At 44.8% G+C, this 144,179-nt stretch overlaps 1 protein-coding gene across 2 annotated transcripts; it reads left to right on the top strand.

Annotated features, from left to right (window-relative positions):
• Positions 1 to 47,877: 47,877 nt before the first annotated feature.
• Positions 47,878 to 142,532, top strand: LOC120050043 (filamin-C-like). 2 transcript variants are annotated; one of them, XM_038996653.1, is made up of 47 exons: positions 47,878 to 48,181; positions 75,864 to 76,112; positions 86,506 to 86,603; positions 102,360 to 102,510; positions 105,990 to 106,108; positions 106,257 to 106,334; positions 106,462 to 106,624; positions 106,915 to 107,115; positions 109,458 to 109,595; positions 109,804 to 109,930; positions 110,307 to 110,443; positions 111,172 to 111,365; positions 111,538 to 111,795; positions 112,331 to 112,454; positions 112,662 to 112,822; positions 112,920 to 113,010; positions 113,239 to 113,408; positions 115,202 to 115,319; positions 115,736 to 115,998; positions 117,653 to 118,250; positions 121,396 to 121,569; positions 122,845 to 123,007; positions 123,327 to 123,487; positions 124,637 to 124,804; positions 124,938 to 125,061; positions 125,320 to 125,476; positions 126,635 to 126,824; positions 126,971 to 126,994; positions 127,146 to 127,393; positions 128,084 to 128,176; positions 128,668 to 128,767; positions 128,873 to 129,013; positions 129,123 to 129,251; positions 129,473 to 129,646; positions 129,892 to 130,053; positions 130,270 to 130,473; positions 132,157 to 132,309; positions 132,464 to 132,586; positions 132,838 to 133,092; positions 133,781 to 134,050; positions 137,950 to 138,087; positions 138,209 to 138,324; positions 139,926 to 140,058; positions 140,378 to 140,554; positions 140,799 to 141,017; positions 141,420 to 141,632; positions 141,791 to 142,532. In XM_038996653.1, exons 1-47 carry the CDS (start codon positions 47,890 to 47,892, stop codon positions 141,976 to 141,978), a joined length of 8,127 nt encoding a protein of 2,708 aa, XP_038852581.1. In that variant the 5' UTR covers positions 47,878 to 47,889; the 3' UTR covers positions 141,979 to 142,532. The 2 variants fall into 2 exon arrangements, with proteins under 2 accessions (XP_038852581.1, XP_038852582.1); XM_038996654.1 differs by lacking the exon at positions 128,084 to 128,176.
• Positions 142,533 to 144,179: the final 1,647 nt, after the last annotated feature.

The following is a 144,179-nucleotide window of genomic DNA, read 5'->3' as shown; positions in this document are numbered from 1 at the left end:
CAGTATATCCTTCTTTAAACTCCGTGTTTACTCTCTCTCTCTCTCTCTGGTGTGTGTGGGCCGCTGTCTAACATGATTATTATCAGTGTAGCTGAGTACTGAACTCCTACACTGTCTCTGTATTACGACCAACTTAAAGGCAATAACTGTCAAACTAACAATTCATCACTATACCCTCATCTAGTCACTAGAAGTCTGACTGGAACAGGTCTGTAGACTATGAATTTGCTTCTGCTGCTTTGAGCCAAGTCTGGAAATGGCTTGAGGTCTGTGGATGTGTATCCTGGCTGGCAATCCCTATGAAATATCCTGTTTCGAATGACAAACTGCGTCCCAAATGTCACCTTGTTCCCTATTTAGTGCACGACTTTTGACCAGAGCTCTATGGTCTATCTAAAGTAGTGAACTACAGTATATAGGGAATAGTGCCATTTGGGATGCTATCTAACGTTAGATAAGGACACTGCACTAACTCGGCAGTTAACACAGGCAGCTGTTTCAGGTTAACTAGCTAATCTAGCTAATTGGGATTGAATTATAATGTCAATACTAGATACAGTGGTTAGCAAGCTTGGAGGAAGTATTTAGTGTTGTGTGTACTGTGTTTGTGCACTTAGCTAGCTACCATCCCATAGGCTGATCCGTGGATGTTTGGAGAAAATGCAATTTTTTTATTTTTTCTGATTGGCTCAGTCACATTTTTGGCCGCTAATGAGCATTGTGATTCTACAAGTAGAATCGGTAGGTTCGTCGCTACCAAGTCGGCACGCAGCAGGTAACGCTTTTGTTCTACTAAGAGAAGGAACGGCCTCCCACTGTGATTAGTACATATCGGCAGTCTATCGGCAGTGAGATTCTCAGTGTGTTTCATGCTTTAGAAGTAAGCTATGTTGTGAGACTAGTAACCTTCTGTGTTACAGTACAGACTTAGTGAGAAGTGTGTGTCTGTGTTAGGCTGTGTGTATGCAGGTGGCACACAGGCACAGGGTTGGGTGTATTATTTGGTACTCGAGGCCTAATCAGTTGGTCTACTGAATACAATATAACTGTGATATATACAACCTAACAGTTACTAATTGGTTAATAGAAACCCTGCTTTTTGTTCGTTATTTTGGAAGCCCAATTATATGTACTTTGTTACAATCCCTGGTGACACACATAGTTACAACACGCACCTTACTCGACAATATATGTTAACAATATGAACACCTTACTTTAAATTAATGGGCTTAACGTGTTGTAATTATTACATTCTGTACAGGCTAATTAGTATGTTGGGTACCTAATTTGCATAAAATAGTATAAAAGTTGTATTCTAATTTCAGAAATTGTTACGTACTCTCAGCTTTGCATAAAGCATGTAGATTTGTTAATAATATGACCACCCTACTTTAAATTATTGGGCTTAAATTACTGTAATTATGTATTCTGTACTGCCTAATGTGCATATTGAGTATCTAATTTGCATAATATTACATTTTAATTTAGTACATTTTACTTTAAATTGAATAATCTCTGTGTTCTACATCAGCCTTGAAAATGTCATAACAATATGACCACCCTATCTTGAGATATTGGACAAAACATGTTGATTTTTAGAATCCAGGCAGGTGATTTGGTGCCATTGTTGACCAGGGATTAACATTGTCTGTGACCTTTTTCAATCACTTGAAAATATAATTCTTAGCAATGGTAAGTCCTATCCTCATGAACTAGAGTGTTCTGTGTTCCTGAGAAGCTTCTCTATAACCTGGAATACAAAGTATAACACCAGAACTAAAGTTTAACACCGTTCTGTAAAGCAGTACAGCCCACTACAAGAAAAAACCCAGTCTGAACTGCTTGTCTGGAGAGTGCCACACAGAGGTGTGAACACACATACTCTATGCAAACAATGGGAGCACAGGTAACTTTGGAGACAATGGGGAATTGCATTCGTCTCCAAAGTAAAAAATGCACATGTATCCACATTTGAACAGCAAACAATATAAAACTACTATTGTTGTTTATATCCAATATTAGCTATAACCTAAATCACTGGAACTGAGCATGGGCCCTAGACTGTATAACTTAGCTACTGTATCCCAAACACAACTAGGAAGACCACAACTACATAAAACAAAATACATGGCTAGCTAGCTACTGAAACCAGCTAACGTTAGCTTAGCTAGCTATTCATGCATGTTTTTACTGACCGATCCGTCTGTTCTTCTCCCGAGCAGATCACTTCCGGTCGAGCCATATTCAGTCTCACTTTCTCTTTCAATCTCTTCAAAAACATATTTTGTGGGCATTTGTTATGCTAAAAGCAATTAAATTAATCTGTTCACCAGAAGCAGGTAATGCACTCGTCCAAGCTGCATTGGCTCTTCTTCCTCCTCCTCGTGAGGTTGTAAATCCCATCCAGGTCATCTACATATCCCTGGCAAGCCTATCTCATTGGCTACACACCAGTGTGACAGGAACACAGCACTGAAGTGAAACACAAAGTCTTTTTTTGCACGCAATGACCAGTGGGTTTCTATCCAACCTTTTTATGCAAGGAAAGTACATGTTGGATAAAAAATGTCACAACAGGCCTGATGGAAACAGCTAATTTGTTAGTCAACTTTCCAAATGTCGACAAAACAAGGTGAGATCTTCTTGTGTCAGTAAAATGGATTATCCGAGAAATGGCGGCGGAAACGTTTTTATGCGCAAATATTAATAAAATAACGAAAGTAAATATCGAAAGTGAACTTGGAGTCATGACATGTTCTGTGGTCCTCCCACTTCAACTTGTCAGGAAAGCCTACAGTTTATTAGGCTACAGATGAAATAAGTTATGAACTTCACAGGGTGGTGAATGTACAAGATGATGATCTTGATGCTCCTTTCCAATAAATACCGGGGGTCTTATTCTGGTGACATGATTATCGATGCTTGGCTGCCATTTAACAGTTGATCAGGTACCAGCCCATGTTAGCTAGGTAGGTATGTAAGGCTAACTAACCAGCTACTGTACCAGTTACCATGGCCAGAGTATGTGCCCATGGGGGCCTCAACCCACAGGAGGCTCCCATTGATTTTGTTGTGTCACTCAGGTACACTATATGTATGTGTATATATATATATGTCTATATATATATATATATATATATATATATATATATATATATATGTATGTGTATATGTGGACACCCCGTGGCTGACAGGTATATAAAATCAAGCACACAGCCATGCAATCTCCATAGACAAACATTGGCAGTGGAATGGTCTTACTGAAGAGCTTAGTGACTTTCAACGTGGTACTGTCATGGGATGCCACCTTTCCAAAAAGTCAGTTTGATAAATTTCTGCCCTGCTAGAGCTGCCCCGGTCAACTGTAAGAGCTGTTATTGTGAAGTGGAAATGCCTAAGAGCAACAACAGCTCAGCCGAAAAGTGGTAGGCCACACAAGCTCACAGAACGGGACCACAGAGTGCTGAGCGTCAGTCCTCGGTTGCAACACTCACTACCGAGTTCCAAACTGCCTCTGGAAGTAATGTCAGCACAAGAACTGTTCGTCGGGAGCTTCATGAAATTGGTTTCCATGGCCGAGCACCGGCACACAAGCCTAAGATCACCATGCCAAGCGTCGGCTGGAGTGGTGTAAAGCTCGCCTCCATTGGACTCTGGAGCAGAAACACGTTCTCTTGAGGGATGAATCACTTTTCACCATCTGGCAGTCCAACAGACAAAGAATACTACCTGCCCCAATGCATAGTGCCAACTGTAAAGTTTGGTGGAAAAGGAATAATGGTCTGGGGCAGTATTTCATGATTCATACTAGGCCCCTTAGTTCCAATGAAGGGAAATCTTAATGCTACAGCATGCAATGACATTCTAGACGATTCTGTGCTTCCAACTTTGTGGCAACAGTTTGGGGAAGGCCCTTTCCTGTTTCAGCATGACAATGCCTTCGTACACAAAGCCAGGTCCATACAGAAATGGTTTGTCGAGATCGGTGTGGAAGAACTTGACTGGACTGCACAGAGCCCTGACCTCAACTCCATCAAACACCTTTAAGATGAATTGGAATGCCGACTGTGAGCCAGGCCTAATCGCCCAACATCACTGCCGACCTCACTAATGCGCTTGTGGCTGAATGGAATCAAGTCCCCGCAGCCATGTTCCAAAATCTAGTGGAAAGCCTCCCCAGCAGCAAAGGGAATTAATGGCTGTGATTTTGGAATAAGATGTTCGACTAGCAGGTGTCCACATATTTTTGGTCATGTAGTGTATCATTGTATAAACACACATAAGATGACAAAATTACGCTGCTGCTACTCTCTGGTTATCTTATATGCATAGTCACTTTAACTATACATTCATGTACATACTACCTAAATTGGCCCGACCAACCAGTGCTCCCGCACATTGGCTAACCGGGCTATCTGCATTGTGTCCCACCACCCGCCAACCCCTCTTTTTACGCTTCTGCTACTCTCTGTTCATCATATATGCATAGTCACTTTAACGATACCTACATGTACATACTACCTCACTAAGCCTGACTAACAGGTGTCTGTATATAGCCTTGCTACTCTTTTTTCAAATGTCTTTTTACTGTTGTTTTATTTCTTTACTTACCTACACACGCACACACACACACACACACACACACACACACACACACACACACACATACATACCTTTTTTTCACCAGTGGTTAGAGCTTGTAAGTAAGCATTTCACTGTAAGGTCTACTACACCTGTTGTATTCGGCGCACGTGACAAATAAACTTGGATTTGATTTGATTTGAAAATGTGCAGAAATACAGGAACTTAGCTTTAAAACTGAACCATTTTCTCCACCAACAAGAGGGGCGTGAACAGTTTCAGGTCGCATTGGGTCGCTTGGTGGGGGTTTGTTACTTCGGCGATAAATTACAACATCCATCCGGACCTTCTCAAATAGTATTTGAGTACCCCTGCTCTGTACTAACCAGACAGCAGCCATCTCCAAAGGAGCTCGTGGGTGTGGACTGCCCTTGTATGGTCATATAAAAAAAAAAAATCTAACAGGTGCGTGTGTGTGTCAATCATTATGAAAGGTCTCGGCTGACATAACCTACATATTTGTCTCGGTGAGAATGTGAATTCATAACGTGGCTCGATTCCTGTCATGGTTTCTCTTCTGAATGGGATGTTTTGTCCTTGAGGGAGCGACGTCAATACAAAAAGATGGATGGGCTCATTGGAATGGAGGGATGCGAGTTAACGTGAGGATTCTGCACATAACTGTAGTTTAAGGTGTTTGTGTGTTTTCTCCAAATGGGACCATGAGACTGTTCCCAATAAGACTGCATTGTGTCTATGCGGTGCTGCTAGACATTGACAGTGTGTGTAGGACTTGAGTGTGTGAGATGTCATCTTTGTGTGTGTGAGTGTGAGGTGTCTGTTACCTTAGTGTGTTCGTAGAAGATTAGGATATGAAGGATAGAGGTAGAGGAGAGAAAGGGAGAGAGAGTGAAATCGATAAAATTATGTCCCAATGCTCTTCGTCCTCCTCCATCTTCATCATCCTACAATATATCATATCCCCTCTGCACTGGGGCTGTGTGTAGTCAGGTTAGTCATATGGATTTTATAAGCCCTTGTTTGTGTGTGTGCGAGAGAGTGTGTGTGTGTATTCATAATCTCCTAGTAAATCATAGAGACAGGGGTGCTCTGATAGGAGATATTTTCCTCATATTGATCTCCCCTTCCTTGTACAGAAGGAAAACAAATTGAATTGGGTTTATAAACGGGTAAACATTAATATTGGTGATTAGTCTAGTCTGGTTTAGGCTTTGATTTATGTCCTCTCTAATATTCCTACTCTTTGATTCTGTTCATTCCTTTTTACTCCTATCTTCTCTCTCCTATCTTCTTTCGCCTATCCTCTCTCTGCTATCCTCTCTCTGCTTCATCCTTTTTTACTCTAAAATTGTCATCGGTCCTTCTCTCCCTTCAGCTGTTTTTCTCTTTTTTCTCCTCTCTTTCATTCTCTCTCATCATCTTACTGGCTTCATCTCCTCTCGCCATCTCATATGAAATACTCATTACAGCTCTATCAAACATGAATTAAAAATACCACTGCCACAGTGATGACGTCTGATTTGGCCAGAGAGAAAGAAAGGGAAGATGCTGAGAACCAGAGGAGATGAGGGATGGAGGAAGTGAAGGAGAGAGAGATGTTACATGTCTTCACAGAACTGATGCAGGCCTATTGATATTCCAGCACTGCTCTCCTCTGGCCTACGATCTACTGCCTTTTCTCATTAAGGCTGGGGTGGTGTGTGTGTGTGTGTGTTCTGTGGCAACATCTGGGATAATGGTCCCTTGGGGATTGATGAAAGGAACAGAGCCGGATGGATTGATAATGGGACATGGAAGAAGGAGGTTGTGTGTATAGGTCTGTGTGGTGGTCCTTAGTATTCTGCCTGTCTCTCATAGCCAATGTCACCCGCTCCACCTCAGTCTCACTCAGGAGTCTGTGTGTGTGTATGTGTGTGTGTGTGTATGTGATAAAGGCAAGCTAGCACCCTGTCCTTGGTCTGGGATGAAGCACACCAGAATAGTAATCAGTGCAGGTGTTGGCCTGGGGCAAAAGACAAGTTTCTGATTCTCTGTCACTCATTCTTTTCATCCTTTCTCTCTTTTCACTGGCTCAGCTGTAGAATCTTGACTGGATATGTGGCACACCTGACCGTTGCTAAGGTGCAGGAGATAACGAGTAACACTGAAATTAAAAGGAATCAGAGCATCCAAAAACACACAATGCCAGAGGCCACATATAGGCAACTTGTGTCAATGCAATCAAACATGATGAACAACACCTGCGTACAATGCAATCAGACATGATGAGCAACACCTGCGTACAAAGCAATCAGTCGTCAATTATCTCAATTATCTCAGAAAAGTGTGACTTGATTGAGACAGTATAGATATTTTTGGGATTCAGTATAGTTTTGACATAATTGTACTTTTTTTAAATTACATTTTTACATAACAGGTGTGAACTAAATAAACAAAATAAAAATGCGAAAGGGGTGGGCCTATGGGAAAATGTAAGCGGGATTGGGTTAAAGAACCGACATAAATTACAGGAACCACATAAAGCCAGGGGTTAAGGGGAAACATATTAAAGGATGACCCTCATGTTAAAATAATGAGAGAAAAAAATACTGGATCAAGTAACACTTTTCTGAGATAATTGATTACTGATGTGCCTCCTGCCGCTTTTGTTGCTGATGCGCAACATGTCTGATTGTATTGACGCACGTTTCCTACATGTGGCCTTGTGTGTTTTGTATTCTCTGATGAAGGTCTGACGACTGAAAGCTCAGCCTAATAAATTGAAAATGATGCATTGATCATGAGTGTACGGAGATTCCTTTTCATTTCACTGGCTCAGCTGTGCCACAGAGCAGTGTTATCTGTTCCTCTTTGTGTGAGTGTGTGTGGTGTGCGTGTGCGTGTGAGTGTGTGTGTGTTTGTTTGTGTGAGTGGTCCTGAGTGGATGTGTGCACTGTGTAGACAGTGTTGATGGTGCTTGTCAGGAGTGATCAGGGATGTGGAGAGGGAATGTGTCTGGTCATTACTGCCTTTGTCAGGGAGAGGCAGAAAGAGAAGGATGCTGAAGAAAGAGATTAACAGATTAGGAGAGAGGGCGAAAGAGACAGAAAGACAAAAATAGCAAGCAAGATCCATTTAATTAGTCACATGCGCCAAATACAACAGGTGTAGACCTTACAGTGAACTGCTTACTTACGAGCCCCTAACCAACAATGCAGTTTCAAAAAAATACAGATAAGAATAAGAGATAAAAGTAACAAGTAATTAAAGAGCAGCAGTAAAATAACAATAGCGAGACTATATACAGGGGGGTACCAATACAGAGTCAATGTGCGGGTAGTATGTACATGTAGGTAGAGTTATTAAAGTGACAATGCATAGATGACAACAGAGAGTAGCAGTGGTGTAAAGAGGGGGAGGGGGGGCAATGCAAATAGTCTGGGTAGCTTGGGGGTAGAAGCTGTTTAGAAGTCTCTTGGACCTAGACTTGGCGCTCTGGTACCGCTTGCCGTACGGTAGCAGAGAGAACAGTCTATGACTAGGGTGGCTGGAGTCTGACAATTTTTAGGGCCTTCCTCTGACACCGCCTGGTATAGAAGTTTGACCCCAGTGATGTACTGGGCAGTTCGCACTACCCTCTGTAGTGCCGTGCGATCGGAGGCCGATCAGTTGCCATACCAGGCAGTGGTGCAACTAGTCAGGATGATCTTGATGGTGCAGCTGTAGAACCTTTTGAGGATCTGAGGACAAATCTTTTCAGTCTCCTGAGGGGGAATAGGTTTTGTCGTGCCCTCTTCACGACTGTCTTGGTGTGCTTGGACCATGTTAGTTTGTTGGTGATGTGGATACCAAGGAACTTGAAGCTCTCAACCTGCTCCACTGCAGCCCGTCGATGAGAATGGGGGCGTGCTTGGTCCTCTTTTTCCTGTAGTCCACAATCATCTCCTTTGTCTTGATCATGTTGAGGGAGAGGTTGTTTCCTGGCACCACATGACCAGGTCTTTGACCTCCTCCCTATAGGCTGTCTCGTCGTTGTCGGTGATTAGGCCTACCACTGTTGTGTCATCGGCAAACTTGATGGTGTTGGAGTCGTGCCTGACCATGCAGTCATGAGTGAACAGGGAGTACAGGAGGGGACTGAGGACGCACCCCTGAGGGGCCCATGTGTTGAGGATCAGTGTGGCGGATGTGTTGTTACCTACCCTTACCACCTGGGGGCGGCCCATCAAGAAGTCCAGGATTCTGTTGCAGAGGGAGGTGTTTAGTCCCAGCTTATTGATGAGCTTTGAGGGCACTACGGTGTTGAACGCTGAGCTGTAGTCAATGAATAGCATTCTCACATAGGTGTTCCTTTTGTCCAGGTGAGAAAGGGCAGTGTGGAGTGCAATAGAGATTGCATCATCTGTGGATCTGTTGGGGCGGTATGCAAATTGGAGTGGGTCTAGGGTTTCTGGGATGATGGGGTTGATGTGAGCCATGACCAGCCTTTAAAAGCACTTCATGGCTACAGATGTGAGTGCTACGGGTCGGTAGTCATTTAGGCAGGTTACCTTAGTGTTCTTGGGCACAGGCACTATGGTGGTCTGCTTAAAACATGTTGGTATTACAGACTTGGACAGGGAGAGGTTGAAAATAGAGTTTAGCTCGTCTGGTAGGCTCGGGTCACTGGGCAGCTCTCGGCTGTGCTTCCCTTTGTAGTCTGTAATGGTTTGCAAGCCCTGCCACATCCGACGAGCGTCAGAGCCAGTGTAGTACGATTCGATTCGAGGGCATAGCTGGATTTCTTATAAGCTTCTGGGTTAGAGTCCCGCTCCTTGAAAGCGGCAGCTCTAGCCTTTAGCTCAGTGCAGATACTGCCTGTAATCAGTGGCTTCTGGTTGGGTTATGTACGAACGGTCACTGTGGGGATGACGTCATGGATGCACTTATTAATGAATCCAATGACTGATGTGGTGTACTCCTCAATGCCATCGGAGGAATCCCGGAACATATTCCAGTTGGTGCTAGCAAAACAGTCCTGTAGCTTAGAATCTGCTTCATCTGACCACTTTTTTATTGATCTAGTCACTGGTGCTTCCTGCTTTCATTTTTGCTTGTAAGCAGGAATCAGGAGGATAGAATTATGGTCAGATTTGCCAAATGGAGGGCGAGGGAGAGATTTCTATGTGTCTCTGTATGTGGAGTAGAGGTGGTCCAGAGTTCAACCAGCCTCTGGTTGCACATTTAACATGCTGATAGAATGTTTGGTCAAACGGATTTAAGTTTCCCTGCATTAAAGTCCCCGGCTACTAGGAGCGCCGCCTCTGGGTGAGCATTTTCTTGTTTGCTTATGGCGGAATACAGCTCATTCAATGCTGTCTTAGTGCCAGCCTCTGACTGTGGTGGTATGTAAACAGCTACGAAGAATACAGATGAAAACTCTCTCGGTAGGTAGTGTGGTCTACAGCTTATCATGAGATATTCTGCCTCAGGCAAAAAATAGCTCGAGACTTCCTTAGATATCGTGCACCAGCTGTTATTTACAAAAATACATAGTCCGCCGCCCCTTGTCTTACCAGACGCCGCTGTTCTATCCTGCCGGTACATTGTATAACCAGCCAGCTGTATGTTGATATTGTCGTTATTCAGCCATGACTCCGTGAAGCATAAGATGTTACAGTTTTAATGTCCCGTTGGTAGTTTAATCTTCCGCGTAACTCGTTGATTTTATTCTCCAAGGATTGCATGTTTGCTAGCAGAATGGAGGGAGGTGGGGGTTTATTCGACCGCCTACGAATTCTCAGATGGCAGCCCACTCTTTGGCCCCTCTTTCTCCGCCTCCTCTTCACGCAGATCACGGGGATCAGGGCCTGTTCCCGGGGAAGCAGTGTATCCTTCGCGTCGGGCTCGTCAGAGTCGTGAAAGGAAAAAAAGGATTCTGCTAGTCCGCGGTGAGTAATCGCAGTCCTGATGTCTAGAAGTTATTTTCGGTCGTAAGAGACGGTCGCGGCAACATTATGTACAAAATAAGTAAAAAAATAAGTTATAAACAAACAAAAAAACAGAATCGTCTGGGGGCACGTAAATTGTATAGATTAGGAAAAAGGACTGAAAAACGTATCCATCTTTAATTCACCTTACCTTAATCCATCAGAAATATATGAATGGGCAAGTGAGAGAGAGAAAGGATAAAGTAAGTGACTAGACATGCTGAAAGGGGTCATAGTTTGTCCTCCCCCCAGCCCAGCGGCCCATAGTCTATTTTAGCCTGGGCTGTCACAAATATTTATTGACAGGCACTCCGTGGCCACCCTTCACTCGTATTGACTTTCTATTCATAGTCTGATTCTAAATGGTACCCTTTTCCCCTATAGTGCACTGGTCAAAAGTAGTGTATATAGGGAATAGGGTGCCATTTCAGCCCCAGCCACAGTGGGTGAACTTTCTATACATAGCCGTCTTTTAGAGGCGGCTGTAACACTGCCTGTTTATTTCCAGTGAGTGAGAGGTCCCACATACACACTAACCTGCAGTACATCACTCTTTATACAGGCTAAGAGGGCTGCTCTGCGTGCCTTTGTAAAAAAGGTGCCGCTTCAAGGCAGGCTAATTTACTGCTAGATTAAGCCAATTTACGTTGGGTTGAATTCCTCTGTATCAGGGCAATTTACAGTATTTTGCAGAGGGTGTTGGAGTGGTCAAAACAGAGAAAGAGGAAGTCATGTCTTTTTTTATTGCTTTACTTTGAGTGGAGTCAGGTTGGAACCAAAGCATTGTGTGACAGATGGTGTCTTAGTGAAACATGCTATTCAGACAGAAGTGAATTGTAGCTGAATCATCAGCTTTACACCCCAGAGGACAGTAACTTCAGGTGTCTGCATGCTAAGGAGACTGTAGGGTGTGTTTGTATGTACGTGTATGCTGGAATCATAGCCTTCGCTAAGTCTGTATGTCTCAAACTCTGTGATTGATGTTGTGGTTTTTACTGCTCTTTTGCGTTCATGTCCCTAATAGTCACCCGTCTTCCCTATCCACGGTTAGGAGATGACATTACTCCTGCTCTGACTCCCAGTTATTGTTTCAGTAGCTTATTTACCTATTATACCTGTAAGATTGCTCTAGTTCTGTTCCCCTGAGTACCCTGCAATCAAATTGTCTGTAGCCATAAAGTCATATTTGATATAACATTGCAGTGATGGGATCCCATTGCAGTGATGGGATCAAGTGTGTAAGACTCGAGTCTCCTCATGTGTATTTTAAAGTGGGTGTATCTCTATGAGTGCATAAATAAGCTGCTTTCTGTGTGATAGGATGCATGTGTAGCATACTGTATGCAGAGAAGAGAGTGTGGCCATGGTTACCAATGTGCTGTTTTCTGACGCAGTGGTGAGGTATGACTCATTCTGCCATCGCAGACCCCCCCTCCCCCCTTCACCTCCAAACCACCAGCCACTGTGATTGTCCCTTCGTCATGTGGACACGAAGAGGGACAGGTCTGGGATTATGAACGGTGGGGAGGGGGGTCATTATTTACAGTCACAGTTGTGTAGAAGGGAGATAATTGTGGTTATGGTTGTTATTTGGGCTCTGTTCTGACTGTGGCTTCTCAGTCAGACAGAAGAGAGAGACACGTCTATTTCATCTTGCCAGGAGCATTTCAATGTCAAACTCTGTCTTTAGAATGAGTATTGTGTTTCTTAGAGAGAGAGAGAGAGAGAGACGGTGCAAGGGAGGGCTAGCAGAGAGAAAGAAGAGAGGGAGGCAAAGGGGGATGATATGGAAAGAGGGAGGGAGAACAGGGGTCAAGAGAAGGTTAGGCGAGGAATAAGGAGTAGAGAAAGAGATGGATAGAGAGAGGGGCGAGAGAAAAGGGTCAGACAGTGATGATGAGTGATTATTGAATGATCCCTGTGACAGTGATGCTGTTGTAGCAGGGACATCATTGGTCGCCTGCCAGAAGCCCTGACCAATCAGTCAGTCCTGTGGAAGACCAGAAGGATGTTGGGGCGCTGAGTTGATTGCAGAGAGGAGGAGGAGGAGGAGGAGGGGAGGGGTAAGAAGGTTAAATAAAGGTTCAACAAAACAAACAAACAAGAGGGGAGGGAACCGTGAGGAAATGAATAAAATGGTTTCAATCACTTCACCCTAAATTACCTTGAAAATGGCACATAACCATATTTGCAATGGCCTGTCGTAAGGCTCATCTCTATACCCCACACATACAATTATCTTTAAGGTCCCTCAGTCAAGCAGTGAATTTCAAACACAGATTCAACCACAAAGACCAGGGAGGTTTTCCAATGCCTCACAATGAAGGGAACCTATTGGTAGATGGTAAAAAAAAATAAATGAACAGACATTGAATATCACTTTGAGCATGGTGAAGTTATTAGTAACACTTTGGATGGTTTATCAATGCACTAACAAAAGGATCGGACACTTTTTTTCACTTTCGCCTAAAATGACATACCCAAATCTAACTGCCTGTAGCTCAGGAACTGAAGCAAGGATATGCATATTCTTGATACCATTTGAAAGGAAACACTTTGAAGTTTGTGGGAATGTGAACTTAATGTAGGAGAATATAACACATTAGATCTGGTAAAAGATAATACAAAGAAAAAAACACATACAATGTATTTTTTCCCATCATCTTTGAAATGCAAGAGAGAGGCCAAAATGTAATATTCCAGATTAGGCGCAATTTCGATTTTGGCCACTAGATGGCAGCATTGTACGTGCCAAGTTTTAGACTGATTCAATGAACCACTGTATTTCTGTTCAAAATTTTGTATCAAAACTGCCCAAATGTGCCTACTTGGTTTATTAATACATTTTCAAGTTCATAACTGTTCACTCTTCTCAAATAATAGCATGGTATTCTTTCACTGCAATAGCTACTGTAAATTGGACAGTGCAGTTAGATTAACAAGAATTTAAGCTTTCTGCCAATATCAGATATATCTATGTCCTGAGAAATCTTCTTGTTACTTACAAACTCATGCTAATCACATTAGCCTACGTTAGCTCAACCGTTCCATGGGGTGGACACCGATCCCGTAGAGGTTAAATGACAGAGTGAAAAGAAGGTAGCCGAGAATACAAATATTCCGAAAGATGCATCCTGTTTGCAACAAGGCACTAAAGTAAAACTGCAAAAAATGTGGCAAAGAAATGAACTTTATGTCGTGAATACAAAGCGTTATGTTTGGGGCCAATCCATCACAACACATCACTGAGTACTACTCTTTATATTTTCAAACATGGTGGTGGTTGCATCATGTTATGGGTATACTTGTCATAGGCAAGGCCTAGGGAGTTTTTTTTAGGATAAAAAGAAACGGAATAGAGTTTATGACAGGCAAAATCTGAGAGGAAAACCTGGTTCAGTCTGCTTCCCAACAGAAACTGGGAGACAAATTCACCTTTCAGCAGGACAATATCCTAAAACACATGGCCAAATATACACTGGAGTTGCTTACCAAGACGACATTGAATGTTCCTGAGTGGCCTAGTTGTAGTTTAGACTTAATTCGGCTGGATAATCTATGGCAAGACTTGAAATGTTTCTGTCTAGCAATGATCAACAGCCAACTCGACAGAGCTTGAAGAATATAAAAAAGAATAATGTGCAAATGTTTGTAAAGCTCTTACAGAAAGACTCAAAGCTGTAATTTAAAAAAGAAAGTAAGATTTCTAAAAACATGTTTTCACTTTGTCATTATGGGGTATTGTGTGTAGATGGGTGAGAAAAGAAATCTATTTAATAAATGTTTAATTCAGGCTGTAACTAACAAAATAAGTCAAGGGGTATGAATACTTCTGGAAGGCACTGTGGAGTTACTCTAACCATCTTTGAAATCATGCGTTTCCCTCACATTGCTCTGTCCCAGATGTGTGTGGTTTTACTCCTGTCTCGTCTCCCTTCGACAACTCATTACATTTGATTACAAATAGATTGGCCTTGCTAGCTTCTAGGCATCACTGTTAAATCCAGACTAAACCAGGGCCTCCAGATATTCTTCCATAATTGTGCCATGATGATAATTGTTATGCTAAAAAAAAAAGAAGAAGTCTGAGTTTCTTTCTCCGAGGCTAACATTGGATAAGTGTGTCATGTCTTTCATTTGAGTAGATTTGGGTTGGAAGACGGACTTGAGAATGAATTCAAGGAAATTTCCTTCCTAATATGAAGTTGTCACAAACCCAGATCTCACAATGAAAAGACACAAGTTATCTTTCAAAAACAGGAAATGACTTATGTCAGGATACAGTACCCTTACATACACAGGCTGCATCCTTACTAGTCTATGCATCCTAGAATTAGACAACGTCGTTTCCTAAGGCCTCACCCACATTGAACAATCACTTCAAAGGGGACAAGAGGGGCTAGGGTCTAGGGGGTGAAATGAAACCAGGCCTAAGTATGCTCTTACAGTAAGATCATTGATTTAATTTCCCACAGTGCCCTGCTGTGCTATTGCAGCCTGCTATATACAGTATAGCCACCTCAATATCAGGTCTGTATACATGGAGCTCAAATGGAGATGTTCTCCTGTGTCTCTGTATCACCTTTGATCAGAGTGGTGACACCAGAGAGCAGAGAGTGGAGGGTTTATAAGGATCTGTGTCAAGCATGTTAAGTAAGAATGCAGTACTCACTGAGTACATAGAGTACTACCAGAGTATTGAGCTCTTTGACGTGCCACTGTCAGCCGCAGGACGTTAGTCCTCTGGATGGGTGTGTGTACCATGGAGAGATCGGCTATGAAATAGTGTGTGTTTGTGAGAGGGAGAGGTCAGTGTCTGTGTGTTGGAGGTACTGGGCTATGGCTGGAGGTAGGAGGTAGACTGCTAATTGCCTAATACATAGCCTCCTTCTTTAGTTGTAAATTATTCATATTCACCAGTAGACTCATCTACTGTGAGCCATCTTCACTGAGCTGTGTGTGTGTGTGCGTCTTTTCATCTGATTATAACCTGTTGTTGACTGTTTGTTTATAAACAGGTGTTGGCTTGTTGTGCTGCCTGTATTATGTATATGTTTTCAATCCAAAGGGATAAGACACATCTGGTGTATTCTCAGGTATGCACACACGTACACGCACACTTGCACACTTGGCCACAGGTACGCATGCACACACACATGCTTTCACTAGAATTTTGATTGATTTAACTGGAACTATTGTCAGCCAATGGCTTTACCAGAACTCTGTGTGTTCCAGTTAATTGGCCAATAACACACACCCACATGCATACACAGCTAGTAAATGAGACCTCAGCCTCATGTCTTAGGAATGGAAGGTTACACTCTCTCTAACCCATCATGTTTCATCTCTCTGTGTGTGAGAGTCCGTCTAGCCAATGGTGACGCACTTAGGAGACTGCAGCAGACACACACGCATCACCTCCTTTCACCATCACTTACATCAGCAGAGAGAGGTTAAGAGAGTTTAATTAGCCAGTGATTTAGAGGGGGGCTGAGTCTGACCCTTGAGGGGAACCACTACCTGAAATACACTACAATGATATATTTTGTTTTATAAGGACTGAATGCTAAGTTAAGGCTACCAAGCTTGATACAACTCCAATTAGCACTGACGTGTCAAGTGAGAGGTGTCAGAGCCCTTTAGCCCAACAATGGCAGGAGAATCAAACAGGCTACCCCAACCAAATGCAGAGGGCTTGAAGCTGCCTCCCGCTGTTCAGAGGTAATTAAAATACAGTACCCTCTGTATGTAAAAAGTGACAAGGCAAGAAAATAGTACAAAATGAACCTCCATATGGAAAATCAAGAGACACTTTTTGCTGACTGTTAAAAAAATGGGAACATAAGCAACTTAATCTTCCACACAGACCACCCCCTGGCATGGCACAGTGCTATATTAACACAGACCATCCCCTGGCATGGCACAGTGCTATATTAACACAGACCATCCCCTGGCATGGCACAGTGCTATATTAGCACACTACCCCTCTGTAATATAAATCTCTATAAGTCTGGAACAGTATTGGTACAGGGCAACCCCAAACAGTTTCAGCTGGACTTTCACCTCATCAAAGAATTAGCTCAGCAGGAGAAGCTCTACCTTGAGAAAGCTACCCCCACCCCGAGCCGGTCAGACCAGACCTCTTCATTATATAACCCTACAGACGAGCAACCCCAAGCGGAAAGTCAACCTCCCAGCACAGGGTACTACTCTCTCATTGAAATTAAGGATAAATTCACCCAGCTGGAGGTAAGGCAGGTGGAACTGGAACAGCAGGTGATTACACTCCAGTCAGCACAGACCCAGACAACAGTCCAGCACAACAACAACCCCTTAACCAGACCTGGAAAGCTGGAGGTGGAGAGAGACATATCTGCACTCTGGACTATAAAGAGACAACATCTCCAGGAGAAGAAGCAGGAGCAAGAGAAGAACAGAGCACTGGAGAGGATCAGACTGCTGGAGGAGAGTGTGAGGGGGATGGCGTGTGACAGAGAACAACCTACTATAGAGGTGGCCACCCCTGAGGAGAGCCAGCAGAACAGCCCACCTCAGCTCCCGACAAAAGTCTCGACACCACAGCAGAACAGTCCACCCCTGACCATAGCGTCGAAATCACAGCGGGACAGACAAATGAAGAACCCCAAGCCCCCCCTATCAGCCACCCTGATAGCCCTCCTGACAACACCCCCACACCCACTGAGGACATACACAAGACACAGATTGTACTCCTTATGGACTCAAATGGGAAATATATACAAGAAAAAAATACGTTTTCCCAAACACAGTGTGTCTAAACTCTGGTGTCCAAACACCCAGCGCGCCCTAGACCTTCTGTCTGAGGACCAACTAGGTTCACCCAGCCACATAATAAAACACACAGGCACAAATGACCTGAGAGCACAGCTGGAAAGGGTGGCCACAACACTGAAGGGAGTGATTGAAAAAGCTTCTTCTACTTTCCCCAATGCACAAGTGGTTATCTCCACCCTGCTACCACGAAAAGACTTCCACCCTGCTACCATACAGCGGGTAAACACAAGTATTTCCCGTGACTGTGCCTCAAAAACAAATGTTTTCCTGGCCCACCACTCCACCCTGGACTTGAACAGCCTCTATGACCAGGTCCACCTATACAAGGCAGCAGTGCCCACTTTCGCCCGGACCCTAAAGGACATCGCTCTCAAACACAGCCCCGACACCTCACACAGGAGCAACAAATCAATAGACACCCTGCCCAGACCAGCAAGACACTCTCCCAGACCTGCGGGACCCCCCCCCCCCACCTACACATAGAGGACCCAGGCCGAGAGGACCTACATCCAGACCACCAGCCACACCCCCACCCCAACCAATCAACACCCCCCCAAGTCAACCATGCCCACATGGGCCCCCTCAGATCAGACCTATGCCCCTCCTGCCCACCCCATGCCCCCCACTCCCGCAAAGAGGGCCTAAACATGGAAGTCACACATACGCCCAGGCCGTGAGCGGGTAAACAGGCCCAACCCCCACTCTTACACTAGCCAAAGCCAATGGCATGTACCAGATGCTCAGCAGGCTCTGCTCACACTTACTGGCCTGATGCCAAACCACACAACCAACAACATCGGACACTTTATGGAACAGAAAGCCTTCACTATCTCATCCTGGAATATCCAAGGCCTGAGGTCATCTGCCTTTGGCCTAAAGAGCAGGAACCTGGACTTCATCAAAGAAATCGGAAATACAGACATTGTCATCCTACAAGAAACATGGTATAGAGGAGACAGACCCACTGGCTATGCTAATTTGGTATAGAGCAGACCTAACTCACTCTATTAAATGAATCAAAACAGGAATATTTTACATTTGGCTAGAAATTCAAAAGGAAATATCAAGGCACAAGGCGAGACCCAAATGCAGACACAGGAGGCAGATGGTTGGAGTCTTACAATGTTTATTAATCCAAAGGGGTCGGCAAGAGAATGGTCATGGACAGGCAAAAAGGTCATAACCAGATCAGAGTCCAGGAGGTACAGAGTGGCAGACAGGCTTGTGGTCAAGGCAGGCAGAATGGTCAGGCGGGCAGGTACAGAGTCCAGAAACAGGTAAGGGTCAAAACCAGGAGGACTAGAAAAAGGAGAATGCAAAAAGCAGGAGAATGGGAAAAACCGCTGGTTGACTTGGAAACATACAAGACGAACTGGCAAAGAGAGACAGAAAATACAGGGATAAATACACTGGGGAAAACAAGCGACACCTGGAGGCGGTGGAGACAATAATGAGGACAGGTGAAACAGATCAGGGTGTGACAGGAAATGATCTTAACATCCTCCTGTGTGCTCTCTTTATTTGACCTTTATTTAACTAGGCAAATCAGTTAAGAACAAATTCTTATTTTTGATGACTGCCTAGGAACATTGGGATTAACTGCCTTGTTCAGGGGCAGAACGACAGATTTGTACCTTGTCAGTTCGGGGATTCGATCTTGCAACCTTTCGGTTACTAGTCCAACGCGCTAACCACAAGGCTACCCCGCCCCTATATCTATCTATATCCCCCCAATAGAATCCCCATACTTTAATGAAGACAGCTTCTCCATCCTAGAGGGGGAAATCAATAATTTCCAGGCCCAGGGACATGTACTAGTCTGTGATGACCTAAATGACAGAACTGGACCAGAACCTGACATCCTCAGCACACATGGGGACAAACACCTGCCTGAAGGTGACAGCATTCCCTCCCCCATATGCCCCCCTAGGCACAACTATGACAACATAACCAACAAAAATGGGTCACAACTCCTGCATCTCTGTCGCATGCTGGGTATGTACATAGTCAATTGTAGGCTTTGAGGGGACTCATATGGTAGGTACACCTATAGCTCATCTCTTGGCAGTAGTACTGAAGACTACTTTATTATTGACCTCTACCCAGAGTCTCTCAGAACATTCACAGTCAGTCCACTGACACCCCTATCAGAGCACAGCAGAATCACGCTCTACTTGAACAGAGCAATACTCAATCACGAGGCATCAAAGCCAAAGGAACTGAGTAATATTAAGAAATACTACAGATGGAAGGAATGTTGTGTGGAAACCTACCAAAAAGCAATTAGGCAACAACAAATTCAATCCCTTTTAGACAACTTCCTGGACAAAACGTTCCACTGTAATAGCGAAGGTGTAAACTTGGCAGTAGAAAACCTAAACGGTATATTTGATCTTTCAGCTTCCCTATCAAATCAAAAAAATTCAAACAGAAAACAGAAGAAAATGAACAACAATGACAAATGGTTTGATGAAGAATGCAAAAACCTAAGAAAGAAATTGAGGAACCTGTCCAACCAAAAACATAAAGTCCCAGAAAACCTTAGTCTACGCCTTCACTATGGTGAATCACTAAAACAATACAGAAATACACTACGGAAAAAGAAGGAACAGCATGTCAGAAATCATCTCAATGTAATTGAAGACCACATATTCACCCTGCACAGGCTAATTGACAAACAAGCAAACCAAAACAAAAGCAAAGCCTTCTCATGCTTTGTTGATTTAAAAAAAAAGCCTTTGACTCAATTTGGCATGAGTGTCTGCTATATAAATGAATGGATAGTGGTGTTGGGGGAAAAACACATGACATTATAAAATCCATGTACACAAACAACAAGTCAAGTCAACAAATTAAAATTGGCAAAAAACACACACATTTCCTCTCACAGGGCCGTGGGGTGAGACAGGAATGCAGCTTAAGCCCCAACCTCCTCAACATATATGTCAACGAATTGGCGAGGGCACTAGAACAGTCTGCAGCACCCGGCCTCACCTTACTAGAATCTGAAGTCAAATGTCTACTCTTTGCTGATGTCACCAACCAAGGAGGGCCTACAGCAGCAACTAGATCTTCTGCACAGATTCTGCCAGACCTGGGCCCTGACAGTAAATCTCAGTAAGACCAAAAAAATGGTGTTCCAAAAAAGGTCCAGTCGCCAGGACCACAAATACAAATTCCATCTAGACACCGTTGCCCTAGAGCACACAAAAAACTATACATACCTTGGCCTAAACATCAGCGCCACAGGTAACTTCCACAAAGCTGTGAACGATCTGAGAGACAAGGCAGAAGGGCCTTCTATGCCTTCAAAAGGAGCATAAAATTCAACTTACCAATTAGGATCTGGCTAAAAATACTTGAATCAGTTATAGAACCCATTGCCCTTTATGGTTGTGAGGTTTGGGGTCTGCTCACCAACCAAGAATTCACAAAATGGGACAAACACCAAATTGAGACACTGCATGCAGAATTCAGAAAAAATATCCTCTGTGTACAACGTAGAACACCAAATAATGTATGCAGAGCAGAATTAGGCCGATACCCGCTAATTATCAAAATCCAGAAAAGAGCCGTTACATTCTACAACCACCTAAAAGGAAGCGATTCCCAAACCTTCCATAACAAAGCCATCACCTACAGAGAGAAGACAGACTATGTGCACACAGTCCACAAAATGAGGTGGAAACTGAGCTGCACTTTCTAACCTCCTGCCAAATGTATGACCGTATTCGAGATACATATTTCCCACAGATTCACAAAGAATTCGAAAACAAACCTGATTTTGATAAACTCCCATACCTACTGGGTGAAATACCACAGTGTGCCATCACAGCATCAAGATTTGTGACCTGTTGCCACAAGAAAAGGGCAACTAGTGAAGAACAAACACCATTGTAAATACAATCCATATTTATGTTTATTTATTTTCCCTTTTGTACTTTAACGATTTGCACATTGTTACAACACTGTATATAGACATAATATGACATTTGAAATGTCTTTATTCTTTTGGAACGTCTGTGAGTGTAATGTTTACTGTTCATTTTTTTATTGTTGATTTCTCTTTTGTTTATTATCTACTTCACTTGCTTTGACAATATGTTTCCCATGCCAATAAGGCCCCTTGAATTGAATTGAATTGAATTGAGAGGGAGTGTGTGAGAGAGCATGAGAACGGGATATAGAAATATATATATAGAAACCAGCACCTGTCAGCCATGATGTACAGTTGAAGTCGGAAGTTTACATACACTTAGGTTGGAGTCATTAAAACTTGTTTTTCAACCACTCCACAAATTTCTTGTTAAAAAACTATAATTTTGGCGAGTCGGTAAAAACCTCTACTTTCTGCATGACACAAGTAATTTTTCCAACAATTGTTTACAGACAGATTATTTCACTTATAATTCACTGAATCACAATTCCAGTGGGTCAGAAGTTTACATACACTAAATTGACAGTACTTTTAAACAGCTTGGAAAATTCCAGAAAATGATGTCATGGCTTTAGAAGCTTCTGATAGGCTATTTGACATAATTTGAGTCAATTGGAGGTGTACCTGTGGATGTATTTCAAGGCCTACCTTCAAACTCAGTGCCTCTTTGCCTGACATCATGGGAAAATCAAAAGAAATCAGCGAAGACCTCCACAAGTCTGGTTCATCCTTGGGAGCAATTTCCAAAAGCCTGAAGGTACCACGTTCATCTGTACAAACAATAGTACGCAAGTATAAACACCATGGGACCACTCAGGAAGGAGACGCGTTCTGTCTCCTAGAGATGAACGTCATTTGGTGCGAAAAGTGCAAGTCAATCCCAGAACAACAGCAATGGACCTTGTGAAGATGCTGGAGGAAACAGGTACAAAAGTATCTATATCCACAGTAAAACGAGTCCTATATCGACATAACCTGAAAGGCAGCTCAGTAAGGAAGAAGCCACTGCTCCAAAACCGCCATAAAAAAGCCAGACTACGGTTTGCACCTGCACATGGGGACAAAGATTGTACATTTTGGAGAAATGTCCTCTGGTCTGATGAAACAAAAATAGAACTGTTTGGCCATAATGACCATCGTTATGTTTGGAGGAAAAAGGGGGAGGCTTGCAAGCCGAAGAACACCATCTCAACCGTGAAGCAAGGGGGTTTCAGCATCATGTTGTGGGGGTGCTTTGCTGCAGGAGGAACTGGTGCACTTCGCAAAATAGATGGCATCATGAGGACGGAAAATGATGTGGATATATTGAAGTAACATCTCAAGACATCAGTCAGGAAGTTAAAGCTTGGTCGCAAACGGGTCTTCCAAATGGACAATGACCCCAAGCATACTTCCAAAGTTGTGGCAAAATGGCTTAAGAACAACAAAGTCAAGGTGTTGGAAGTGGCCATCACAAAGCCCTGACCTCAATCCCATAGAAAATTTGTGGGCAGAACTGAAATAGCGTGTGCGAGCAAGGAGGCATGCAATTGTTGAATGTATGGTTATTTTGACCCTTGGTTATTGTTGTTACTGTTGTCCCGTTGACAATTTTGATTCTCATTTTTATTTATTTTTATATTGTAAATATCCAAAATAAGCTTTGGCAATATGTACATTGTTACGTCATGCCAATAAAGCAAATTGAATTTAATTGAATTGAGAGAGGAGAATAGAGAGAGAGGGGGGAATAGAGAGAGAGAGAGGGGAATAGAGAGAGAGAGAGAGAGGGGAATAGAGAGAGAGAGAGAGAGGGGAATAGAGAGAGAGAGAGAGTGGAATAGAGAGAGAGAGAGAGGGGAATAGAGAGAGAGAGAGAGAGGGGAATAGAGAGAGAGGAATAGAGAGAGAGAGAGGAAGTGTGAGAGAGATAGGAAGTGTGTGTGTGTGTGAGAGAGGGAGGAAGTGTGTCTCGCTCCCTCTCTCTGACTCTCGCTCTCGCTCTCCCTCTCTCTCTCTCGCGCTCTGAGTTTTTGTCCTTGTGATTTCTATAATCTCTTTAACATGGCAAGCAGTCTACCTCATATATTGCATAAGCAATGACTCAAGTGTATCAAAAGATAAATATTCTTTCTTCGCCTGACTCAGCATTATTTTAGATGATTCTAAAGAGACACATATAGCTACATAGAGAGTGTATTGAGTGTTTTGAGTTCCTCTGAGTTTCTCTGACTGTTCCTCTGTTTTCCCACTAGATGGCTCTGTAGAACAGGTAACACTACTTGAATAGTTGCTCAGCAGCCTTTTGCTTGGTCTGAGGACAGCAGTCTCAGGTGGTGGACTGTGTGGGCAAGAACGAGTGTGTGTGTGGGTAGTCTTTGGGGGGGGGGGTGGTGTCTCTGTGGACACCAGGTGAGGATCAAACCGGGGGGGGGGGGGCAGCAGGTGGAGGGGGGGCTGGGGGTCAGGGTAAGAGGCTCAAAGCCTAGACAAGCAATGAGGTGGGGGGTTGAACCACAGCTGCCTCTCAGCTTTCAAACACCAGGAGGTATACTACGAAGCAGGGTTAATGAGTTAGGAAGTACTGCTACCACTTTGTAGGCCAATACAGACCTCTGTATGACAGGAGTTTGCAAACTAAGCTGTTTACAGAGGTAGTAATTCTCTCTCTCTCTCTCTCTCTCTCTCTCTCTCTCTCTCTCTCACACACTCTATCTATCTTTATCTCTCCTTTCCCCCATCCCTCTCTCTCTAGATGACATATGTGACCTGAAGGTGGAGAGGCCTGGCATTGTGGACATGCTGACGGCCAAAGAGAGGGAGTCCCTGGAGGAGAACGATGAGAAGGAGGAGAAAGAGAAGGAGGTGGAGGTGGGGAACGGAGAGAAGGGCCAGCAGGAGGAGCAGGGAGAGGAGAAGGAGGTGAAAGTGGAGGAGGAGGAGGAGGAGGAGGTGGAAGGAGGAATGTTAGAGGAGGATGACTTGGAGGAGTTGAGGTCCCAGGTGTTGCAGCTGGTGTTGGAGCTGGAGGAGGCCAGGGAGGTGTCTCAACAACATGAAGAGAGCTTCATGGAGCTCCAGGGTGAGTTGCTGTTTGTGAGAGTGAGTGTGTGTGTGAGTGAAGAGTTTGTGTCTGAGTGTGACTGTATTATTGTGTGGAATTGTGTGTGTCTAAGTGAGTGAGTGTGAGTGTATGTGTGCCTGTGTGTGTGAGACTGTGTGTGACAGCTGTAGCCATGATTGCATGCTGGGTGTTTAGTTCATTGTGACATCACAGCTGGGTCGTGAGAGGGTTGGGAGGTCCTACTGCTCAGCTGTCATGGTTCTTGTGCCAGTTGTCCCTGACCCCCCATGGTCCATTCTGCTGACTCACATGCGTACTCACTTTGTTCCTCCTCTCCTCCCCCTTTCTCTCCCTCCTCTTGTACATTTCCTCCTCTCATATACCCCCTTCTTCTCTTCCTCCCCTCTTTCCTCTGTCCCAGGTCTGTTGGAAGACGAGCGTCTGGCTAGTGCTCACCAGGCAGAGAGCTTTACCAGACAGATCCAGAGACTGCAAGGTAGACACTCACGCAAGCGTGTATGCACACACACAAACATGCACCCAAGCGCACACACCATTATACACAACCTCTCCTCTCTCCACTTCTGATAAATGAACACAGTACCATTATCTTCCCCTACTGTCTCATGAAATAGTGTATTGGCTGAGGAAAAGTTAACAATAAACATAACTTTTATAGATGAACTCCCCACTAATATGTCTCCTAGCAGGGTCTCATGATAGTGGAGAGAGGACAACTTTAAGAGATACATGGATTGGACACAATATCCTTCTCTCTCTCTTTCTATTTGTACTGTCCCCATCACTTGACAATGCTATAGGGTTTAAACAAAAGTTTTATAATAAATTGTTCCAAGTAGAGTCAATATAAAAAGCACAATAGGGTTTCAATACACATAGCTGAATATGACAGTATATCTATTCTCTTATGACTTAGTCCCACCATAGTTATATGGTCGAATTATCTAAAATGACAGGCTTATCTATCTTATCTTATCTTAGACTGTATTCATAGAATTTGTCTGCTTGGGAAGAGGTCTGGTATAGCTCCATGATTGGCTGAAATCTCAATGGTGCTCAACCTCAGGAGACTTGGTGGCCACCGTATGAATGACGTCACGTGACCAGAGAGACACCAGACCATAGAAATCCATATATTTCATTCTGTGCACCAGACATCATTAGTTACAGGAAGGACAGTGGCTCCAGACGACATAGAGGCCTTGTCATGATGTCACTTCCTTGGGAGAAGATGCTCGGTCTCCAGGCTCAGCATTTGGATAAACATGGGGTTATGTAGGTGACTGAGTGTAAGGGTGCGTGGGGGGTGCGAGGGAGCACAGCACTCCCTCCTTATTCCTCTCTCACTCCCCCCTTGCAGTGACACTCACCACATGACTCCTATTGGAATGCAGACTGGAGGTGAGGGGGGGGGGGGGCAGGCCGAGGTAGGGGTAGTTTGTCTTAGCTCATTTGGCTTTGTTATTCTGCTGTTGTACACACACGACGCCAGTGTTTCCCATCCACAGTGAGGGAGAAGGAGAGAGAGGGAGAGAACTCTCCATCCACAGTGAGGGAGAAGGAGAGAGAGGGAGAGAACTCTCCATACATGGTGAGGGAGAAGGAGAGAGAGGGAGAGAACTCTCCATCCACAGTGAGGGAGAAGGAGAGAGAGGGAGAGAACTCTCCATACATGGTGAGGGAGAAGGAGAGAGAGGGAGAGAACTCTCCATACATGGTGAGGGAGAAGGAGAGAGAGGGAGAGAACTCTCCATACATGGTGAGGGAGAAGGAGAGAGAGGGAGAGAACTCTCCATACATGGTGAGGGAGAAGGAGAGAGAGGGAGAGAACTCTCCATACATGGTGAGGGAGAAGGAGAGAGAGGGAGAGAACTCTCCATACATGGTGAGGGAGAAGGAGAGAGAGGGAGAGAACTCTCCATACATGGTGAGCTCCACGTAACGGCAACACCAAGGCAGAATGCCATGTGACGTCAGAGAAAGGCCATGTGATTGGCTGAATTACTGTAAACATTAAGGCAGAAGGGGATTGATGTTCCCGGTAAGGAAAGTTCTCAAGAGGAGAATGTGAACGTATTGTACAACCGTGTGAGTGCTCAAGAATTGCCCTCTTGCTCTGGTGAGCCCAGACGTCTTTTGTCCCTAACCCAGGACAAGCCTATGTCCAGTACAATACTATACTGTACCTCACACTATAACTAAGTAAGTAAGTAGCTTTGTCTGAGCCAGAATGGCCCAGACTGTACTTCTTCGTAATGTTGTGGTCCAAGAAGTAATCTAGGTGTGTGGTTCCTCTGTGCACTGTGTGTTAAGAGAGCTGGTCTGCAGACACTGCCATATAGCCATGGCCTCTTGAGCTCTGGCCATGTCTGTGTAAACCCATCAGTCTCTCTTCACTTTAAAAGTAAAGTATGTGCGTGTGTGTGTGTGTGATTAATGAGGAGAGGTGAGGCGACAGGGGTTCTACTTTAGAGATAGAAAGCCCAGACCAGAGCCAATGCCCTTGTCCCTCTCCTCTGCCTTCTCCCTCTTCACTCTCCTCCCCATATCCCTGGCTCATTCAGCTCTTGTGTCTGCTCTTTGCAGCCAGGACATGTTTACTAGAGTGCTTACCAGACCTTCCTGAAACAAAAGGTCCTTGACAGAGTACAAGTCAACATTGCTTGTCTTTTCTGATTCAAAGATTGACATGAACTCTCCTCTCCTCTCCTCTCCTCTCCTCTCCTCTCCTCTCCTCTCCTCTCCTCTCCTCTCCTCTCCTCTCCTCTCCTCTCCTCTCCTCTCCTCTCCTCTCCTCTCCTCTCCTCTCCTCTTCTCTTCTCTTCTCTTCTCTTCTCTTCTCTTCTCTTCTCTTCTCTTCTCTTCTCTTCTCTTCTCTTCTCTTCTCCTCTCCCCCTCTAGCTCAGCTGCGTTCGGTCCAGGAGGAGATGGACTCTCTGGAGGAGGAGAAGGAGAGTGAGCTGGGGGAGGTGCAGGAGGAGCTGAGGTCAGCCCAGGAGGAGGTGCTGGTTCTGCAGCAGGCGGGGGAGGAGGCGGCAGCGGAGAGGGAGAACGACATCGCCTCCCTGCAGGAGGAGCTGTGTCGTCTGAGGGCCGAGCTGCAGCGTCTCCGCTCCACGGCCCAAGAGTACGAGCTGGAGATCACCACCCTGCGGGCCGAAATCAGTATGAAGAGCATGAGGAGGGAGGGAGAGACTGACGGTACTATCATACTATATACTGCACTAACCCTGCATCTAACCCAAACTACTAACCACTACAACACCACACAAGCTGCAACACTGCTTAAACCCCTTGCACAAACTCAAAACACAACCATTCCACACACCCATTCCCTGCCCAACCAGTACACCACTCCATACATAACACTGAAGCAATGGAAACCAATCAGTGGTGAGGAAAATCCCAGTCAGTATACCCAATAATACGGCACAGTATTATGATCCAGTTAAAACTGTAGGCCGGATCCAATAGAAGACTCAACAGGTCCAGTTGGCAGAGAGGCCTTCTTAGCAGCAGAGAATTGTGGGTAAATACGAGAGAGTCTGGGACTCATCATCGTAACTCCAGGGTTGCCAGATTTGGCTTTAGCCCTCTCCATTAAAACACACTTCGGCAATGTTTAGAGGATTTATGAGTGTTATCGATCGCAGGCTCATGGTTACTGGTGAAGTCACGCATGGAGAGTTCAAGGTGTCACCACTATACTGTTAGGATAATATGGTAATGACACAGCACCACTGTGTGTACTCAAACAAGAGGGAGGAAAGCCAACAGCCTCTGTTTAAGTTTGATGGGTTGATTCTCTCGTGGTTCCGCTAGTCTGTAACGATCTGGGTAGATCCCCTTTCAGTTTTAATGCCCCCCGTTGTTGGATAGGATGCAGAACTCCTTGCCTCTTGATTCACTGGTGCCGCCAGGGTAGTTTATGGCTCTAGTATTAGATGTGTTGAATGAGAGTTGCAGTTGTTTTGAGTGAATGAAGAGATGGTTGTAATGTTGAAAGTTGTAATTTGTAGTTTTTGTAAAAGTTTAAAAAAAATCTTTGTTAGAGTGATCATTTCTCTATTGTTGTATTGTTGTGCTGAAAATGAGACGCTGGTCTCGATGGGTTTCCCCAGACGAAATAAAATATACCAATAAAAATAAAAATAAATTATACCTGATGAGTAACAAACTGTTTCGGAGAAAATGAGGATCACAATCTGTCTTGGCATCTGTAGGGATGATTCAGACTGAAAACTGATTCCTCCTTCAAACACTCAAGTCCAGAAAGCAGGCGAAAGCTTTTAAAAGTTTTACTGTGTTCTCTGTCTCGATGTGCTCATTTGTTACAGCTGCTACGCCTTTATTTGATTGAATGCTAATTAAGTAGAAAAACAACTCTGCCCTACACAAAACCAACCCAATAGTAGATATAAATGAGTTAAAGTCCCATATTTTTCCAGAGCTGCTTTTTTCAATTGGTTATTTTCAGAGGAGAGCCTGGGTACTGCTCTCTCTCTCTCTCTCTCTCTCTCTCTCTCTCTCTCTCTCTCTCTCTGTCTCTGTCTCTGTCTCTGTCTCTGTCTCTGTCTCTGTCTCTGTCTCTGTCTCTGTCTCTCTCTCTCTCTCTCTCTCTGTCTCTCTCTCTCTCCCCCCCTGGCCATTCCTCCTCAGTGTTGTAAACCTCTCTTCTGGTGGTTTCTTCTCTCCCTACTTTATGTATTCAGTATAATGACGACATAACATATTCTCTAGCAGAATGAGTAACACAGGGTTACTAGATCAAAGGCTCTCTCGGTGTGTGTTTGTGACCTGCAATATATTAGCAGTTCACAGTACTCTATCCTCGTGCATCTCCAGTCTGTGCATGACTTTCATTAGCCTGTCTAATAGCAGGGCTAATGCCAGAGAGAGAAAGAGAGAAGAAAAGAGAGGAAGGAAAGAAGAGGGGGAGAAGGTGGTATTGAGACAGAATTAGGACAATGAAAGTAAAGGAAAGCAGGGATTCAGAAAGGGTAAAGCAGTAAAGACGATTGTACTGTACCTCACCCAGTCACATAAACACATTAGGCTGTTCTCATGGCCATAAATCAGGATCTTGAACAAGAAGTGGCAACCTCTCTCATAGCCACCCACACATACACACTTTCAGGTATACACACACGTACACACGTTTAGGTATACACACATAAACACACGCTTCCCAGCAACATTACAAACAACATTCCTAATTATAACACCTGTAAGAGGAGCTCTTTGGCGCCATAGCGCTGTCATGTCTAAAGGTAAGCTTATACTTGGTTATTTCCAGACTTTATACTCAACACTCCCACACTCATTGACCACCCTCATCCAGGGGAGGATTGAGCCTCTCAGCCAACGCCAGGGTGTCGTTAACAGTATACTGTAGCGTCCTCCATTGTCCCTGTTTCATATCGGTCTCCATCTAGTCAACCTCTGCTCGCCTTCCTCGCCATATCACACCCTTTCCTGTGGAACCTGTTACCATGACTACGTATTGTTAACATGGTTCAGTGCGTCAACTTTCCCACCCCAACACACACCCAAGACAAAACAGCACACACTCATGTGACCCTGTGTACGCGTGTGTGTGTTCCAGGTGAGGTAAGCCAGCTGACGGCGGAGTGTCATACCATTTCAGACGAGTGTCAGGCCCTGAAGGACGAAAACAAACAGCTGAGCCACAAACTGCAGCAGCTGCAGCAGCAGCGAGCCGGGTGAGTGGCCGAGCCGCCAGTCGATCAAGCTGCCGACCAATCAGTCACAGCCTCTCTATGTCTGGAGACCCCCACATTGCTCTACAAACCTACCGTCTGTTTATTGTCTGCAGATCATCTATCATAACTTTTTGTCTGGGGTCTGATGTGTCAGTAACAAGCTGTCAGTCCACAGATAAGACAAGATCACACAGGTAAACGTAAGAGTCTTTTTATAGCCTTCTGTATGGTTAAAGCCTTTGTCTCTTCCATCTCTCTCTGTGTCCCCAAGAAATGTCTTCCTTGGTCGTCTGTGTGTGTCTGGATGTGTGAGAGTGTGATCTCGTTCCTACAGTACACACCCTGTAACATAACTAGGAGACCTATGTGTGTATTTGTGTATGTGTGTGTGTGTGTGTGTCTGTGAGCGTGCATGTGTTACAGGTCCCAGTTTTGGGACTGGTGCAGCAGATAATAGTTCCTGTACTGGAACTAACGTCCTGCGGCTGATAGTGGCACGTCAAAGAGCTCAATACTCTGGTAGTACTCTATGTACTCAGTGAGTACTGCATTCTTACATAACATGCTTGACACAGTTCCCTATAAACCCTCCACTCTCTGCTCTCTGGTGTCACCACTCTGATCAAAGGGGATACAGAGACACAGGAGAACATCTCCATTTGAGCTCCATGTAAACAGACCTGATATTGAGGTGGCTATACTGTATATAGCAGGCTGCAATAGCACAGCAGGGCACTGTGGGAAATTAAATCAATGATCTTACTGTAAGAGCATACTTAGGCCTGGTTTCATTTCACCCCCTAGACCCTAGCCCCTCTTGTCCCCTTTGAAGTGATTGTTCAATGTGGGTGAGGCCTTAGGAAACGACGTTGTCTAATTCTTGGATGCATAGACTAGTAAGGATGCAGCCTGTGTATGTAAGGGTACTGTATCCTGACATAAGTAATTTCCTGTTTTTGAAAGATAACTTGTGTCTTTTCATTGTGAGATCTGGGTTTGTGGCAACTTCGTATTAGGAAGGAAATTTCATTGAATTCATTCTCAAGTCCGTCTTCCAACCCAGATCTACTCAAATGAAATACACGACACACTTATCCAATGTTAGCCCCGGAGAAAGAATCTCAGACTTATTGGCAGAAGTAGTGACTCATGTTTTCCCAGAATGAAAGAGAGCTGTGGTTGGTCCTTCACGGTATTGCACTGTAATACATCACACTGAATACAGTAGTTACTTCAATGCACTCTAGTCTTGTACACTGATAGTGCTCATCAATTTTTAAGCTTCAATTATTTATGTTCACTCTACTGATTCACAGAATGTATGGGTGTGTTTTAGCAAAGTACTCTGTAGTGTAATGGGGTGATCTGACCATATAAGCTGTTATGTCATGAATGTTTAAACTCTGGGAGAGTTGTGGTTGGCCCAGGGGACAGAGTTAAATCTGTTTAAACTCTGTGAGAGTTATTGTTGGCCCACAATATAATTTTCTCCCACTGAATAAATGTTGCTGAGAGGTAATGAGGTGAGTACTGCACTGCGGATTTCAACAACACCACAGCAAACGCACACGCATGCACGCACGCGCGCGCACACACACACAGATGAATTATGCTTATAAATTGCTAACACATTGAATGATCTCTCTGGATGACAGCTCCAATGATGTCTACCTGGCCTTGAGAGGGGAGGGGGACGAAGACCAGAAGGATGAGGGTGTTGGGCAGGATGAGGTATCAGTGAAAGCTGGAGGCTACATGACCCTGTCCCAGACCCACGGTGGGCAGACCCAGACTGGGCAAGGTGGGCGCTTGGTGGATGCATCCATCCAGAAGAACATCTCGTTTGATGGCAAGCCCATCACCAATTGGAACGGGGGACCCACTGAAGTCTTCTCCCTACGAGACCAGCTCAAACTGGCTGAGGAGAGGGCCTCGCAAGTACAGAGACAAGTATGGACACAGACACATACAAGTCTTATAAAACAGAGTAAGCCAATGTGATAATGAAAATGCTGTCTCTCTCTCTCTCTCTCTCCCTCCCAGTGTGAAGGGTTGAAGGGGGAGCTTGCGGAACTTCAGGGGCTGTTTGACTGCAGCCAGAAGGAGAGGGCGGAGCTGGAGCAGGAACTGCATCACTGCAGGGTGGAGCTAGAGAGGCTGGGCGGCAGGAAGTCACAGGTGAGAGGTCAGCAGTCGGAGGGAGGTAACTTTGGTAACAATGGCCGACAAAAGATGGCCTCTTCTGTGTATGAGTTGGTGAAAACAAGTGTTCCTATAAGGGGACAATCACTACACATGTGTTATAAGAAGGGTTATGGTGGTGAAGGAGCTAGTTATGAGGTAAGTAGAAGGGAACGAGAAGACAACTATACACTACACACCTGTATTTACAGTACACTTGAGTAACTGTGCGCTAACTAACCCATTCTCCTCAAGCATCAAGTCTGTCTGTCTGCCTGTATTGTGTGCATGTGGGTCAGTAACAACAGCTCAGTCAAACAGCTATGTCTCATGGAATCGTGACTTGTCTCTCGTCCTCTTTCTACCTCCAGTCCTCTCTCTGCCTCCAGTGGTGTAGTCAGTTATTTTTGTGTCCTCGACTTTGGTCCCTGGCTTCTTCCGCTCTCTTCTCAACATGCATTGCTTCAATGGCGGTGTGTCTCTGCGTCCTGTCGCCCTGTCCAGTGTCTGTCCCCGTGTCCACCTAAACAATCCAGTTCCTATCTCTTTCTCTTCCTCTTCCTTTCTGATGCCATCAAAACCAGGAAGTGCTGAATCAGAGTTTTGTTGAAAACTGAATAACAAAAAGGACAAATCAACCCACATGTTATTATAGTGTACAAATGTGCGCTTATAAGCAAGCCACTCTACCCTTGATGATTTTATTGGGTGTACGTGGTCTCCTTATCAAGGATTTGGACATAGACCATCCAGCCTGAGTACCACAGCAGTTCATGTCACTCACCTGTCCTCCATAGTTGTAGTTTCTCTTGTGACGAAACCCCCCCACCCACACTGCTGGGCTGCCTACAACTCCCAGGGTTCTCTCTGTCTGAGTGACCGTTTGAGTGACAGGCAGCACTTTTCAGTGTTGGCAGAGATCTTTAAATGACAAGATGGAACCATTACACAAGTTGTTCATCTGGTCTTTAACCATCTTTGATGTGCTCTAATGCCATGCTCTTTCTGTTTCTCCCCCTCCCTTCATCGTTGCCATGGCTGTGTTTTGTTCAAAACTCATATTTATAAACTTATTCACATTTATATTGTCAAATCTGTCTACCATAACCACCCTTCAAAACGTTGCGCAATATGGTTTTTATTATCAATCTGCCTGTCTATTTATTTCTTTTGTTCTCCCTCTCTGTCACTCACCCTCTCTGTCCTTGTCTATTGGTCTCTCTACCTGTCTATCTGCCTGTCATCTCATTTATCTACCTCTCAATCACCTCATGATGTTTTATTTACATATCTGTAAATAAATCACCATATGTAATTCTTTCATTTTTGTTTCACTTTATTATGATTTGTGATTTCTCTCACCACCTCCCTCCTCCTCTCTCATGCCCACATGATCCCTTGTTTTCTCCCCAGAACTGCACTCCTCCGTCTGAGCCCCCTGTTCTCTCCATCCCCTTCATAGGAATGATTGTAATAATGGCCCTGATATGGTGCTGGTGGGAGGAGCTGGCGTCCTAGAGGGGACCAGGTATGGGCATGCCCTTTCTTTATCTAGAAGAATCAAATATAGTCAACTCTTATTTCCTCTAAGAGAAGCTGAATATCTGTTGTAGATGCAGATTGTTCAGCCTCTGGCTGTGGGTGTGCCTGAATATAGAATACTGCACACACAGATATACTGTAGATAGCAAATGTATAGGGCCAGTACATATGGTTCCTGTTAGTAGTTAAATGTTATTAGAGTTCGTAGTTCAAAGTTCTGACAGTGATCTGATCTGTTGTGGAAGGGTACCTTATTCCAGTGACATAAAGACTCGGATTCAAGCATAAGCGTGTGCTGGAAAGACCAGCTATTACAGTGGAGTAGACCCATGTCTTACAATGTAAGTTGTCCCTCTAAGAATCACGTTTCCCTTGATCTGTCAATCAAACTAAAGCTGTTTTAGGAACGCAATCTCTATGGTGAACAATAAACATCCAAAGCCACGTGAACACCAAATGGGCTAGAACCAAAACGTTAATAGAGGGTGGCGAAAAGACTTTACGGATATCAGCAACTTGGCTCCCGTTGGGTTAAACTGGCTCAAAATGTACCGTGTGGTCTGTTTTGTTCCTCTGAAGGTGGGCTGTCAACCTTAGAGTTAGCGGAGTCACTGAGGCAGACAGTCCAATAACTCAGTCTCACTCAGCAGTCTCCAAATGCACCATTCACTGTGTTTACTATGACTCTACTGAATGAAATGGCTCCTATTGTAAGAATACTAAGAACTTGGCTTGGAACAGCCAAGCAGCCGCCACACTTGAAAAGCTGTGAGTAAGAGAGAAATGAAAAGGAGAGAGAAGAAAGAGACTTTCACACTTGCTTGCCTGTTCCTCTGATGTTTTCGTCCGAGAAAGGTTGCTTTTTTTTGAGTGGTCCGTCACACTTAGCCGAGAGAAACACAGTGACACGCGGCTCCTTTCATGTCTCCATTGGGACTGTGCCGAGATTACCGCTAGAGCCAAGATGGATGACACAGCGCTAATGTCAACACCCGCCGCTCCTGCCTGACCTCCACAGGTGGGACAGCAGCCAGGAAGCCAGGGAACTGAGGTTTAGAAAAACCTTCTCTCCCTCCAACCTCCAGCCAGCTGAATGCTGTGTTGTGGTCAGCCTGCAGTGAGGCATAGCCCTTTCTGCACCCCTCTCTCTCTTGTATGGCCCCTGACAGATTTAGCCGACAGGGGTCATGGGACATTTAGAATGAGGTTTGGCTATTTACCTTGGGACATTTAGAATGAGGTTTGGCAATTTACCTTGGGATATTTAGAATGAGGTTTGGCTATTTACCTTGTGACATTTAAAATGAGGTATGGCTATTTACCTTGGGACATTTAGAATGAGGTATGGCTATTTACCTTGGGACATTTAGAATGAGGTATGGCTCTTTACCTTGGGACATTTAGCCTGAGTTGGAGTGTTTGTCTTTTATTGTAGTGAGTGAGGGTTCAGAAACTTTAATGAGAGTGTCAGGCGTCCATTTTAGGATGACATGGCCACAAGTTGTGTGTGGGTGTGTGTATATGTGTGTGTGTGTGTGTCGGCGAGAAGCTGTCAGTACACTACACCACACTCAGGGGGGATCCTCTTACTGGGCTCCAGGGTGACATCACTGCTAAACTCTCTCTCTCTCTCTCTCTCTCTCTCTCTCTCTCGCACACACACACACACACACACACACACACACACACACACACACACACACACACACACACACACACACACACACACACACACACACACACACACACACACACACACACACACACACACAGACACACACACAGACACACACAGACACACACACACACTCTCTCTCTCTCTCTGCAGCTAACAACACCACTCAAGTCTTCTCTCTTCTCACATAGGAGTGTGTAGGTTGGTTGTGTGGGTCTGTATCCCAATTGAGCTGTAAATTATTGGGCTGTAAGGCACAAAATAGTCCTTTGTCCAACATGTGTGTTGAGGAAATGGATGTGTCCAAAGTGTATGCAAAGCGAAGTGGTTGTTTGAGCTACTCTGACCAAACTCGAGGAGCTGGTACGGTATGTGTGTTAAAACTTGAGCTGTCCTTATTGTGAATGAATAACCTCTGTGACCTTTGAACCCTGTCCTCTGTCCTCTTGCCACCAGGAGAGCGAGGGAGGCTGGAACCTGGTGGCGGTGGTTGCCGTGGCAGTGCTTGTAGTCCTGATAGTCCCCAGCCTTTCCAGAGCGTTTACCTGAGGACTACACAGAACGGAAGTCACTGTACAGGAAATGACTGTGCCGGTTTCCCCTGGCAACACTGGCAATGCCATGCCCTTATCTCATGATGCCCTTGTCAAGTCTCCTCCTCGCTTCATCTTCCAAGGAGACATCGACAAATGACATTTTCACCAGGAAATACAACACAACAAGGAAGTAGTCTAAAGGAGAAATACATATACCTGTTTAAGCCACGTAAAGATAAGGACGGCAATATCTTGTTTCTCTCTTTAAAGTCCTTCAGTTTGACTCAATCGGTTTCCCTCTCTTACTACTCTTCTCTCTGCACTTCTTTAGATAAACATACGAGTTTAAGGGAACAGCATAATATAACAGGGACTGCCTCGGAGTTTGTGGAAGTACGGTGTCTGCATGGGAGTCAATGGAAAGACACAATTTAGCACAGAACATGTCTGTGCATTTATTGATTGATCGGTTGATGGTTTATTATTTGATTGGTTGATGGTTGATTGGTTTATTGACAACCTGTAAAGGTTGAGTTGGGAAAAGCTCATGCACATATTGAGTCACTGATGAGATGTTTCTCTTTCTAATGGGCATGTGATCTTTCCCCAGATCCTACCCCTCCTTTTGAATCACTTTGAACATTGCCAATGCAATTGTCTCTCCTACACCTGTGTCTTTACGGCTCACAATTTACTCTTTCAACACTTTTCCTTCTGTTTATGTTGTGGCATGCTCTTTTTACATTTAAATGAAGATGTGTGGAGGAGGGTTTGATTATATGAGTTTGATGTATTGGATGTTTGTCTCCTTTGTAAATGGTTCTTTCTCTCTCTCGTCTGCATCTGTGTGACTCTCTCTCTCTGTCTCTCTCGCTCTCTCTCTCTCACTTTCTCCTTACAATTGGTTATATCTTGTATGTGAATGGAACCACAACCACTATACGCATCTATACAGACGAACAATACTATCATTAATGCAACTTGGTGTATTCAATTTGACAGTCCAAATCATTTCCAGTTAGATGTCTATTTTTGTAGCCATAGGAAGAATTTATCCCCAAGACTGAGGAGTTATTTAATGACTGATTCCACTGTGTTTGGTTCTGCTTAGAAACAGAACTTAACAAGGCTCGTTATTTGAAACAGAGAGTTATTTTTGCAAATAGACATTGTGTTTAAATGTTTTGCATAATTTTTTTTATATTAATCGTGACAAGCATTCTGAAAAATTACAAACAATCAACATAGGTCACCAAAATGAAAAGTGGAGCCAGTGATGAAATATGGACCATTGTTTTTTAGGATGTGCATTTTGGGGTTTCTTTGACCTAGTATTTTCGTCTTGTACTGTTTGCGTTCTACTCTCTGATATCTATATTCTCTAACGATGGTGCCCTTTTCTTTGTTGGCACGAAGCATACAGATTCATGGGACCTTTTCAGTGTCATTGCTGTAAGCTTGACACAACACATTCCAATGATAGATTGACTAAACAACAACAGTGATGTGACACTGTTGTCATGGAGAAGACGTCTAACCTTTACTCTGCCGTTTCGGCACCTATGGAGTGCACCGAGAATAGTTTTTGATTCTTACTCTACCTTTGGCATGATTTAGCTACCGTGGAAATACATCCGCAACAAAAATCCTTTCAACTCCTTTGTTACCTGTGGAGCAAAATGTCAGAAATGCGCTTTGCGTTGAGTTAGAACGGTGGTGTTATTTTAGAGCTGCCGGAGTTAAATGGTCTTTGTCCAAGAACACACAACGACTATGACTGAGAGAGCAATCTAACATAAAATGTTTTCTTTTCTAGAGGATCGTTTGTGAGAAACGTGTACAGAATGCAGTAAGCGTTATAGCTGGTGCCTGGATTCGTAGTGTGCTTTCATGACTGACAGTTGGCTTGTTTCATAGATGTATGTAGGCGAGCTAATCAGCTAACATTCTGTGGGTGTGTAGGTGACAAGACATTGAAAGCGTGCTTAGCCAATATTCTTCTCTATTCCAGTATCCCATTGTAGAGTTATAGCATTATAAATATGTATAGGTAATTAGTGCCTCTAATTTGTGCTATGAATCAATAAATTACGACTATAAGTATATAATATTAGTTTCAATACATGTTTGATAATCATAATCGTATGATAGGCAATTAAACACTGAGGTGACCTGAAAAACATGAATGCTTATAGGCTGTAAATGTATGTATGTAAAAACAATATCTGTAGTTGTGTACCAACATGTGATATTTGTATTGTATTGTAAATATGAAATAGTTTAGCACAGTTAAATAACATGGTTTGTTGATTTGAGAGCAGTTCTAGATTGAGTCGAGGGTTCTTTTTTAATTGACTGAACACAGCCAGTGCATGAGTAGTGTATATGTGTATGAGACAGTAACATGTATAGATATTGCATGTTAGAATTAGTAAACAACTTGCATGCCTATAGATGGGTAGATCTAGTTCCTGTAGTCACAGTAATTTCAGCCAATGCATTATGACTGTCTTAATGCATGACTAATCAGAATCATTTGTGATTTTTTTCTCTCACTATGTCAGTCTCTCTTAGTTGATTTACTACTTTACTGGGTTGTCACTATTCATATTTTCACTTTGGTTTCATACAGTCTATTCTATTCTATCCTACTCTACTCTATTCTACTTCTTCAATTGTCTGGTCTCTACAATGTATATAGATTTTTGGGGTATTTCTTCTCTGCTGTGCTTCAAATACTGTAAATTCCACTGACTGTATTTCCTTTTTACCCTGCTTCTATTCCAGCATGGAAGTTTAAACAATAAGGGAGAGACACATTACGGAAACTATTCTACATGTCAAAACAACCTGTGCTCTTAACTAGAAACTGGCTGCTGCGCACTGTATGTGATGATGTGAAGTTTGACCTTTGACCTTATGTAAAGCTGCTGCTCTCTGTCTGGGTCTGTGTGACATGGCTACTGTCAATGTCTGTTTTATGCGGTGCTGAATCTGATTTAGCCATAGTCTCTACTACAACACCTTGTCAGTCAATGTCTCTATGAGCTTTTATGGGTTAATGAGAATATTGTGAGTATTTTAGTAAATAGTCTGTACATTTTGTAAATGAACTGAGAAATAAAAGTAGTTTATCCTTATTCTCTCTCTCTCTATCTAAACTCAGCAAAAAAAGAAACGTCCTCTCACTGTCAACTGCGTTTATTTTCAGCAAACTTAACATGTGTAAATATTTGTATGAACATAACAAGATTCAACAACTGAGACATAAACTGAACAAGTTCCACAGACAAGTGACTAACAGAAACGGAATTATGTGTCCCTGAACAAAGGGGGGTCAAAATCAAAAGTAACAGTCAGTATCTGGTGTGGCCACCAGCTGCATTAAGTACTGCAGTGCATCTCCTCCTCGTGGACTGCACCAGATTTGCCAGTTCTTGCTGTGAGATGTTACCCCACTCTTCCACCAAGGCACCTGCAAGTTCCCGAACATTTCTGGGGGGAATGGCCTAGCCCTCACCCTCCGATCCAACAGATCCCAGACCTGCTCAATGGGATTGAGATGGCAGAACACTGACATTCCTGTCTTGCAGGAAATCACACACAGAACGAGCAGTATGGCTGGTGGCATTGTCATGCTGGAGGGTCATGTCAGGATGAGTCTGCAGGAAGGGTACCACATGAGGGAGGAGGATGTCTTCCCTGTAATGCACAGCTTTGAGATTGCCTGCAATGACAACAAGCTCAGTCCGATGATACTGTGACACACCGCCCTAGACCATGACGGACCCTCCACCTCCAAATCGATCCTGCTCCAGAGTACAGGCCACGGTGTAACGCTCATTCCTCGACGATAAACGCGAATCTGACCATGACCCCTGGTGAGACAAAACCGTGACTCGTCAGTGAAGAGCACTATTTGCCGATCCTGTCTGGTCCAGTGACGGTGGGTTTGTGCCCATAGGCAACGACGTTGCCGGTGATGTCTGGTGAGGAGCTGCCTTACAACAGGCCTACAAGCCCTCAGTCCAGCCTCTCTCAGCCTATTGCGGACAGTCTGAGCACTGATGGAGCGATTGTGCATTCCTTGTGTAACTCGGGCAGTTGGTGTTGCCATCCTGTACCTATCCCGTAGGTGTGATGTTCGGATGTACCGATCCTGTGCAGGTGTTGTTACACGTGGTCTGCCACTGCGAGGACAATCAGCTGTCCGTCCTGTCTCCCTGTAGCCCTGTCTTAGGCATCTCACAGTACGGACATTGCAATTTATTGCCCTGGCCACATCTGCAGTCCTCGTGCCTCCTTGCATGCCTAAGGCACATTCACGCAGATGAGCAGGGACCCTGGGCATCTTTCTTTTGGTGTTTTTGAGACAGTAGAAAGGCCTCTTTAATGTCCTAAGTTTTCATTACTGTGACCTTAATTGCTTACTGTTAGTGTTAGTGTCTTAACGACCGTTCCAGAGGTGCATGTTCATTAATTTCTTATGGTTCATTGAACAAGCATGGGAAACCGTGTTTAAACCCTTTACAGTGAAGATCTGTGAAGTTATTTGGATTTTTACAAATTATCTTTGAAAGACAGGGTCCTGTAAAAGGGACAATAATTTTTCTGCTGAGTTTATGTGTGTGAACTCAACTGGTCTCAAAGCAATGTTACTGTAAAAGAATGCTCATGAACATGCTGTCTCATATGAACAATCCTGATCAATGTTATTTTGCCATATTCCAGAAACATCCTAATCTCAGTTGGATTGAATACACCATGTACATTTCTAAGTGAATTGCAGACTACAAGCTTAAGACAGTTCAGTCCGATCTGTTTTCGCTGTGTGACTGACCTGTTGACAGGTCAGAGAGGAGGATCCAAAGGAACATCGTAAAGAGGAAAGATGATGAACACTCCCTGCATCGTAGCCCCCTAAAACCCTATCACTCCCCTCTTGGTCCTTAATTAACTGTCTCTCCCTCCTCCAGGGGTTTTATATATAGTTCCAGCGCTCAGTGTCAAAGCCTCTCACTCAGATCCATTACAAGTGAGGACCGCACATGATGGACGCACCCTATTCTCTACTATACACACGCTATTCACTATACTCTTGTCATTATACAGTTATGATACACACTGTAGTGCGTGTATGCATAATGTTAGCTGTGCGCACTCCACAATGTGTTCACATTACAGGCATTTGATCTATTATATCTCATGGACAGTATGTCTGCTTTGCGTGATACACACTCAAAGTTTGCATGATATACGCTCATTCCCAAAATACAGCAAGGTTCACAGTCCAAGCATCCCACATTCGGAAAACGTGACTCTACATGAGAAGACTACATGTGTACCGTATAACATGACATATCAGTGCCTTCAGAAAGTATTCACATCCCTTGAGTTTTGTTTTGTTACAAGCCTGAATTTAAAATGGAGAGATCTCTCTAAAATTATAGATTTTTTTTTAGTCACTGACCTACACACAATAACCCACAGTGTCAATTTTTTTTTTTTTTTTTTTACAAATTCATAAAAAATTCTAAGCCAAAATGTCTTGAGTCAATAAATTTGTTATGGCAAGCCTAAATAAGTTCAGTCGTAAAAATTCACATAAGTTGCATGGACTCGTTCTGTGTGCAATAATAGTGCTTAACATGTTTTGTTGTTGTTTTTTTAACCCCCTTTTCCTCCCCAACTTCGATCTTGTCTCATCGCTGTAACTCCCCAACAGGTTCGGTAGGCGAAGGTCGAGTCGTGCCTCCTCCAAAACCCGCCAAACCGCGCTTCTTAACACCCGCCTGCTTAACCCAGAAGACAGCTGCATCAATGTGTCGGGGGAAACACTGTTCAACTGACGACGAGGTCAGCCTGCAGGCCCCCGGCCCGCCACAAGGAGTTTCTAGAGCACGATGAGCAAAGTAAAGCCCCAAACCCTCCCCTAACCCGGAGTGTGCAAATCTGTCATCAAGGCAAAGAGTGGCTACTTTGAAAAATGTCAAATATAAAATAAATTTTGATTTGTTTAACACTTTTTTTGGTTACTACATGATTCCATATGTGTTATTTCATAGTTTTGATATCTTCACTATTATTATACAATGTAGAAAATACTCCAAATAAAGAAGAACCCTGGAATAAGTATGTGTGTCCAAACCTTTGACTTGTACTGTATATTTATATTTTTTATACTGAACAAAAATATAAACACAACATTTAAAGTGTTGGTCCCATGTTTCATGAGCTAAAATACGCACAAAAAGCTTATTTCCCCCTAATTTTGTGCACAAATTTGTTTACATCCCCAGAGCTGTTGCCAGAGAACTGAATGTTAGTTTCTCTACCAGAAGTGCCTCCAATGTCGTTTTAGAGAATTTGGCAGTACGTCCAACCGGCCTCACAACCGCAGACCACGTGTAACCACGCCAGCCCAGGACCTCCACATCCGGCTTCTTCACCTGCAGGATCGTCTAAGACCAGCCACTCGGACAGCTGATGAAACTGAGGAGTATTTTTGTCTGTAATAAAGCCCTTTCGTGTGATTTAAAGAAAAATCTGATTGACTGGGCCTGGCTCCCCATTGGGTGGGCCTGGCTCCCAAGTGGGTGAGCTTATGCCCTCCCAGGCCCACCCATGGCTGCGCCCCTTCCCAGTCCTATGAAATCCATAGATTAGGGCCTAATTCATTTATTTCAATTGACTGATTTCCTCATATGAAGTTGTTGCATGTTGCGTTTATATTTTTGTTTTCTATATATATTGTCCTTTATTATTTCCCCGAACCCTACCACCCCTCCCCTAATTAGGCTTCTACTTCCAGCCTATACATACTATATACATTCTATGGACACAGTATATTTGACATTAGTTATATTTTGTTTGTCTTTAGTCCCATCCTTCAGCTACCCTCAACCCCTCCCATCTATCTATGAACACCATCCTTTTTGGGATTTCTATTTGCCATATATTTTTTCAACTGTGCTGTGATGTTTCACAAAAGTTTTCTATTATCATAGCTTCTGCAGATTGTAAATTAAAGATAAACATTTTTCTTGGAGTATTATTATATTATTGCTCAATTGATTATGACCTTTCAGATCACCCAGCAGTGCTAAATGCAGAGTTAACGCCAGGTAAATGTTGCAATTCTTCAGCCATTACTGAACCTGCGACCAAAAACAAGCTAGATATGGACAGTGCCAAAACAAATGATGTAATGATTCTGTCTCTGTTATGGATATGCTTGTAACCATTGAGGACAGTGGAGTTTTTCAGGACAAAAAATAAACAGAATGGAGCTAAGCACAGGCAAAATCCTAGTCCAGTCTGCTTTCCACCAGACACTGGGAGATGAATTCACCTTTCAGCAGGCCAATTATTATTTTTTTAAACCTTGATTTAACTAGGCAAGTCAATTAAGAACAAATGATTATTTACAATGATGACTTAGATACAGTGGGTTAACTGCCTTGTTCAGGGGCAGAACTACAGATTTTCACCTTGTCAGCTCGGGGATTCGATCTAGCAACTTTTCGGTTACTCGCCCGATGCTCTAACCACTAGGCTACCTGTCGCCACAGTAACCTAAAACAAAAGGCCAAATCTACACTGCAGTTGCTTACCAAGAAGACAGCTAATGTACCTGAGTGGTAGATTGTTGACAAAAAAAATACAATTAAATCCATTATATCCCACTTTGTAACAGAACAAATTGTGGAAAAAGTCAAGGGGTGTGAATACATTCTGAAGGCACTGTAAGCAGTGCTCAGGCAGTTACTAGTTAATGTAGACATTTCAGGTGTTTTCAGGCATTTCCTTCCCCTCAGAAAGCAACATTATGGAAGACATGAGTCCAGTGAGTCTCAGACGCTGTGTTTGAGAGCTCAATTACATGTTGATGCTCTCTCTTGCAAGTAACCTGTGTGCTGCCAGATGTTTAACGTGTATTTAATTTTTGTAAATACTGAAGATCTGACTGATAATCAAGAGGTGTCATATCAAGGTGGAATGTTGGATAAAGAATCATGCTCATCACATTCATTGTTACTCTAGGACTCTGATGCAACCATTCTAGTTCTGCTAATTTATCTGTTGCCAAAACAAGATTTACATGGAAAGATCCAGTGATGACATCATAAATGAATTCCTGTGATATTCTAGAATTTTGACAATGTATATAGACGTGTGTTACAATGACTCCTGACAAATCCTCTTCTTCTCTGCCTATAATCCCCAAACTGGGCAAGAAAGGTAAGGCTTTTTAAATATTCAAAAGTCAAATTTGTCTGTAAAATAACTCATGCATAAATGTAATGTAATTCAATAACGGAAAAAATACATGTTGCTTTGTCTCCTGTTCAACACTTGACTTACAAATCTGTCTTCCTTTGAAAACAGAAAACATTCCACTTCGGTCAGGATGGCTGCCCTCAGTTGTCCACATTGTGAAGAAGACATTCTGGGTGTCTGAAGTGTCTGCACCAAGGGCCCAGCCTATCAAAGACTGCCTGGACCTGTAGGACATCCAGTCTTACCTGGTGATGGATGTGTGGGAGCCTACATGGAGTCCCTTCAGAAGGGCAGTGTCCCTCTTGCTGCCTCCGGCCAACCTGGCCACAGCCAACCTGGCCACAGCCAGAGCTGGAGAAGGGAGAGTCGCCCTGACCTCTACTGCTACTCCAGGCCCAGCCATGGTGAGAGGCATCGGGGGAGAGAGGTGATGTGGCTTGGCTTCTCTGACGAGAGAAACAGTCACCAGAGCCATGACTTACTACCAGTGCAGCATGAAGAGCTCCAGAGAGAACCAGCAGGACCTCTTCTCCTAGCTGTCCAAGTCCCGTAAGAGGAGCAGGGAGGGTGGGGAGGACCCTCAGGCCACCCCAGACTCCAAGAGTAGCAGAGCTGAGCACCCCACCCACAGCATTGTGCACACAAGGCACTAAAATGACAGACTTTTTGATTCATGAAACGTTATGCAAGTTTTTGTTTTCACATTCGCTGTGTTTTGGAATGAGTTTCAGTATTTTTGTTAAGAATTTTTATAAATGTCTTACCTGTTATTTAACTCTTGAGTGTGTGTGGTAACTGCCAGGTAACTGCCAAAATTGTCACGCCCATCGGAAGAAGTGGACCAAGGTGCAGCGTGGCGAGCGTACATTTTCCTTTATTTTTTAAATGTCGCCAACAAAACAATAAACAACAAAAACGAACGTGAAGCTCCGTAAGGCTATACATGCACAAACGAAGACAACTACCCACAACTACCAAAAGGAAAAAAAGGCTGCCGAAGTATGATTCCCAATCAGAGACAACGATAGACAGCTGTCCCTGATTGAGAACCATACCCGGCCAAAACATAGAAACAAACAACATAGAATGCCCACCCCAAATCACACCCTGACCTAACCAAATAGAGAAATAAAACGGCTCTCTAAGGTCAGGGCGTGACAAAAATAAAGGAAACATCAACATAAAGCATCTTCATAGGGCTTTGGGCTACCACGAGGCACCAGAACATCTTCAATGTGCCTTGGCATTGATTCTACAAGTGTCTGAAACTCTATTGGCGGTATGCAATACCCTTCTTCCACGAGAAATTCCATAATTTGGTGTTTTGTTGATGGTGGTGGAAACTGCTCTCTCAGGCGCCGCTCCAGAATCTCTCCAATAACTGTTCAATTGGGTTGAGATCTGGTGACTATGACACACACACACACACACACACACAGAAACACACACCCACTTTAAACCCCTGCTTCTTTGAGACCCCTCTTTCAAAGTCACTGAGATCTATTCTTCCAGCCATTGTAGCCAAAATAATGGGCAACTGGGCTTTTTTATACATGACCCTAAGCATGATGGGATGTTAATTGCTTAATCAATCAATCAATCAAATGTATTTATAAAGCCCTTTTTACATCAGCAGCTGTCACAAAGTGCTTGCACAGAAACCGAGCCTAAAACCCCAGAGAGCAAGCAATACAGACGTAGAAGCACACTGGCTAGCAAAATCTCCCTAGAAAGGTAGGAACCTATGAAGAAACCTAGAGAGGAACCAGGCTCTGAGGGTTGGCCAGAATACTTAACGCCAGACTGTTCTTCAAGATGTTCAAACACTCATAGATGACCAGCAGAGTCAAATAATAATAACCTCAGTGGTTATAGAGGGTGCAACAGGTCACCGCCTCAGGAGTAACTTTCAGTTGGCTTAATTCATTCAGGATGAAAGACCCTCTCTAACCTCTTACACTCTGTCTTACGTATGTATGACCCTACATCATGGGTCAGAGGTCAACCGTGACCACAGAGCTACCAGTGTCACATCCAGGAAAAGACTCAGGCCGCATAGCATTTACATAGCTCACCACAGAGTCAGCCATAGGGCGGACAACACCAGACATGCAATCAAACACTGTTTTAACTTTACCCCATTTGGTTGTGTGTGTGTGTGTGTGTGTGTGTGTGTGTGTGTGTGTGTGTGTGTGTGTGTGTGTGTGTGTGTGTGTGTGTGTGTGTGTGTGTGTGTGTGCGTGCGTGCGTGCGTGTGCGAGCAAGTGAGTGAGAGCGCGAAAGAGTGAGAGAGCAAAAGAACGAGAGAAAGAGAGCAGCACGACCTGATAGTGCTCGGTCGTTCTCTTCAATAAAGCACAATCTATACATGCACATGTTCTATGTTCTCTCTGGGGTGGTACATTCCAAAAGCCCCCGCCCCCCCACATTAAGCTTAAGTCATATATTAACAAACAGAACAGCCCTTTACCTTTTGAAACCACTGTCAACCCAAGAATCCTGTATGATCTTCCTCTTGTTAATTAAGCATCAACAGGTTTGATGTTATCTTATTAATAAGTTAGCTTGTCATTTGAGTTTCTTTATCATGTTGACAAATATATATGTTTGACAACACAATTCTGCGTCAGTGGACATATGAGTGACAGCAAGAATAACCCTGGCGGGTAAAGGTTGGATCTATTGAAGACGCTGGCATCATTTTCCCTTCATAGTCCAATTGTTATTAAAGGCCCAGTAGGCTCTGGTCACCGTTCACTTTTACAACAACCGCAAAGCTCCGTCCCCCTCGCCCAATTTGGAGAGCCTAAAAATAAGGAGAAGTGTCACTACTGTTACGGCGCCCCAGGGCCAATCGTTGACCCCCTTCTCTTATGTTACCCAATGGTGTTGCGTCTCGCTATCTTCGTCTGATTAGAGAATACCCATCCTGCAGTTGTATATGGTCATGACGGGGGCATTCCAGGGAGTCCAGGGGCCTGACGCGAGCTTCAGGGGTGCCGAGCTTTTTAAAAACCTGTCCTGCCTAGAGCTTCATTTAGCTACTCAAGTGTAACGGACATCACCAAGCAGGCTGCCGCCGCCGACTTCGTAGGGCTACTAGCGGTCCTGTCCACAGACAACGCCTTCATCTTCCTACAGTCTATTCTTCTTCCGTGCCAAGGTGTCTATTAGGATGCAGCTACCACTTTTTTCACTATTCTGATAAATTTAAAGCCAGGAGATCGTCCACGTTGGCAACGATAAACGGATTATTTAATTAATCATCCCACTGACAGACTGCTTGGTTTGACAAGCTCCACTCCCATCACAAGTACAAACGAACATCTCGCTTACTCTTTCTTTCATATTTTTCCTAGTTTTATAACTTTTTTCACGGCAAGCTTGGCACTGGCCCGCAATAAACATTTTTTTAAATTTCTTTCCGCGCTCCCTTGCGTGCCGTAACGTTCACACACTGGCCCCACTGATTGTGGTATAAAAAAGGGCACGGAAACCGACAACATGATGAGCAATAATACGTACTACGAGCAGCAGCAGCCGCCGCAGTACTACCAGAGTACGGACAACGGGGACGACGAGGAAGAGATGCCGGCTACGGAGAAGGACCTCGCTGAGGATGCGCCCTGGAAGAAAATCCAACAGAACACCTTCACCAGGTGGTGCAACGAGCACCTCAAGTGCCTCAACAAGCGGATCAACGACCTACAGAAAGACCTGACCGACGGGCTCAAGCTCATCGGTCTTCTGGAGGTTTTGAGCCAGAAGAAAATGTACAGAAAGTACCACGCCAGACCTAACTTCAGACAAATGAAACTGGAAAATGTGTCCGTTGCGCTGGAATTCTTGGAGAGAGAACACATAAAGCTGGTATCGATAGGTAAGTGGTGTTTGCATTTAGGACCGATATAGCGCAATGGTTGGGTTTCTCGGAACATGTTGAAAGTTGATGCTTTGTCTACTCTGTCTGGGCTAGCCACTTTTGAGGATGCCGTTACTGGTTAGAGGGCGTATTTAAGTCAGGGGAACGAGTCTGAGATTGATTTCTCCTTATGAAATGAATGAAACACATTTTGATCTTATAGAAAAGTAATGCGCAATGCAGCCTTTTATTTATTAGAGTAAAACGTATTCCTAGTTGTGTTGTTGATTGTTCCATATTTATATTGATCAGAGTTGTGTTTTCACTGTATACACTTCTCCATAACTGTTGTTGCATGCGTTATAAACAGTGCATAACTGAAATGCACTGTACTTTTTGACGCAAATTACGCACGTCGTCGATATGTACTTCTGTGCGTAAGAGGGACCAGACAACGGCGCGGTGTGTTCAGGATGCGCCAATCAAGAAATGTCCCTTTTCTGACTGCCCGATAAAGACTGCTTTCAGCTGGATCCGGGAAACAGAGAGATTCTGGATTCGGTGCATGCCTTTGGATCCCTGTGTGTTATTACTGTGTAACTCATGCATGGTCCCATTAGAAACGATACTGCCAATTGAGAGTCATTACAATCTCTGGTTTAACCAACTTGGCTGCTGTCATTTGTTGTTCATGAAATGAAATACTGAATGAGTCATTTCGAGCGTTCTCATCGAATGGATGGTCTCCAATTTGGATTAGGCAATGGCTTTATAGTTGCTTCTGAATGATGTAGTGATTTGGCATCTCTATCTCATGTGTTCAAATATGTGCACTAAAGATGAATCAGTAACAAGTAGTCTACAAAGCATTTGTATATATCTGGCTATTTGTATATACACTGAGTGTACAAAACATTAGGAACACCTGCTCTTTCCATGACATAGACTGACCAGGTGAAAGCTATGATCCCTTATTGATGTCACCTGTTAAATCCACTTCAATAAGTGTATACGAAGTGAAGGAGGCAGGTTAAATAAGGATTTTTAAGCCTTGAGACAATTGAGACATGGATTGTGTATGTGTGCCATTCAAAGTGTGAATGGGCAGAGACAAAATATTTAAGTGCCTTTGAACAGGGTATGGTAGTAGTTGCCAGGCACATAGCACTTAGTGTGTCAAGAACTGCATCGCTGCTGGGATTTTCACGCTCAACAGTTTCTCGTGTGTATCAAAAATGGTCCACCACCCAAAGGACATCCAGTCAATTTGACACAACTGTGGGAAGCATTGGAGTCAACATGGGTCAGCATCCCTGTGGAATGCTTTCAACACCTTGTAGAGTTCATCCCCCTCCTTTTGCCCTCAGAACAGCCTGATTTTGTCTGGGCATGGACTCTACAAGGTGTCGAAAGCGTTCCACAGGGATGCTGACCCATGTTGACTCCAATGCTTCCCACAGTTGGCTGGATGTCCTTTGGGTGGTGGACCATTCTTGATACACACGAGAAGCTGTTGAGCATGAAAAACCCAGCAGTGTGTTACTACCATACCCCGTTCAAAAGACACATAAATATTTTGTCTTGCCCATTCACCCTCTGAATGGCACACACCCAATCCATGTCTCAATTGTTTCAAGACTTAAAAATCCTTCTTTAAACTGTGTCCTCCCATTCATCTACACTTATTGAAGTGGATTTAACAGGTGACACGAATAAGGGATCATAGCTTTCTCCTGGATTCATCTGGTCAGTCTATGTCATGGAAAGAGCAGGTGTTCTTAATGTTTTGTAATGTAATGTTTTAGAATCAGTGCTCCAGGATGTAGGATTTGTTCTTGGAGAACTAATAACAACATCAGAGAGACAGGGGCTCAGCTTGATGTCCCTAACTGGATCTAATATGTATTATGATGATTTTTAGGTATTTTTTTGTATTTTATTAGAATCCCCATTACCTGTTGCAAAAGCAGCAGCTACTCTTCCTGGGCTCCACACAAAACATGAAACATGACATAATACAGAACATCAATAGCCAAGAACAGTTCAAGGACAGAACTACATACATAAAAGGCACACGTAGCCTACATATCAATGCATACAAACAAACTATCTAGGTCAAATAGGGGAGAGGCATTGTGCCGCGAGGTGTTGCTTTATCTGTTTTTTGAAACCAGGTTTGAGCAATATGAGATAGAAGGAAGTTCCATGCAAAAAGGGCACTATATAATACTGTACGCTTTCTTGAATTCGTTCTGGATTTGGGGACTATGAAAAGACCCCTGGTGGCATATGATGATGATGATGATGATGATGCAGCAGCCAGCAGGACAGACAGTAGTCTATTGTTAAGACTGAGGAGGGCTCCTCTGTTGCTGAACATTATAACAGGGATTTATGAATGCACCTTGTGCTCAGAGAATATGTGGTTCTAAGGAAAAACATGTTTTTTTAACCTTTATTTAACTAGGCAAGTCAGTTAAGAACAAATTCTTATTTTCAATGACTGCCTAGGAACAGTGGGTAAACTGCAGATGGGCAGAACGACAGATTTTTACCTTGTCGGCTCGGGGATTCGATCTAGCAACCTTGCGGTTACTAGTCCAACGCTCTAACCACTAGGCTACCTGCCGCCCCATAATGATCCTTGGCTGAGCGTTCTGCCTTAAAACTAATCAATGCTATAATATTTATTCTCAGAATCTAAAACAGGTTCATGAGAAAAGGCGGCACACCAAAGCATCCTTGCTGTCAACATCTGTTGTGCTGATGTGTTGTGGCTGTGTTGGCCAACTCTTGATAAGAGCATGGCAACAGCCATTCATTCTGCCTACCAACAGCCAAACAGACTGCAAACAGGTTTGGCAACAGGATGGGATGGTAAGGGGTTGGCACACACACAGCAGTTGTTTCAGCAGTGCCTTAGGTGTGTTTGTGTTAGATCTGTCCTTGTGTCAACTGCTTTAACGGTGTAAAGACCACCAAAGACTATGAAATACCTGAAGATTGACAAGTCAGATCCCAGCTACTGGATCATTCAATATGATTAGAGGTTCTGTGGTACACTGTAAAAAAAATCCTGTTGATTTTACCATCATTTACTGGCAGCCAGTTACCAGTTGTAAATTACTGTAAAAAAAGGTATGATATGTATCTTTTTTACAGTATGTATTTTTTTTAACCCTAACTCACAGTTAACTATCTGCCAGTAAACTACTGTAAAAAAAAATGTGAAGAGCCATCAGAGTTCCCACTCTAGCCTTTGTTGTTTTCTTCATTTTACACTTTGTTTCCTTTCAGTCACATACAGTGCCTTCAGGTAGTATTCACACCCCTTGACTTTTTAAACATTTAGTTATGTTACAAAATGGGATTCAAATTGATTTAATTATCCTTTTTTCTGTCAAGGATCCACACAAGATATATTACTGTTACAATTTTCATGAATTATAAACTATCAAAATAAAGAAAGTCGCACACTCCATGTGTAATCTCCCAGCAATTTAATGGGTATTTACCAATGTTTCGGCGTCACTGTGCCTTCCTCAGGGTCATGAATAAAATAAAAAAATCAATTTTTTCTTCCTCTTTGACCAAACTCTATGATATTTTATTTTATTTATGAAAAATAAAACAGTAATATATCTTTATTAGATACGTATTCATGCCCCTAAGTCAATAAATGTTAGAATCACCTTTAGCAGCGACTACAGCTGTGACTGTTTTTGCGTAAGTCTCTAAGAGCGTAGCATACCTGAATTGTACAATATTTGCCCATTATTCTCAAAAACATTATTCAAGCTCTGTCAAGTTGGTTGTTGATCATTGCTAGACAGCCATTTTCAAGTCTTGCCATAGATTTTCAAGGCGATTTAAGTCAGAACTATAACTAGGCCACTCAGGAACATTCAATGTCATCTTGGTAAGAAACTCCAGTGTATATTTGGCCTTATATTTGAGGTTATTTCCAGTTGAAAGGTGACTTTGTCTCCCACTGTCTGTTGGAAAGCAGACTGAGCCAGGTTTTCCTCTCAGATTTTGCCTGTGCTTAGTTCTATTCCAATGCTTTTTATCCTAAAAAACTCCCTAGTCCTTGCCGATGACAAGCATACCCATAACATGATGCAGCCACCACCATGCTTGAAGAGTGGTACTCAGTTATGTGTTGTGTAGGATTTGCCCCAAACATAATGCTTTGTATTCAGTACAAAAAGTTAATTTCTTTGCCAAATCTTTTGCATTATTACTTTAGCGCCTTATTGCAAACAGGATGCATATTTTGGAATATTTGTATTCTGTAAAGGCTTTCTTCTTTTCACTCTGTCATTTATGTTAGTATTGTGGAGTAACTACAATGTTGTTGATCCATCCTCAGGACAAACTGAAATTGGGTCAGCTTTGAGGGGTTATCAGGTCCAATATCTGTTAGGGCTACCCAGGATGCAGTGTGATAAAGGGGGAAATGGGTCAACAAGCAGACAGAGTCATTGGGAAGGGGCCAGACCAGGGTGGCTGAGTGACATTGGTGATAAGAGTGATCCTTCCAGAAGGGCACCTGCCATGGCTCTCTCTCTCTCTCAGTGGGGGGTGGAGGGGAGTGTTGGGTAACAGAAGAGCTGGAGGGAGAACACACACACTCACACACTCATTCACTCTGTCTTACTCCTTCACACACATGATACACACACACTCATGGATGCCAGCAGGCAGGTAATTAAGACTAGAGGGTGTGTGACTTGGAGATTTGGAAGTCAGTGTGTGTCACGGAGTGTGTGACTTGGAGAGTTGAAGTTCAGTAAGTACGGGAAAGGTTACTGCCACAGGAATTTCAGACTGATATCCCCCTCCCCCCTGGTTCTGGTGGTTTGGCCTTCCGGCTCTCTGGTTGTCTGGTAGTCTGGTAGTCTGGAGGGGCAGTGAGGGGCCAGCCTGGCCCAGGTCAGCTTCACTCATTTGGGGAAGGGGGCAGCTGATTGATGGGCAGACAGCTGAGCTCTGGGGCTCTGGGCTTCCTCCACTAACAGGCGCCTAAAATAGACCCACATACAGCCCCAGAGTGGCACGGGGAGAGGGGGCGGGGGAGAGGACTGTGAAAGAAGGGTTAGTTAAAAGAGAGGAGGCAGGGAAGTGGGGAGAATAAGAGGGGTTAGGAGAGAGGGGGTCGGGAGAGAGGGGGTCGGGAGAGAGGAGAGGGAAATTACGAGGGTATGATGGGGCGAGGAAAATATGACTGAGACCTCTGGCGCTGAGGGGGGTTTTAGGTGGGGGTGCTGAAGAGTTGGGTATCCCTTTTCCCGTCACTAAGACACAGTAGTATATGACATTATGACTCAAACAGACCATCCGTTATGACATTATGACTCAAACAGACCATCCGTTATGACATTATGACTCAAACAGACCATCCGTTATGACATTATGACTCAAACAGACCATCCGTTATGACATTATGACTCAAACAGACCATCCGTTATGACATTATGACTCAAACAGACCATCCGTTATGACATTATGACTCAAACAGACCATCCGTTATGACATTATGACTCAAACAGACCATCCGTTATGACATTATGACTCAAACAGACTATCCGTTATGACATTATGACTCAAACAGACCATCCGTTATGACATTATGACTCAAACAGACCATCCGTTATGACATTATGACTCAAACAGACCATCCGTTATGACATTATGACTCAAACAGACTATCCGTTATGACATTATGACTCAAACAGACCATCCTTATGACATTAGATGGACCTCCGCTTACTCACGAAGTTAGAACTTACTCTGCTCTTTGATGAATGAGTACATCTCTCTCTCTCTCTCTCTCTCTCTCTCTCTCTCTCTCTCTCTCTCTCTCTCTCTCTCTCTCTCTCTCTCTCTCTCTCTCTCTCTCTCTCTCTCTCTCTCTTTCTCTCTCTCTCTCTCTGTCTCTTTCTCCATCCCCTCTCTCTGACTCAGTCCTGATGAGAGAAACAGAGAAGTTGAGCGGGGCCCTCTGATTGGTTGGTCGTTTTATTTGACTGCGGTATGATTGACCCCATTGTGGGTTCACATCATAGTTGTGAATTTAACAGGGGGGAAAGTTGCGGTATCTCCAGTAGTAGCTGTGTGGATGTGTGTATGTGTTTCCTGTATCACTATCCAAGGCTAAATGCTGTGGTTCTGTAATGGGTCTCTGACATGACTGTGCTATGTGGTGGGGAGCAATGACAGAGAGAGAAAAGGGGAAGAGAGCAGTATGGAGCGAGAGCGAGGGAGAGAGCAGTATGGAGCGAGAGCGAGGGAGAGAGCAGTATGGAGAGAGAGCAAGGGAGAGAGCAGTATGGAGAGAGAGCGAGGGAGAGAGCAGTATGGAGAGAGAGCGAGGGAGAGAGCAGTATGGAGCGAGAGCGAGGGAGAGAGCAGTATGGAGCGAGAGCGAGGGAGAGAGCAGTATGGAGCGAGAGCGAGGGAGAGAGCAGTATGGAGAGAGAGCGAGGGAGAGAGCAGTATGGAGCGAGAGCGAGGGAGAGAGCAGTATGGAGAGAGAGCGAGGGAGAGAGCAGTATGGAGCGAGAGCGAGGGAGAGAGCAGTATGGAGCGAGAGCGAGGGAGAGAGCAGTATGGAGAGAGAGCGAGGGAGAGAGCAGTATGGAGCGAGAGCGAGGGAGAGAGCAGTATGGAGCGAGAGCGAGGGAGAGAGCAGTATGGAGAGAGAGCGAGGGAGAGAGCAGTATGGAGCGAGAGCGAGGGAGAGAGCAGTATGGAGAGAGAGCGAGGGAGAGAGCAGTATGGAGCGAGAGCGAGGGAGAGAGCAGTATGGAGCGAGAGCGAGGGAGAGAGCAGTATGGAGAGAGAGCGAGGGAGAGAGCAGTATGGAGCGAGAGCGAGGGAGAGAGCAGTATGGAGAGAGAGCGAGGGAGAGAGAGCGAGGGAGAGAGCAGTATGGAGCGAGAGCGAGGGAGAGAGCAGTATGGAGCGAGAGCGAGGGAGAGAGCAGTATGGAGCGAGAGCGAGGGAGAGAGCAGTATGGAGCGAGAGCGAGGGAGAGAGCAGTATGGAGCGAGAGCGAGGGAGAGAGCAGTATGGAGAGAGAGCGAGGGAGAGAGCAGTATGGAGCGAGAGCGAGGGAGAGAGCAGTATGGAGAGAGAGCGAGGGAGAGAGCAGTATGGAGCGAGAGCGAGGGAGAGAGCAGTATGGAGCGAGAGCGAGGGAGAGAGCAGTATGGAGAGAGAGCGAGGGAGAGAGCAGTATGGAGAGAGAGCGAGGGAGAGAGCAGTATGGAGAGAGAGCGAGGGAGAGAGCAGTATGGAGAGAGAGCGAGGGAGAGAGCAGTATGGAGAGAGCGCGAGGGAGAGAGCAGTATGGAGCGAGAGCGAGGGAGAGAGCAGTATGGAGAGAGAGCGAGGGAGAGAGCAGTATGGAGAGAGAGCGAGGGAGAGAGCAGTATGGAGAGAGAGCGAGGGAGAGAGCAGTATGGAGAGAGAGCGAGGGAGAGAGCAGTATGGAGCGAGAGCGAGGGAGAGAGCAGTATGGAGAGAGAGCGAGGGAGAGAGAGCGAGGGAGAGAGCAGTATGGAGCGAGAGCGAGGGAGAGAGCAGTATGGAGCGAGAGCGAGGGAGAGAGCAGTATGGAGCGAGAGCGAGGGAGAGAGCAGTATGGAGCGAGAGCGAGGGAGAGAGCAGTATGGAGCGAGAGCGAGGGAGAGAGCAGTATGGAGAGAGAGCGAGGGAGAGAGCAGTATGGAGCGAGAGCGAGGGAGAGAGCAGTATGGAGAGAGAGCGAGGGAGAGAGCAGTATGGAGCGAGAGCGAGGGAGAGAGCAGTATGGAGCGAGAGCGAGGGAGAGAGCAGTATGGAGAGAGAGCGAGGGAGAGAGCAGTATGGAGAGAGAGCGAGGGAGAGAGCAGTATGGAGAGAGAGCGAGGGAGAGAGCAGTATGGAGAGAGAGCGAGGGAGAGAGCAGTATGGAGAGAGCGCGAGGGAGAGAGCAGTATGGAGCGAGAGCGAGGGAGAGAGCAGTATGGAGAGAGAGCGAGGGAGAGAGCAGTATGGAGAGAGAGCGAGGGAGAGAGCAGTATGGAGAGAGAGCGAGGGAGAGAGCAGTATGGAGAGAGAGCGAGGGAGAGAGCAGTATGGAGAGAGAGCGAGGGAGAGAGCAGTATGGAGAGAGAGCGAGAAAAAACGAGAGCGGGAGAGAGTGCAGGGAGAGGATGGGGTAGAAAGAGAGGGGGATAGAAGCTGGATTATAGAGGGAGAGAGAGAGCAGTATGGAGAGAGAGAGAGAAAGGGTGGTGGTGGTGACCAGTTCTTACGTTGATGCTCTCACTCCTTCAGCAAGTCTCTGGTGTGTGTGATAAAAATGTAACCTTACCCCCAATGTTACCCCAACACTCTGAGAGGTTCCAAGTTACCTCCTGGTCTCCTGGTGTTAGACAGTGTTCAGGCTCTGTGGTAGTAGACCCTATGGGGTAGTAGAAGTATTAACTGATGCAGATCCTTCCCTGCTATCTTACTTTACTGGAGCTGAGGGAAGTGAGTGAGACCACTCTCTCTCTTTCCTCATCTTTTTTGTCTCTCCTCTCTCTCTTCGTCTCTGTCTCTTCATCTCAACCGCTCTCTCTCTCTTTCTCTCTCTTTCTCCCTCTCTCTCTTTCTTCCTCTCTCCATTACCTTCTCTCTCTCGCTCTCTCACTCTCTTCCTCTCTCCCTGTCTTCCTCACCCTCCCTCTCTCCCTACAACAGTATCTCTAATTGTTAGCATGTGTCAGAGGCAGTCAGCTCAGAAGAATGTCCGAGCTTGTCCAGAACCCCCCCCCCCCCCCCCCCCCCCCAATCACCCCTCCCCTACATCCCACACAACCTACCTCTCTAGCAGCCACCAAGGATAAGCAACTCTGGCTAGCCAAGAGAGGAGAATAACTCTGATTGCACCACCACCTCCACCAGCCCCACCACCACCTCCCCCCAAAACACCTCACCCCCTGTTAATATCTTTCTTTATAAAGGAAGTCCTCTATGTTGGATTTATATGGTTTCTCCTCCCATAGACTTCCAGCCATTTCTCTTGTGTCGTGTACAGTATTTAGATACAGAGGACTTAGGAAAAGGTCCAGCTTTTCAACAGCCAGTTGAATATGTCGCCTCATTGTTAGAGGGCCATGTGTTTAGTGTTGCAGTCTGGGTAGAGGGAATTGAATGGGCTATATGTAAGATCTATTAATGGGGTGGAAGCACATCAAATCAAATGACAATATCAGTCTCACACTGAGAACCCCTGAACTGATATTGGTGTAACAATCAATTTGCTGTGTTATGTAGTATTCTGGCTAAAACAACACATATTTCCATGTATCTACAGTAATCCAGCTGTGAATATTGCATTGATGTACTGTCTATTTCCACTGGTTATCAGAGGAGGCTGAGGATATGCTCTGTATTCCGTCTTTGGATTCAATGAACCTGAGCAGAAGTGCAGGTATATGAGATTATAAAACGGATGTGTCTAATACTGGATGCTCATTGGCTAAAACCGCAGTCCAGCTGGTGTCTATTCCACAAGTCACCACCGGCTAAATCTATAACGTTGAAATGCCTATTGACTCTGTTCCAAGTGACTGCGCAATCCACTGTCTCATCATCTCAGCCAGGCAATTTATATACTAGATCTTCCCTGTAAAAAGCATCTAGAAATGATCTCCCATTTCTTTTAGACTAGCAATTGGTTTTCAACAGCGGAGATTAGTAATAACCTTGCTGTCTGTCTCTCCGACATTTGCATCATATTGAAATTCATTCTCCATCTGTCCTATGGTAATGAACGTGTCGGGACGAGACAGGCGGACTGGCATACACACAAAGAAATGTCTATAGAAAAACTCTAAATGCAGCTAGTTTGCTGTCATTCCAGCTTCAGTTTCTTCTGAACAGTAGGCTGGCGAGAGAGCAAATGTTCTACGCCAGGCGAAATCGTACATCATTAGCTCATTTTTATGGATGTATAAAAAAACAATCATTAGAAAACAGCTTAAACAAACTCAAATGCAGCTACTTTGCTGTTGTCCTGGTTGCACTGTTTGACGTGACTGTGTTAGCCAGTTGGCTAGCTAGCAAGCAAGGGATAAGAAGGTTGCCAGCTATCATGGCAAGGGAACATTTTGAACGACGGACTGGGACGCGTCCATAGATTTAGAACAAAAAGACTTAACGATTGGGCAACGTCTCTAGCAACCGGACCGATAGAACGAAGGACCAGCCGGCTTGGGTATCAACCCTAGATTTGTGTCTGGACTATGTCTCGTGGAGGGTGAAATACAGTAGTGTGAATGAATTAATCTTTTTTTATTTTTTTATAAAAATATGTCAATCATTATTTGAATATGTTGGAATCTCATTGTATAAAAGTGATAATGCCCTCGAAGCCGTTGTTGTTAGGTTCGAGACGAAGGCCTGACAACACCCGTGCCAAAATCCTTCAAACACCAGCTTCTCAGGCATTATCACTTAAAAGTAGAATTCATCCATTGTCTCCTCTTCATTCTCAGTGGCACAGATGGTCAGTTTGCCTGCTCTCTCTCTCTCTCTCTCTCTCTCTCTCTCTCTCTCTCTCTCTCTCTCTCTCTCTCTCTCTCTCTCTCTCTCTCTCTCTCTCTCTCTCTCTCTCTCTCTCTCTCTCTCTCTCTCTCTCTCTCTCTCTCTCTCTCTTTCACCATCTCTCCTCTCTCCATCTCAGTGGTCTGCGTGAGTCGTGAAGCGTGAGGAGGAGCATAGTGAGAGGAAGAAGTCCGTCCACAAGTAAAATGTTCCGAAAGGCACTGCTCGTAAAAGCTTTAGCACGGCACCACAGCCAGGGTCAAACGAGGCCCACAGAGCAGTTTCCACTGGCGAGAGAGAGATTAAGAGTGGAGTGAAAGATAAAGTAGAGGGGAGACACAGAGAGATGGACAGGAAGAGAAGAGTGGAAACAAGGAAGAGTGAAGAGATGGTCAGGGAGCGAGAATGGTTAAACACAATGTGTTATTCCAGAGATGACGTTTCTAACAGACAGACCTACCAGACAGTAGACGTTCCTTTGAGTCCAGCCAAGAGAGCCAAAATCACAAGGTTGGTTGGGATTAGATATTTTGAACCCGATTCATTACATGTTTATTATGACTAGCCACAAAGTTTTTTCACTGATGACGAGCGGGATTAATCCAAGGGGTCCTGATGATGGTGATGTTAAATGTCAGGCAGTGACACAGCCACCTGCTTCCTGTGAGGATGTTTGGGTATATGAGTTTCCAGTACATCACTTTGTTTGTTACTCTGTCCACATAGACTTGGCACCATAAACATAGATAACGGTCAGTGTCCATAGCAACAAAACGTTTCCAAACCACATTTCCACAATTTCAATGTTTAAGACAGCTGTGATGACCTAATCGTTGCGAGTGGAAACAGGTTATCAGGATTAACCCATCTGGACCGCAGGATTACACAGTGGGGGATATAATATGGAGGGAAGAATAACGGATGAGAAAGAGAGAGAGGGGGGGAGAGAATTCTGGAGTTGAGAATGGAGTACGGGTTGGGTTTGGATCCACCTAACATCCAGTGCTGTGGTGCCTGGCAAAGGTAGGTTATCTAAATGTGTGTGTGTGTTTGTGTATGCTTGTGTGTGTTTGTGTATGCTTGTGTGTGTTTGTGTGTGCTTGTGTGTGTGTGGGGGGTTTGTGTTTGTGTGTGTCTGTGTGTGTCTGCGTAGACTGAGTCACTCACATCTGGAGTGTCAGAACAGAGAGCAGTAGCTTCTATTAACTGACTGGTCAAAGTGAGAGAGACAGAAAAACAGATAGGTAGAGTTTCATTGAAAGGTTACATTGTGCCCTGTTTCAGTGACGTCACCATTAAGGTCCCCTGTCAATGTCTGTCATGCTGTTAAAATAGACCAGCATTACACACAGTATAATGTATCCTAGTGTATGTGGAGTGCCCTCCATGCTAAATAAACAACTTGTTGTTGTCTACACACACACTTCTTAGAACCCTGAGAAATCGCCAAGTGGATTCTGGGGCAGTTGGTGTCAGGCACAGCTGCTGTTAGCAGCCCAACAATCTGACCCCTTAATCCATTTCACTCAAGTCTGCTCCCTACAGGGTTGCTAGGTCTGACCCTGACTCTACTTCCCTCTGCTCCCTAAGGTGTTGCCTGATCTAAGCCCTTATTCATCTTCACTTTATCCAGGCGCAGGCCTCTCTCCTCACCTCCCACAGAACAGGGTAGGTTCCATTGGGGGTGCTGTGAGGTCAGAGCAGGGGAAAGAACAAGATGGAGGGGGAAAATGACTGATAACATGTTTAGGATATTTCCCAGCCTCGACTCAAATTGGGGATTTTAAGGAATCTGGCACCCCGCCGAAGGCGCAGATGACAGGTCAAGGCAAGGGAAGGCTTGGGGAAGGGAGTGAGGGTGAGGCGAGGCAAGAGGAGTGATAGCAGGGTGTGAGGGAGGGCCCAGCTGTATAGTGCCCAGATGTTTGGCCCTCAGCATGGGGAAAAAAATGAATAATTAACCCTTTGAAAACTCCCTCTGCCATTCATGAACTTCTTCCTTAATGGGTCATAAGGCCACTGCCACTCCACACACCCCTTTACCTGGGACAGATCAGAAGTGAGAATGAAGAGAACAGCTTGAGTCTTTCTCCCTTATCATACCAGGGATGAATGTGTGTCTGAGTGATACTGAGACATTACACACACACTGGGGAGTTCAAATGATGTAGTTCTAACACCCACATCCTTTATCAATTAGATGTAGTTCCTTTTGAAGCAGCTAAAACAGCTGGTTGTTCATTCTATGGGCTAAGATAGAGTTTCTACCTGTCACTCATGTTTGCCTGTCTCATGCTGTGGGCCCTGGGATGTGTTCTTTGGTGATGTTTTTTCATGAATGACTGTTCTGTGTCTTCTAAGATATGCTTGTGAATGGAGTTTAAGGTGCGCTCTGTCATTCACAACATGCTTCATATGGTGAGTTTAAAGGCTTATGAAAATGTCAGAGGAATTTACGCATACACACACACACATACATGCACACACACACGCACGCACACACTTACACACATACTGTGTGTAAGCATGCATGGATACAAGCACACACAACATATACACTCAAACACATACACACTCTCTCTCTCTGTCACACACACACATGCACGTATGCACTCACATACACTGAGTGTACAAAACATTAAGAACACCTGCTCTTTCCATGACATATACTGACCAGTTGATTCCAGGTGAAAGCTATGATCCCTTATTGTGTCACTTGTTAAACCCCCTTCAATCAGTGTAGATGAAGGGGAGGAGACAGGTTAAATAAGGATTTTTAAGCCTTGAGACATGGATTGTGTATGTATGCCATTCAGAGGGTGAATGGGCAAGACACAATATTTAAGTGTCTTTGAACTAGGTATGTAGTAGGTTCCAGGCAAACTGGTTTGAGTGTGTCAAGAACGACAATGCTGCTGGGTATTTCATGCTCAACAGTTTCCTGTGTGTATCAAGAATGGTGTTCCACACAACGACATCCAGCAAACTTGACACAACTGTGGAAAGTATTGGAGTCAACATGGGCCAGCCTCCCTGTGGAACGCTTTCGACACCTTGTCGAGTCCATGCCCGACTAATTGAGGATGTTTTGTGCTGCAAAATGGGGTGCAGCTCAATATTAGGAAGGTTTACCTAATGTTTTGTGCACTCAGTGTAAGCACGCACAAATGCACGCACAAATGCACGCACGCACGCACGCACGCACGCACGCACGCACGCACGCACGCACGCACGCACGCACACACACACACACACACACACACACACACACACACACACACACACACACACACACACACACACACACACTGATGGCTGCCATGTGTTTCCTGATCTGACGGTAGAGTGGTGTTTAATGATCCAGTTCCACTGCAAGGTCTGAGCAAGGCCCTCAGCTAACTTCCTACAATTCTATACATTTTGTCATGGTGCAGAGAAAAACATGTGCATTTTTAAAGCTAAATTCATGCTATTCTATACATTATGCCATGAGGCTGAGCATTTCTTTCGCAGTTTTACAGCTAATTTCCTGTAATTCTACGTTTTTTTGCCATGGCTTATGACGTGTTCAAACGCTATCTGGGGCCCTTGGGGCTGCAGGGGTGTGTGGTATACCAGTGATACAGATGGTATCACTGGCATACCACACTGTATCTATCTGCCATTCCACAGCACATCTACCACTCTTCAGAAGGCAAACTCCATCTGCATTCCAGTGTAGTTCTGATCTATAACTTTGTGAAGTTAGTTTGCTTATTTCAGTTAACTAGTATGTCGTAACTATCTCTGTTTCTGTGTCTGTGTCTCCTGCCCTGTTCTGTTCTGTTTTCAGTCTGTGCTTTCTCTCTGTAGTCTGCTGACTGTCACACTGTTGACCTATTCCCTGATCACCACACACACACACACACACACACACACACACACACACACACACACACACACACACACACACACACACACACACACACACACACACACACACACACACACACACACACACACACACACACACACACACACACACACACAACATATCTACCTGTGCCATCTTTCTGTGTGATCCATATGTATGGGCCAGTCTTAGTGTATTGCTTCGTATTCATATCTGTTCTGCACGTACAGTATGCATAAGTATGTGTGTCTGTGTTTATGTAGCTATACAGTATGCGTGCGATTCCTCTAAGTGTAGTAGAAAGTGTAGGGTTTCTGTCTGTACCGTAGTGTTGATGAGGACGTGGGTTAGTTGTGTTCCACTGTGGTCCTTACAGTTCCCTCATGCCCACAGAGCAGATCACATGGGAGCCAGGGGGGAGGGGGAGACAATACCGCCTGTGTGTGGGAGTAATGGGGGAGGGGGGATCAACCAAGGAGAATGAGTGTGTGCAGTGTATGTGACTGTGTGTGTTACTGTCTGTTACATCCTCTAGAGGTTATTGATGCCCCCCAGTTGTTGGCTAGAGACGCCTGTGAGCAACTGGGCCGGCAGCTGAGACTGCAGATTGGGTCCCACCAGAGAGAGAGAAAGCGAGAGAAAGCGAGAGAGAAATATTTACAGAGAGAAATATTTAGAGTGAGAAATAGAGGGAGAGGGAGAGGGAGGGGGAGAGGGAGAGAGAGAGAGAGCGCTCAGTCATCCTCCCTACACCACAGCAGACCAAATACTCTACAAGTCCTCCACTGCCCTCACTCCTTTCTCCCACACCCCCTGAACAGAACACTGGTAACCACTACTTGAATGTAAAATGGGCTGTTAACTCAAATACTCCCTTCGAGGACAATACAGTCTAGTCTATCAATCTACAGTAGGAAACATCCCACCAACTGATTTCCAACATTCAGTCAACACTCCTATAGAACAGAGTATTCCCTTCTTTATCTCCATTACTCTGACTGGGGCCAACCAGGTGACAAATCTAATTCACGTCTGAGCTTTCCTGGCTCAACCTCTAACTCAGGAAAAAGAGAAAGGGAGAAAGGTTCCTTTCTTTCTTGTGTTCTGTTCTTCTTTGTTAGTTGCCCAGGCTATATTCTGTTGGTAGAGAAACACCTCTGGGCCTGTATTCAAAAAGAGTCTCAGAGTAGAAGTGCTGATCTAGGATCAGTTTAGCATTTTAGATAATAATAACCATGCTTATATGTACAGGGGGGGGGGGGATCTGGTCCTAGGCCAGCACTCTTACTCTGAGACTCTTTGTGAATACAGACCCTGGTGTTCTTGATGGGCTGGCTCAGGCTTTGGCATGAGGAGAGAGTGCTAGTTCCTGTAACCTGTTCACCATGACGGGGTTATTACCGAGTGGTATACGGAGTTTACTTTGGAGACCGCACCACGCCAAACACCCACCCAAGGGGGATGAGAAATGGGGGAGTTAGGTAGAGCAGCCAGGGAGTAGAGGATTCCTTTTAGGAGAGATGTGAGCTGAATAGAAATGTGATCCAAGACGAAAGTGTGTGGAGGTCTGTTATAGCAACCATGTCCTGGTGTCTGTTTTCTATGTAGTGTTGAGAGATGTGTTCTTACCAACGCTTCAGACACAGAACAGTTTGGAGTGAGTGTGTGAGTGTATTAGTACATGTCTGTGTGTGAGTGTGTGTGTGTGTGTGTGTGCTTGTGTGTGTGTGTGTGTGTGTGAGTGAGTGTGTGTGTGTGTATGCCACATGTTTAGTTACTCGCTGTGTTAGACAGCTTTGGTCACAGCTCGTGAAATGGCTAGGCCCTTCAGTCTTTTATAAGCCACAGGTGATGTGTGTGTGTGTGTGTGTGTCTAATTTCCGTGGTCTTTATATAGCACTGGGCCTTTGTAAAGCCCTAAATTACACATCCAACATTTATCCAGCTGCTGGAGCTGCCCCCGAGGCCTATTGTGTGTGGCAGAGGAATGCAGCAGGTCGTCCGCTGGCCTGTGTGTTTGTGTGTGTGTTTTTATGTGATTATGTTGGATTTGTGTGTGTCGATGTGTCTCTGTTGTGTATCTGAAGGATATGCATATTGTGTGTGTGATGATGATGAGGCTGTATGTTGTGTGTGTGTATCTGTTGGTTGTGCATGCGGGACTGAGTTTGTGTGTGTTTGTGTGTATGTGTGTATGTTTGTTTGTGTGTGTGTTTGTGTGTGTGTGTGTTTGTGTGTATGTGTGTGTGTTTGTATGTGTGTATGTGTTTGTGTGTGTGTTTGTGGACGTGTTTAACTATTCTTGTGGGGACCAGAAGTCCCTACAAGAATAGTAAACGAACAAAAAGTTGACCAGCTGGGGACATTTTGTTAGTCCCCACAAGGTCAAATGCTATTTCTAGGGGGTTTAGGGTTAAGGTTAGAATTAGTGTTAGGGTTAGAATTAAGTTAAATATTAAGGTTAGGAGATGGGGTTAGTTGTAGGGTTAGGGTTAGGAGCTAGGGTTAGGGTTAGGAGCTAGGGTTAGGTTTAGGTTTTTGGGTTAGGGTTAGGGTTAGGGTTAGGGTTAGGGTTAAGGTTAGGGTTAGGGTTAGGGTTAGGGTAAGAGTACGGGTTGGGATTAGGGTTAGGTTTAGGGTTAGGGGTTAGGGAAAATAGGATTTTGAATGGGACTGAATTGTATGTCCCCACAAGGTTAGCTGTACAAGACTGTGTGTGTTTGTGTGTGTGTGTGTGTGTGTTTGTGTGTAGGTGTGTGTGTGTGTGTGTATGTGTGTGTGTGTGTGTGTGTGTGTGTGTGTGTGTGTGTGTGTGTGTGTGTGTGTGTGCGTGTCTGGGCGGACCTCTTGTCTGTGGCCGTCACTCAGGTCAAACAGGATCATGTGTTGTTTGTCCTGGTGAGATTCAGAGTTTGAAGTAGGACACTTCCGGCCTTATTTGGGCATCACATCACAGAGTATACTACCTGCTTCCACACTGGTAGAGCATCTGCTATGTTGTGTGTGTGTGTGACTCTGTGTGTGTGTGTTTGTGTGTGTGGTGTTTGTGTGTGTGTGTGTGTGATTGTGTGTGTGTATTTGTGTGACTGTGTGTGTGATTGTGTGTGTGTATTTGTGTGATTGTGTGTGTGTATTTGTGTGACTGTGTGTGTGTGTGTATTTGTGTGGTCCTACCCATGGTGTAGTCTATGTATCTGTTCGTAGATTGAACCCTGCGTTTGTATACAGTACTCCTCCCATAATGTCATTTAACAGGGCTTTAATTGATGAGGTGGTGAGAGAGAAGGTGAGAGTTTGGTCAGCTGAAGCTCTCAGTCACAGTTCAGCTCTGCTTTGATTCATAAGGTTGTAGTTATAACTGTTTATTCAGGCCTGGCAGAGATACATGGGGAACCCTATGCCTGCAGGGGTAATACTCCAGCCAGGTCACCCGTGATACAAGTCAGTATTCGACGTCCATCCATGTCTGAGGACGTCGAGAGATGATGTGGAAACCAGCCACTAGGGGCAACAGTGAGCACTGTTACCTTCAAGTATATTTGGGTTTTGTTATGGTGTTGTGGACAGGGATGGCGGATGGGCGTAAGCATCTGCCTTTGATTCAGTGTGTGTGTTCGCTTGTCCTGATGTCCCAGTGATAGAGGGAGTGAATAGAGTGAGTGTTCGATAGGAAGTTGTTTTTGAGATTGTTATTTTAAGCCTATCCCAAACCTTAACCCTTACCTTAACCAATCAGAGTTAACGCCTAACCCGATTTTGGAGTTAAATGCCTAAACTTAACCTGAAACACTTCGAAATTTGACGTTTGGAACAACTTCATAATTTGACAATTGAGAAACATAGATTAACGTCTAATTCTGACGTGAGACTGTGAGAGTTTGTTGAATACTCTGCGTTGGTGCACTAAGTGACTTTGTTTTCTTCTTAGGGATTGAAGTGTGTGTCTACTACTTCAGTGTGTGTCTTATATAAGCATAACCCTTTGACCGTCGTGGCTCTCAAGCCTTCGTTGTTCAGAGAAGCAGACACGCAATTCATGCCAAGGAAAGTGATTTATCTATGTATATGTGTGTGTGCGTGTGTGTGTGTGTATATATGTGTGTGAGTCTGTTATAAACTACCCCTGGGAATCCCTCTCCAACAACTGTTTGACATTGGCTCCAGCTGGTGTGTGTGTGCGTGTGTTTTCCTCCTTGGACATTGTCTTTGGGAAATCCTGTGGAAAATGTGAATCTGGGTGGCTCGCTTCCCACTGTCGTTTGTTTTTTTCTGTCTTTCTTTCTCCTGTTGGAGAGATACGGTCACTTTTTCCCTCTCTCCGTTCAACTGTCAAACACTCACTCTATTCACTCACTCTATCTACTCACTCTATCCACTCTAAAGTATCCACTCACTCTAAAGTATCCACTCACTCTATCCAGTCACTCACTCACTCACTCACTCACTCACTCTATCCACTCACTCTATCCACTCACTCTATCCACTCACTCACTCACTCACTCACTCACTCACTCACTCACTCACTCACTCACTTACTTACTCACTCACTCACTCACTCACTCACTCACTCACTCACTCACTCACTCACTCACTCACTCACTCACTCACTCACTCTATCCACTCACTCTATCCACTCACTCTATCTACTCACTCTATCCACTCACTCTATCCACTCACTCTATCCACTCACTCTATCCACTCACTCTATCCACTCACTCACTCACTCACTCACTCACTCACTCACTCACTCACTCACTCACTCACTCACTCACTCACTCACTCACTCACTCACTCACTCACTCACTCACTCACTCACTCACTCACTCTATCCACTCACTCTAAAGTATCCACTCACTCTATCTACTCACTCTATCTACTCACTCTTTCCACTCACTCACTCACTCACTCACTCACTCACTCACTCACTCACTCACTCACTCACTCACTCACTCACTCACTCACTCACTCACTCACTCACTCACTCACTCACTCACTCACTCACTCACTCACTCACTCTATCTACTCACTCACTCACTCACTCACTCACTCACTCACTCACTCACTCACTCACTCACTCACTCACTCACTCACTCACTCACTCACTCTATCCACTCACTCTATCCACTCACTCTATCCACTCACTCTTTCCACTCACTCTATCCACTCACTCTATCCATTCACTCTATCCACACACTCTATCCACTCACTCTATCCAGTCACTCACTCACTCACTCACTCACTCACTCACTCACTCACTCACTCACTCACTCACTCTATCCACTCACTCTATCCACTCACTCTATCCACTCACTCTATCTACTCACTCTATCCACTCACTCACTCACTCACTCACTCACTCACTCACTCACTCACTCACTCACTCACTCACTCACTCACTCACTCACTCACTCACTCACACACTCACTCTACTCACTCACTCACTCACTCACTCACTCACTCACTCACTCACTCACTCACTCACTCACTCACTCACTCACTCACTCACTCACTCACTCACTCTATCCACTCACTCTAAAGTATCCACTCACTCTATCTACTCACTCTATCCACTCACTCTATCCACTCACTCACTCACTCACTCACTCACTCACTGACTCACTCACTCACTCACTCACTCACTCACTCACTGACTCACTCACTCACTCACTCACTCACTCACTCACTCTATCCACTCACTCTATCCACTCACTCTATCCACGCACTCTATCCGCTCACTCTATCCACGCACTCTATCCACTCACTCTATCCACTCACTCTATCCACTCACTCTATCCACTCACTCACTCACTCACTCACTCACTCACTGACTCACTCACTCACTCACTCACTCACTCACTCACTCACTCACTCACTCACTCACTCTATCCACTCACTCACTCACTCACTCTATCCACTCACTCTATCCACTCACTCTATCCACGCACTCTATCCACTCACTCTATCCACTCACTCTATCCACTCACTCTATCCACTCACTCTATCCATTCACTCTATCCACACACTCTATCCACTCACTCACTCACTCACTCACTCACTCACTCACTCACTCACTCACTCACTCACTCACTCACTCACTCACTCACTCACTCACTCACTCACTCACTCACTCTATCCACTCACTCTAAAGTATCTACTCACTCTATCCACTCACTCTATCCACTCACTCTATCCACTCACTCTATCCACACACTCTATCCACACACTCTATCCACACACTCTATCCACACACTCTATCCACTCACTCACTCACTCACTCACTCACTCACTCACTCACTCACTCACTCACTCACTCACTCACTCACTCACTCACTCACTCACTCACTCACTCACTCACTCACTCACTCACTCACTCTACTCACTCTATCCACTCACTCTATCCACTCACTCTATCTGCTCACTCTATCTGCTCACTCTATCTGCTCACTCTATCTACTCACTCTATCCACTCACTCTATCCGCTCACTCTATCTGCTCACTCTATCCGCTCACTCTATCTGCTCACTCTATCCACTCACTCTATCCACTCACTCTATCTACTCACTCTATCCACTCACTCTATGTACTCACTCTATCTGCTCACTCTATCCACTCACTCTATGTACTCACTCTATCTACTCACTCTATCTACTCACTCTATCTGCTCACTCTATCCACTCACTCTATCCACTCACTCTATCCACTCACTCTATCTACTCACTCTATCCACTCACTCTATGTACTCACTCTATCTGCTCACTCTATCCACTCACTCTATCCACTCACTCTATCTACTCACTCTATCCACTCACTCTATGTACTCACTCTATCCGCTCACTCTATCTGCTCACTCTATCCGCTCACTCTATCCGCTCACTCTATCTGCTCACTCTATCCACTCACTCTATCTACTCACTCTATCCACTCACTCTATGTACTCACTCTATCCACTCACTCTATCCACTCACTCTATGTACTCACTCTATCTGCTCACTCTATCCACTCACTCTATGTACTCACTCTATCTGCTCACTCTATCCACTCACTCTATCCACTCACTCTATCTACTCACTCTATCCACTCACTTTATCACTGGGACATCAGGACAGGGGTACACACACACACACTTGAACGTTATCTGCAGGAAAAAACACAGCAGAGTGATTAGATACCACAGCCCCCCGTGCACACAGGACGTGTCTGAAGCAGATAGTGTGAGGCTGTGCGTCGGTCAAATGCTTCCCCAGGAGAAAGTGAACCCATCAACAGGAAACAGGAGCTTTTCTGTAGTGTTTCCTCATGGAATCACCCCCACTCTGTGGTGCCATCATTCCCACTCCACTAAACTCTGTCTCCTTACTCAACCCTTACACAATACTAGGCTACTACACACCACACACACACACACACACACACGCACACGCACACGCACACGCACACGCACACGCACACACACCATAAGTCTGGATGTCTATGCATTGTGTCTATGTCTGAACATTTGGATACTATGACCATTGCGTACAAACACACACTCAACCTGTACTGTCTTTTCTTCTGTTCTGCACTGATCTAGCTGATATGGGAGGATTCTGTTCCCCTGTTCTTTGAACTGGATTCCAGAAGTTGTTGGAATCAACTGTCTTATTACTTGTCAGAGGAAGACAGAAGTGCTTGAGGCTCCTTCTGATCTAGCCCATACCTCAATGGATCTTCTAGCTGATATTACATTGTCCCCCAGTGAGTAAAAGGGTTGAAAATACTTGTTTTCACTGGGCCTTCTGTTGTTCTGTTCTGGCTCATACAGGCCAAGTGTCTGAGCTGCATCGGTCTCTTTGTGTTAGTTCTCTATTTGTTAGAGACAGAGCGGACAGATCGGAACACACAGAACACACACCCATGTCTTCATTACCCTTGAGATCGCATCCAATCCAATGTTATTTTTCACATTCTTCGTAAACAGCAGGTGTAGACTAACAGTGAAATGCTTACTTACAATGCAGAGTTAAAGATAAAGAAACGACATGTAATAAAAAATATCATTATTGACACAAGGAATAAATACACAGTGATTTGGTGGAGCATTGTGAGTGCAACTATAGAGCCATAATAGACTGAAGTAAAGAGTGGAGCAGTGGGGATCTGTTAGCCATCTGCCAGTCAGAGAGCTGGGTTCTGAAGGGCCGCTGTCCAAACGCCAGCTCTGTCCACCCTACTCACTGCTGACCCTTCACGTCTGTCCATTCTGTTTCTGGAGAGAAAGAGAGAGAGAGAGACAGAGCGAGAGAAACAGAGAGAGCGGAGGAGCGGAAAGAATGAGACCTAGACTAGAGCCAGACACCTTCACAGTAACAACAAGGGGCTTGTTTTAACACCTCTCCTGCGAAGGCTGTACACCCATTAGAGTGCTACAGTCAGTGTCAGTTTGAGTGGGTTACAGTTTGCCGTTGCCCGTGGTAACCAGACAAACAGTGAGTCCCGCCTCCAGAGCCAATCAGAGCCTTAAAGGTCACTTTGGTCCGAGATGGAGGCGACACAATGGGTTCTAGGCAGAAAGGCCACATTGTCCCCCCCCCCCCCCCCCCCCCTCAGTCCAACTGGAGAAAATGTGTTATGAGTGAAGTTCTGACATCAGGGCTTTGTGTCTCCGAGCAGCGACTTACAACAGGGAGAGAGAGAGAGAGAGAAAGTGAGAGAAAGGGGGAGAGAGGGAGAAAGAGAGGGAGAGGGAGAGAGAGAGAGAGAGGGAGAAAGAGGGGGCTAGAGGGAGAGAGAGACGAAGAAATAGGGAGAGAGAGGAAGGGAGAGAAAAGAATGAGAGAGGGAGAGACAAACAGAGGGAGGCAAAGGGGGACAGAGTGAGAAAGTGAGATGTGTTAGGGGAGTAACAGAATGTGCCAGAAAGATAAAGAGGAGAATGAAGACAGAGGGAAAAGGAGGATGGAGAGAGAATTGTGTGATCCACAGAGAGAGAGAGAGAGAGAGAGAGACAGAGACAGCAAATCATTTTAGCAACTTAGTACTTTTGTGCTTTACTGCTCTAGTGGAGGAACTGAAGTGGGTTAGTGTGAGCTATTGGATGCCCTCTATTCTCACCCTCTGTTCTATTATCTCTCTTGACTCCATGTGGCAGTGTGGTTGGTGAATGGCACAGGATGATTTGAATGGGTGTGGGGGATACACTGCTTATCTCCTGTACAGAGAGTAGATCTTGTAAAGGGCCACGCCAGGCGCCATGAGACTGAGAGAGGGAGGCATTCAATCACACACTAATGCCTTGGCTCCAGAGACACAGATGCCTCACACATACACTTGTCGACAGGGCCAAATTCATTGTTCCCGTCAATACCCCCCAACCTCAACCTCTGTCTGACCCCTCTGGAAGTTTTCAGAAAACATTCTCATTCCCCATCCCAGCTCCAGTTCGGAATTCTGTCCCCCCTCCCTCTCCCTCCTAATGCACCTTTCCTTTTCCCCAAGCCTTTAAGTCATGTGTTTGTTGTTCTTTCACACTGTTTGTTCTTCCATGCATGTTGCGTTTGAGCCTGCTGGATTCCAGCACCATGTCATCAACCCCGTCGGATGTTTGCAAGCAGTTTGTTTGCGGAGTTCAACTTCAAGTTACAAGGAAACGTTTCGTTTTTGTCGAGTAAGATTAGACGAGGCAGTTTTCCAAGATCAATTCAAGGTAGTGGAGATGTAGCGGTCCTATGCGAAGGGTCATTAACTGTCCAGTAATGTAAAAAAAAAACATTGCAAATTGTCAACAGTCCAAGTGTTGATAGGGTGACAGCCTTGTTGACAGGCGAGACTACTGAGCCAGGGAGTCTGGGTACTGTCCCCTCCCAATACAGTAGGACACACATGAACGCACGCACTGACCATTCTGATGCAGTCCTATAGGAATGTCCCTGTTCAAGCCAGGATGCTCTCACCATAGACTCAGGTCCTACACACTCCAGTGCCGGAAATATCAGGCTTTTAAATGTTGGACCTGGACCAAACCACTGAAGGGATTGAATCGCTCTCTCTTATCGCATGTGTGATATGTGTGTGTGAATGTGTGTGTGTGCGTATGTGTGTTTAATACTCTCTCAGGAGTGCTGAAGGAGAAGTGTCAGAGTGGGAGAGTGTGAATGTAAAGTCCTGCCTTTTTTAAACGGGCACAGTATACCTGAGGGGTCCTCTCTTTCTGGTGTGTTGCTGGTGCAGCAGTACCGCTCTGCAGGGTTCGTTAGTGCTGATCTGCTCTCAGCACCTTGCAAGCTGAATGAAACATGAAACTGCCCCTTCACTGAGCCTAAATGGAGACCATCAGCCAAAGATATCAATCTTTCTACATCTGTGCTAGCTCTCAATATCACTCCCCCCTACCCTACCACTTCCAATAACCTCAAACTCCCCCAACTACTGTAAACTCCTATCCCCACAGCAGAGGAGGCTGGTGGGAGGAGCTCTAGGAGGACAGGCTCATTGTGATGGCTGCAATGGAATACATGGAATGGAGACAAACATTTGACTTCCATGTGTTTGATCTGTACGATACAGTTCCATTTATTCCATTCCAGCCATTATAATGAGCCCGTCCTCCTATAGCTTCTCACCCCATTCTCCTCGACCCCACACCTGTATATCCCAACAGTCCCTCTACCGAGTCCTCCAATTCAAAACCCCTTTCCCTCCTTCCCCTTATGGTCCAAGCCCAAACTACTAGCCATCCCTACCTACAACTCCACTCCCCACCCCCCTCACATCACCCCCTGTACTTATTTGACTGGACCAACTCATAGATAAGGCTGTTGCGGGGACCGTATTACCGTCACACCGGTGGTCACGAGTCATGAAGGCAGTCAAATGCCACCTGACCATTTAGTCAGGGTAATTAGCTCTGATGCTGCTGATGGATATTAGTAGCCTACCAAACTTGCTAACTGCCTGGTACTCAGCACCCGATTGACCCTCTAATCACTCTGACATCAATGCAAATGTATTCAAAAGAAGAATCAAACACTTCATGCGAGCCCATGAGCTCATATCCCATAAGCCCAGGCCTCTACTAAAAATAGGAGGATCAGCTTTCTATAGGCTAGGCCTACTATATTTATTTCCTAATATTTCCTAATATTAAGCACGTTGCATATATTTACAACAGGAGTATAGCCTACCTGGCTGGCATGAAAATAAATCACGTGGGAAAGCGTCCTCCATTTGCTATTTAAGTGCATAGATGACATGTATTTTTTCCACTGCCCCTGTTTCGATAGAGGTGCATGATAATGGTCCATTTTAAATTAAAACAAATTTCACACACATATTATTTAGTATATGTAAAGACAAGATTAAATCAAGAATAGTCTGATGGGTGACAATATTAGCCTATCACATGTGAATTGTATATTATCACTTGTGAATGATGCCCAGCATAAGAAACAATTTCTTTTTTTTGCAACTTTTCCTAATCATATTCGCACACCTCGTGTAGCCTAGCCCGTAGGCCTATATGTTTTAATAAGGTTTGAATAACAACTGAAGTGGCCAAATAACTTAAAATTAAGCACATTAATCCGCTTTACAAGGGGTGTAGAGCCTAACTGGCATATATAAGCATTGTCAAGTTTGGGGAAGATCATTTTCACCATAAAAATGCATCTTCATAATAAAAGCATTACATGTATAATTGCTTTTGTGGTCACTTTTGATAATGGTGTTTTCCGCTAATGGAACACTCGTGTGCTCCCTCTCTGGCCTCTAGGTCAACAGACTCTCGTTACAGCGCACTCCTGTCACGAGCGTTAAGCGCATAATGACACTCACCTGGACTCCATCACCTCCTTGATTACCTGCCCTTTATACGTCACTCCCTTTAGTTTCTTCCCCAGTCGTCATTGTTTCTGTTCCTGTTTCATGCTGTTCGTGTTTCTTGTTTTGTTCATTTATTAATTAAATGTATTCACTCCCTGAACTTGCTTCCCGACTTTCAGCGTACATCGCTACACCTACTACCATGTGCGCATTGCTGCGCTTATAATGTGAAGAAATAACCTCATAGTTTAGCAACATTTTGATCTGTTGCGTCAGCCACATTGCGTAAAAAGTTGTTTTTAAATTCTAGTGTTTGTATTCATTTGGGATCTATCGCATCCCACAATTTTCCCAGAATACAGTATGTTTGGAATATTTATTCCAAATGAATAGGTGGACCTTTGTACTATGGGGGAATAGTAGATTGACATAGGCTAGTGCTTTTGTTGTTCGTTAGGCCTACTCATCTTGTTGGCTGACGAAAAGTAAATGTGGACAGTTCTTCCAATATCTTCAATATGCACCTGGGAATTGGATGTGTGTGTGAGGGATCATCCAACCAGACAAGACAAATGGATAGCTGCCGGAATAGAAGAGTAAACATCAGTATTATGAAGACGATGACTGAGGAGTCCTAGAGTGATACCATTGCCTCATCTCCCCCTGCCGCCTTATATGTGATCTCCTTGGTGATCACCGTGGCGATAAGGCCGGGGCGACCAGGGTCTCATAAGAGCAGAATAAACACAGATGTTGATGTTGTTGTGCCAGGCAGCTGAAGGCCGAGGGCATACTCTTATTACGATTCTACAACACACTGTTTCTCTTTAGAACAGACCGATCAGATGGCAGGTGTGTGTGTGGTAGAGGCCCCACACAAGGGGTTAGGGCTAGACCTAATCTGCTCCCCAGTTTGTGAGTTAAGTTGTAACTGTATATGGCAGAGGGCGTAGCCCTTTCCTCCAATCAAATGACCTAGTGGCCTCATGGGTGGAATGTTATTAATATTTTAATACCCGCTGAAAATCCGGTGTTTCTATATAAAGCGGATTTGATATTTTTTAGTGGTCTGTGATGTAAATAAAGTGTAATATTGGGATGCAAACTCAAAATTGAATACATTTGAACTCTAATATCGTACATGGTACAGGTGTCTTCTTTTTTTAACCCCCAACAATGTGTGTGAGGTGTATAGTTTTGTTTTATAGTATATTTGTTTAAGACTACCAGGAAACACTCTGTGTGACCCTAATTTAGCCCACTGCAGTAAAAGGTTAAACTCAAGTTACCTGGGGAGACAATTTATAGAGGCCAGTATTGCTTTCATGGAAGTATTGCTTTTTTGCACAATACCATACTATGTTCTTTAGTCAGTATCAGTACCTTAGTAAATGACCTGACCTTAACCCTCTCCTCTCTCCCCCTTTACAGACAGTAAGGCCATCGTGGATGGGAACCTGAAGCTTATCCTGGGTCTGATCTGGACTCTGATCCTGCACTACTCCATCTCAATGCCCATGTGGGAGGACGAGGACGATGAGGACGCCAAGAAGCTGACCCCCAAGCAGAGGCTGCTGGGATGGATCCAGAACAAGGTGCCCCAGCTGCCCATCAACAACTTTCACCGTGACTGGAGGGACGGCAAGGCCCTGGGAGCCCTGGTTGACAACTGTGCCCCAGGTAAGAGCTGATCCAGGATCTGTGACTCATTCTGTCAGACTCTGCTGGCTTGGCGCTGACTCAGAAACAGTTTAGTGTTAGTTAATTTGAATGGATGGATGGCAAGGCCCTGGGAGCACTGATTGACAACTGTGCCCGAGGTAAGGCTTTGAGGAGCAGTTTGAGTGAGAGCTGATCCAAGAGCTGATCCAAGATCTGTGCCTCATACGTTTCATTTGTTGACAATAGTCTTCCAGGTTGTAACTCATTTGAGAGTTGTTTGAGGGTTGATTAATCATCCATACTATTCACTGAAACAGTACACTAAACACTAGCCTCAGCCATAATTCCAAGTATGTGTCACAGAGAAGTTCCAGAGAAACTCCAGTGTTTTTTGAAACAGTCTTGTTGAAACACCAAGCCTAATGAGACCAGGTCAGGGGTAAGGGTTATGTACGTTCAGGGCTGACTAACTGGTTGATGTTAAATGTTAAAATGGTGCCGGAAGAAATGGCAGCAGTTTTACGGGCGCCTAACTAAATGTCATTTTTTCCCGTGCTATTTGTAACTTATTTTGTACATAATGTTTCTGCTACTGTATCTTACGGCAAAAAAGAGCTTCTGGATATCAGGACAGCGATCACTCACCTTGGATAAGACAACGATTTTTCCTTCAACAAGCAGAACGCACAGGATGTACTTCAGACACCCGACATGGCCAACATCCCTGTCATTGGCAGGAGAAGGAGACACAGGTACAGAGGACACAGAGCGGGGTGCCTCGTAAGGATCCGCATACGGCGAGTGGGAAGATGCCGTTACGTCAATATTACTTGCCAAAGTGCAATGATTGGACAATAAATTAGACGAGGTATGATCACAAATATCCTACCAACGGGACATCAGAAACGGAATCGTGGCTGAATGATGACATGGATATTTAGCTCGTGGGATATACGCTGCACCGGCTTGATAGAAAAGCACACTCCGGTAAGACGAGGGGGGGCGGTCTGTGCATATTTGTAAACAACAGCTGGTGCACGAAATCTAAGGAAGTCTCTAGATTTTGCTCTCCTGAAGTAGAGTATCTTAAGATAAGCTGTAGACCACACTATTTGTCAAGAGAGTTTTCATCCACATTATCTACCACCACAGACGGATGCTGGCTGTAAGACTGCACTCAGTCAGCTGTATGAGGAAATAAGCAAACAGGAAACCGCTCACCCAGAGGCGGCGCTCCTAGTTGCCGGGAATTTTAATGTAGGGAAACGTAAATCAGTTTTACCTAATTTCTATCAACATGTTAAATGCGCAACCAGAGGGAAAAAAATTCTAGATCACCTGTACTCCACACAGAGACGCATACAAAGCTCTCCCCCGCCCTCCATTTGGTAAATCTGACCATAATTCTATCCTCCTGATTCCTGCTTACAAGCTATAATTAAAGCAGGAAGCACCAGTGACTCGGTCTATAAAAAAGTGGTCAGATAAAGCAGATGCTAAACTACATGACTGTTTTTCTAGCACAGACTGGAACATGTTTTGGGATTCCTCCGATGGCATTGAGGAGTACACCACATCAGTCACTGGCTTTATTAATAAGTGCATCGAGGACGTCGTCCCCACAGTGACTGTACATACATACCCCAACCAGAAGCCATGGATTACAGGCAACATTCGCACTGAGCTAAATGGTAGAGCTGCCACTTTCAAGGTGCGGGACTCTAACCCAGAAGCTTATAAGAAATCCTGCTATGCCTCCGACCAACCATCAAACAGGCAAAGCGCCAGTACAGGGCTAAGATTAAATCGTACTACACCGGCTCCGATGCTCTTCTTATGTGGCTGGGCTTGCAAACTATTACAGACTACAAAGGGAAGCACAGCCTTGAGCTGCCCAGTGACACAAGCCTACCAGACGAGCTAAATCACTTTTATGCTCGAGGCAAGCAACACTGAAGCATGCATGAGAGCATCAGCTGTTCTGGACGACTGTGTGATCATGCTCTCCATAGCCGACATGAGTAAGACCTTTAAAAAGGTCAACATTCACAAGGCCGCGGGGCCAGACGGATTACCAGGACGTGTGCTCCGGGCATGTGCTGACCAACTGGCAGGTGTCTTCACTGACATTTTCAACATGTCCCTGACTGAGTCTGTAATACCAACATGTTTCAAGCAGACCATCATAGTCCTTGTGCCCAAGAACACTAAGGCAACCTGCCTAAATGTCTACAGACCCGTAGCACTCACGTCCGTAGCCATGAAGTGCTTTGAAAGTCTGGTAATGGCTCACATTAACACCATCATCCCAGATACCCTAGACCCACTCCAATTTGCATACCGCCCAAACAGATCCACAGATGATGTAATCTCTATTGCACTCCACACTGCCCTTTCCCACCTGGACAAAAGGAACACCTATGAGAGAATGCTATTCATTGACTACAGTTCAGCGTTCAACACCATAGTGCCCTCAAAGCTCATCACTAAGCTAAGGACCCTGGAACTAAACACCTCCCTCTGCAACTGGATCCTGGACTTCCTGACGGGCCGCCCCCAGGTGGTGAGGGTAGGTAGCATCACGTCCGCCACACTGATCCTCAACACATGAGCCCCTTGGGTGCATGCTCAGTCCCCTCCTGTACTCCCTGTTCACCCACAACTGTGTGGCCAGGCACGACCAACACCATCATTAAGTTTGCAGACGACACAACAGTGGTAGGCCTGATCACCGACAACGACGAGACACCCTATAGTGAGGAGGTCAGAGACCTGACCAGATGGCGCCAGAATAACAACCTATCCCTCAACATAATCAAGACAAAGGAGATGATTGTGGACTACCCATCCTCACCGACGAGGCTGTAGTGGAGCAGGTTGAGAGCTTCAAGTTCCTTGGTGTCCACATCACCAACAAACTAGAATGGTTCAAACACACCAAGACAGTCGTGAAGAGGGCACGACAAAGCCTATTCCCCCTCAGGAAACTAAAATGTTTTGGCATGGGTCCTGAGATCCTCAAATGGTTCTACAGCTGCAACATCGAGAGCCTCCTGACTGGTTGCATCACTGCCTGGTAAGGCAACTGCTCGGCCTCTGACTGCAAGGCACTATAGAGGGTAGTGTGTACGGCCCTGTACTTCACTTGGGCTAAGCTGCCTGCCATCCAGGACCTCTACCTACACCAGGCAGTGTCAGAGGAAGGCCCTAAAAATGGTCAAAGACCCCAGCCACCCCAGTCATAGAATGTTCTCTCTTCTACCGCATGGCAAGCGGCACCGGAGCGCCAAGTCTAGGACCAAATGGCTTCTCAACAGTTTTTACCCCCAAGTCATAAGACTCTTGAACAAGTAATCAAATGGCTACCCGGACTATTTACATTGCCCCCCCCCCCCCCCAACCCCTCTTTTAGGCTGCTGCTACTCTCTGTTCATCATATATACATAGTCACTTTAACTACACATTTATGTACATACTACCTCAATTAGCCTGACTAACCGTAGGCTACCCGGACTATCTGCATTGTGTCCCACCACCCACCACCCACCACCCGCCAACCCCTCTTTTACACTACTGCTACTCTCTGTTTATCATATACGCATAGTCACGTTCGTTCAATCATTAAATATTGTAGTATAAAATATGTGATACATGTTTCATTATGGTACCACACGTAAGTACATCACTGGAAAAGGGCTAGTAAAGAGAATACTACAGACACAGTGGAATCATTTAACAAAATCTGACATTTATTGATGAAATACAATAAAATCACTCATAGGTTTCTTTGAATTAAAGCAAAAATAATTAGCTACAAAAAAAGGAAAAAACTACAGTAAAACATCAACTGCAGTGTTCCTCACCTGGCTTACTGTAAAAAGCAAAACAAAGGATTGATTACTGTCCTGTATTTCCCTCAACCCTGTCTTGTGGATTTGGCCACAGGTTCTCATCCACATCACAATGGATGTTTTCATTAGCCAAACATCTTGGGAAGAATCTTCGGGCATGGCGAATCCAGGCCTGACACTGGTCTGCCGTGATGTCATTGCATGCGTCATCCATGGCCTGGAGAAGGGTGGCTTGTTCGTGAGGGTGCCTATCATATACCTTCCACCTCCATGTGGAGAAAAATTCCTCAATCGGGTTTTAGGAAAGGAGAGTATGGGGGTAAGTACAGGGTGGTAAATTGTGGATGGGCCTGAAACCATGCTTGCACCATTTGAGCATGGTGGAACCTGACATTATCCCACACAATGACATAGGTCATGCCATCAGCTCTACAGACCTGATTTAGCTCATCAAGGAAGGTTACATTCGAACAGCGAATCATGTGGCTGCCTGCAACTCAATATATAGAGTAGAGAGCTTTAGTTGTTGTTCGACCAAACATTAGAACAGGCAAGATGCGTAATCTATGCAACTTTGACCGTGGTATGATGTTGATGCTACACATGGTGAATCCAGCATCTCAGAAACATCTGCCTTCCTGGGATATTTATGCACTACAGTCTCTAGAGTTTACAGAGAATGGTGCAATAAACAAAACACATTCAGTAAGCGGCAGTTCTGTGGGCAAAAACACCTTGTTAATGAGAGAGGTCAGCGGAGAATATCCAGACTCATTCAAGCTAACAGAAAGGCCACAAATGCTCAAATAACAGCTGTTTAAAACAGTGGTGTGCAGAAGGGCATCTCTTAACGTACAACACCATGAATAATTCAGGCTGTTGTGGAGGCAAAAGGTGGTCCTACCCAGTACTAGATAGGTGTACCTAATAAAGTGGCCAGTGAGTGTACAGTAATGTCAAATCTGAAAACATGGTCTGGAAAAGTGGTACATGGGACCATAGAAACAGTGTCTGATAAAGAACGATGATGAAATATTACATCCATAGATAATGTAGTCCAATTGGTTCATGTTCCACGGTAATGGTGTCAATGGATCACCTTATCCTGAAACTTTCATGATCTAAACATGGAATGTTGTTCGTCAGTTTCCATAAAACTATGCATTAAGAGTAATGCAACAGTTACTCATCATTTTGAGCAGTTGTATCAATTGATAGTTAGATCATTGTAATGAAATGAATAGACAGTCATCTCAGACGTAATGTGTGAATTGCATTTTGAAATGGTAATACTTTGATGTTAAGTTGTGTCATTTTGAACAGGCGATTTTAGTTCAATGAACAAATGATCTTAGCTTTATGTGTATTGTATCCAAGCAATTGGAAAAAGTGTTAGAGTTTTGAAAAATGTGCATTTTGATCATTGGTTGTGAGTTTTGTGTCTAGGGTTTAGAAAAATGACATCAAGGTTCCGAAATGAGTGCCAAAGTGATTGTAAAAAACGGTAAAAATCCCCCTGTTTGTTATTGCCTGTATTAAGCATTTCACTGTAAGGTTTACACCGGTTGTATTCGGCACATGTGACAAATAAACTTTGATTTGATGACGATGAGAATGTTTATTTTTGGTGAGTGTATGCATGGCATGTTCTGTGGGGTGGGGGTAGAGGTTATGGTGCAGGGGCTACCATAGAGCATGATATCAATGAGGAGATCCTATTCAAGGTGGGGATGTGGGCGCTAAGTATGAATGGATGAGGCCAAAAAGCATACAAGCTGCATTCAATACGCAATATTCCTGAGCTGTACCACATCAGAGAAGGGGAGTCCGAACTGAACCAGAATGAGATGTGTGTCTTCCGTATGCTCCCCCTACCACCCCTAACTCTTAATCAGAACCAGCCGTTTCGTCATTATAAAACTATCTGATGAGAGAAGAATGAGGGAAAGGGAGAGGAGGAGGATGAGGAAGAGGAGTGTAGGGGGGGGGGGTAACCAAAAAACACAGACATTTCGAATCCCCAAACCACAGAGAGATAGTGCATAGCCGGTAATTAGAGATCAGGGTCGTCAGGGCCTAGCCAGGTGGACTTGCCCGACAACTGCCCCAGATAGAATGATCCCCGCTGGGGAAGGTTTCATAACTCTAGGCTCTCTCGGTAAAGGCCTCTACTAATTTGTACTAGGCTCCTGGCAGGCAGTAGGGCTTCTAAGACATCGTTCCAAGGGGAACTCAGACTGACCTCGGGTCAGGAGACACGTCTTGTTCAACAGAGCCTCTAATCCTGTGTTTGTACAAATGGTGTGAGACCAGATGAGTGGAATGGCATTAATAGGTTCACAGTGTTAGTTACTCCAGAGAAAGGAAGCAAAGAACCGAGGTGCGCTGTCTTTTTGTTTACTGAGTGTCTGTATGTGTGTATAGGTGTTTTGTCTTTTGTAGGTGTGTGAGTGTGCGTGTGCATGTGAGAGAGAGCCAATGTGTGAATGTGTGTGCTTTATTTGTTTTCATGTGTTTGCATGCTCCCGAGTGTGTGTTTATGTGTTTTGTGTGCCTGACAAAGTGTGTTTGCTCAGGCAGGACGTTGAGAAGTGTGTTGGAGAGGGGCTAAGGTGGGGGAACAATAAACAAACAACGACTCCATTCTCCCACATACTGAACCAGTCTAATTCACTTACCCAGAGCAGCGGGGTCACAGAGCGGGTGTGTGGGTGCGTGTGCGTTTGTGCTTTACATGTGAATTTATGGTGTACGTGCCTAATCGTGTGTGTGTGTGTTCGTGTGTGTGCACCTTTCTGTTTTTCACAGTGAGTGTGTGTTTATTGTCTAGGTGTCTGTATTAGCAGTGTTTACACTGCTGCTACACAGAGCTCTGTCTCTGACACTGCGCAGGACTAAGTAACAGGTTTTATTCTAGGCTTTGACCATACAGGGCTCTGTTTCTCTCTGCTCTCACTGAAACATTTATACTACTAGATCCAGAACAAGCTATACTCTCACAGTACACGTAGCGTTAGGGCAAAGTGCAATTCTCTCACATTCTTTCGCAGTGCCACCTCTGCCTATATGCAGACTACGAGCTGCAGCTAGGCCCGTACTCAGGGGCCCTGAACTCCATGGGGCCCCTATTGATTTTGTTAGCCTCTCATAATTCATGGCAAACAGGGAATTAGCTTTGAAAATGCTATTTTTTTTCTTGGCAAAACCAAATCTCATTTAGGGTGCCCAAAACGCTAGGATAGCGTTTTTTCTTCTAATCAGCACAATCAGCACAAAATGTAACATTCAGGACCGTTCACCCATTAAGCGAGAAATGTGAAACATTCAGTGGAGCATTTAAAACAATATTGCACTTTGCTTTTCCTACTAGCATTGACTTTGCTGATAACTTCTTTAATGAGGAAAAATGTACTTACTACGATTGTGTTTGTGTTTGCACGATTGGTTAGAGCCTGTAAGTAAGCATTTCACTGTAAGGTCTACACCGGTTGTATTCAGCGCACGTGACAAATAAATGTTGATTTGATTTGATATGTTGTCACGGCTGTTGAAAGAACTGGACCAAGGTGCAGCGTGGTCGGCGTACATTTTCTTTATTGAATAAAGATGACACCGAACAAAAACAACAAACACTACAGAAACAAACCGTGAAGCTACAGGCTATGTGCCCTAAACAAAAGTCAACTTCCCACAAACACAGGTGGAAAAAAGAGATACCTAAGTATGGTTCCCAATCAAAGACAACGATAGACAGCGGTCCCTGATTGAGAACCATACCCGGCCAAAACATAGAAATAGAAAATCATAGAAACACAAAACATAGAATGCCCACCCCAACTCACTCCCTGACCAAACCAAAATAGAGACATAAAAAGGATCTCTAAGGTCAGGGCGTGACATATGTGCTTGTCCTACCTAGCTATCTTAAGATGAATGCACCAACTGTAAGTCACTCTGGATAAGAGCATCTGCTAAATGACTAAAATGTAAATGTCAAATATAATAACTGTTTTGGGTGAAACTCAAACTGCTCTCAGACCTGCTATCCTCTACTGCGTAACTAATTGGTCCTGACACCTCGAGTTCCCCTGGTTCAGCCAAACCCCTTCCCCGCAAGGCCCTGGACATGGGTGTGCTGCAGGCTGCAGTGTGGAGGCAGTGTGTTTCTGGCTATTGTAACAGCATGCTGAGTGTCAGAGTAGAGAACACAGCAGCGAGGAACGCAATAAGTGGAAACACATGTAGAGCGCCGCATTTCCTGCTGAACACATTATTGTGTGTGTGTGTGTGTGTTTGTGTGTGTGTGTGTGTGTGTGTGTGTGTGTGTGTGTGTGTGTGTGTGTGTGTGTGTGTGTGTGTGTGTGTGTGTGTGTGTGTGTGTGTGTGTGTGTCTGTGTGTGTGTGTGTGTGTGTGCTCATGTATGTTGTTAAGGAGCAAAAGGAACAGGGCAGAGGCCTCTCTGTTAGAAGTAAGGGCGGACAGTAAAACAGTGAAAGTAAAGCGTATTGTCCGTAGAAGTAAATTAAGGAAAGGTTTTTTCGTGGCTTGAGGCCATGCCTTGTGAATCAGTGTATTTCCACTAGAATACAACAATAAACCAGGACTAAGCAACAGCGAACAGAGAGGGTTTTGGGGACACACACACACACACACACACACACACACACACACACACACACACACACACACACACACACACACACACACACACACACACACACACACACACACACACACACACACACACACACACACACACACTCACACACACTCCTCAGAGTGAAATGTTACTCATCAGATTTTTACCCAACACACCCCTCTATCCACCCCCTCTGAATGGCCCTCGCCTACCCTCACACTACCTGGTCACAGACCCCCCAGGGCCAGTAAATCACACCTCAGCCTAACAGAGGCACATTAAACTAGTATGAGTTGGTTGAAAAGGTACTTGTTTATACTGCTGGCCAGCTGTAGAGGGCTCATTAAACATAATGACCCATCTTGAGTATCACTGTTTGTCCGTGTGTATTGAGTGTATGCTGGTGTGTGTGTTGATGGAACACAAACAAATATGAGGGGCAGGTACAGCTCTTTAGCAGTGTGGGAGAATGCTTTAGGGGTTTATGTTCCTCTCCTGTTCGTTTTTCAAATTCCCCCTAGAGCCCCCTCACACACTCAATCTCTGCCATATATTTGTGTAGTATCCTTTTGCCTCATGCCTCTGTTTTCATACGGCTCCTGGCAGTAGTGGGGTTTGCGCAAGGAAGTGACCCTGAGCTGAGAACATTCTGGATGGAACTGCAATAGAGACAGCCATGACAGCTAATGAGACTTATGGAAAATGTATTGCCATTTACTGAGGTGGGAGAAACAACAGTAAAAAACACCAAACCACTCTGTCACATTGAGTAGTGCTGAGCCCGCTCTCCCGTTCCACAGTCTGTGGATACAGCCTGGTCTCATAGACTAGACATAACATAGTACATGCAAATCCGGGACACTCAAATTAGTATTATACTTACGTTTGGTATGGTTACATAAGACAGAAGGTTACTTAAGACAAAAAAGAAAGGAGGGTGCTTGGTTTTGGTGGATGGGTGGGCATACAATGCGAATGTCTAGCAACACAAAGGTTGCGTGTTCAAATCTCATCACGGACAACTTTAGCATTTTAGCAACTTTTCAGCTTTTTACTTCTTTTTAGCTACTCTGCAACTACTTAGCATGTTGGCTAACCCTTCCCCTTCCCCTAACCCTAACCTTAACCCTTTTAGCTAACCCTTCCCTTAACTCTAACCTTAATCCCAACTCCTAAACTTGCTAATGTTAGCCAGCTGGCGATTGTTAGCGTTAGCCACCTAGCTAACGTTAACCACAATAAATTAGAATTCGTAACATATCTTACGTTTTGCAAATTCGTAACATATCATACGAATTGTCATTCGTAACATATCATACGAAATGGATGATGGACATCCACAAACTATCCACAAATTAATATATACCATATGAAACGTAATATATCATACTAAATCTAGTGTCTCGCATTTACGTACAGAATAATACAAAATGCTGAGACCAGGTTGGTGGATAGAGAACTGTGTAGTGATGACACTCCTCTGTGTTTGTGTGTCGTCTCAGGCTTCCTACATCTCTCATCCTCACGCCACTCCCTGATAATCCTATAATATGCATTGTGTGTGTGTGTGTGTGTGTGTGTGTGTGTGTGTGTGTGTGTGTGTGTGTGTGTGTGTGTGTGTGTGTGTGTGTGTGTGTGTGTGTGTGTGTGTGTGTGTGTGTGTGTGTGTGTCAGCTTTGTTCAAAGTGACCCACAGTCGGACATCAGGAGAAAAGTAACTCACCGCTCTCTAAGAATTGACCAGCTCACTCTTGCGTGTCTCTACTGTAGAGGCAAAGTATTGCGGGTAAACATGGTTTGGCAGTTGTTGTCATGGTTATAGCGAATCGTAGTGGATGGACCTATGTTGATTCTCTGTGTACTGTTGTCCCATGACTAAATGCTCCCTCTCTCCCCTCTCCTTCCCTATCTGTCATGTAGGCCTGTGTCCTGACTGGGAGACGTGGGATCCTAGCCAGCCTGTGGAGAATGCCAGGGAGGCCATGCAGCAGGCTGACGACTGGCTCGGTGTGCCCCAGGTAACATCACCACACCACCTTCACTCACCATCACTCCTGGTCTCACCTGGTTTAGTTCACATAACCTGAACTCATTCGTACTAGTTCAACTCATCTAGTTAAACTCATATCCACATACTTGGTTTAGACTCAGTTACTCTGAGGCAACTGGCTTCAGTGGTAAACAGCAGGGCAATCTGTGATAACACTTTACGGCTTAAAGATTGGTAAAATGTATTATGACGTGTTTATAAATGCACTGTAAGACTTGTCATAAGCCTGTATGATCAATCTGTTCTTTGAGTGAGTGAGTTGGAGTTGGTGGGTGTGTCCCAGGTGACAGTCCGTAGCCACATAGGCCAATGTGGATAAGTGTATGTGGGATTGTGTTTGGCTAATTTTTTCAGTATGTGGTTGTGGAGGTACATTGGCATGCTGCTGTACTGGGCTGGGTCTTGGAGAGAGGAGAGGCCAGGTTGGCATCAGGTTAGGCTGGATTCTGAAGAGGCGAGGGTGGGTTAGCCAATGCCACAACCAGGACCACTGGAGCGTGTTCATATGAAACCACAAACTGTTTCCCCAGTCACACACTAGTCTATAGCGCTTCTAGATTCCAAGATGGAAAACATGAACAGAAACTCTATATTCCCTGTGTGTGTGTGTGTGTGTGTGTGTGTGTGTGTGTGTGTGTGTGTGTGTGTGTGTGTGTGTGTGTGTGTGTGTGTGTGTGTGTGTGTGTGTGTGTGTGTGTGTGTGTGTGCGTGTGCACGCTTAGTGGTTTTGTCCACTTGTCTAGGGGCAACCTGTGTTTTATCGTGTCAATAAGCACTTCCTTCAGTGTATTAATTGGCCCAAACATTAGTTACCAATAGCTGAAACAACCTTCTGCTCCTTAGTCAATGATTTTAACGCAGACCAAGGAACCTGCAACTCTTCATAGAGAAATGAGCGAAGGAGAGAGAAAGCAGATATATGGCAACATAAATATTAGGGATTAGAAGGATTGGTGAGACCATGTCGGGCCTTGCTATTTTTCAGGCTGTTCTTAATAAGTATATGCATGTGTATAGAGGAGGGAGTGTGTGTGTGTGTGCACGTGTTTGTGTATGTTGCATTTGAGCTTATATGGGAGGGTCCAGACCATCACTGTATGGCATAGTGGGGGAAATCTCAGCATGCTTTGAGTATGGGTCACATGGTGGGAGTGACAAGGTCGTGGGATGTGTCTACATCTTGAACAACTGCACCAGGATCAGCTCTTGTTACCCCTGTCTAACCTTAAACATTGGGATCCCCAAAACACCACTGACCCTGTATATGTCGAGGAACACACAAAGAATAGCATAGTGGTTAACCTAGTAAGTGGCCATGCTAAATAATGGCTGTTCTATTTTCAGGCTCACCCCCTGGCCCTACAGCCAAGGGTTAAATATAGCTAGAACACCCTCTGACACCCCTCAGAGACAGAGAGAGAGAGAGAGAGAGAGAGGGATCCACATGGATGACTATAAAGAGAAAGAGAGACCATTAGAAAGGGAGAAAATTGGTCATTGTGTCACACTGGGATGTACAGCATGATGCAAGCTGGTTCTCATCAACATTCTCTGTCTGAAAACAGAGAACTTGTTGACAGACAGTTTAACAAGGTTGGGAAAGTCTTGAAGTCGTTTTGACTGGCTTCATTTGGCCAAACTCATTATTTCTTCTGACCATGGGGCATGGTTTAAGAGCTCTTGAAAATGTCAGTATGATTTCAGCATTATACATTGGGAGTAGAATACCTATAGTAAGAGTCTGTGAATGTATGTATATATGAATGTACAGGTATGTACGCCTGAAGCAGTGGCACCTCTTTAGCATGAACAGCCTGTTTCCTCTCAGAGCCACACACCCTATGGGTATATAGGTTGTAAATTAGCATGTGTGTGTGAGAGTATGTGAACGTGTGTGTGTTTCCACCTGTAAGTCCCCATGTGGTGGTTGTGTACAATTATGGACTCCATTATCCAGAGGGCTGTTTAAACACAGACATTTCATGTGCCTAACAGCTGCTACAGAACTTTACATCACATATGTTAACATTGCCAAAGCAAGTGAAGTAGATAATATACAAAAGTGATATGAACAGTAAACATCACACTCACAGAAGTTCCAAAATAATAAGCAACATTACAAATGTCATATTATGTATATATACAGTGTTGTATACGATGTACAAATGGTTAAAGTACAAAAGGGAAAATAAATAAGCATAAATATGGGTTGTATTTACAATGGTGTTTGTTCTTCGCTGGTTGACCTTTTCTTGTGGCAACAGGTCACAAATCTTGCTACTGTGATGGCACACTGTGGAATTTCTCCCAGTAGATATGGGAGTTTATCAAAATCAGATTTGTTTTCAAATTCTTTGTGGATCTGAGTAATCTGAGGGAAATATGTGTCTCTAATATGGTCATACATTGGGCAGGAGGTTAGGAAGTGCAGCTCAGTTTCCACCTCATTTTGTGGGCAGTGTGCACATAGCCTGTCTTCTATTGAGAGCCATGTCTGCCTACGGCTGCCTTTCTCAATTGCAAGGCTATGCTCACGGAGTCTGTACATAGTCAAAGATTTCCTTAAGTTTGGGTCCGTCACAGTGGTCAGGTATTCTGCCACTGTGTACTCTCTGTTTAGGGCCAAATAGCATTCTAGTTTGCGCTGTTTTTTTGTTAATTCTTTCCAATGTGTTAAGTTATTATCTTTTTGTTTTCTCACGATTTGGTTGGGTCTAATTCTGTTGCTGTCCTGGGGCTCTGTGGGGTGTGTTTGTGTTTGTGAACAGAGCCCCAGGACCAGCTTGCTTAGTGGACTCTTCTCCAGCTTCATCTCTCTGTAGGTGATGGCTTTGTTGTGGAAGGTTTGGGAATCACTTCCTTTTAGGTGGTTGTAGAATTTAACTGCTCTTTTCTGGATTTTGATCATTAGTGGGTATCGGCCTAATTCTGCTCTGCATGCATTATTTGGTGTTCTATGTTGTACACAGAGGATATTTTTGCAGAATTCTGCATGCAGTCTCAATTTGGTGTTTGTTCCATTTTGTGAATTCTTGGTTGGTGAGCAGACCCTAGACCTCACAACCATAAAGGGCTATAACTGATTCAAGTATTTTTAGCCAGATCCTAATTGGTATGTTGAGTTTTATGTTCCTTTTGATGGCATAGAATGCCCTTCTTGTCTTGTCTCTCAGATCGTTCACAGCCCTGTGGCGCTGATGTTTAGGCCAAGGTATGTGTCGTTTTTTGTGTACTCCAGGGCAACGGTGTCTAGATGGAATTTGTATTTCTGGTCCTGGAGATCGGACCTTTTTTGGAACACCATTATTTTGGTCTTACTGAGATTTACTATCAGGGCCCAGGTCTGGCAGAATCTGTGCAGAAGATCTAGGTGCTGCTGTAGGCCCTTCTTGGTTGGTGACAGAAGCAGAAGATCATCAGCAAACAGTAGACATTTGACTTCAGATTCTAGTAGGGTGAGGCCGGGTGCTGCAGACTTTTCTAGTGCCCTCGCCAATTCGTTGATATATATGTTGAAGAGGGTGGGGCTTAAGCTGCATCCCTGTCTCACCCCACGGCCCTGTGGGAAGAAATGTGTGTGTTTTTTGCCTATTTTAACCACACCCTTGTTGTTTGTGTACATGGATTTTATAGTGTCGTATGTTTTTCCCCTACAACACTTTCCATCAATTTGTATAGCAGACCCTCATGCCAAATTGAGTCGAAAGCTTTTTTGAAATCAACAAAGCATGAGAAGACTGCCTTTGTTTTTGTTTTTTTGTTTGTCAATTAGGGTGTGCAGGGTGAATATGTGGTCTGTCGTACAATCATTTGGTAAAAAGCCAATTTGACATTTGCTCAGTACATTGTTTTCACTGAGAAAATGTATGAGTCTGCTGTTAATGATAATGAAGAGGATTTTCCCAAGGTTGCTGTTGACGCATATCCCACGGTAGTTATTGGGATCAAATTTGTCTCCATTTTTGTGGAATGGGGTGGTCATTCCTTGGTTCCAAATATTGGGGAAGATGTCAGAGCTAAGGATGATGTTAAAGAGTTTTAGTATAGCCAATTGGAATTTGTTGTATATTTGATTATTTCATTGAGGATACCATCAACACAACAGGCCTTTTTGTATTGGAGGGTTTTTGTTTTGTCCTGTAGTTCATTCAAGGTAATTGGAGAATCCAGTGGGTTCTGGTAGTCTTTAATAGTTGATTCTAAGATTTGTATTTGATCATGTATATGTTTTTGCTGTTTGTTCTTTGTTATAGAGCCAAAAAGATTGGACAAGTGGTTTACCCATACATCTCCATTTTGGATAGATAATTCTTCGTATTGTTGTTTGTTAAGTGTTTTCCAATTTGCCCAGAAGTGGTTAGAGTCTTTTTTTTAAATTTGTTTGTCAATTAGCCTGTGCAGGGTGAATATGTGGTCTTCAATTACATTGAGCTGATTTCTGACATGTTGTTCCTTCTTTTTCCGTAGTGTATTTCTGTATTATTTTAGTGATTCACCATAGTGAAGGCGTAGACTTAGGTTTTCTGGATCTCTATGTTTTTGGTTGGACAGGTTTCTCAATTTCTTTCTTAGATTTTTGCATTCTTCATCAAACCATTTGTCATTGTTGTTCATTTTCTTTGGTTTTCTATTTGAGATTATTAGATTTGATAGGGAAGCTGAGAGGTCAAATATAATGTTAAGATTTTCTACTACCAAGTGACCCCTTCACTATTACAGTGGAACGTTTAGTCCAGGAAGTTGTTTAAAAGGGATTGAATTTGTTGTTGCCTAATTGTTTTTTGGTAAGTTTCCACACTACAGTCCTTCCATCTATAGCATTTCTTAATATTACTCAGTTCCTTTGGCGTTGATGCCTCATGATTGAGTATTGCTCTATTCAAGTAGACTGTGATTTTCCTGTGATCTGACAGGGGTGTCAGTGGGCTGACTGTGAACGCTCTGAGAGATTCTGGGTTGAGGTCAGTGACAAAGTAGTCTACAGTACTACTGCCAAGAGATGAGCTATAGGTGTACCTACCATAGTAGTCCCCTCGAAGCCTACCATTGACTATGTACATACCCAGCGTGCGACAGAGATGCAGGAGTTGTGACCCATTTTTGTTGGTTATGTTGTCATAGTTGTGCCTAGGGGGGCATATGGGGAAGGGAATGCTGTCACCTTCAGGCAGGTATTTGTCCCCATGTGTGCTGAGGGTGTCAGGTTCTTATCCGGTTCTGGCATTTAGGTCTCCACAGACTAGTATATGTCCCTGGGCCTGGGAATGATTGATTTCCCCCTCCAGGATGAAGAAGCTGTCTTCATTGAAGTATGGGGATTATAGTGGGGGGATATTGGTAGCACACAGGAGGACATTTTTCTCTGTTAAGATCATTGTCTTTTGAATTTCTAGCCAAATGTAAAATGTTGCTGTTTTGATTAATTTAACTTCTTGAGCCTATGGGGGCGCCATTTCGACTTTGTAAAAATGAGTTCCCAAATTAAACTGCCTCGTACTCAATTCTTGCTCGTACGATATGCATATTATTATTACTATTGGATAGAAAACACTCTCTAGTTTCTAAAACCGTTTGAATTATTTCTCTGAGTGAAACAGAACTCATTCTGCAGCACATTTCCTGTCAGGGAGTGAGATTTCAGAAATCGAGGTCCCTGTTCTGAGGTCAGTTTATAAGTCCCCATGTAAGCCATCGGGCTACATGCACTGCATACGTCTTCCTCTAGATGTCAGTAAGCGGGGAGAATTTGAATGGAGTGGATTGCGCAATCTGGGACCCTATATAAGACCGTGGAACGGAAGTACCGTCCTTTTCAACGGTGCGCCTGGCGCAAGAAGACATCACAATGGCGTCCTGCAAACGCTTTCGTTTTAGTAGTTCTATATCTCCGGTCATGTTTTTATTCGTTATAGGTGTTAAAGACATCATAAGGTAGTTAATTTAAACCGACTTATAGCAGTTTATAGCAGTTTATTGCGATTTTCTGGGATTTCTTTGTCATGTGCTTTCACGAGTTGGACACGTCTCCAGTGGGTGGCTATCGTTAGCTGCTATTTCGACAGGAGAAGAGGACATCTTTCAACCCAAAGACGATTGTTCTGGAGAAAGGACACCTTGCCCAAGATTCTGATGGAAGCTCAGCTAATAGTAAGCAGTCTTTATGCTGTTAATTCGTACTTATGTTGACAAATGTCAAATAATAATTCCGCCATGAATTTCGGTGCGTCTCGCTTTAGCGCACGCTGTATGCTTGAAGTAACGTTAATTTTAAAAATGTAACCCAGCGATTGCATTAAGAACTAATTTGTCTTTCAATTGCTGTCCAACCTGTATTTTTTTAGTCAAGTTTATGAATAGTTTTCGATTAGAATAGGTGCCTCTCCAAGATGGCGCCGGACAGATTGCTTGAGGTTTTGGACACTATTCTCATTGTATAAGCACGATTTGTGCCGCTAAATATGCACATTTTCGAACAAACTCTATATGCATTGTGTAATATGATGTTATAGGACTGTCATCTGAAGAATTCTGAGAAGGTTAGTGAAAAAAATTATATATTTTGGTGGTTTATACGTTATCGCTATTTTTGCCTTGAATCAATGCTGTTGTGATGTTTGCTATTGTGGTAAGCTAATATAACGCTATATTGTGTTTTCGCTGTAAAACACTTAGAAAATCTGAAATATTGGCTGGATTCACAAGATCTGTGTCTTTCATCTGCTGTACGCTGTGTATTTTTAAGAAATGTTTTATGATGAGTAATTAGGTAATACACGATGGTCTCTGTAGTTATTCTAGTCGCTTTGGTGAGAGTTGTGATGGTGGCTGCAATGGTAAACTATGATTTATACCTGAAATATGCAAATTTATCTAACAAAACATATGCTATACAATAAATATGTTATCAGACTGTCATCTGATGAAGTTGTTTCTTGGTTAGTGGCTATTTATATCTTTATTTGGTCGAATTTGTGATAGCTACTGATGGAGTAAAAAAATGGTGGAGTAAAAAAGTGGTGTCTTTTGCTAACGTGGTTAGCTAATAGATTTACATATTGTGTCTTCCCTGTAAAACATTTTAAAAATCAGAAATGATGGCTGGATTCACAAGATGTGTATCTTTCATTTGGTGTCTTGGACTTGTGATTTCATGAACATTTTATTATATGATATCCCTGTGGCTTTAGGCTAGGCTATGCTAGTCAGCTTTTTTGATGGGGGGGATCCCGGATCCGGGTTTGGGAGGTGTTAGAGGTTTTAACCTCTAACACCTAATGGAGTGAGTTAGGTCTGCTCTATACCAAATTAGCATACCCCCTGAGTTCCTTCCCTGTTCATACCTGGTAGTTTGGTGGATGAGACTACCAGCTCTCAGTAACCTAGAGGGCAACAAGTGGGTCCGTCTCCTCTATACCAGGTCTCTTGTAGGATGACAATGTCTGTATTTCCGATTTCTTTGATGAAGTCCAGGTTCCTAGCCTTCAGGCCAAAGGCAGATGACCTCAGGCCTCGGATATTCCAGGATGAGAGTGAAGGCTTTGTGTTCCATAAAGTGTCCAATATTGTTGGTCGTGTGGTTTGGCCTCAGGTCAGTAAGTGTGAGCAGAGCCTGCTGAGCATCTGGTACATGCCATTGGCTTGGGCTAGTGTAAGTGTGGGGCTTGGGCCTGTTTGCCCGCTCACGGCCTGGGCGTATGTGTGACTTACAGTGGGGCAAAAAAGTATTTAGTCAGCCACCAATTGTGCAAGTTCTCCCACTTAAAAAGATGAGAGAGGCCTGTAATTTTCATCATAGGTACACTTCAACTATGACAGACAAAATGAGAAAAAAAAATCCAGAAAATCACATTGTAGAATTTTTAATGAATTTATTTGCAAATTATGGTGGAAAATAAGTATTTGGTCAATAACAAAAGTTTATCTCAATACTTTGTTATATACCCTTTGTTGGCAATGACAGAGGTCAAAAGTTTTCTGTAAGTCTTCAATCAATCAATCAAGTCAATCAAGTTTATTTTATATAGCCCTTCGTACATCAGCTAATATCTCGAAGTGCTGTACAGAAACCCAGCCTAAAACCCCAAACAGCAAGCAATGCAGGTGTAGAAGCACGGTGGCTAGGAAAAACTCCCTAGAAAGGCCAAAACCTAGGAAGAAACCTAGAGAGGAACCAGGCTATGAGGGGTGGCCAGTCCTCTTCTGGCTGTGCCGGGTGGAGATTATAACAGAACTATGCCAAGATGTTCAAAATGTTCATAAGTGACAAGCATGGTCAAATAATAATCATGAATAATTTTCAGTTGGCTTTTCATAGCCGATCATTAAGAGTTGAAAACAGCAGGTCTGGGACAGGTGGCGGTTCCATAACCGCAGGCAGAACAGTTGAAACTGGAATAGCAGCAAGGCCAGGTGGACTGGGGACAGCAAGGAGTCAACATGCCCGGTAGTCCTGACGTATGGTCCTAGGGCTCAGGTCCTCCGAGAGAGAGAAAGAAAGAGAGAAGGAGAAAATTAGAGAGAGCCAAGATTTTCAAAATGTTCATAAATGACAAGCATGGTCAAATAATAATCAGGAATAAATGTCAGTTGGCTTTTCATAGCCGATCATTAAGAGTTGAAAACAGCAGGTCTGGGACAGGTAGGGGTTCCGTAACCGCAGGCAGAACAGTTGAAACTGGAATAGCAGCAAGGCCAGGCGGACTGGGGACAGCAAGGAGTCATCATGCCCGGTAGTCCTGACGTATGGTCCTAGGGCTCAGGTTCTCAGAGAGAGAGAAAGAAAGAGAGAACGAGAGAATTAGAGAGAGCATACTTAAATTCACACAGGACACTGGATAAGACAGGAGAAGTACTCCAGGTATAACCAACTGACCCTAGCCCCCCGACACATGAACTACTGCAGCATAAATACTGGAGGCTGAGACAGGAGCGGTCAGGAGACACTGTGGCCCCATCCGAAGATACCCCCGGACAGGGCCAAACAGGAAGGATATAACCCCACCCACTTTGCCAAAGCACAGCCCCCGCACCACTAGAGGGATATCTTCAACCACCAACTTACAATCCTGAGACAAGGCCGAGTATAGCCCACAAAGATCTCCACCACAGCACAAACCAAGGGGGGGCGCCAACCCAGACAGGAAGATCACGTCAGTAACTCAACCCACTCAAGTGACGCACCCCTCCTAGGGACGGCATGAAAGAGCACCAGTAAGCCAGTGACTCAGCCCCTGTAATAGGGTTAGAGGCAGAGAATCCCAGTGGAGAGAGGGGAACCGGCCAGGCAGAGACAGCAAGGGCGGTTCGTTGCTCCAGAGCCTTTCCGTTCACCTTCACACTCCTGGGCCAGACTACACTCAATCATATGACCTACTGAAGAGATAAGTCTTCAGTAAAGACTTAAAGGTTGAGACCGAGTCTGCGTCTCTCACATGGGTAGGCAGACCGTTCCATAAAAATGGAGATCTATAGGAGAAAGCCCTGCCTCCCGCTGTTTGCTTAGAAATTCTAGGGACAATTAGGAGGCCTGCGTCTTGTGACCGTAGCGTACGTATAGGTATGTACGGCAGGACCAACTCGGAAAGATAGGTAGGAGCAAGCCCATGTAACGCTTTATAGGTTAACAGTAAAACCTTGAAATCAGCCCTTGCCTTAACAGGAAGCCAGTGTAGGGAAGCTAGCACTGGAGTAATATGATCAAATTTCTTGGTTCTAGTCAGGATTCTAGCAGCCGTATTTAGCACTAACTGAAGTTTATTTAGTGCTTTATCCGGGTAGCCGGAAAGTAGAGCATTGCAGTAGTCTAACCTAGAAGTAACAAATGCATGGATTAATTTTTCTGCATCATTTTTGGACAGAAAATTTCGGATTTTTGCAATGTTACATAGATGGAAAAAAGCTGTCCTTGAAACAGTCTTGATATGTTCATCAAAAGAGAGATCAGGGTCAAGAGTAACGCCGAGGTCCTTCACAGTTTTATTTGAGACGACTTTACAACCATCAAGATTAAATGTCAGATTTAACAGAAGATCTCTTTGTTTCTTGGGACCTAGAACAAGCATCTCTGTTTTGTCCGAGTTTAAAAGTATAAAGTTTTCAGCCATCCACTTCCTTATGTCTGAAACACAGGCTTCTAGCGAGGGCAATTTTGGGGCTTCACCATGTTTCATTGAAATGTACAGCTGTGTGTCATCCGCATAGCAGTGAAAGTTAACATTATGTTTTCGAATAACATCCCCAAGAGGTAAAATATATAGTGAAAACAATAGTGGTCCTAAAACGGAACCTTGAGGAACACCGAAATGTACAGTTGATTTGTCAGAGGACAAACCATTCACAGAGACAAACTGATATCTTTCCGACAGGTAAGATCTAAACCAGGCCAGAACTTGTCCGTGTAGACCAATTTGGGTTTCCAGTCTCTCCAAAAGAATGTGGTGATCGATGGTGTCAAAGGCAGCACTAAGGTCTAGTAGCACGAGGACAGATGCAGAGCCTCGGTCTGACGCCATTAAAAGGTCATTTACCACCTTCACAAGTGCAGTCTCAGTGCTATGATGGGGTCTAAAACCAGACTGAAGCATTTCGTATACATTGTTTGTCTTCAGGAAGGCAGTGAGTTGCTGCGCAACAGCTTTTTCTAAAATTTTTGAGAGGAATGGAAGATTCGATATAGGCCGATAGTTTTTTATATTTTCCGGGTCAAGGTTTGGCTTTTTCAAGAGAGGCTTTATTACTGCCACTTTTAGTGAGTTTGGTACACATCCGGTGGATAGAGAGCTGTTTATTATGTTCAACATAGGAGGGCCAAGCACAGGAAGCAGCTCTTTCAGTAGTTTAGTAGGAATAGGATTCAGTATGCAGCTTGAAGGTTTAGAGGCCATGAGGTTTTCATAAGGTTTTCACACACTGTTGCTGGTATTTTGGCCCATTCCTCCATGCAGATCTCCTCTAGGGCAGTGATGTTTTGGGGCTGTTGCTGGGCAACACGGACTTTCAACTCCCTCCAAAGATTTTCTATGGGGTTGAGATCTGGAGACTGGCTAAGCCACTCCAGGACCTTGAAATGCTTCTTATGAAGCCACTCCTTCGTTGCCCGGGCGGTGTGTTTGGATCTGATCTGAGGGGGCCTAAATGGGGTGTGGTTATGGTTGACTTTGGGGGGGTGTTGATTGGTTGGGGGTGTGTATGTGGCTGGTGGTGTTATTGTCTGGGTGTAGGTCCTCTCGTCGTGGGTCCTCTATGTGTAGGTCCGGGGGCTGTGTCCCGCAGGTCTGGGAGAGTGTCTCGCTGGTCTGGGCGGGGTGTCTATTGATCTGTTGCTCCTGTGTGAAGTGTTGGGGCTGCGTTTGAGAGCAAAGTCCTTTCGAGTCCGGGCAAAGGTGGGCACTGCTGCCTTGTATAGGTGGACCTGGCCATAGAGGCTGTTCAAGTCCAGGGTTGTGGGCCAGGAAAACATTTGGTTTTGAGGCACAGTCACGGGAAATACTTGCGTTTACCCCCTGTATGGTAGCAGGGTGGAAGTCTTTTCGTGGTAGCAGGGTGGAGATAACCACTTGTGCATTGGGGAAAGTAGAAGAAGCTTTTTCAATCACTCCCTTCAGTGCTGTGGCCACCCTTTCCTGCTGTGCGCTCAGGTCGTTTGTGTCTGTGTGTTTTATTATGTGGCTGGGTGAACCTAGTTGGTCCTCAGACAGAAGGTCTAGGGCGCGCTGGGTGTTTGGACACCAGAGTTTAGACACACTGTGTTTGGGAAATCGTTTTTTTTTTCTTGTATATATTTCCCATTTGAGTCCATAAGGAGTACAATCTGTGTCTTGTGTATGTCCTCAATGGGTGTGGGGGGGTTGTCAGGAGGGCTATCAGGGAGGCTGACAGGGGGGGCTTGGGGTTCTTCATTTGTTTGTCCCGCTGTGATGTCGATGATATGGTCAGGGTCTGGTGTGAACTGTTCTGCTGTGGTATCGAGACTTTTGTCGGGAGCTGAGGTGGGCTGTTCTGCCGGCTTTTCTGCGGGGGTGGCCACCTCTCTAGTGGGTTGTTCTCTGTCACATGCCATCCCCCTCACCCTCACCTCCAGTAGTCTGATCCTCCCCTCTAGTTGTCACGTTCCTGACCTTATTTCCTTTGTTTAGTCTTTGTTTAGTTGGTCAGGACGTGAGCTGGGTGGGTATATTCTATGTTTTGTGTTTCTATGTTGGGTTTATTGTTTGGCCTAATATGGTTCTCAATCAGAGGCAGGTGTTTGTCATTGTCTCTGATTGGGAACCATATTAAGGTAGGCTGTTCTCACTGTTTGTTTGTGGGTGATTATTCCTGTTCGTTGCGTTCTAAGTTTTCTAGATTCACATGTTCAAGACTGTAGCGTCGTTGGTTTCGTTTTGTTTATTGTTTTGTTCGTGTTAAAAAAAAGTGTTCGATTAAATATGGATACATACCACGCTGCAATTTGGTCCTCCTCTCTTCCACATAACGACGAGCGTTACAGAATCACCCACCAAAACCGGACCAAGCAGCGTGGCAACGGACAGCGGCAGCAGCAGCAGCAGCGATGTCAGGAATGGACATGGGAAGACGAATTGGACGGTAAAGGACCCTGGGCACAGCCAGGGGAATATCGCCGCCCCAAGGCAGAGCTGGAGGCAGCGAAAGCAGAGAGGCGGCGTTTTGAGGAGCTAGCTCGGCAGCAGAATGAGGATCTGGGTTACACTACTTGGGAGGAAATAGACAAGTGGTCGGTCGACCCAGGGAGGGTACCGGAGCCCGCCTGGAATTCTATGGAGCAATGTGCGGAGGGATACCGGCGAATGGAGGCAGCACGGCGACGCAATAGGAAGCCCGAGAAACAGCCCCAAAAAATTATTGGGGGGTGGCTCTCGGGGAGTGTGGCAAAGTCAGGTAGGAAACCTGCGCCAACTCCTCGTGCTTACCATGGAGAGCGGGAGTACGGGCAGACACCGTGTTATGCGGAAGAGCGCACGGTGTCTCCTGTACGTGTACATAGCCCGGTGCGGTACATCCCAGCTCCTCATATCGGCCGGGCTAGAGTGGGCATCGAGCCAGGTGCCATGAAGCTGGCTCAACGCATCTGGTTTCCAGTGCGTCTCCTCGGGCCGGCGTACATGGCACCAGCCTTACGCATGGTGTCCCCGGGTTCGCCAGCACAGCCCAGTGCGGGCTATTCTACCTCGCCGCACTGGCCTGGCTACGGGGAGCATTCAACCAGGTAAGGTTGGGCAGGCTCGGTGCTCAAGAGCTCCAGTACGCCTTCACGGTCCGGTCTATCCGGTGCCACCTCCTCGCCCCAGCCCAGTACCACCAGTGCCAACACCACGCACCAGGCTTCCAGTGCGTCTCCAGAGCCCTGTTCCTCCTCCACGCACTCGCCCTGTGGTGCATGTCTCCAGCCCGGTACCACCAGTTCCGGCACCACGCACCAAGCCTCCTGTGCGTCTCCAGAGCCCTGTACGCACTGCTGCCCCTCAGTCCGGTGCTGCCCCTCCGTCCAGAGGCGCCCATCAGTCCAGTGGGGTTAATTTGGAGGGTAGCCATTAAGAGGAGGCCACGGAAGCGGGGATTAACTATGGTGGGGTGGGGGCCACGTCCAGAGCCAGAGCCGCCACCGTGGACAGATAGTGCTCTGTGCTTCTCTTGCTCTTGTTTTTTATATTGTTGAAGAGTTCTCACCACAGTCCAGAGTGCAGATATGTCTCTCTCCACCTCCAGCTCTCCGGGTCTGGTTAAGGGGGTGTTGTTGTTCTGGACTGTTGTCTGGGTCTGTGCTGACTGGAGTGTAATCACCTGCTGTTCCAGCTCCACCTGCCTTAAATCCAGCTGGGTAAATGTATCCTTCATTTCAATGAGGGAGTAGTACCCTGTGCTGGGAGGTTGACTTTCCGCTTGGGGTTGCTCGTCTGTAGGGTTATATAATGAAGAGGTCTGGTCTGACCGGCTCGGGGTGGGGGTAGCTTTCTCAAGGGAGAGCTTCTCCTGCTGGGCTAATTCTTTGATGAGGTGAAAGTCCAGCTGAAACTGTTTGGGGTTGCCCTGTACCAATTTTGTTCCAGACTTATAGAGATTTATATTACCCTTAATAGAGGGGTAGTGTGCTAATATATCACTGTGCCATGCCAGGGGGTGGTTTGTGTGGAAGATGAGGTTGCTTTTCCATATGGATCTTCATTTTGTGATCTTTTCTTGCAGTATCATTCTTTACATACACAGGGAACTGTATTTTAATTACCTCTGAACAGCGGGAGGCAGCTTCTAAAGCTTCTGAGTTTTGATTTGGAGTGAAGGTTATGTTGTAGAGGGTAGCATCCTGTATATGTTCCTGACAAAAACTCCAAGTTTATCTAACTCTAAATCTATCTTTTTTTAAGAACATGCTGAAAAATGCAGGAGCTCATCTATCTCTCTCTCTCAAATATTTTTTATTTTTCCTTACATCTCCCCCTTCCCTCCTCTCTTTCTTTCTCTATATCACTTCCATCTCTTTTCTTTACTTGTTCTAAGTCTCTCATTGTCCTGCTCTCTTCTTCCCCTTCTCCCTCTGCTTTCTCCTCCCCCCTCTCCCTCTGCTCTCTCTTTTCTCCTCTCCCTTTCTCCTTTCCCCCTTTCTCTACTCAAACCTCACTCCTGTAGCTCACTCCAGCTCCATGTAGGGGAACTTTCTTTCTCAATAAAACATTCAACTACTCCAATGTGATTTCCTGGTGGCATTTCTCGCTTTTCTATTCCCCCTCTCCACCCCCTCTTTCCACTGTGATCATAAGGAAAACACATTGTGATGTTGGACAATACAATTAGCTTTTCATTCCATCAGAGCTGCTGCTTTTGATTCCACTGCCCTGGTTTTCTCGGTCCTTTCACCAGCCTGTTGTTTTACATCAACTTTACAGACTCTATGTCTATTTCATGTCTCTCTTTGATGTGCATTCATTTGAAGTAAGTTCTTTATCCTCGGGTTAGTAGTTGTTAATACAATATTTATTATAACGTTATTAAATCATGCTTTGATTGTGTGTTAGGAGAAACAGGAAGTGATGTGATAACCTTTGACTCCTATGTGTGCTGCGCCTCTTCCTGTCCCCCTCTTCTTATTAAATGAGGCTTTGATTGTGTACGGAGAGGAAGAGGAAGAGGAAGAGAGAGGCCCAACTCGGTGGAAAATCTGTATCCCTCCAGCAGGAGGCGTTTTTTCGTTGTTTCGCCCACCAATCAAGGAGTTTTTGTATGGAGGTCAATGAGAGAGTGTAACATTTTGTCAACAAACACATTCATGGATTATTTGCTACATTAGGTTTGTTTGATCAAATAGCAGTTTTGTAATTCTTAAGTTGTTTCGAGTGTACTAATATAAGTAGGAAACATGACATCACTTCAACTTTGAGAAACAACACTTGATATCGGAGTTGTCTCGAGATTGCTATGCATATTCATGGAATGAGGCTAGAAGCAAAGCCTCTCTCTCCATTGAATACAGGCGGTTGAAGTCAACAACCCTCATCTAATATTCAGAAAAGGATTTCAATAATAAGATGTATCCACCAATTCAAGGAAAGGATAGGCAGGAGCTAGACACGACGCCGTGCCGCTTTGTGGACAACGACTCCCATTGTTAGAGACATGCATCTTATATCTTGTGAGTATATCCATAGAGAAACAGGAAGTGATGATGACCTTTGACCCTGTGCACTGTCTATTGTCTTCTCCCTCTCTGTAGGTGATAGCCCCTGAGGAAATAGTGGATCCCAATGTGGACGAGCACTCGGTGATGACCTACCTGTCCCAGTTTCCCAAGTCCAAGCTGAAGCCTGGTGCCCCGCTGCGCTCCAAGACTCTGCACCCCAAGATGGCCAAGGCCTATGGACCAGGTGAGAGAGAGAGACTGGGAATGTAACGACTGACTTCCTTCAAAGACTTCTTTAACTTCTTTATCTATAAATAAATTATCTGGGCTCCCGACAGGACTGACCTCTATAATATATAAACAACTATTGGAAAGCTCATGTTCTGACCTAGCCATTAAAAAAATATGGTCCACAGATGTAATTGAATCTGAACAACCCTTTAACTGGAACAGAATATGGAAAAATATGACCTTGGCATCCCATAATCCGAATCATCAATTTACACATTTTAAGTTTATTCACGGACTGTGTTTAACACCAGGGAAATATTTGATGATGAAATGGGCCCCAATTCCCAACTGTTCACCGTGTCCCCTAAATCAGGTAGACACATTCCTCCATATGATGTGGCCCTGCAGTTAAATGCTTCTGGGCAAAGTTACAAAATGAATTTAGAAGTGCATGAATGTAAATATTCAATACTTTGCATCTATTATGTTACTTCACGATGATAGCTCCTTGATTCTCTCAATCAATCAGAGATGATTACTACTGGCAGTCAGCACTGCCGCCAAAAAATATGTTTGCTCTTAGATGGTAATCACCTCCCTCTCTCCTAATCGCAAGTGGATAAGGTTGTAATTGACAGCAAGAATGAATGGTGCTAGTCAATGAACAACATTGCTCAACACTGACATTATCCCACCACTGGTTAGCCACTATTGGCTTAAAAAGCCAAACCTAACACTATCTGCCAATTAATTTCCAGAAATATTGCCCCTGTCTGTCTGTGTGGTGCACACGTTTGTGTCTATCTCTCCGTGTGTAGCCAGTTGATGTGATAACCGTCTTGTGGGTTGACAGAAATACTGGCTTGCGAAAGTATTCACCCCTCTTGGCATTTTTCCTATTTAGTTGCCTTACAACCTGGAATTAAAATAGATTTTTTGGGGGGTTGTATCATTTGATTTACACAACATGCCTACTACTTTGAAGATGCAAAATATTTTTTATTGTGAAACAAACAAGAAATAAGTTTGAAAAAACTTGAGCGTGCATAACTATTCACCCCCCAAAGTCAATACTTTGTAGAGCCACCTTTTGCAGCAATTACACCTACAAGTCTCTTGGGGTATGTCTCTATAAGCTTGGCACATCTAGCCACTGGGATTTTTCGCCCATTCTTCAAGGCACAACTGCTCCAGCTCCTTCAAGTTGGATGGGCTCCGTTGGTGTACAGCAATCTTTAAATCATACCACAGATTCTCAATTGGATTGAGGTCTGGGCTTTGACGAGGCCATTCCAAGATATTTAAATGTTTCCCCTTAAACCACTCAAGTGATGCTTTAGCAGTATAATTAGGGTCATTGTCCTGCTGGAAGGTGAACCTCCGTCCCAGTCTCAAATCACTGGAAGACTGAAACAGGTTTCCCTCAAGAATTTACCTGTATTTAACGCCATCCATCCCTTAAATTCTGACCAGTTTCCCTGTCCCTGCTTAGGAAAAACATCCCCACAGCATGATGCTGCCACCACCATGCTTCACTGTGGGGATGGTAATCTCAGGGTGATGAGAGGTGTTGGGTTTGCGCCAGACATAGCGTTTTCCTTTATGGCTAAAAAGCTCAATTTTAGTCTCATCTGACCAGAGTACCTTCTTCCATATGTTTGGAGAGTCTCCCACATGCCTTTTGGCGTACACCAAATGTGTTTGCAAATTCTTTCTTTAAGCAATGGCTTTTTTCTGGCCAGTCTTCCGTAAAGCCCAGCTCTGTGGAGTGTACGGCTTAAAGTGGTCCTATGGACAGATACTCCAATCTCCGCTGTGAAGTTTTGCAGCTCCTTCAGGGTTATCTTTGGTCTCTTTGTTGCTTCTCTGATTAATGCCCTCCTTGCCTGGTCCGTGAGTTTTGTGAGTGGCCCTCTCTTGGCAGGTTTGTTGTGGTGCCATATTCTTTCCATTTTTTAATAATGGATTTAATGGTGCTCTGTGGGATGTTCAAAGTTTCTGATATTTTTTTATATCCCAACCCTGATCAGTACTTCTCCACAACTTTGTCCCTGATCTGTTTGGAGAGCTCCTTGGTCTTCATAGTGCCGCTTGCTTGGTGGTGCCCCTTGCTTAGTGGTGTTGCAGACTCTGGGGCCTTTCAGAACAGGTGTATAAATACTGAGATCATGTGACAGATCATGTGACACTTAGATTGCACACAGGTGGACTTTATTTAACTAATTATATAACTTCTGAAGGTAATTGGTTGCACCAGATCTTATTTAGGGGCTTCATAGCAAAGGGGGTGAATACATATGCACGCACCACTTTTCCGTTGTCTATTTTTTCGAATTTTTTGAAACAAGTAATTTTTTTCATTTCACTTCACCAATTTGGACTATGTTGTGTATGTCCATTACATGAAATCCAAATAAAAATCAATTTAAATAACAGGTTGTAATGCAAAAAATAGGAAAAAGGCCAAGGGGGGTGAATACTTTTAAAAGACACTGTATATATTATTTAAATTAATATATGGGGGATTGTAAATGATGCAGACAATTACAATGATAGAAGCCACAATCTAATTGCAATATTAAAGCTGATACACCCGCTAAAGAATACAAAAACAATAATAACAATCATTTTGCCATGGAATGAGCAGCAGCAGTATAGAACCATCGCTAGACCGGCACATTAGACTGCACATTCCTCACTCGCTAAATGCACAATTAAAGAGCCAGATGTGCAATTAAAGGGGAATTACACTCACTTTTAGTTTTCTTCCAGACCTCCAAAAAATGGTCTTCTAATGTAATTTAACCATAGATATGGACTCAGAACATCCAATTTTGTTGTTTCTCTATGAACAATTGTAATTTTGAGAGTGAAAAACTATCTAAAACAAGGAAAAATAAAACTGAGAAAACATAATCTGGGGAAAAATCACAAATTTGATAGGGCCCCCTTTACAGTTGTTAATTAACCAATATTTTACCAGGTATATTGACAGAAAACATAGTGCTCTTCTTTCTCTTGCACTCTAAGGACCCGGGGTTGGATGGAGGCATGTTGGCTGGGTGTGGTTGGAGGAATGGGATGGGAGGTTGGGGGTGGAGGCCCACTTGTTTTTCTTTTCCTATCCTGTTTGTACTGAATGTATTATTACTTACTTAAACTCTGTATGTATGTTTCTTCTTTTGAGTGACAGCCTACGGGTATATGTTTTATAAACATATAATTTGAAATGGACAATGCACCGCCCCAACAAAAAAATAACAAAACAAATTAAATGTAGGTAAAAAATAGACTTCCTTAACAATCTACATCTTCTAAAGTTTCAATAGCTCAAAGGCCATCTGGTTTATTCTGTATATTAGATGCAAGAATTATTGTTGAAAAGGAAGGTGTTTCATCCTGTTTACACCTGTCAGCACAGAATAAGTGACAGAGGGCTCTCACATCTAGTTCTGTACTCCTGCTTACTGTCTCCATCCTTTTCCCCGTCAGGTATTGAGCCCAGAGGTAACATGGTGCTGAAGCCGGCTGAGTTCATCGTGGAGACAGTGGAGGCGGGGCTAGGGGAGGTGCTGGTCTACGTGGAGGACCCAGAGGGACACACAGAGGAGGTGGAGCACTCTCACTCACATTAACCCTTAACTCCTCAATCCCTCACTCCTCCGTCCTGAAGTTGCTGTTCATTTGCACACACAGTTCATCACATTCAGTTTCGATCTCTCCCCTTCCTCCGGTTTCGGCCCTCTCTTTCTGTTCCAGGCCAGAGTGATCCCCAACAATGACAAGAACAGGACGTACTCTGTCATCTACCTGCCCAAAGTGGAGGGCCTTCACAAGGTAACACACTTACAGTACCTGTATATATATATACTGGAAAATATTTGAAATCTCAGTTTATAAACTTCAGTAGTTTAGGATTTCCTCCAGCGGTCTAACAGGGGTCTATCCATGTTCCTCTCCCCAGGTGAAGGTGCTGTTCGCTGGGCAGGACATAGACAGGAGTCCTTTCGTGGTGAGTGTGTCCAAGGCCATGGGAGATCCCAACAAGGTGCAGGCCAGAGGACCAGGACTGGAGCCTGTAGGCAACGTGGCTAACAAGCCTACCTACTTCGACATCTACACAGCAGGTAACACACACATACACATCTGGGGAGGACCATGTTCATGGTATGGAAGTAGATCATCTATCTACCTTTCCTATTGAAATCCCCTAGTTTCATCAATAGGGTTGTAAGTAAATCTGAGGATATTTTAGAATGATCATTAGCTTTGCAATATTAGCTGATATTTATTATTTCAATCATGATGACAAAGTACATGTATGTATTCGTTCTCTCTAATGTCCTCCAGTGTTACGCCCATTTCTGTCCCCTGACCACACAGTAGAAGGTGTTAGTTCATCTCTTTTTGTCCCCAGGTGCCGGTGCTGGAGACGTGGGTGTAATCATCGTGGACTCCCAGGGCAGAAGAGACACCGTGGAGATCATTCTGGAAAACAAGGGGGACAGTATTTTCCGTTGCACCTATTGCCCTATCCTGGAGGGGTCTCATGTTATCTATGTGACGTTTGCTGGGCAGCAGATACCCAGAAGCCCTTTCACCGTCCACATCTCAGAGGGTAACACACACACACACACACACACATGCCTGTGCGCGCACACACACACACACACACACACACACACACACACACACACACACACACACACACACACACACACACACACACACACACACACACACACACACACACACACAGATTTTGCTGATTGTACAGATTTTTTACAGTAATCCACTATCTGACTCCCTCCCTCTCCTTCTAGTCTGAGTAATATTGAGTATTAATGTCTAGACTGACCTCACAACTAGACATTTGATCTCCATAACAGACAGGCCACCGGCATGGTCTGAAGTCTTTTGGGTTGTTCTGAAAATTGTTGAGTTAGGGTTGGTGAACTCTTGGTTTGTGGGAGGACTCTGGATGGGTTCTGAGTGTTGGGGAGGCAGGGTTCTAAGCTGTGGATTCTGGTGGTTCTCCAGAGTGATCCTGTCCTGTTCTTGCGTGTGTGTCATGTCGTTGTTGTTCCTCCATGCAGCTCCACCGAGCTCCCTACCCCCCGGCTCTCCGGTGCAGATAGTGCCCCAGTCCATACGCACCCCACCCACAGACAAGGCCAAGAGAGTGCCCCCCCCAACACCGCCCAAACCCAGGCGACCAAGTTAGTACAGGCTTGCCCGTGGAGGAGAGACTGGAGCCTACCTGCGCCAGCCTGGTCCCCCCCTAAACTCAAAACTATACCACCAACCCCCTTGACGCACCGCACCAGGGGGTCCCCAGCTTGATGGCATGTGCTGGCGCTTAGCCCTCTGTGGCTTCACCCCCCCCTTCAACCCAGGCATCTTCCAAAGAGACAGAATGAGAGGGAATGAGTGTGTAACTGAAAGAAGAAATGAAAGGATGAGAGAGAGAGAATGCATGAATGAAAGAAAATGAAGAGAGTGAATGGGAGAAAGAAATGCAGTTCCTCCTCATTTTAACAACAGAGGCAGCATCATCCATTCATGTGGTTGGCTGGTTTTGGACGGTCACCTTTACAGACGCTCGGTAGGTCTTCAACACACAGAGGTCACACACTTACTGTACATCACCTGCTTCAAAAATAGAAGTACATTACAATTGGTCTTCCAACATTGTCTTATTGCAATAATCTTCGAATACTGCATATCAAAAAAGTTATCAAATAATCCCACACACTTTCATTTTATCCAGTTTGTAGCCTACTTTGGCTTAATATCCTGTAACACATGTGATTTGATTTCTTCCATGTGTGACGTTAAATTGACTTGACGATTTAGAACAGAACTAATGAGTAACAACACCCACCAATTAACAAAAATAGATTTTAACAAAACAACAGCACCCTACTGTACCATAACACCGTTTTTTTATGATAGATTCAAAAATTAACCCAGAAACAAACAATCTTGTTCAAGTCAAACAAAAATCGATTGTCTTAACCTTTGACCTTTGTTTCATTTGACGAGAGCGAAAGTCAGCGTGACCGTCCAGACGTGTTTGAGTCTTACATACCTCATTACACTGTCTGCCTCATCTTCATCCTCATCTTCATCCCCCCAGACCAAAGCAAATGCTCTGTGTTCAGTCAGCCATTTACAATTTAGTCTTTTCTGACTAACACTGAACATGCAAATGCTCCTCCATTTTTAGCTTCACTGTTAACTGACATTTTTCAAAAGCTTTTTCATAATATAACAGAACAATAACATTGTTTGTCTTCATAACCCATTTTAATAACAGCCTCTCTATAAAGAGGTTTTCCATAAATCTGTTATTTTATTTTCCTTGTTTTTCTTTTGGTCATTTATAAACTTAAGCGGTCTAAAATGATGATGAATTGGGAGAGTTAGCTGGTTATTTCTTCCCAATTTGACAAAAATGCTGTAATGTTTTCTGTGGCCAAGGCATTTTTACAGTCCTATTACAGCACTGGTAATTAGCTAATTGAAAGCCTGCGGCGTCATAACTCAAGATGTTAGCATAGTTATGCTAGCTATATTTCTTTGGAATGTTTTGCCATCTAACTAGAGGTTCACCGTGTAACGTCATTGTATTCAAGCGCATAGAAATGATTCCAGAAACCTTTCTTTTCCAGAAACGTGTCTTTTTGTTTTCATTCTGCCAATCTTATCCATTCAAGCCCAGTGTTTTACAGTAACCCGTCTTTGTTCTCTGTCTAGCTGTTCTGCAGGGTTTATAACTCCTGTTCAATGTCCATCTCTCCTGTTGCTTCTTCCCTGGCAGCCCATGCAGACTGTGCTTCATGCACCACTATTCAACCGACTGAACTAACAGCCAACCTCTGCCCCAGCCTGTGTGTGTATGAGTGTGTATCTTGTTATCTTCTTGTCTAACCGCGTTACCCCTCGGTGGTCCCACAGCCAGCAACCCCAACGTGTGCCGGGCCTCAGGGAGAGGTCTCCAGCCTAAGGGGGTGAGGGTGAAAGAGGTGGCTGACTTCAAGGTGTACACCAAGGGAGCCGGCAGCGGAGAGCTCAAGGTCACCGTCAAGGGGCCAAGTGAGTGTGTGGATATGAGTGTAATCTTTCATGTTGTTATGACTTGCCACCACATTCATTTATTGGTTTCATAAGGGCATAAATACTCTTCATGAAACGTAATGGTTTTCAATGGTCTAGTTGTGATAGGAAGGCTACTTACTGTATGTTGTGGCTAGCCGTTGACCTCTGAGCTGCTGTGTGTGTGACCTGTTTGTGACCCCCTCAGAGGGACTAGAGGAGCCTGTGAAGGTGCGTGACGCGGGAGAAGGGGTGTATGAGTGTGACTACTACCCCATCATGACTGGCAAATACACCATCACCATCACCTGGGGCGGACAGACCATCCCACGCAGGTGAAACCCTATCCTCCCCCCTATTCTGCTGTGGGCACAACCACATGAAAGCTATAAAGGCAGTGGGCTGAACCATTAAGGGATTTCCAGTTGTTCAAATAACTTAAAGGAGCCGAAATGACCTGTAATGAGTCATGTTATGAAGCTTACATTCCTGCATTCCTTGGAGGTTAATGGCTGGGGGGAGGGGGGGTGGAACTGGAAATATCACTGTTGTCCAACATCAATTACGTTAATTTTACTGACATTACAGTCAATGGGGCTGTAGAGGATTTCTGTTTGACTAGACCACCCCTGACTGTACAGTATGTGTGTTTATGTATGTATGTGTCTGCATTAACATGCATGTGTGTGTGTGTGTGTGTATTTCCTGCAGCCCGTTCGAGGTGGTGGTGAGTGAGGACGTGGGGCCCCAGAAGGTGAGGGCGTGGGGGCCGGGCCTGGAGACAGGCATGGTGGGGAAGTCAGCTGACTTTGTGGTGGAGGCCATCGGCACAGAGGTGGGAACTCTGGGTAAGTCTGACAGACGGCTGTTAGAAGAGAAAGACCCAGGATAAAGCTGCAGAATGCTGTCTCATTATTATATTGGCCAGAGGGGATGGACTGTTTTCCACCGAAATTCTGACATGACTGTCAGGCAACTTACACAGATTCCATTTCCAGGCAGACAGACACACAGACACACAGACACACACACACACACACACACACACACACACACACACACACACACACACACACACACACACACACACACACACACACACACACACACACACACACACACACACACACACACACACACACACACACACACACACACACACTGGAGGCTGTCTGTAATTGTTAGCAGTTGGAGAGTTGGAGAGATTAAAGCCCACATTTTGGGGGTCACTTGTCACGGAAACCAGCGCAAGGCCTGAGGGCTTCCTGTTCCTGTTACATGATCAGTCTGACCTACCAGCTGAGGGAAAAGGTCATGACCCCTGATGATTCACCTCATCACAGTTATTATATGAATTAGGATGAACTTACTCTTATTTCTCTATCTTCTACCTCCATCAGAAGCGACAACAAAACCAACCTGCCAATATTTCTTAGTCTGTTGCCATCTATGCCTGTTTGTCTCTTTGCTGCCAGTGTGTCTGTGTGCGTTTTCTGTGTATGTGTGAGCTTATAACTTTACCCAGCTCTATATAATGTGTACCTATATCTCTCTCCCTGTCTCTGTTCATCCCCAGGTTTCTCCATCGAGGGCCCGTCGCAGGCTAAGATAGAGTGTGATGATAAGGGCGATGGGTCATGTGACGTACGTTACTGGCCCACGGAGCCTGGCGACTACGCTGTTCACGTCATCTGTGACGACGAGGACATCAAGGACAGCCCCTTTATGGCCCACATCCTCCTCACAGCCAATGACGTGTTCCCTGAGAAGGTTAGACCCCACCCCTTCATATTTACCCCACCAGCTTGCCAGCCTGTAGAACCAGAATAATAAAGTGACGTAACAGTAAGAGAATGGTAACATACTGTCATAGTAACGTAATAATGACATAGAGGCTACATAAGGATGACATAACAGCATTAGGAATGCCCTCTCCTTGTAGGTGAAGAGCTATGGCCCAGGTCTGGAACCGATTGGCTGCATTGTCAACAAACCAGCAGAGTTCACCATTGATACAAGTAGAGCCGGCAGGGGCCAGCTGAAGATATACGCCCAGGATGCAGAGGGCTTCCCCATCGACATCCAGATCACAGAGAACGGAGACAGCACCTTCCTCTGTGTCTACATTCCCACCAAGCCCATCAAACACACCATCATTATCACCTGGGGAGAGGTCAACGTCCCCAACAGTCCCTTCAGGGTAAGACTGACCACCCATCTAACAGACTGTAGATAAATACCTGTTAGATCAGGGCGTTCCAACCCTGTTCCTGGAGAGCTACCCTCCTGTAGGTTTTAATTTCAACCCCAGTTGTAAATAACCTGATTTAACTTATCAACCAGCTAATTATTATAAGCAGGTGCGCTAGATTAGGGTTGGAGTGAAATCCTACAGGACGAAAGCTCTCCAGGAACAGGGTTGAAGAGCCCTGTGGTAGATACACATACAGTACATACATACATCACTTACAGCATTCTATAGCATATTCAGACTCTAGAGTGCATTTGCAAAGATAGTATACAGTTTTGTACAATGTTCTGGTACTAGTAATGTACGTTCATTGCTGTGTGTGTGTGTGTGTGTGTGTGTGTGTGTGTGTGTGTGTGTGTGTGTGTGTGTGTGTGTGTGTGTGTGTGTGTGTGTGTGTGTGTGTGTGTGTGTGTGTGTGTGTGTGTGTGTGTGTGTGTGTGTGTGTGTGTGTGTGTGTGTGTGTGTGTGTGTGTGTGTGTCTCAGGTGACCATCGGAGAGGGCAGCCACCCAGAGAATGTGAAGGTGTATGGTCCAGGTGTGGAGAAGTCAGGTCTGAAGGCCAACGAGCCCACCTACTTCACTGTGGACTGCAGCGAGGCAGGACAAGGTGAGATGCAACAGAGAAATACAACACATAGAAGGGTCTTCACTACTCAACGTTGTAGCCGACAGTGTTGTTGAGTAGGTTCTAGCACTGATGAGTATTTTCTTGCCATCTGCCTTCTTAATGTTAAACAATCTTACTTGTTTTTCCACTCCAATTTTTACCCCCTTCCTAATGCTGGACTCCTTCACTCCCATTCCCATTCCTCAGGGGATGTCAGTATCGGCATCAAGTGTGCTCCCGGCGTGGTCGGTCCGGCAGAGGCCGACATCGACTTTGACATCATCAAGAACGACAACGACACGTTCACAGTGAAGTACATGCCCCCCGGCCCCGGACGCTACACCATCATGGTGCTGTTCGCTGACCACGTGAGAGAAAGAGAAACTACACCGCCATTTTGAATTTTTAGCTTCATTATTATGAAAAAAAACAATAACAATGACCCCACTTTGACCCCTGCCACAGGAAATACCCATCAGCCCTTTCAGAATCAAGGTGGACCCCTCTCATGACGCTAACAAGGTGAGGGCGGAGGGACCCGGACTCAACAAGACAGGTGAGACTTCTAGTAATCATGGTAACAAGCTGCCGACATGGCCAATAGATCAAAATCACATACAATAATGTAAACGATGATGCTATAATGACCATAGAGTTACAAAACAATGGACATCAATGTCCAATTCTGGTGTTTTATTTAATTATATGCTAATGAATGTTAATGCAACTGATTACTAGATCAGTTGTATTGATCATGATTGTCCCTCTGTGTGACAACGTCTAGGTGTGGAGGTAGGTAAGCCCACCCACTTCACCATCTACACCAAGGGAGCGGGCAAGGCCAAGCCTGAAGTGCACTTCACCGGAGCAGCCAAAGGGGACGATGTCCGAGACTTTGAGATCATTGACAACCATGACTACTCCTACACCGTGCGCTACACTGCAGTGCAACAGGTATGTAACCATGACTACTCCTACACCAAGCACTACACTGCAGTGCAACAGGTATGCAACCATGACTACTCCTACACCGTGCACTACACTGCAGTGCAACGGGTATGTAACCATGACTACTCCTACACCGTACGCTACACTGCAGTGCAACAGGTATGCAACCATGACTACTCCTACACCAAGCACTACACTGCAGTGCAACAGGTATGCAACCATGACTACTCCTACACCGTGCACTACACTGCAGTGCAACGGGTATGTAACCATGACTACTCCTACACCGTACGCTACACTGCAGTGCAACAGGTATGCAACCATGACTACTCCTACACCGTGCGCTACACTGCAGTGCAACAGGTATGTAACCATGACTACTCCTACACCAAGCACTACACTGCAGTGCAACAGGTATGCAACCATGACTACTCCTACACCGTGCACTACACTGCAGTGCAACGGGTATGTAACCATGACTACTCCTACACCGTACGCTACACTGCAGTGCAACAGGTATGCAACCATGACTACTCCTACACCGTGCACTACACTGCAGTGCAACAGGTATGTAACCATGACTACTCCTACACCGTGCGCTACACTGCAGTGCAACAGGTATGCAACCATGACTACTCCTACACCGCACACTACACTGCAGGGCAACAGGTATGTAACCATGACTACTCCTACACCGTGCGCTACATTGCAGTGCAACAGGTATGTAACCATGACTACTACTACACCGTGCGCTACACTGCAGTGCAACAGGTATGAGTTCACATAAGGTCAAGATTCCTCACAATCTCGTTAAAATCTGTATTGTTTGAAGTATGAGTTATTTCCTGGCTCCTCTTTTTGGATGATGTGTTTTTGGGTTAAAATGGGGAGGAAGGCCTTGGTAAGAGGGTGATTGAAATGTTTAGGCTGCAGAAGTCTGTATACATATACTATCGTTCAAGATTTTGGGGTCACTTAGAAATGTCTTTGTTTTTGAAAGAAAAGGTTTTCTAATTATCAATTAGCCTTTTAAAATGATACACTTAGCTAACACAACGTGCCATTGGAACACAGGAGTCATGGTTGCTGATAATGGGCCTCTGTTAGCCTTCATTTCTCAGAACAAGAGTAGACTGATGAGTTTCAGAAGAAAGTTCTTTCTGACCATTTGGAGCCTGTAATCGAACCCACAAATGCTGATGCTCCAGATACTCAACTAGTCTAAAGAAGGCCAGTTTTATTGCTTCTTTAATCAGCACTACAGTTTTTAGCTGTGCTAACATAATTGCAAACGGGTTTTCTAATGATTAATTAGCCTTTAAAATTATAAACTTGGATTAGCTAACACAACGTGCCATTGGAACACAGGAGTGATGGTTGCTGATAATGGGCCTCTGTACGCCTATGTAGATATTTCATAAGAAATCAGCCGTTTCCAGCTTCAATAGTCATTTACAATGTTAACAATCTATACACTGTATTTCTGATCAATTTGATGCTATTTTGATGGACAAAAAATGTGTTTTTCTTTCAAAAACAAGGACATTTCTAAGTGACCCCAAACCTTTGAATGGTAGTATATGTTCAGTATGTCCATATGTCATAATATAACAACCACATTCATCTTTTTCTGTCTCTGTCCATCTTCCATATCCTCTCTCTCTCTCTCTCTCCCTCCCTCTTTCCCCACCATATCTCCCTCTCTCTCTCCCGCTCTCATATCTCTCTCGCTCTCTCTTATCCCCCTTTCTCCCTCTCTCCACCTCTCTGTCTCTCCCCCCTCTCTCTCCATCTCTCAGGGTAACATGTCTATCTCAATCTGCCACGGCGGTGACCCCATTCCCAAGAGCCCCTTCAACATCACTGTGGCGCCGCCCCTTGACATCAACAAGGTCAAAATTCAGGGGTTGAACAACAGTGAGTACCCCCCCACACGTACTCTCATTTTACTAAGAAACTGACCAGGAAATAAACTACCGTTCATCACCTGGAAGAGTTTGACCTCCTGTCCTCCAACACATTTGTCTTCCTCAGAACACACAGCCACAGAAAATACGTTGGCCTTCTTCTAACAGTTACTTCCTTTAAGAGGTTATATAAAATCAACTGGCCCTCGTGATATTCAATACTGCCAAGGAATTATTTGGCCGATGCACCAAGGACAGTATAATATTTGTTTTGTATGATGGCTTGGCTCCATAGTCATATAGAAAATAATTATGATTCCCTAGGTATCTAATCATTTCAGTCTGTTAACTAAAATCTATTGTTTTCACTTTGGTGCCTAACAGGAATGTATGCTATAGCCCTGTGTGTGTGTGTGTGACCTACAGAGGTCGACGTTGGGAAGGATCAGGAGTTCACAGTGAGCACGCACGGCGTCGGTGGCCAGGGCAAGTTGGATGTGAAGATCACCTCGCCCTCTCGTCGGCCAATCCCCTGCAAGCTGGAGTCTGACACGGCCAACGAAGTGCACACTGTGAAGTACATTCCCCCTGAGGAGGGCCCCTACAAAGTGGACATCAGCTATGATGGGAACCCTGTGCCTGGGAGCCCCTTCACTGTGGAGGGGGTGATGCCCCCTGACCCCTCAAAGGTAGGATACACCTGAGACAAACACACACACACACACACACACACACACACACACACACACACACACACACACACACACACACACACACACACACACACACACACACACACACACACACACACACACACACAAAACCTGTGTACTGTACAGTAAGCACTGTAGAATACATAGTGCAGCTGAGATTACGTCCCCAAAAGATTAAATGGATAAAGCTAGTGGGTTTTTACTCTTTGAGCTATGCTGGAAGGAATGTTCAGACATTTCACAACTCTGTATGCTGCTCTATAGAGCGATGGGTCCGGTCTGCATGGGGTTAGACGGTAAGGAAGACCTGCCATTGGTCCAGTCTGCATGTACTGTATCAGTCTCTTTAGGGCCTGTAGGGTCGCAGTCCTGGTGGTCCCGTGGAGAGCTATAGGGAGGAACTTCCATTAGTACATGACTTAAGGAGGCTTCCTGTCTGATGACACACATCATTGCATTCCGTTTCCATTTAACAACTGTCTGTGAGGGTCTAACTCAAACCCAGTGTGTCCCAACTTAGTAGTGAGTATCTCCTCCCCCCTCTCTCTGTCCCTTTTTTCATCTCCCTTTCTCTCTCTTTGCCCCACTCCCCATCTCCCTCTCTATCCCTCTGTTCTTGTCCCATCCATCCTCTTTCCCAGTTAGTCTTTAGTATAGTAACGTCTTCCCTTGGCACAGTTTCTCCATACTGTACTATTTCCCCCCTGACTCTCCCCTGGTCCCCTGGTCCCCCGGAGTCAGACAGACAGGTCCAGGAGCAGTAGAAGTGTAATACAGTGATAATGAAACATATTCATCACTCTGATCACCTGGGGGCTGTTTGCTTTGTCCAAGACTCATCCAGAGAGTATCAATCATTAACCAACGCCAGAAGGTGTGTGTGTGTGTGTGTGTGTGTGTGTGTGTGTGTGTGTGTGTGTGTGTGTGTGTGTGTGTGTGTGTGTGTGTGTGTGTGTGTGTGTGTGTGTGTGTGTGTGTGTGTGTGTGTGTGTGTGTGTGTGTGAGAGAGAGAGAGAAAGAGCGAGCGAGTACAGTATGTGTGTTTATGCATGTGTGTGTGTGTGTGTGTGTGTGTGTGTGTGTGTGTGTGTGTGTGTGTGTGTGTGTGAAGAGACAGCGAGAGATAGTATGTGTGTGAGTGAGTGTTTACCTTTAGTCGCAGTTAGATGAGTCAGGCGGTGAGGTCACTGCTGTCCCATGTGGGACTGGGGCGTTGGACCATAACACACCTGACCCCCTTCACCAGATGTTCCCCAATACGTCATCCCCCCTCCCCCTCCCCACCGCCAAACAGGATGAGCTGTATGTCAGTCACTGGACTGCGCCATCACTCTCGGAAAGCATTACTGGGAGGGTTTAGAATACGCCGGTCATGCAGAGAAAGAACTGAAATAGTTATTGTGGTCATAGACATATGCACTTTTCATGTTGGTCAGATGCAGTCATCTTTCAACCATTCGTCAGATGAGACTCCTGTTACTTCTTCACTTCTGATGGCTCTATTACTGAAATTCCAAAAGAGCTTAGTATGGCGTGCTTCATTTTATTTGTAACATAGAGCACCCATTTCGATCTAATCACCCCCTCTGAGCTGTTAGTCTAATGGTTTCTCCCCCCTGCTGTCTCTCAGGTGCATGCCTATGGCCCAGGCCTCCAGGGGGGCATGGTGGGCAAGCCGGCCCCCTTCGCCATTGACACCAAGGGTGCGGGCACCGGCGGGCTGGGCCTGACCGTGGAGGGGCCATGCGAGGCCAAGATCGAGTGCCAGGACAACGGCGACGGGTCCTGCTCTGTCTCCTACCTGCCCACAGAGCCCGGCGAATACGCCATCAACATCCTGTTTGCCGAGCAGCACATCCCCGGCTCCCCCTTCAAGGCCACGGTACAGTCCGTGTTTGACCCCAGTAAGGTCACGGCCAGTGGGCCAGGCCTGGAGAGAGGGAAGGTCAACGAGGCAGGGTCGTTCGTAGTGGACTGCGCCAAGGCTGGGGACGCCGAGCTGACCATTGAGATTATTTCAGATTCGGGGTCGAAGGTGGAGGTGCGTGTTCAGAACAACAGTGATGGGACCTATTCTATCACGTACATCCCACAGTTCCATGGCATGTATACTATCACCATTAAATACGGGGGGCACGCCGTGCCCAAGTTCCCCGCCCGTGTGCAAGTGGACCCAGCCGTGGATACCAGCGGGGTGAAGGTGTACGGACCAGGAGTGGAACCGAGAGGTAAGAACATTCACAAATGTAGATAATCGTCATCATCATCATGGCGATGACGATGACGGACAATAGGCTTTTCACTTTGATTGTTTTTCACTGAATCAGAATTTAGGCCTCATTGCACTTATTTGACACATAATTCAAACAGGATTTTCATTGAATAGCTTCTGTGTGATTCCATCAAGGTTTAGGACTTAAAAAGACAGTCTATAGTTCATAAAAGACGCAGTCTGTAGCCTACTTCCTTAACAGTACATAGAAGAGATATTTTCAGAGATAAAAGGAGTAGTTGCGGTGCCAAATACAGTATAAGTAACTGTCATATAAAGGTTGTAGCTTAAATCAGAGGCTACCACATCCCTGCTGTTCAAAAGACTCTGCCTGTATCCAAAAATGGCACCCTGTTCCCTATATGGTGCAAAAGAAGTGCTCTATATAGAGAATAGACTGCAAGTCTAACTCTTGACTGAGTTCAGGCCAGCCATTACATCAAACACAGGGCGAATGTCACAGTAAAGCAAAATGAACCAAGAGCTCTGGCCAAGAGACTTCCATCTCTTCTCTATCCCTCTGTCATTGCATTCCATTGTGCTTCAAAGCACAAAAGCAGTCTTTCCTGCCTTTATCCCTCCCCTTGCTTGTCCAGTGCTTACTCTCTCTCTCTCTCTCTCTCTCTCTCTCTCTCTCTCTCTCTCTCTCTCTCTCTCTCTCTCTCTCTCTCTCTCAATTAAATTCAGTATACTTTATTGACATGGGAAAGTAAACACTTACATTGTCAAAGTAAACATATAGCGACGATGGTCAAGGACAGCAATATACTAGACTGTTTGTAATGAATTCTTTAGAGTCTAAGCCGTTGGGGGGCGGGTTCTAAGCTGACATATGGAATTGTTTTACGATGGTCATGTCATGGATCATTTAGCTATTTATTTGGAATTTTATGACGCCTTTAGGTATAAAATATATCGAAATCTGTTTAGCAACTTACTAGCATTGAAGTTTACTTTGATTATTTGTGGGGGTTTTCCAGTAGGTGATATATTTTTATTTTTCCTTTGTGATAATTTGGTTGGGCCAGATTTTCTGAGTGCTGTCCTGAGGATTTGTTGGGTTGGTAGCGGTTAGTGAATTGAGCCTCAGGACCACCTGGCTGAGGGGACTTCTCTGAGGGGACTTCTCTGTGGTCACCTCTTGGCAGTTGAGGGCTTTGTAGTGGTAGGAGTGGGGGTCACTTGTTTTGAAATTATTATACAATTTGGTGGCTCTTTTTTGGATATTAATCAGAAGAGGGAATTGGCCTAATTCTGCTCTGCATGCATTGTTTAGAATTGTTCTCTGTACTCTTAGGATGCTCTCAGAGAATTCCTCATGAAGTCTTTCAATTTGGTGTTTGTCCAATTCTTGTTTTATAAGCGGACCCCACACTTCACTGCCGTATAGTGCAATTGTCTCTTTTGTTGATTTGAATATTTTGAGCCAGATCCTAATTGGTATGTCTAATTTGAGAGATATTTTAATTGCATAGAAAGCCCACCTCGCTTTGTCTTTAAGTTTCACAGCCAGGTTGAAGTTTCCTGTGGAGCAGATTTTTGGTCCCAAATGATGTGTAGGTGTTTGTCTTCTACATCAGTGGAGCCCAGTAAAAATTGATATCGGTTTCCCTGACATCTGGATCTTTTCTGGAACATATAAAATCTGACAGGACTGTTGCAGATGATCTAGTTGTTGCTGTAACCCCTCTTTTGTGGGGGACAGCAGCACCATGTCATCTGCATACAGGAGGCATTTTATTTCTGAGTGAGACCTGGGGCTGTTGATTGTTCTAGTGTTTTTGCCAATTCTGTAATGTATATATTAAATAGACTTGAGCTCCGGTTGTTCCCCTGTTTCACTCTGAGTCCTTGGGAAAATAAATGTGTATGTTTATTTCCAATTTTGACTGCACATTTGTTATTTCTACACATTGATTTGATGACATCATACAGTATGTTTTTCTACCCACACCACTTTCTATTCATTTGAGAAAAATGCCTTCATGCCAAATTGAATCAAATCCACAAAGCAGGAGAAATGTTTTGTTTTGATTCACATGTTTATCAATTAGGGTGTGTAGGGTATAAATGTTGTCTGAAGTTCGATAATTTGGTAAGAATGAAATGAGATTTTTGCTCATGCTGTTCATGATGGCGCAGAGTATTTTTTTTGCCAGGTTTCTGTTGACACACTTGCCACGGTAATTGACTGGATCAAATTTGTCTCCATTTTCAGTCCTTGGTTCCAGATGTCAGGGGAATAGCCTACACTCAAAACCTGCTTAATAGAGTGTGGCAGTGCTAAATTTGTGGTCTGTGTATTTGATCATTTCTCTCTCTCTCGCTCTCTTTCTCCCTCCCTCACCCTTCCCTCTCTCTCTTTCCTTCTTTCTCTCTCTCTGTCCTTTCTCTCCCAATCCTATTCTCCCTCCCCTATCTTTCTGTCTGTAGAGGAAGGAAAATAAACTGACAATTAGCCGTAGCGACCTGACCACAGCTTGACTGACATTACTGGCCTGCGTCTGGCTTTGATTAGACTTGGACGATCCTGATTGGCCATGTCTGACAGTGAGGGGTTGTAATTGCTTTGTGATTGGCTGGATGTGTTCCTGATTGGCAGTGATTGGCTGGGCTTTTAAAGCCAGTGGAATTGGTACTGCAGACGCAGACGTGCGGCTGTCAATGGAGGTTTATGTTAACTCAGACAGACCTGCTGTCGAATTAGTCTCACCTTAGATCCCTAGGGAAAAGTTAGAGATAGACAGGGGGAGAAAGAGAAATGTGTGTCTATCACATAGAGAAAAATAATTTGCGATCAGAGTGCAGGAGGCTGCTGAGGGGAGGACGGTTCATAATAATGGCCAGAATGGCGCAAATGGAATGGCATCAAACACCCGGAAACCATGGAAACCATGTGTTTGATGTATATGATACCATTCCACTGTTTCCGCTCCAGTCATTATCACAAGCCCGTTCTCCCAAATGAAGGTGCCACCAACCTCCTGTGGATCAGAGAACAAGGGACAAAGACAGAAGTACAGACAGACAGACACATCACCTGTGAGAGACAGACAAATCAACCAAGCTCCACATACCTACTGCATCTGTGTTGTCCACAGGGGTCCTGAGGGAGGTGACCACCCATTTCATCGTGGATGCCCGTGCCAAGAGCAAGACCGGGAGCAGCCATGTCAAGGCCCGCATCGTCAACCCTTCAGGCGCCAACACAGACGCCTACATCACTGACAAGGGAGAAGGCACCTACAGAGTGGAATACACTGCCTATGAGGATGGTAAGGCTGAGTCATGCAACTGCACCAATAATGTGATGTACATTCTATCTCGAGGACATTATGATGAAGCAGAATATTAGGCACAATGTATTATCTACCATACATAACATCAAAACTCATAGGAAAGTCATTAGATTGCCTTGGATGTTATTGTACCTGAATGAGCCCAGAGCTGACTCATTACACCCGTCTGATTCGCTTATAGCCCCTCTGAGGCCTGAAGTGAGGGAGTCTGGGTAGCCTTGGTGCTCACCTTGTTTTATGAATGTTTTTCCAGCACGTCGTAATTCCCCCAAAATAAACCCTGTGGCTTTCATAAAACTAACTGTTTTCCCTCCCCTTTAGCCATGGGGAAAAGAGCCGAGCTCAGCTGTTCTGCCCTTCATGACTTTAACATACTCTAGCCTGCCAGGAAGCAGTGTGATTTCTCCCAGTGTAGGCCCCTTGGCCCATATTCACCGAGTGGCTATGAGTAGGAGCACTGATATAGGATCAGTTTGGGGGGATCTGATCGTAGATCAGCACTCATACTGTGATATCATTTGTGAATATTTGTGAGTTATTGAGAAGTGGGAGGGGGTTGATGTGTGTCTATATATAGGCCCAGGTTGTTGAGGACACAAGGGGGAAAGAGAGCACACACTTTGAGATTACTTGGAAAAGGGAGAGCGAAGATCAGAGAGACACACAGAACAGAAAGATGGAGGATAAGGTAGAGAGGGGAGAGAGAGGGAGGGGAGAGAGAGAGGGAGGGGGGGGGGGGAGGGGGAGAGGGGGAGGGGAGAGAGAGGGAGGGGGGAGAGAGGGGGAGGGGGAGAAGGGGAGGGAGAGAGGGGGGGGGGGGGGGGGGAGAGGGGGAGAGGGGGAGGGAGAGAGGGGGGGAGGGGGAGAGAGGTATTAGTAGCCGGTGACTGGCTATAGAGGGAAGGCAGATGGTTTTCCACTAATAGGGGATGTCTGTTACGTCCAGGCCTCAGCCCGCTGGATTGGGGGACAGAAATACGCAACCTTGTGGCAGCCTCTTTGACATGGACTTTTCATAATGAAGGTCACACACACACACAGTTTAATGTAGCAGCTTAGTAATCTAATCAGTATTCCTCTAGCGATGGCCACAGTGATTCACTGTTGAGATTGGGTTTTTTGGAGGTCACACTGCTTTCAAAAGAAAGTAGTCAAATGTGCTTTTGTGTGTGTGTGTGTGTGTGTGTGTGTGTGTGTGTGTGTGTGTGTACTGTCTTACTGTGTGTGTGTTCTCTCCCTGTGTGTGTTCAGGGATGCACCTGATTGAGGTGCTGTATGATGATGTGGCGGTGCCTAACAGTCCGTTCCGTGTCCCGGTAACGGAGGGTTGTGACCCCAGCCGTGTCAGAGCCTACGGTCCTGGTCTGGAGGAGGGCCTGGTCAATAAACCCAACCGCTTCACCGTGGAAACCAGGTGCACACACTAACTTATTTATATAATCATCATCCTTACCATGTGGAACATAAGGCTTCCATCAGAGAGCACCATTGCATCCCTTTGTCACTCTGTTCAGGGGGTACACACTGGACACAAACTGGGGTGACAATTAGATGGTTGAAATGGGGTGTAAGTAGGGTGAGAAAGGTTAAATGGTGTAGATTTTTTTTTCTCTCAGTTATGAGATACTGGTTTGTTTCAATTCAGCATTTAGGTAAAACATTCTTCTCTCCTCCCTCTTCACCATCCCTCTCTCTTTCTGTCCCCCTCTCTCCGTCCCTCCCTCCCCCTCTAGGGGTGCTGGTACAGGGGGTCTGGGCCTGGCCATCGAGGGTCCATCAGAGGCTAAGATGTCCTGTAAGGACAATAAAGATGGCAGCTGCAGTGTGGAGTACATCCCCTTCACCCCGGGTGACTATGACGTCAACATTACCTTCGGAGGCTTGCCCATCCCAGGTACTTTGTGGAAAGAATTTAAACTATTCTTGATTGGTTGATGAAGAGTTTTGTTAGTGTTATGGAAGATGTTTTGATTGGTCTCGGCTTTCAAAAAGGTACGTGTATCGATGTACACTAGACCTGTATATACCAAATGCTATAAGTATGGAATGAGGATGTTTTGCTTGGTCAGAGAGGATGAAGTGAAGCGAGATGTTTACTCTGCCCAAAATCTGTCCATGAAAATAAGCCAACGAAGAGAGGAATTTTTGTATGGAGGTCAATGAGAGAGTTTAATCGCTAATTTGTTAGGTGAGGGTTATTTGATCGAATAGAAGTTTCGTAATGGCTAGCTTGTTACGAATGCACTGATATAAGTGGACGCACGTGGCATTTTGGCATCTTTGAAAAAATATATGTTTATCATAGTTGTGCATGTCATAGAGATAGAGGACTCATCATGGATATAACCAGTTTTAGCATGGACATTGCCATTGAGGGCTTCCCAATGACTGTATATATGAATGGACAAAACCATCGATCACGTGACACCTTTCATTCCTATGTGAAGAATCAATAGTGCTTGGAAGTCAAATTAAGTCCGTTAAGATGACGTCTCATGGAGACATAACATGAGCAGTTTGAGCTACTCCAGGAAGGGACGTTGCATGCTAACTCAGTGCTCCCCCCCTCATTGAGTAACTCAAGTTGAAGGCCGGCCGGGGTACTGGAGGCTGCCTTTAGCAACTAAATGACCCTTATAACTTACTTCTTCTGTGTGCAATTTTAAAATAGTCGGTTCAAGGACATACATATGTTTTATTAGAAGCAATTATTGTAACTATGAACTAATGGAACTAAATTTCTATGGCCTGTTGTAAACATGCAGATCTGCCCTCTCATTAGCTAGAATGGTCCCATCTGATCTCATCTTCCCATGCCTGCTTTCCATCTTTGAGGACATGTATTTCCATTGTTAGAGCGGTCACTCGAATATCTTGTCAATACAGGGCCTGTTTAACACATGCTACAAGTATGTAATGAGAATGTTTTGCTTTGTCAGGGCTTTCAAAGAGGTACATAAACAAATGAATACTCATCAATGTACACTTGACCTGTATACCTATACGTGTGTAATTCCATTCTGTCTGTGTGTCTGTGTTGCAGGGAGTCCTTTCCGTGTGCCAGTGAGAGAGCTGGTGGACCCAAGTAAGGTGAGGTGTTCAGGCCCAGGGCTGGGTAGTGGAGTCAGAGCCCATGTTCCTCAGACCTTCACTGTGGACACCAGCAAGGCTGGCCTCGCCCCTCTGGGAGTGGTGCTGTACGGACCTACTGGTAAGAGGAGAGATAAAGAGAGAGACACACACACAGACACCCCCCTCCCTCCGCACAAACCAAATAGCTTTCGTTGGCTGTGAAGTTTTAAGGTTTCAGACTGTGATCAATATTTAATTACTTCCCGCCTCAGGAGTGGCTGAGCCAGTGAACATCACAGATAATGGAGACGGAACACACACAGCGACCTACACCCCGGCCAAGGACGGCCCGTACACCGTGTGTGTGAAGTACGCTGAGCAGGAGGTCCCTCGCAGGTCAGAACAGCAGGAGGAGGAACCAAACTGTGATCACAGAGAAACATCTTTGATGTTTTCATCAAATCATTGTACAATGTTTTCATCGCTCTGTCATTCTCTATTGATCCTCTTTTCCTGTCTTGAAGTGGGAATTCAGTTGAACTGAAACATTTAAATCCTTGAGAGACTGAAATCTTATCTCTTGCTTGATCTTTCATAAATCGTTCAGTCGTGACACCCCTTTCTTTCAAATTATGTTTTTTTTTCTCTCTGCAGTCCGTATAAGATCAAGACATTGCCTGCTCATGATGCCAGTAAGGTGCGTGCCAGTGGGCCAGGTTTGAGTGCCCAGGGTGTGCCTGCCAGCCTGCCCGTGGAGTTCACCATCGATGCCCGCGATGCTGGCGAAGGCCTGCTCACTGTGCAGATACTGGTGAGTCACCTCTTCCTCTGTCACTTCCTCTCTAGACAGGAAACTCTCATTCACTGTGAGCTCAGCCATTGTCCTCCCTATTTAAAACCTCAACTTCTTTTTCTTTAACCTTAAGATGATAAACATCTCTTCAAGCTTGCTGTTATGATTCATACTTATTACCAATTTGGACATTTCTACCTTATTTTCTTATTGTGTGTTAAAAAAACAAAAAAACATGTTAAGTCAGCCCCTCCACCCATTCTACCCATTCCTTTCTCTCTCCCCCTCCCTGATCTGGGATGTGGTTGGGTTGTGGCTGTGATGTGTCTGCCTGTTGACTTGTCTGCAGGGTCCGGATGGGTCCAGGCGCGAGGCCTCAGTGTTTGTGGAGGACTGGGGCAGGAGGGTATGGGAGAAGCATATAGTCAAGGGGACCATACCCTTCAGTATTCTTAAGAAAGGCTCCGTAAGGCCTGCTCTTCCTTTTTCTGGCCTCTTCTCTTTCACCCCTCACGCTGTCTGCCGTCTCCCCTCGCCCTCTTGTTCCCTTTTCGTCCCCTTCTTCCCTAGTCCCCTCGTTCTTTTGTCCCTTGTCTTTTTTGTACTTGCTGAGGACCCTGGGAGGATTATTTTGTAATCTCTGTCTCCTTTCACTCTCTTCTCTTCTTACTGTGAGAGAGGAGGGAAGGGATTGTAAACCAGATAAAAAGGAATTTTAGACCAACGTTAAAACAATGCATTAACAAAGGATTCACTTGACTCCCTGGCTGAAGCTTCACTGAAACAATTGTGGTGCTGTGATGAGTTGGGACAGTACACATCAGTACAGGGAGGAACAGGGATCTCTTGGATGTTTGAAAGTGAACATTTCTCCTAAGCAGTAGTACACATGAAAGACATTCTCCATCCCCTAAATGTCCCTCCTCCCCAGTCTGTGTGGACTGACCTCCATTGGGTTTGGCTAATTGGCTAATGTGGTTTTCTTTATCCCACTAACTGTAGAAAATGGCGCTTCCCTAAACATAGCACCATCCATTCTCAAAGATAATCACTCCCACTGTTGCATTGTGCACAGATTTGTGTTGCGTCATGTTGAAAAGATGACATACATAGAAAATGTACAGTTTACATGAGTGCACACACGCACACACTCATACCATATCCCTATACCTGTAGGACCCAGAAGGCAAGCCGAAAAAGGCCAATATCCGTGACAACAGAGATGGGACGTACACAGTGTCCTATGTACCAGACATGGCAGGGCGCTACACCATCACCATCAAGTATGGAGGAGACGAGATTCCCTACTCACCCTATCGTATCCATGCCCTGCCCACTGGAGACGCCAGCAAGTGTCTGGTCACAGGTCAGTGAGAGGACTATATGTAAAAGTATATCTATACTGTATATCTCTATGGAGGAAGGCCTGGATAAACATTGCTCTGATGAAGTAGCTTGAGTGGGTTTTACCCATGAGGCACCATAAATTATGGTTTTATTTTCTATTTACAGTTTCCATTGGAGGACATGGATTGGGTGAGCATTTCTAAACATGCTAATTCTTCTGAGAACTAGCATGCATATCAGTATATGTACAGCATGTGATTATATTGACTTGATGTTAGTGATGACGGGATAGTTTCAGTAGTTTTGTATGGTCTCCTTACATGTCAATCATTCTCGACAGGTTCAGGCCTCGGACCCACCATCCAGATCGGCGAGGAGACCGTCATCACCGTGGACGCAAAAGCTGCTGGGAAGGGAAAGGTGACCTGTAAGGTGTCGACGCCAGATGGGGCGGAGCTAGACGTGGACGTGGTGGAGAATTCCGACGGAACATTTGACATCTACTACACGGCTCCGGAACCCGGGAAATACGTCATCACCATCCGCTTTGGAGGAGAACACATTCCAAACAGCCCCTTCCATGTTGTGGTGAGTACTTTCTGGTATGGAATCATGGGTACTGTAGTCCTTACCTGAATTTGTTGGGAAAGTGGTGTTTGTTTGTTAAAGTGTTGCCATAAATGTGTTTCATTCATTGAATGTCTTCTGTAACATTATGATGTGACACGATGTTGTGTGCTCTCTAGGCTGGTTCCCATACAGTAGGTTTGACTCATATCATATAACAGTAATTACAAATTGTGTGGTTTGAGCCCTGAATTCTGATTGGCTGAAAGCCATGGTATATCATACCGTATACCACAGGTTTTTTAGTTTTTAGTTTTACCGCTCTAATTATGTTGGTAACCAGTTTATAATAGCAATAAGACACCTCAGGGGTTTGTGATATATGGCCAATATACCACGGCTAAGGGCTGTGTCTAGGCACTACGTGTCCAGGCACTACGTGTTGCGTCGTGTGTAAGAATAGCCCTTAGCCGTGGTATATTGGCCACATACCACACCTCCTCGGGCCTTATTGCTTAAATGTACTAAATAGTTATCTTATAACATAGGAGTTGCGCATGGTGTGCCACTTACATGAGCCTATGATAATCCTTGGAGGATTACTATAACTGTGTGCGCATGGTGATTTGTAAGTTACCCATAGAAATATGATGAGTAATTCGTCGATTTCTATGAAGTTTTCCTAAACGTGTGACTTACCCTCCCCAACAGGCCAGTGATACCGTCCCTATAATAGAGGAACCGTGTGACAAGCTCCAGTTACAACAGCCCTACCAGGCCTACCAGGGCTACCCCCCTCACTGGGTATAAACCTACCCCAAACCTCCCCTCACCCCACCCCACCCCACCCCACCCTGCCAGCACTTACCTCCACCTCACCTCCACCCTCTCCTTCAGCTTACCCACCTCCTTCATATCCCAACACCATGATTCCTACTTTACTTTCCATGCACATCTCAAAAACCTTTGTTGCTTGTCCTCAGATGCTGCTCGCAAAGAATCATTGCATGTCCACTTCATTTCTGTTTTGCTTGTCTCCTTTATGGCGATAGCCATTGAGCATCTCTGTGTCTGTTGTGTGTGCGTGAGACGCTCTCGCATCGCTTTGACTGTTTTTCTTTCAGCTTATCTTGATTATCTCTCAGGCCTTCAAAGCCTGGACTCTCGCCTGTCCTGCCTGCCCAGAGTCAGGGCCTTTGTCTGGGCTGTGCTTTCACCTCCATCCCCTCGTACTGTCCCTGAGCAGAGATATAGACCAGAATGCCAATGTTAATTGAATAATTTTCCTCTCATAGGCCACAGAGGAGCCCGTCACCCCCGGGGATATCATGGAGCCTATGCTCCGCCCCTTCAACCTGGTCATTCCGTTCACCGTTCAGAAGGGAGAGATCACAGGTGAGATTTAACTGATGTCTGACAATTGTGTGTGTGTGTGTGTGTGTGGTGTTTCCTGTGTTATGAATGATAGTAATTTACCTGTGTATGTGTGTGTGTTTCCAGGTGAGGTGCGTATGCCCTCAGGTAAGACAGCCCGTCCTAACATCACAGACAACAAGGATGGGACAGTCACAGTGAAGTACGCCCCTACAGAGAAAGGCCTGCACGAGATGGACATCAAATATGACGGAAACCACATCCCAGGTACATATTGCATAGAGAAACACACACACACTCATAAACAAACACACACACACAAATTCAATACAGGAAGTAGATCAATAATTGGTCGTTTCATGCTGTTCCATCACAGGAAGTCCCCTCCAGTTCTATGTAGATGCCATTAACAGTGGTCATGTGACAGCTTATGGTCCTGGTCTGAGTCACGGCATGGTCAACAAACCTGCCACCTTCACCATCGTCACCAAGGATGCAGGGGAAGGTAAGGAACTAAACCAAATAATACCATACACTACTGAGCTATGGTCAAATTCTATCATGGTATTAAAAATGGTATTCAACAATTCTCAAAGTCTTCAATCCCTTTCCCCTGTCTGTTTTTCCTCCATCCCTCTCTCACCCCTTCTGTCTCCCCCGACATTCCCCCCATCTCTCCTCACTTCTGCTCTTCCTGTCTTTCTCTCTCTCTCCTCTCATGTCTAGGTGGCCTGTCCCTGGCGGTGGAGGGTCCCTCTAAGGCAGAGATCAACTGTAAGGACAACAAGGATGGAACCTGTACTGTGTCCTACCTTCCCACTGTACCAGGAGACTACAACATCATCGTCAAGTTTGACAACAAACACATCGCCGGCAGCCCCTACACTGCCAAGATCACAGGTAATGACTGTGTGTGTGTGTGTGTGTGTGTGTGTGTGTGTGTGTGTGTGTGTGTGTGTGTGTGTGTGTGTGTGTGTGTGTGTGTGTGTGTGTGTGTGTGTGTGTGTGTGTGTGTGTGTGTGTGTGTGTGTGTGTGTGTGTGAGAGAGAGAGAGCAAGCCAAAGGTTGTTTTCATTAAATGCATTATTTGCTTTTCATTTTCTCGCCTTCATTCTTGTTCTCTTCTGTCCATCTCTCCCCTGTAGGAGATGACACTATGAGGACATCCCAGCTCAACGTCGGCACGGCAACAGACGTGTCATTGAAGATCTCAGAGACAGACCTGAGCAGCCTGACAGCGAGCATCAGAGCACCGTCGGGCAACGAGGAACCCTGCCTCCTCAAGAGACTGCCCAATCGACACATCGGTGAGCCACTCACCAGGCCTGGGTCCCAAAGTTTATGAATCTATTATTTAGTCAGTAACACAACTGTTAGTTGCGTAAACCTCTTTTTTTGTGTCGAAAGAGACCTGGTAAGATGGCAGCAAGGGTAAACTTCTGTATGTTTGAACCATAAAGAGGCACAGATATAGTCATTCCATGTACCTGATTGCGTTCTCCTCTATCCGTCCTCCTCTCTAGGTATCTCATTCACTCCTAAGGAGGTGGGGGAGCATGTTGTGAGTGTGAAGAAGAACGGGACGCACGTGACCAACAGCCCCTTCAAGATCATGGTGGGCCAGTCAGAGATCGGGGACGCCAGCAAGGTCAAGGTGTTTGGCCAGGGACTGGTGGAAGGACACATCTTTGAGGTGGCTGAGTTCATAGTTGACACCAGGAACGCAGGTGAGGGTGTTTTCATTGGTATTCATTGTGACAAGTTACTATTGAACATAGTAGAGGGTTAAGATAATGTTCAACTTTAGACGTTCAGAAGTTTTAAGTTAATAGTTTTTGCTGTGTATGCACTGTAAAAGGGTTGCCATGAATTTGTCAGTAACTTGCAGGCAGCTCATTGGCAAGTAAGTTACTGTATGTGTTACTGTCACGCCCTGGCCTTAGTATTCTTTGTTTTCTTTATTATTTTAGTTAGGTCAGGGTGTGACATGGGGAATGTTTGTGTTTTGTCTCGTCTTGGGTGGTTATATGGTAAAGGGGGTGTTGGGTTTAGTGTATGGGGTTGTGTATAGTGAATGTGTCTAGTTATGTCTATGGTTGCCTGAGTGGTTCTCAATCAGAGACAGCTGTCTTTCATTTGTCTCTGATTGGGAGCCATATTTAAGGCAGCCATAGGCATTATGCGTTTGTGGGTAGTTGTCTATGTCTAACGTTAGTAGCGGTGTGTGCACTTTCGTTTGTAGCTTCACGTTCGTGGTTTATTGTTTTTGTATTAGTTTGTATAGTGTTCGTTTCGTCTTCGTCTCTAATAAAAGAAGATGTATTCATATCACTCTGCGTTTTGGTCCGATCCATGCTCCTCCTCAGACGAGGAGGAGAACGAACGTGACAGTTACTGTTACTGTGTAATGACACACAGTACAATACCGTAGAATTGACTGTATTATACTGTAAAAAAGTAAATGCTACTGTAATCGTAATGAATAAATGGATGGATGGATGAAATTCATTGAGGGGATTAGGGTTTGTATTTGACAGTATTTTACTGTAATTACATGTGATTGGTGTAAGGAGATTGGCTGCTACGTAGGTAATGTGTTTTTCTTTACAGCATATCAATTAATATTTGGTGTTTTATATCACTTGCATTTCTAGAGGCCTTAACAAAAACTTGTGACCACAGGGCAAAACAGACCAAAAGGACATGGCAAAATGCTCAACCATTTAAGGTTGAAGACTTGCTGCCTTTCCTATCTGTGCCCTATACCTTTTAAATTGATGGGGTACTAATACCACATGCAAGTTAAATTAGTACAGCATTTTCACTAACGGGTGCAACAAATATAGCCTATATTGTAACAAGGCACGCCTCAAATATGTTAATGAGCCAGAATCAACAATACTGTGCACCCACTAGTGGTCAAAAGCTTTTTGGCACTCCAAAAATCCAGTACAATACTGTATTCTGTGGGATAGAATTACAGTACACTTAACTTGTTTTTGCGGTAAGTGCTTTCTTTACAATAATGTACTGTTAATCAAAAGTTTATTTGGAATTTACAATAATATACTGTACCTTTTTTTTTTTACAGTAATTTACAGGTAACAGGCTGCCAGTAAGTTACCGTAAAAACAAGTTATGGTTTTTACAGTGTACCATTCAAAATACAGCAATAATTTCCCTGCCTACAAAATGTTCCCACAATGGACCATCATTTACAGTATGCTGCAATTCACATATTTTACTGTTAATAATACTCAAAATGGCTGCATAAATACAGTTTCCATTACAATGTGGATATGGCTGGTGTAACCAACACTCATCTTCTACTGTGACATCTTCTCTCTACTCTTCTCATGTCTCTCTCTTTCCCTCCCTCCCTCCCTCTTCTCTCCCTTTCTCTCTATCAGGTTATGGTGGTCTGGGTCTGTCTATCGAGGGTCCCAGTAAGGTGGATATTAACTGTGAGGATGTGGAGGATGGTACCTGTAAGGTGACCTACTGTCCTACTGAACCAGGAAATTACATCATCAACATCAAGTTCGCCGACCAGCATGTCCCAGGTGAGTTCAGGGGGCCTCAGGTGGCCTCGGGTGTCTTACAACATGCCTTATACAATTCAGCTCCTATCTAAACAGACTTATCTTGCTATGGGTGGTCTTGCATTTTTTTGTCTGATTTGGGTTCCTGACAGGCTGTGATTGGTCTATCCAACAGGAAGTCCTTTCACGGTGAAGGTGTGTGGTGAGGGCAGGGTGAAGGAGAGCATCACTAGGAAGAGACATGCTCCATCCATTGCTACTGTGGGCAGCACCTGTGACCTCAACCTCAAAATACCAGGTGAGAAGCGTTATGGTCTGTGTGTGGTCAAGGATTGGGATTCCAAAAAGCCCACTGGCTCTCCTCCTTTCTATCTACCATCCCTCCTTTTCTCTTGTCTTCCTCTCCTTGCACAGTCACATGCTTTCACATACCTTTATTACACACTGTTGTGACCCCTTGCTTGGTCTTCCTACTGCATAGTTCTATTTTCATCTCTTGCTCTTTCCTCCTTCCTTCCCTCCCTCCTTCCACCCTTCCACCCTCTGTAGGTAATTGGTTTCAGATGGTGTCGGCCCAGGAACAGCATACGCGCACTTTCACGCGCAGCAGTCACACGTACACGCGCACGGAGCGCACAGAGATTAGTAAGACACAGGCGGGGGAGACCAAGCGTGAAGTGCGTGTGGAGGAGAGTACCCAGGTCGGGGGAGACCCCTTCAGGGACGTGTTTGGAGAGTTCCTGGGGAGTCAGAGTCTCACAGGCTTCAGTGGGATACCAGCCACTACCAGACAGCCTCAAGAGGGTGTGTGTGTGACACAAGAGGGTGTGTGAGGCCTGTCTAATGCCGATTAATTGATTCGGAATGTGTGTGTTTTGTGTTGAGTGTCCAATTTGGCTTTTTTGTTTTAATCCAGAATAATAAATACATCTAGAATACAAATATATGTCAAACTACTGCTTGATTAAGTTGAATAAAAAATACAAAAAATTGCATGATGCAATGATGTATGTAAATAGTCCATTTTATAGATCTGGTGTTAACATGTCTGGATAATAAATGATGTGTGTGCCTTTGTGTGTGTTGAGTTGGGGAGTCGCTCCATGTTTCTCCCATTGTCCCAGATTGGAATTTATAGGAGGGCATTTAAAGGAGAGAGCAGAGCTGGAAAATCTGAGCAGTTCATGGCTGTCACCTCTGTGACCCAGCCATCTTACTCTGACATCACACAGAGCCAGAGACTGATCCACACACCGCTGAATCCACATCTCAGTCTGACTAACCTCATACAGTCTCTCTGATTATCCACTCCCCCTACAGACAACCTGAGTGTTTGAAGAGTGAACAGTATTTTGAAGTTTGTCTGAAGTACTTCTCCTCCTTGTGTCCTTCTCTCCTTCTCCTCTCTCTCTTTCTTCCTCCTTCTCCCATATATTTCTCTCTCCCCCTACTCTCTTTCCTTCTTTTTTTTCTTTCCCTCCAACCAATCCAGGTGACCAGGGGACCCAGGAGATGACGGCCCAGGTGACCAGTCCGGGGGGTAAGACGGAGGACGCAGAGATCATCGACGGCAAGGACAGCACCTACAGCGTCCGTTTCATCCCCCAGGAGATGGGGCCCCACACGGTCAACGTCAAGTACCGGGGCCAGCACGTCCCCGGGAGCCCCTTCCAGTTCACCGTGGGGCCCCTGGGAGAGGGAGGGGCACACAAGGTCCGGGCCGGGGGCACGGGGCTGGATAGAGGAGTGGCAGGAATGGCAGGTAGGTTGGCTGAGGGGGGCAGTAGAGCTCTCTTAGAAAGTGATAGGCTTGGTATGAAGCTTCTGAATAGCGGAGCCTTGCCTTTTCAGTCAGTCACTAAATGTAGGGCTATGTTGGGCTTTTGATCAAGATAAGGAAACTATCCATATTTTTTTTATTTTTTTATTTCACCTTTATTTAACCAGGTAGGCTAGTTGAGAACAAGTTCTCATTTACAACTGTGACCTGGCCAAGATAAAGCAAAGCAGTGCGACACAAACAACAACACGGAGTTACACATGGAATAAACAAACATACAGTCAATAACACAATAGAAAAAAAGTCTATATACAGTGTGTGCAAATGAGGTAAGATAAGGGAGGTAAGGCAATAAATAGGCCATAGTGGCGAAATAATTACAATTTAGCAATTAAACACTGGAGTGATAGATGTGCAGAAGATGAATGTGCAAGTAGAGATACTGGGGTGCAAAGGAGAAAAAAAAATAACAGCATGGTGATGCGGTAGTTGGATGGGCTATTTACAGATGGGCTATGTACAGGTGCAGTGATCTGTGAGCTGCTCTGACAGCTGGTGCTTAAAGTTAGTGAGGGAGATATGAGTCTCCAGCTTCAGTGATATTTGCAATTCGTTCCAGTCATTGGCAGCAGAGAGCTGGAAGGAAAGGCGGCCGAAGGAGGAATTGGCTTTGGGGGTGACCAGTGAAATATACCTGCTGGAGCGCGTGCTACGGGTGGGTGCTGCTATGGTGACCAGTGAGCTGAGATAAGGCGTGGCTTTACCTAGCATAGACTTATAGATGACCTGGAGCCAGTGGGTTTGGCGACGAATATGAAGCGAGGGCCAGCTAACGAGAGCATACAGGTCGTAGTGGTGGGTAGTATATGGGGCTTTGGTGACAAAACGGATGGCACTGTGATAGACTGCATCCAATTTGCTGAGTATTGGAGGCTATTTTGTAAATGACATCGCCGAAGTCAAGGATCGGTAGGATAGTCAGTTTTACGAGGGTATGTTTGGCAGCATGAGTGAAGGATACTTTGTTGCGAAATAGGAAGCCGATTCTAGATTTAATTTTGGATTGGAGATGCTTAATGTCAGTCTGGAAGGAGAGTTTACAGTTTAACCAGACACCTAGAATATGTGGACATCTACAAATACCTAAGTCAGAAACGTCCAGAGTAGTGATGCTGGACGGGCGGGCAGGTGCTGGTAGCGATCGGTGGAGAGCATGCATTTAGTTTGACTTGCATTTAAGAGCAGTTGGAGGCCACGGAAGGAAAGTTGTATGGCATTGAAGCTCGTTTGGAGGTTAGTTAACCTCTCTGGGATATTCGGGACGGTAGCGTCCCACCTCGCCAAAAGCCAGTGAAATTGTAGGGCGCCAAATTCAAAACAACAGAAATCCCATAATAACAATTCCTCAAAAATACAAGTATTTTACACCATTTTAAGAATACATTTGTTGTAAATCCAGCCACAGTGTCCGATTTCAAAAAGGCTTTACGACAAAAGCACACCAAACGATTATGTTAGGTCAGCACCTAGTCACAGAAAAACACAGCCATTTTTCCAGCCAAAGAGAGGAGTCACAAAAAGCAGAAATAGAGATAAAATTAATCACTAACCTTTGATGATCTTCATCAGATGACACTCATAGGACTTCATGTTACACAATACATGTATGTTTTGTTCGATAAAGTTCATATTTATATCCAAAAATCTCAGTTTACATTGGCGCGTTATGTTCAGTAGTTCCAACACATCCGGTGATTTTGCAGAGAGCCACATCAATTTACAGAAATACTCAAAATAAACATTGCTAAAAGATACAATTGTTATGAATGGAATTATTGATAAACTTCTCCTTAATGCAAACGCTCTGTCAGATTTTTAAAAAACTTTACGGAAAAAGCACACCATGCAATAATCTGAGTACGGCGCTCAGACACAAAAACAAGCCATACAGATACCCGCCATGTTGTGGATTAACAGAAGTCAGAAATAGCATTATAAATATTCACTTACCTTTGATGATCTTCATCAGAATGCACTCCCAGGAATCCCAGTTCCACAATAAATGTTTGTTTTGTTCGATAATGTCCATCATTTATGTCCAAACACCTCCTTTTTGTTTGCGCGTTTAGTACACAAATCCAAACTCAGGAGGCGCGGGCAAGTCCAGGCGAAAGTTCAGCCGAAAAGTCATATTACAGTTCGTAGAAACATGTCAAACGAAGTATAGAATCAATCTTTAGGATGTTTTTATCATAAATCTTCAATAATGTTTCAACTGGAGAATTCCTTTTTCTGTAGAAATGCAATAGAACGCAGCTAACTCTCACGGGAGTGCGCGAGACTGAGCTCGTGGCACTCTGCCAGACCCCTGACTCAAACAGCTCTCATTCCCCCCTCCTTCACAGTAGAAGCATCAAACAAAGTTCTAAAGACTGTTGACATCTAGTGGAAGACTTCGGAAGTGCAATATGACCCCATAGACACTGTATATTCGATAGGCAATGACAGGCAATGAAAAACTACAAACCTCAGATTTCCCACTTCCTGGTTGGATTTTTTCTCAGGTTTTTGCCTGCCATATGAGTTCTGTTATACTCACAGACATCATTCAAACAGTTTTAGAAACTTCAGAGTGTTTTCCATCCAAATATACTAATATTATGCATATTCTAGCTTTTAGGACTGAGTAGCAGGCAGTTTACTCTGGGCACCTTTTTATCCAAGCTACTCAATACTGCCCCCCAGTCCCAAAGAAGTTAACACAGTGTCCAAAGAAGGGCCAGAAGTATACAGAATGGTATCGTCTGCGTAGAGGTGGATCAGAGAATCACCAGCAGCAAGAGCGACATCAATGATGTGTACAGAGAAAAAAGTCGGCCTGAGAATTGAACCCTGTGGCACCCCCATAGAGACTGCCAGAGGTCCGGACAACAGACCCTCCGATTTGACACACTGAACTCTATCTGAGAAGTAGTTGGTGAACCAGGCGAGGCAGTCATTTGAGAGACCAAGGCTGTTGAGTCTGCCAATATGAATGTGATGATTGACAGAGTCTAAAGCCTTGGCCAGGTCTATGAATACAGCTGCACAGTATTGTCTCTTATCGATGGAGGTTATGATATCGTTTAGGACCTTGAGCGTGGCTGAGGTGGACCCATGACCAGCTCTGAAACCAGATTGCATAGCAGAGAAGGTACGGTGGGATTCGAAATGGTCGGTGATCTGTTTGTTAACTTGGCTTTGGAAGACCTTAGAAAGGCAGGGTAGGATAGATATAGGTCTTGTAGCAGTTTGGGTCTAGAGTGTCTCCCCCTTTGAAGAGGGGGATGACCACGGCAGCTTTCCAATCTTTAGGGATCTCAGATGATACGAAAGAGAGGTTGAACAGGCTAGTAATAGGAGTTGCACAATTTCGGCTGATAAGAGGGTCCATATTGTCTAGCACTGCTGATTTGTAGGGTTCCAGATTTTGCAGCTCTTTCAGAACATCAGCTATCTGGATTTGGGTGAAGGAGAAATGGGGGAGGCTTGGCGGTTGCTGTGGGGGGTGCAGGACTGTTGACCAGGTTAGGGGTGGCCAGGTGGAAAGCATGGCCATCCGTAGAAAAATGCTTATTGAAATTCTCAATTATCATGGATTTATTGGTGGTGACAGTGTATCCCAGCCTCAGTGCAGTGGGCAGCTGGGAGGAGGTGCTCTTATTCTCTATGGACTTTACAGTGCCCCATAACTTTTTGGAGTTTGTGCTGCAGGATGCAAATTTCTGTTTGAAAAAGCTAGCCTTTGCTTTCCTAACTGCCTATGTATATTGGTTCCTAACTTCCATGCTTCTTTCCCTTTTGTATATACTGTATAACTGACTGTCTGTGTTCCTCTGTAGCTGAGTTTAGTATCTGGACCAGAGAGGCTGGTGCAGGAGGTCTGTCCATCGCTGTAGAGGGGCCCAGTAAGGCAGAGATCAGCTTTGAAGACAGGAAGGATGGATCCTGCGGGGTGGCCTATGTGGTGCAGGAACCAGGTCAGACCAACATATTATACACACTAAATTCATCTAACGTACACAACAACATACTGGACATATTCTATACCTAAAATCACAAGGTTGACTATGTGCCTTCTATCTCGCTCTCTCTCTCCAGGTGACTATGAGGTGTCCATTAAGTTTAATGATGAGCACATCCCAGACAGTCCCTTCGTAGTCCCCATCGCCACTCTGTCTGATAACTCACGCCGCCTTACAGTCACCAGCCTACAGGTTAGAACACACACACACACACAGCCTCACACACACATATACACTACCTTTTTGAAAGAAAAACCCATTTTTTGGGTTTGATCAGAGTTGATCAGAAATACAGTGTAGACATTGATAATGTTGTAAATGACTATTGTAGCTGGAAAAGGCTGGTTTTTAATGGAATATCTACATAGGCGTACAGAGGCCTATTATCAGCAACCATCACTCCTGTGTTCCAATGGCACGTTGTTAGCTAATCCAAGTTTATAATTTGAAAGGCTAATTAATCATTAGAAAACCCTTTTGCAATTATGTTAGCGCAGCTGAAAACTGTTGTACTGATTAAAGAAGCAATAAAACTGGCCTTCTTTAGCCTAGATGAATATCTGGAGCATCAGCATTTGTGGGTTTGATTACAGGCTCAAAATGGCCAGAAACAAATACCTTTCTTCTGAAACTCGTCAGTCTATTCTTGTTCTGAGAAATGAAGGCTATTCCATGCGATTAAATGCCAAGAAACTGAAGATCTCGTACAACGCTGTGTACTATTTCCTTCACAGAACAGAACTGGCTCTAACCAGAATAGAAAGAGGAGTGGGAGGCCCTGGTGCACAACTGAGCAAGAGGACAAGTACATTAGAATGTCTCGTTTGAGAAACAGACGCCTTCATTAAATTGTACCCTCAAAACACCAGTCTCAACGTCAACAGTGAAGAGGCGACTCCGGGATGCTGGCCTTCTAGGCCGAGTTCCTCTGTCCAGTGTCTGTGTTCTTTTGCCCAGCTTAATCTTTTATTTTTATTGGCCAGTCTGAGATATGTCTTTTTCTTTGCAACTCTGCCTAGAATGCCAGCATCCCGGAGTCTTCACTGTTGACGTTGAGACTGGTGTTTTGCGGGTACTATTTAATGAAGCTGCCAGTGGAGGACTTGTGAGGTGTCTGTTTCTCAAACTAGACACTCTAATGTACTTGTCCTCTTGCTCAGTTGTGCACTGGGGCCTCCCACTCCTCTTTCTATTCTGGTTAGAGCCAGTTTGCGCTGTTCTGTGAAATGAGTAGTACACAGCGTTGTACAAGATATTCAGTTTCTTGGCAATTTCAGACCTTATTCTGATGTCTGTCATTATTAGCGAGGACTGGAATGGTATTATACGGAGGGCAGAGTTCTCTGCAATATGAATAGACACACCTGTCATAACCTCTTCTTAGATTTAAACCAGAGGTGGAACGTCATCTATATTTGAGTTGTAAATGAATTTAGATTAGCTATGAATAGTTTTATTAGTGGATAGATTTGGCAGGCCACTCTAAAATCTATATGCAGGCCATGTGTGTGTGTGTGTGTGTGTGTGTGTGTGTGTGTGTGTGTGTGTGTGTGTGTGTGTGTGTGTGTGTGTGTGTGTGTGTGTGTGTGTGTGTGTGTGTGTGTGTGTGTGTGTGTGTGTGTGTGTGTGTGTGTGAGTGTGTGTAGTGTGTGTGTTCAAGTTGGGGGGTGGATGTTGGATATTATTATTTTAGCTGCTTCTGCTTTAGAGGAAATGTGTTACCCAACACCCTGTCATCAGTCTGACCACATGGGGCTTATTAGATCATTGACCTTTAACTTTTGCGATTGAAGGAGATGGGGTTGAAGGTGGGCCAGGAGGCGTCGTTCGCAGTGCAGTTGAACGGGGCGAGGGGGTTGATAGATGCTAAGGTTCACACCCCATCCGGAGCTGTAGAGGAGTGTTACGTTACTGAGCTGGACAGCGGTAAGACATAGCACTGAACAAACTGACAATACAACAACTCACAACTATACAGTACAGAAAATATCCAAGATACTGCCTTTTCCACCAGATTGATTCAATTCCTTTGATAAGAAAATACATCAAGTCAAAACCAGCAGTGCATGCAGTAGTAGTATTTTACAGTAGAGGGCTTGTACAACCAAAGCACCAGGTGCTCATCCTACATTATAAAGAAGTTAATCTCAATTACATGTCTTGCTAAATAAATGGTTCAGTAAGTAAATTGTGAATATTGTAACATGTCGGCCATTTTTACCGTCCCCTTCCTGTTCCCCTGCAGACCAGCACGCCATCCGGTTTATCCCGAGGGAGAACGGAGTCCACTCCATCGAAGTGCGTTTCAACGGGAGCCACATTCCCGGAAGTCCCTTCAAGATCCGCGTGGGAGAGATCGGACAGGTCGGGGACCCGGGAATGGTGTCTGCCTTCGGACCTGGGCTGGAAGGAGGAACCACAGGTATGAGGAACATTGTGTCCTACACACACAAACACATACAATAAGGTAGACAAATACAGTATGTGTTTATTAGAATTTTAACACAGTTCAGTAATTTGGTCATTTCAAATACCCAAAGAAGGCCTATAGGCCACTGTAAGGAAAAATACACAAAATGTATAAATTACCTATATTGGCTCACATGTCTCTTCTAACTCACCTCTGATTGGATGTTTTCCCTGTCCATCTCTTTCCCCTCCTATAGGCGCGGCGTCAGATTTTGTAGTGAACACGTGTAATGCGGGGTCAGGTGCTCTGTCAGTGACCATCGATGGGCCGTCCAAGGTCAAGATGGACTGTCAAGATTGTCCCGAGGGTTACAAGGTCACCTACACACCCATGGCCCCCGGAAGCTATCTCATCACCATCAAATACGGAGGACCATCCCACATCGTAGGCAGCCCCTTCAAGGCTAAAGTCACAGGTAAGTCCTCTATAGAGCAACGCTACCCAGACACTAACATTTGAGTGTTGAGTCTAGAATGTGTTGATGGAGAGATGGCAAGTGTGTGTATGTGTGTGTGTGTGTGTGTACTGGTCTACTAAAGACTCCTCAGACCTTGTGGAGGCTTGGTGTAATGAGTTGGAAGAGTCCCTAGCCTCTACACCCTCCTATTATATTAGACATTATGTATTTTTCCAGAGGGCTCCTAAACTGTGTGTGTTTATATTTTATATGAGGAGAGATTATGCAACACGCCAGATGTGATTATAGATCTTACGCAACCCCACTTATGCAACCCCACTTTCTCTCTCCCTCTTCTATCTCTCTCTCTTTTTCTCTCTCTCTCTTTCTCTCTCTCTTCCTCTCACTCTCTCTCTCTAGGTGCTCGTCTCTCTGGTGGTCACAGTCTACATGAAACCTCGTCCGTTCTTGTGGAGACAGTAACCAAGACGTCGTCATCGTCGTCGCCGATGGGCGTGGCCTATGGTCCTAAGTTCTCTTCGGATGCCAGTAAGGTGGTCTCCCGGGGTGCCGGCCTATCAAAGGCCTTTGTAGGGCAGAAGAACACCTTCACAGTGGACTGCAGCAAAGCAGGTGAGAGGCGATGGTCATACACACAGGTGCGCACACACGCAGACACACACGCAGACACACACGCAGACAGACACGTGTAAAAATGCACCCACATACAACGTTTTTGAGCACATACACTCACACAAATACTTAATATTGCCGTATTTCATCCCCTATAGGAACTAACATGTTGATGGTGGGGGTACACGGACCCAAGACCCCGTGTGAAGAGGTCTACGTTAAACACCTGGGCAACAGGATGTACAACGTCACCTACACCGTCAAAGAACAGGGCAACTACATCCTCATCGTCAAATGGGGGGATGAAAATGTCCCCGGCAGCCCCTTCCATGTCACCGTCCCCTAAAATGGACTCATCCATCCCTTGTACAACCCCCTGCTGTATCCCAGAATGGACTAGTCCAACACCCCCACAGACACACTAAAGATGCAAAGACTTTTCCCGTCTGTCCAGGGGGGGAATTAATTTACCCATCATGCATTGTGCCAGATTACTCTGATAACTTATCCAGGTGACATCACAAAGATCTGAGGTGCCAATTCTCCTATGTATGCACCCGCCCCTATTTTCTACGCACCACCCACCAACTAGGCACCCTGTTGCTGTTTACTTTCAATGAGAGAGAATGTACAAAGGGAAGTCAAAAGTAAAATCATGTTTTCTGTCTGTATGGGCCTATGTTAGTATTTTCAGAGCACAAACACAGTATGCAGTCACCACCATGTGCTTTTTAGCTAGTCCTCCAAAGGTGTCCTACACTGCCTGTACTGGCCTGGTGAAAATGGCTGCCTTACATGAGAGAAGATGGCTGTGATGTCACTGTCTGAGTCACAGACAGACAGACAGACAGACAGACAGACAGACAGACAGACAGACAGACAGACAGACAGACAGACAGACAGACAGACAGACAGACAGACAGACAGACAGACAGACAGACAGACAGACAGACAGACAGACAGACAGACAGACAGACAGACAGACAGACAGACAGACAGACAGACAAGAGTTATTTACCTTTATTTATTCAGTCCTTTTATTTTCTTTGACAGAAAATGGTCTTATATTGTTTCAAAGGAGAAGGTTTCAGTCGAGCTTAGAAACTATTCTCCCTCATACTGGGCCTTCCTGTGTCATTTCGGGTGTAACCATGGACACAGAGATGTGGTTGGCCAAGAATTTTGTACTGAGGAAGAGAGCACGGCATAGCAATCGGTTTATCGTGTGAATGTTTAATTAAGAAGTCCACAGAGAGATGTTACAGTGGAACAGTATCATAGAGTGACATTTTATAGTGATTTTATATGTATGAAAATGAACAGAAAAAACTCTTAATTGTTTGATATACTAACCTTCTGTTCGGTACGGATGTGCAGGCATAATAAAACGTTTAACTGCTAACTTTCCATTGAAAACCAAAAATGTGTTGTCTTAATTTAAAGTGTGTGTTTGCGTGGGTGTATTTTTGTTTGCGTTCCAAAAATGATGCCCAAAGCAATTTAGTATATTTAGTTGTAACCATAGGTGGTCCTCTGTAGCTCAGTTGGTAGAGCATGGCACTTGTAACGCCAGAGTAGTGGGTTCAATTCCCAGGACCACCCATACGTGTCATGTAAGCACACATGACTGTAAGTCACATTGGATAAAAGCCCCTGCTAAATGTCATATATTATTATATTAGCGTTTTAGCATTTTGTATATCTGTACAACAGTACCACTTGCTGGTGATAATGGGCTATTACAGATGGTTGGTGAAATCACTCAGTTAAAACAGTGTTTCCCAACCCTGGTTCCTCCAGTACCCCCAACAGTACACAGTTTTGTTGTAGCCCTGGATAAACACACCTCATTCAGCTCATTAAGGGCTTGATGATTAGTTGACAAGTTGAGTCAGGTGTGCTTGTCCAGGGTTACAAGAAGCATGTGTACTGTTGGGGGTACTGGAGGACCAGGGTTGGGAGACACTGAGGTAAAATAAACCATGAAATGCGTTACCTGATTTTCTTATGGACCTTAGGAAAAGTGTAGCATCATACAGAGCTTTTTCCTGTACTTCCTCCCTAAATAATCTGACTACAGGAATGTCCCCTCTCTGTCTGAGGGCAATATTACCACTGTGGGACTCTAATGGACCCCCTGATCCAGTGTAATCACGTTGTCATTACAGACCAGTGGGAGTTAAACCTTCAGCTGGGCCAGAGGCAGGCAGTAAGGGAGCTGCGTTCAGGACTATTACCCTGCACTGTCAGTGATATCACAGCCTGAGTCATGTTTAGTACGTTGCGCAATGTTTTGAACTGCACTAAACTGTGTGTTGTTACACTGTGCAGCATCACCCTGTGTGTTGGTTTCAGCCATAGTCCAGTGGTACGATCAAACTTTGATCAATTCATTGGTTGATTCATTAGTTGATTGGTTGACTCACTAATGATGCTGTTTTATTGGTTGAATGAAATGAACTGAAGAGTGGAACGGAAGCCTCCATTCACAGAGAGAGCTGGTGCTTCTCTGGAGAACCAGAGAGCAGTGAGTCTCGCCTCCAGAGA

The sequence above is a fragment of the Salvelinus namaycush genome, chromosome 6 (genome assembly GCF_016432855.1).
Source record: "Salvelinus namaycush isolate Seneca chromosome 6, SaNama_1.0, whole genome shotgun sequence".
Lineage (NCBI taxonomy): Eukaryota > Metazoa > Chordata > Actinopteri > Salmoniformes > Salmonidae > Salvelinus > Salvelinus namaycush.
Note: the sequence above shows the minus strand (reverse complement) of the source record. Positions and strands in the feature narration are given on the sequence as shown.

What these genes read in the sequence shown, in the direction of transcription:
- LOC120050043 (XM_038996653.1), top strand. Translation starts at nt 47,890, where the DNA reads ATGCCGGCTACGGAGAAGGACCTCGCTGAGGATGCGCCCTGGAAGAAA. An exon ending in GGTGCTGTACGGACCTACTG is followed by an intron (nt 124,805 to 124,937) that starts GTAAGAGGAGAG and finishes TTCCCGCCTCAG; the next exon opens with GAGTGGCTGAGCCAGTGAAC. An exon ending in CTACACTGCCAAGATCACAG is followed by an intron (nt 129,647 to 129,891) that starts GTAATGACTGTG and finishes TCTCCCCTGTAG; the next exon opens with GAGATGACACTATGAGGACA.